Genomic DNA, 144,179 nt, shown 5'->3' with positions numbered 1-144,179 from the left:
CTATACTGGTTTTATTTGAAAAATTGCTTGTCCTAGAATCTTCAAATAAGGCTTGTTTGAAAGCTCTTGGTGAGATCTAGTGCACAGGACCAGATCTGTGATGAGGAAAGGTGTATTTTGCAGTTTATTCTCTGGCATGTCAAAATTACAGTGACTTTCTACACTTATTAAAAAAAAATCCTAAATATCTCTAGGTTTCACCTTCACTGCATTCCCGTGGCTTCCAACATTGTGTTTTGAAAACTGCAACATCCTTGCAAGTTGTTGGCTTTAGGGGGAAAGGGTAGAGAAGGTTTAACCTTAATTATATCAATGTTCAACCTTGATGGTTGTTTAGGATACCCCTCTCCTACTGCCAGCATGATCCCAGCATAGCTGGCTTCCTACCATTCTGAGAAACCCTCAGGGCAGCATTAAGATCACTTTGTGTCACTCTGGTGTAGCAAAGAGACCTCTCCGTGAACCAAGATCAGGCCCAGCATGGGGTGTTTGGATTAAAAAAAAAACAAAAAAACAATGCAGTGCATGTCTTAGGTACTTTAGAGACCTCCTCTCTCCTAATGTTCTTACTGGGTAGCTGAAATCAGCTGGGGGTTCAAATGGACAGAACCTAGATTTGCACATCTGGAGGCAAAAGGCTAGCGGCTGAAGGTCCTAAACTCCTTTCCTCCCACTTAGTCTGACAGAAGATTTTTTGCTTTCCGTGCATGTTACCTGGCAAATATTTGCTGAGTGGATGGAGGAGAGTTCTTATGGTACTGCTGACATTACGTCAATATAGACTGATGTGTTTAAATGTTTAATGGACATGTTCGGTGCACTATATACACCCTGCAAAGTAAACAATAAATACATTTCATATACAGCAGAATAGAAAAGTTCCAGTGAACTCCTTTTAGTGTACTCAGTAAAAGGTGGAATTCACCGCTGTGCCAAGGGCTAGCACAAGATCTGAGCATCATTTAACCCCAAGGTGTGCCCTCAAAATAGAGCTGAAAGGAGTGGTGCACAGATCTCCTGCTGAGCCTTTAGACAATGCGTGAATTTCAACCTAAAATGAATACAGTGCAAATGAGAGACCAAGTGGGTGAGTCAATATCTTTTATTGGACCAACTAATATCCTTGGACCAACACAGCTATAGCACTGCATACTACAGTGCAAGTGAACAGGTCTGCAGCATATCAGACTGGAGGACCTATTGGTCCTTCTGGTCTTACAGTTTGAGCCTATGAATGTAACATAAGAATGGCCATAGTGAGTCAGACCAATGGTCTATCTAGCCCAGTATTCTGTCCTCCAACGGTGGCCAGTGCCAGGTGCTTCGGAGGCAATGAACAGAACAGGTTATCATCAAGTGATCCATCCCCTGTTGCCCGTTCCCAGCTTCTGGCAAACAGAGCATGGTTTTGCATCCCTGCCCCTCCTGGCTAGTAGCCATTGATGGACCTATCCTCCATGATGGAACTTATCCAGTTCTTGTTTGAACCCTGTTATAGTCTTGGCCTTCACAACATCCTCTAGCAAGGAGTTCCACAGGTTGACTGTGCATTGTATGAAGAATACTTCCTTTTGTTTGTCTTTAAACCTGCTGCCTATTAATTTCGTTTGGTGACCCCAATTCTTGTGTTATGAGAAGGAGTAAATAACACTTCCTTATTTACTTTCTCCACACCAGTCATGATTTTATAGATCTCTATCATATCTCCTCTTAGTTGTCTCTTTTCCAAGCTGAAAAGTCCCAGTCTTATTAATCTCTCCTCATATGGAAGCTGTTCCATACCCCTAATCATTTTTGTTGCCTTTTTCTGTACCTTTTCCATTTCTAATACATCTTTTTGAGATGGGGCGAACAAATCTGCACACACTGTTCAAGATGTGGGCGCACCATGGATTTATATAGTGGCAATATGATATTTTCTGTCTTATTATCTATCCCTTTAATGTAGTGCAGTGCCCTGATGAAGAGCATTTCAGGTGCGCAATCAGACTCCATTTTTCAGTTTTATTATCTTAAGCATTTTTTGTATCAAAATTCCCCAAATGAACAAGATATTCTGAATGTATTTTTTTTAAAGCCCTTCCAGGCTGTGCACTTTCCTGCCAACTGAGTTGTAAATCTCCGCTAGCAGGGGGTTTAATAATAGGAGTCCTGAGATAACCTTTGGTAGAGAATCACAGATGGCAACCATATGAGAAGGCTACTGTGCCTTGGATGCCATCTGCATTCTAATCACCCCAGTAAAAGGGCCTTATTCAAACACTGGTATGTCATCCTGTGACATCTTCTCAGTGATGGTGATTCCCTGCCCTTGATCCGCATACAAAATTCCCACTAAGGATAGCCCTGAGCATAAAGAAGTGTCCCACTAGCATGCTTTGGGCCTGGACTTAGAAATCCAAAATCCAGGCCCCATTACACATCCCAATCCTGCAAACACATACTTCGCTTTAGGCAGATGAGCGAGGAGTTCTGTTGGCTTGAATGGAATTACTCGTGTGACCAAAGTGAAGTATGTCTGTGTTTGCAGGACCTGGGCCATAATATAGGGAGAGCATCTCATCAGGTGAATGTCTTCTGCACAAAGCTTCTACACAATGAAATCAGTGTGTCCACCCTGCAGCCGGGAGCAAGACTTGTGCTGGCGGGGCTCATGCGAGGGCCCTAAAAATAGTTGTGAGGACCCTGCAGCACCGGCGGAGGCTTGGGCTAGCCATGGGAGCTCAAGCTCTCCCTATTTCTTGGGTCCAAGCCCTGCCCGTGCCGCAGCGTCCACACAGCACTAGCTCAAGGGCGTCTACCTGGGCTGGGAGGCTCGCTTCCAGCTGCAGTGTAGACCTGCCCTATTCTAATGTCCCAAATGCTCATCTCTACCTTGGGTGCCTTAATTGTCAGATCATCTGTGATAAAGAAGATCATCGTCTCTACTTCATGTGCTGTAGCAAGAGCTTTTGTTTGCTTCTCAAATGGCTGAAGAGTGTATTTTTTTTTTTAACAAGGTGGACAGAAATAAGCCCAGTGTTTGCTAGTGATACTTGCGCTCTCTGCTTATGTAGTACCCTCTTCTCCTGCTGTGCATTGACTAATGGGTCTTGCTATAAATCTGTCTACACCTGATGTAACCCCAAACTGATTTGTTGTCAGTAACCCCCCGTTCTTTGATACAGCTCTCCCAACGCATCTCCTTTCTCTGGATATCTTTGGATGGCTCCCTTCATCTGCCTCATGACTTTCTCTGCCTTGTGAAAGTTCACTCCTTTTTGGGAGGGGGGACATATGCCTGGTATCCCATACGTTTTCATGACAATGACTTTTTCATTGGCAGGGTGCTAAAATTAGGTGAATTTTAAAACCTGATCATGCCCGGATTTGTGTATAAGTAGTAGTTAGTTATAATTTGTTATAAGTGCATTTTTGGATAATCTAGTGTGGATTGTAATATTACAACTTCAGAGAGCTAAATTATTCATTGTAGTGAAGAAAGATTACTTTAAATGTTTATAATCCTATATCCTGTGCTGTACATAGGTCAAAAAGAGTGAAATGTTTCCAAATGATTTTAAACTTAGTGATGGCTTAAGGCTATTAGTTGTAGAGCTGGTGGGGGGGTAATGTTCCCATTCTGTGAGAAGTTTTGAGATTTCAAAGAATGGCTCCTGTCCAATGAGGACAAAGTAAAAAATCTTACTTTTGCAAACTGAATTTTATATATATATATTTTTTTAAAAAAGGCTTAGGTCAATCAACACGCTTCATTTTGACTGTGACTATTTTTTTACCACAATTTCATTTAAATTTCAAAGCAAAAAGTCTTTTCAAATCAGAAGACTAGATATTTTCATTTAAATGTTGAAATGGGACACATGTCAACATCTTTGAAACTTAAAAAAAGAAAAAAAAAAAAAAGGTCGAGAATTTGTCAAAACCAACCCTTTCCCATGAAATGTTTTGGTTTTGATGAATTAACATTTTCCGACACAATATTTAATCAAATTTCTGATTAGGTCTAGTCAGTAGCTTACCTTACTGATTCTAATACCCTAGTTTCCTTCATTCAAATTTTGAATTTCAAGCTGCCCTTTTTTTTTTTTTTTAAGGGACAATGGTTGTCATTAACTAGTGCTTGCTGAGAATATTCAGGGAGGCAGATGTATTTTGCAACTAAGTTTGGGTTTCCACATTCTCCAATTTTTACTTTCCTATCCAAAACTGCTTGAAAGTTTTTAGACCCAACAGTGCCAATCAAATTTCATCTGAAGTCAATGGAAGAACTCCCAGTGATGTCAATGGGACTTGGGTCAGGCCCTAATGCCCCAGTTAAAGAACTTAAGCGCGTGCTTAGCTTTAAGCAGTCCTGGACTTTTCACCTGCTTAAGTATTTTGTTGAATCTGAGCCTAAGAGGTTCTGTCTTGTCATAATACACAATGTCTTAGTCTCTTCACTGTTTCCTGGCAATACGTAGTTTAGAATCTACACTGTGATCTAAATTCTGATCTCTCTTACCCTGTTGTTTGTTGTAGGAACATCAGCTGCCAAAATTTACATTTGGTTCCTTACCACAAGAAATACTTAAAGTAGAGGATGATGTGAAAACACGTCAACCTTTGTGATAGGAGATTCAGAAGACAAACCAGAGACTCTCTCACCAATGTTAGGTGTCTACACCATTTGTGGATAGCAAGTGTCGAACACAAACTCTCTCATTCTGGTTGAACATCAGTGCCCACAAACAATCTGGTATTCTTGTCTGCAAATTGCTAAAACTATATTCAGGTACACTTTTGCTTAAAGTGTCTGGTTCTCTTCCTTTGAAAGACTTTCTTAATTTTACAACAGGATTCACCCTATAGCTCCTGTCCCTCAGTGTCTGAGGAAACACTTTTAAAGCAGTCACACAGAGATTAGATACCTGAAATCCTTAGGAATAAATTCTTCCTTCCTTTACCCCCTCATTAGCCTGAATTAGGCGTTACAGGAGGAACTGAAGGCAGTGTGTGGTTGGCTAAGGTTGTAGATAGGTCATGTCCCCATTTCTGCAGAACCTCTGCTGAAGTCCAGTGCAGTGATACTAAAAGTCAGAGTGATATCTTAAACCATCAGTTCCCCTCTGAAGTATTAGTCATGAGAGAGGATGGTTTTCACATCTAGGTCACAGATTCAAATCCATCTTCCTAGCAGTGGTTCTATCCCCCAAAGAAGAATGTCAGGGGTGGGAGGCAGGTAGGGTCGGGGGTAACCTGTTATGTACATAAACGGAGGACTTTGGTGGGGCACAGCATAGGTGCTTAGGGTTGTCAGTGTAGCAGCTTTCTTTACATTTGTGCTAACAGTTCCTTGCAGTCTTAATTCCTTTAAAGACTGATCAGTATTATTGCCGAATAACTGGCTTCCATCAGACTTCACTGAGAGTCTGAGTGCAACTGGCCCAGAACAAGCCTTCTGATAAACACCTTTACTCCAGGAAAAAAACAGACCCCTGCCTGCCTTGCCTTTTCTAGGACACCACCCCTGGCTAGTCTGCAGAGAACACATCAGTGATTCAGCTTTTGTGACAATTTCAAACATCACTGATTGGATCGCACGTGTTGCAGCAGTAGCTCTGAACCACTTGAGGTTGGAAGCCACCCTTCATGTTCCTGTCTAGCATCAAAAGATTCTGTGGGCAGAATCGAGTGCATGATGACCACATCTCATCTACTTCTTCCTAGCCAGACCCGCTCTTTGCCTCTGAGAGGTTAAGTAAGAGGTGACGTTGCAGTCTGAGCTGGGGGTGGTTTTAATGTTACGTGGTGCTCAGAAAGTAGGTTACTGGGTCAGGAACAGTAAGTTCTGACTATTTGCCAGCTAGTGCTTCTTCCCCCCCCCCCATGTTTATACTGCTGTGACTTGCCATGCTAAAATGAGTCTAAAATGAATGCAGGCAGTGCTTGGAAACTGTAAGATGTCTGATTGAACTTGTCCTTCTGTACTTGTGTCAGATTATCCATTTGCAGCATGTTTGCTCTGTGCTGGCTTCCTTTCTAGAAAGGAAAAGTAAATCTCAGTGGAATCCTATTGCCATAAAAGGTACTGTTGTTTTTTTTTAAAACTACTAGCTTGAAGTCCATTTAAAGAAAGAAAGAAAGAAAGAAAGAAAGAAAGAAAGGGTAGGGGCGGGGGGGAAGCTAGTGTCTGAATCAGTCCTTTGATTCAGAGTGATGGGTTGAATCAGAATTCAGACCTGGATTTCCAGCACTCCTAAATTTGGGGATGCTTGGCATCTGGGGCTCTTGTTTCAAGTGCCCCCAACCTTTACAAAGTTTAGATCCATACCTTGGTCTGGATTTTGAACTTCTCCAGAACTGTGGCGTTGTGGAATAAGGAGGGTTTGAGTCAAACCCATTTCTATGTGACACAAACATCAACTGCCTATATTGCTCAGAGTCTTGATTTGGAAGAAGGGAATAGAGGTTTCCCCTGTCATAGGTGCACTGAGATGTAAAAATCCATACAGCGATGGCTGCTGGCTTTGTACTGTCATGCGTGCAGCTCCCAACAGGATCAGATTTCCTAATGAGAGCCAAGTGCCTAGTTCAGTGTGGGAAATCAAAGGGGAGCAATTGTATGAACTTTTGAGCAAAAGAGAGCGCTAACTTCGGCAACGCTTCTATCAAATTTTAAGGGTGACATTCACTCATGCTGTGGAGGGTTTTGCACCAGTCCATGGTCAGACCACAAAGGACAAACTCCTGTCCCTATGTCTTGCAACAGGGAGCAACCTTCTGCTACTAAACAAGCTGGGTATAATTGAGAGTCTGGAAAAGAACAATGGGGCCATAGGCTGTTGTGGATCTCATCACCTCACAAAGGGGATATGGCATGACAGCAGCCATTCTTCCTTCCTATGGAGTGGAGTCTGGTCTACCTGTCTAGAGATGCAACCAGGCTGCCTGTGAGTTGGGAGGGTGAATTCTAGTACCTGATCCAACTCCTGTTGTTGTCAATGGGAGATTTTTCCACTGATTTCAATGGAAGATGAAGCCATTTACTTGGACTCTCTGCAGAGAGGGGAACTTCACAATTAGATCTTGGCAGCAAATCAAAATCAGCCCTTGGCATTGATCAGTGCCTTTCATGCATGATTTTAGGGCCTGATCCTGCATTCTTTCTGCACCCAGCCGCACACCGCAACTGATTTAAATGCAGGGTTTGGGGCTCACAAGAAATGCAGGATTGTTATAAATAGGCATGAATAATATGACCAATAAAATATTCTTTAAACCCCATTTCTAGTACTATGCTCAGTGGCTCTCTGCCAAAGCTGAGTGAAAGGGAAAGCATGTGGACCATTGGGCCAGATGAGTCATCCAATTTTCTGTGCTTCTGGAAACTTGTCTAAATAAAACTTTATTAGGTCATCCCTCCTGAAGCCTTTCTCTTCAATCAAACAATCAGAGAACTTTCTGAGATCAACCCAGACATGTCAAGAAAGAGGACAGTACGGTGTCAATGACTGGTCTTTGCTGAGCTCCGATGCCACCGAATCACAATGCATCAGCGCCACGCCATGTAAATGCTTTGTGTGGCGTACAAAGCCTGATCTCAGCATTCTTTACATGCCTCTTCACTTTTCCTGCTCTGGACCTGAAAATGTCTTGCTTTCAGTAACTGTATTTTTTTCGTAGTGTACCCTGCCTTGTTCAAAGATGGGTGGGGTGGATAATTTGCCAAGAAAACATATAACTCTGTGTTTCAAAGGGCTGATCTAGCTTGTGCCCTTACGCTTTTCTCTAAAGGGTATCAATTTGCATCATCTGTTAGAAGCAATGTTGTTAATAAAAGACTATCAAACTGTCCTATAGCAAAGTTTCTCTGCTGTCCGTGGCTCAGCAGGTACTGGTTATCCCTACTGACTTAGTTACCCCTCTGCTGGCAATCAGTCCAGATACTGAGAGAGAATGTGTCAAGTCTGACTCTATGGGCCCTATATCTCTGAGGTGCTGAGTATATTGGGCGAGGGGCTGGATTGCAATAGGCAGTGAAGAAGCAAGCAACCGCCAGGACCGGGCCCCAGTTCATTATAATGGTGGGCCACATTCTCAGCTGGTGCAAACTGGCATAGCTCCATTGAAAACAGTGGAGTTCCACTGACCTATACAAGCAAAGGATTTGGCCCAACATAGTTATTTTAAAACCTAGAGCTCTGAAGCTTCAAGCAGAGGTGGCACGTCCGTGTGTAGATAAAATACAGACTGAATCACATTCCCTCCTGTTGTACGTGCTTTTATTCTCCTTGATTTGAACTGATGCAACTCAGAAGAATTTGGCACTACAGAGATCACAGGAATATCGAATATGCTTTGACATGTTTTAAGGCCTGTCCCAAGTGGATAAGGGAAGTAAAGCTATAAATATAAAAGCAATTTTGCTTGTTATCTGTTCAACAAGAACACCGAGGATTCTCTAGAAGAACATTTAGAATAAAAATAACACCCAGCACCAGCTGTAGAATTAAAGTCAGCCTGTAATAAAGTGGAACCGAATTATTTTGCTGTATCATAGGCACCCACCCTTCTACTTTGGAAAACAATCTCTTCCCTGGAGCCTTTCATTCCTGCAACAGTCCAGATCTGTTTTCTCCATTTGACCCCCATGTTCCAGTACATTTTCCATCAATAATTGTACATAGTTCACTCCCGGTCACCACACTGCTGATGAATAGGGATTTATTAAATGGAAGTAAGGAATGGGAATAGTTTCCAGTGTTTAGAGCAAGGGACTAGTGTCAGGAGAATTGGATTCTCCACTGGCTTTTTAGTTCCTCTTAAGAAAGTTGCCTACTTGGTCTGTACCTTGATTTCCCTATCTGTGAAATGGGGACAATAGTATTTAGCCACTTCTACAAAGCACTTTTTATTTTTAATGGAAATCAACATATAAGAGCAGGGAATTATCATTGCTCTTCATCCCTGGAACACTTAATCCTCTCTATTGAGGGATTCTCAACACATCAATTTTAAAGGAAAACTATCAACCCCAGTGGAAGGATGCTACCTGGGGACTCACAAAATATTATTGATATACAAATGTCCTTTATTTTATTCTTTCTCCAGCCAAAGGAAAAAATATATAGGATTCTGTACCATGAATGTAGCTATACTCTTAAGATGTAACAGTTGCTCAGGGGATTGATAATCCCCTGCATCTAGTCTCTTATCTCTGTCACTCATTGAAACCCAGACCAGGTCACTAGCAATCAAAAGTTGTTACCATCTGATGTCTCTTCAATAGCCTATGCAAAATGAGTCTCAGTCCAGTAACCAATGGACAAGTGTTTATATCCCAAAATCCTACCCCTATAATCGGCACTCCTTAGCAGTCTCTTCGGAGAGCTCAGGCAAGGAATTAGCCGTGTGTGGAATCTGTATGAGCCTCTTCCCACTAGAGGTGTCCTTCCGGATCAAGGTTGAAGCATATTACTGGGGCAGTTGGTAGGGATGCCAGCACTGTCACTACTTTAGTTGTATCTATTTAGGGGCAAAATAGAAGGCTTTGCTCTCCTGGGCTGATAACGCAGCAACTCCTAATAATACTACATAGTTCTTAGATGCATGACATAGGTGTGTGCACAGGTGTGCCATCTCTCTCTCTCTCCCATACAATATAAAATCATCAACTTCAAAGAATATGGGAGATGATAAGAAATTGTGTTTAGTGCCATAATCTCATCCAGAGGCTAGCATGGTTTTTATTCCTTTAATTATGCTTGACGTTTTATTTGCTTTTTACTTTTCAAGAAACCATCCCTCCCACCGCAATGCCATAACTGCCATAATGCCAAGCCCTGTAGCTACCATCCACTCACTCCAAGCCTGGGTGAAAAGGGATTTTTTTTTCTGTAGTTTAGGCCGGACTTAAGTGATTAGTCCACTTGAGACAGTTCATGGAGGCTTGGGTCTGAGACAGTTAAGCAGAGGCAATTCCATCAGTGTTGGACTTGAGCATGGGGTCAAGAGCCAGCCTCCCTTGGAGCAGAGCAGTATTGAGATCCAGGTCTTTGACTGAGGCCATCTCTGGTTTTCATGATACCTGTTTTGCTTATTCATGCTGCTCTGCACTCTGAAAACACCAAGTGCCATAAAATAAAACTAGCCAGTTTCACGCTGTTCTGAGACCTACTGCCACTAAAAGGGGGATGGAGGGTAATTCATATCTATTAGTATAGCAAGTGTTTATCCTATCTGCCTTCTCAGCCACCTGTTGATAGCCTACCACTGACCACCTGGTGCTCTTCCAAACGGTCTCCCCCGGAGGAAATAATCACTGGTGTCCCCTTCATGGGCTCCTCTTTAAAGCATTTAAATGGGGGAAGCAAAATCATTACTTGAACTGGAAACCCACTAGAGGACACATAGTGCAAAGAGCATAGGATCTGGGGTAAAGAGAAGCTGGAGAGGTTGTCAAAATCTCTCAAGCCTTTGGGGCAAGTTCCAGAATTCCTGAAAACCAGAGTAGAACTTAAGAGCTATTCCATTGACTTTATTTTTTGCTGAAATCTAAATGGAATGAAAACAGATCCTGTGTGGCTTTAGAGTCTGAGTTATAAATGATGGGCCTTGTCTTTGTATGGAAACATTGCAATAGACGAGGGTTGTCTCTTCCTTCCAGATCAATGGGGGAGGGAGGAAGGTTCATAGGTTCTCTCTTTTTTTTTTTTTTTTTTGTAAAGAAGGCCCTACAGCTGTAAGTAGGAGTTCTCTTGGGCTGTACTAAATAAGTCCCACAAAGCGTGTGAGTTGCCAAAGGGCACACTGGAATAGTCCTGACTCCAGTTTGGTGCTAGGAGTTCCCCCGGGGGAAAAGAAGCTTTTGCTATTGGGGGTGAACAAGAGTGAGGAGAAAGACTGTGTGCAAATGACAAGGAAATACAAAATAGAATTAAAGGGCCAGATCGTCAGCTGGTGTAAAGCACTATAGCTCTAACAAGTAGAGCTATGTTGATTTACACCAGCTGGCCCTTGGCATGTGTTTAATACACCAGCGTTGCAGGTAATATCTTTTATTGGACCAATTTCTGTTGGTGGAAGACAAGCTTCTGAGCTCCACAAAGCTGGTCCAATAAAAGATATTACCTCACCCGCCTTGTCTCGCTAACACACGGTGACATTCAAAAACCTGGCAAAATGACTTCTTTCTGTCTTTGTGGGTCTGAGGGAGATTCTCCTATGATAACACGAGAAAGTAATAAATAATACAGAAGGTCCAGATAGAAGGCAGTTTGTGGCAATGAGCTCTCTTAGAGCTAGCTGAAGAACTGACTTGGTCTTCCATGAACATTTCTTTGTTACAAAAAAATGTTCTGGTTTTGTCCAAAATATTTTTGGCTGAGCTTTTGTGCCCTGCTCTAGAGCCTTCGCTTTTGGGTAATTGCAGTTCCTTGAGAAGCAAAGTCAAACATGTGCTAAAACTCTCATTCCTCACCAAAGGATGAGGCTTCCAGTATGGCCCAGAAAGCTCTCTCTGCTCTGAATGATGGCTGAGCGTAAAGGCTCAGCGTAAAGGCTGAGCATAAAGGCTGGAGCAGAAATGCTGCAGGCTGCTTAATACAAGCAGTACAAGCCTCACTCACCAAAGGCCGGTAGGCTAGGAGCATGAAGCTCCTTCCTTGCAAAGCCTAGAGAAAAGGACTGGGGTCTTTCTGTGTTTTTCGGGCTCTGGGTGAGTGGGTCGGTGAATGTGCTCACAAGCACTGTGGTCTCTTGTTTAGAACAGGACTATCAGCAAGGACTACTAACTTTTCCTGTTGAAGACAACAAGATTAGTCCCTCTGTCAGCTACTCATTGTGTAATTCTGGGCAAAACACTTAAATCTTCTATGGAGGATTCATCCGTGTACCAGTCTAGAACCACTTTCCTTTTAGATGCAGGTGATGGCTGTTTTGAACCCTAGTACTGGTTACAGCACCAATTGCCATGCCCCCTATATGTCTTGTCTTCTCCTGCCACTATACCTCACTGGAACACTCCTCGCGTGCCCCTTACGCCAGGAGGACAGTGTTGTCCTGGGGGAGGTGGTCCCTTGCACCAGGGATGGTTTTTTTGTTTGTTTTTTTGGGGCGGGAGACTTACAGCTCCCTTGTACCTATGTGGCTCACTGCCCCCATCTATGTACAGAGGATAACAAGTCTTCCTTGACTCTCAGGGAGCGTGAGGCTTCATTAATATACAAGTAGAGCAGTGTGAGATCTGTGGATAGAAGTAAATGTATGGTAGGGTTATTTATCACTAGAGGCCGCACAGGAGTTGTGCTAGTAACGAATGACAGCCCTGGTGCCTCTAGTCCTCTGTCAATTCACAGCAAAGCAACAGGAGGTTGCAGGGAGCCAGGTCTTACTCCTGTGTTCAGTTAAAGAGCAGTGCTTAGTCCAGATGTTGCAGCCCCCTGCAGTATGTTTGGGGAGCCCTGTCTTACACTTATGAATGGCTTATGTATGATTGTTCTGCTCCATGGGAGAGAGTTATCACTGCTCCAAGAACTATTAAAAAAAACAGGGTGGGGGAGTGATTGCCTCTCAAAGAGAGGTTCCACCCTGGGGCTGATTTGCATATACTGGTTCAGGCTGGGTTTTCCAGCGAGCAGGGGACAAAGAAATGGCTTTTGGTATAAACGGATGAGCTTGATCTGATACGTGGTTTGATTCAACAAACTGACAGGACCTTGGGTCCGAGGGAGACCCTAACCCTTGCTGACGGGTTGGAAAGGCAGACTCCTACCCATGCTGGAGTTGGGAGTAACCTCTGGTAAGCTTTTAGTATGTGTGTAGAATCTCTTGGGGGGCGGGGGGAGCGTGTTTCCTTTCTAGTGCTTTCTTTAAAATTTTATACTAAGAGTAAATGTTCTCTGCAGAGAGAGAGAGAGCGAGAGAGCGCTGTAGGGTCACTGGTAAACACACTCTCATGTTTCAGAGTAACAGCCGTGTTAGTCTGTATTCGCAAAAAGAAAAGGAGTACTTGTGGCACCTTAGAGACTAACCAATTTATTTGAGCATAAGCTTTCATAAGCTCATGTGAGCTCAGCGTGAAAGCACACCCAGGTGCTGGCCTCTAGGCAGACTGGCTTGCTGGAGCTATCACCATTTATGGTAGCTGGTTAGAAGGGACTGGGGACCCGGCTTCTTGCTCAGAGACAGGTGGTGGCTGGAGACCTGACTGGGTCCTCCTGGACCACAGAGGGGGAATATAGGTGCTTGAAACTGACGGGGTGCATTTAACAGCACTTTGTAAATGCTGCTTATTAATAAGCAAGATGACACTACTGAGACCCGGTACATTTCCTCTGATTCCAAGATAGAGGGAAACCTGATCAAGTGAGGCAGTATGACTGAAAGGTCAGCACTCCTAATAAATCGCAGACATGTGGCAAACTGGGAAACAGCCCTAGTTACAAGAGAAGAGCTGTGCACCTGTTCAGATTCAAAGTAAACAGACTTATTTACAGATATGGGAATAAACCTGGCTTCCCCCAGCTCCTCAGGAGCATCAAAGCCCACAATATCACTGTGTCGGTAAACTGCCACCTGAGACAGAGCCTGCGATTCTGCTGCTTGTGTGTCCCTGCTTCAACAAAGCCACACTAATTGGATTAATAGAGATGTGAGTCAGTCACTGCTCTTACCTGACTCTTCGCATGGGAAATGCAGTTCTATTGATCAAAAGCTCTGTTAAGGCCTGTTTTTAAAGGACTGCATTGTAACTAGGACTGGGTTTTTCAAAGGAGCTTAAGGGTTTTAGGTACTCAGATCCCATTGATTTGTCACAAACCTAATTCCCTTAGGCTCACCAATGTCAAACACACATCCTGGGATTCGCTTGGAGTTCAATTCAAATGAAACCAATAGCTCACCCACTCCTACTTAGCTTCACATGGCTTTGTCTGATGAGAGTCCTGACCAGGTTAACATGAGCCTGGGCCCACGTTTATCCTGGAAGTTCAGGGTCCTTTGTAAGTTTCTCAGGGGACTTCAGGTTTGTAGCACAACTGAAGTTGGCAACGTGCTTGTTGTTGTTGTTTTCCCTATGGTTTTGGCCTCTGATGTGAACCGTTTTGAAGCTCTTTGGTTAAACCCCAATTTAAACAGGAGGATGCTACTGGCAGGTGTTAGCCAGGAAGACTACTTGGCTGTGATCTGTGCTTCCTTTGGTCATCAGAGTGCAGGTATGGTCTGGGCATGTGGCTGAGTCAGTTTCCCCCCCTGTTGTCTGAAGTAGGGATCAGTTGACGGATGGAATAGCTGGATATGTTGGTTCATTTGGGGCGGGGCCTCATAAGGAAGTGTGATTTTAATATGCTCATGATTAGAATTTTTGACTGAATTATATCTACTTTTGCCTTTTGAAAAGTGCCAGGGGCAGGAGACTGGAACTATACATTCTGAGTAAATTATTGTACTGCTCTCTCTTCTCATGTGCCCTACTTGCCCATCCATCTCAGACACACCTAGAGCTGCTCCACTTCAACTCCTCCATTTTTTGTTTAATGGACTAATCTGGGCTAACGATGGGCAGAGATGCCACGGGGTTAAGGAAGCCATTGAAGGACCGCAAGCATTCGCTTTGGAGAGCTTTGATCGAATGCTCTGCAAAGATAACGATGGAAGCGAGCAGGATCTTGGCAGAACCCAGAGAGCCCTCCTCTGAGCAGCTCCCCAACTGCTCTTCTGCACAGTTCTGTCTTCAGACTAGACCGTTAGCTGCTGCATTGTATTAATTGTACCACGGTATCCTCGTTTGCCTGTTCCTTAGGAATAGAGCAACTCACATGAATTCCACACTAGCCCCTAAGATTGTGCTGTGGGATCATTAACCCTTTAATTACCAGATTATCACAGTCTGCCAAGCCCATAGCGGACAACCCCAGTGCTCGGATGGTTACAGCTGAAGCTTACCTGAATTTTTCTTTAAATCTGCAATGGTGATTGGAAATCTTGCCAGCCATCCTTTCTGGGCATATTTGAGTACTCCTTTGTGCTCCCTCTTGACTGGAATCATCAAGGGCCCAGCCCTGCAAGCTGAAGAGCCAATGGCTGCCGCGCAGCACCACATTGGCACCTTGCAGGATTGGACCCTAAGTGCAGAGGGGTGTGGAAAATACTTAACACTTGGGTAACTCCTTCCCCTTTATCTAACCTTAATAAAAGGTCAGGTTGAGATTTGAAGGCTGGAGTCCATTTTTTAAGTTGTCCAAACAGGTTCACTCATCTCTCTAATTGGAATCCAGTCCAATGGACCTTCACTACAAGCACCTCCTAAAGGGCATGTGCAATAGCTTGATGAACACTGAGTGAGCTTTCAACATGCACTATTCGGGAGGGGGGGATGCATGCATGAGTAATAACTGCATACATGAATCTAGGTAGGTGTTTTCACGCACCCAGCTCATATGCGTGTATTTGGGGATTTGCATATCTAAGTCAGGCATGTGTAGGCCCCCATCGAAATATATGGACCTCGGCATCCTCTTCCATGAAAGGGTTACTCTGCATAATGCTTTGTCACTACTGATTTCATTGTACAGCCCAACCCTACAGTATACGAGATTCTTACTATGTGGTAGTTCTATTAACAAGTAAGACATGAGAACCGTTTTTTTTATATACCAGTAAATCTGTTTAGTCTAGGAGAGGCTTTGACAGCAGCGTATGGCATTTGCAGAATGTGTTTAACTGTGGCATTGTACATTATGTGAAATGTGATAACTGGATTGGCAGGCTATTTATCAGGATTATGATGACTTTTAAAGATAGTAATTTCTTTTCTAAAAAATCAAATCTAAGCAAAAAAAAAAGTGGGAATCAGAGATTTTGTAAGATAAATACTCGACAGGACAGTCTGAGTTCCCCTCCTTTTCACTAGGATGTGAGTAGGTGTCAGCTTTGGGGGTTTAGCCCTCGGTGACTAAGACAACTTCATAGGAGGGCCAGCAATTCTCCAGCTTTCCAGCAGATCTTTACAAACTGGTCTGCACAGCTGTGCTCTCCTAGTCCGATGCACAAGGCATTTGGGGGTTTGTTGTGATGAGGACGCCTCAGAAGTGTCTGCAGCTGAAAAGCTCAGCAGCACCAGGCCTAGAAGAGAATTGGCAAGTGGTGGCTTTACCACAGGGTCCAATCTTAATGACGGGAAATTCAGGAGCTGATGGTGATCCTCCTGTGGTTATGGAGGGGAGGAGCCTATCCAGGTGGTGGATCTGAGAAGGTCCTTCTGCAGTGCTGATGTCTCCTAGAACAGCAATTGGCTAGACCAGCTAAACCTGCTGAAGAAGGGTGGGGAGAGGATGACTTTATTTTTTTGCATGTTTTATAACTTGTTTCTAGTGTTCTGATGGTGTTACCGTTGTGTGTCTAGATGGGTTGCTTTGAAACATTTGACTATTATCTCTGCTAATTAGTTGCTGGAGGATTCTGAACTGAAGGGAGCTTGTTACATCAATGAAATGTCTGCTTTCAAAAGGAATAAATGGGGAAATAAAAACACTTGATCTCCGTTCCAGAACATCCGCTAGGTTGAAGGGTGTGCGTACACTACATCTTAAAACCTGTGGCAGAGTCTCAGAGCCCAGGTCAACAGAGCTTGAGCTCAGGAAACCCCTGGGCTTCAGAGCCTGAGCTCCTGCCAAAACCCCCATGTCTACACAGCACTTTTAGCACTGTAGCATGGGCCCTCGTGTGTAGACCCAGGCTGTGCCATGGATTTTAAAACACAGCACAAACATCCCTCCAGGGAGCATTCACCAAGCTCTACCGCCATAGCAGAGCTCTGCATCCACACAAAGCTTCTTGCAGGGTCTGGACCTGCACTCTTAAGATTGGTTTATGGCATCTGGTAATCAGACTCTAGACTTGCCATGTACTACAGCTATTTAGGAGTCTAATCCAGCTTTCCCTGAAGTCCAATAAGAGTCTTCCTATTGACTTCAGCGAGCATTGAGTCAAGCCCTTCCTAGCAAAGATGATGATGTGGTAAGATCTGGCTTCATCCTATGGTACTAGAGGGAAGAGAGAGCGAGAGGAGTTTCTTGTGGTTCCCTCTCAAGCTAAGCAGGGATGAACTGAGGCCTGTGCTTGGATGGGAAGCTTTCAAGGAACACTTAGATGCTTTGGAAAATGGTGCCTGCGAACAACTTCTGAGTCATTACTGAGCCAATTTCATGCTGTGGTGCAAGGCAGCTCTGTGCTGCTGGAAGTGCTCTTTTTTGAGCTGAGATGTAGAGTCATTTGCAGGATTTTTTGCAGGACTAAGGGCATTAACAGGGTTTTGTGGCCAAATCCCAATTTCAATAACTATGCACTGCCTTCCTAAATATCCCCCTTCAATTTTAATTGAATCTGGTATTCATTTCCTGTCCTGAATGGTTGGGGCAGTTCAGTGAACTCACATCTTTCACCCCAGAGTTGGCTGCATTTCATTCACAAATGAAACCTTCCCTGTGTACCTGTACATCAGTTTATGTTTGCTTTTGCCCTTTGGGTTCTTTGTGTTGAAAGGCACTATTTAAATTTACTTATTACATTACTCTCTCCTTTGTGGCTTGGGGTTTCCAATAAGTATGGCACTTGCTATCACTTCCTCAGCACAAGCTGCCAGTGGTTATTTAACTACCCACATCTCTCTAAAAATAGAAATCTATGGCTCCAAAGTACTTACACATTTTCATTACCATATGAACTGTCTTCTCCTGGTTACCCCATCCTATTAATATCCTCTCAAGCCTCTGGTTTCTCTAAGTGTTTAGCAAAAGTCACTTTTTCCAGACTGTGGCTGTTGATATTTCTGTACTCTGAGATCAGAGCTCCTATCCCATCCACCAATGGACACAGGGAGTGCGGAAATGGGGGTGTTGATCAGATACACGCATCCATCTTTCTATGGAAACTTATGGCCTGGTGTGATCTGTGGAGTATGAATGCATTAAATATGCCACTCCTTGGTTTGGTTTGTTCTAGATCACTTGAGAAAAGACACAAAAGAGCAGAATCTGAAAGTTCAGGAAGATAGTGGGCTGGCTGAAGTGTAGGAAATGGCAGAATAGATTAAAAGAGAGGGAAAGATACCCTTTTTTTTTTTTCATCCAAAAGGAATTAGAGCAAGAGTTGGCTTTCAGAAAACACAATACCCTCCTGCAAAGTAAGGATTCCGGTTATGAAACTCTTTGAAGGTTTTGAGGTCAGAGCTTCTTCTGGCACAAGGAAAGAGACCGTACAGCAGAGATGCTCTTTGAAAATCACTGTTATTGCCAGGTGTGGGCTGTTGAATTAGAAATCCACTGACTAGGTTGTTTCTAATCTTGTACACAAGGAGTCTGTAGGCCTGGAGGTTGGATAATATAATAGTTAGCCTCCATTTTACATAGAGAGGGCCAGATCCTTAGCTGGTATAAGCCAGTATAGGCCCATTGGGGAGGCCCCTTTGTGTGGCCTAGTCACTGTACAAACCTGGGGTGATGTCACTGCAATTTGACTGGGTTCCTATGCAAAGGAATTTTTCTTTCACTCCGTTTCCCCACCATGTTCTAGTGCAGTGGTTCTCAACCAGGGCTCTGGGCGCCCCTGGTAGCGGGGGGGAAGGGGGGCGCAAGCAGATTTCAGGAGCCAGCATTAGACTCGCTGGGGCCCAGGACAGAAAGCTGAAGCCCCGTTGCATGGGGCTGAAGCCCAGGCCCCTGAGCCCTGCCACCTGGGGCTGAAGCCAAAGCCTGACCAATGTAGCTTCATGGGGGGCCCCTGTGGCATGGGGCCCTGGGGAGCTACCCTGTTTGCTACCCCTAATGCCAGCCCTGGCAATGGAGTTTTTATAACGTGTTGTGGGGGGGGGGGGAGCGTGCTTACAAAGGAAAAGTTTGAGAACCCCTGTTCTAGTGCACCTTCCGCAGAGCATGCCACAGCATGGGCCCTACAGTTAGGAAATAAAAAATTTCCTCATGAAATGTCTTGTCTCCTCTCAGGTCCCTGCTAGGAGAAGAAAGGGGTGGGCTGCCACAGAGTTTGGTTTCCTAATGAACTGCTAGAAGATGCTGTGTCCATTTGTGTTGGAATTAATTCATGCCATGCTCAGGCTACATGTACTCTTTCTGTTTACATTTGTATGTATGTTTTTCTTTCCATTTCGACACATTAATCTTTTTGTTAAGATTCTAACCCACTGTGAACAAACAGGAAGCACAGATGGCTAGATACAGATTTTTATTTTTTTTTTTACTGTTTAATTTCCACAGTCCATTGAACGTCCGCAACATTTAAGTTACATAAACCTTAAATATCTTATTTTAAATGGAGATCAATTACTGAGCCTAACCTCCACTAATCACCTTGCATTCAGAATGTTTCCTCATTTGGCTCTAATGAGGAAGAGAATGTTTGTACAGTGCTATAGAAACGCATAAGGTTTGGCTGAAGTAGTAAAGACTATTTGGCCTGGCAAGACTATTCTAGGATGCCATTAGAAATTCTGCATCAGACAGAGGATCATGGGAGTCCATTAAAATCCAGAGGTAACCTTCCCATAGTATGTACCTGTAAGTAGGGGTTGTCAGACTGCAGACAACGTAAGATGCCGCTCAATCTTTGGTGTCTGAATGAGCTGACGCTAACAGGAGCATTTTCCTGTGGTCCAACACTTAAGTTAGGGTTCTTTGTTTTTGCTAAAATGGGGAGGACGACACCTTCTTACAAGATCAGCCGTATGTTTCCTCAGTCCTGTGGTTGAAGTGACTGCAACTCTAGTGATGTGTAAGTGAGTGGAACTCCATTGACCACATCTAAAATTGGACCCATTACTTCGTTAGAACAGGGTTCTCAACCAGGGGTGCACTTACCTCTGGGGGTATGCAGAGGTCTTCCAGGGGGTACATCAACTCCTCTAGATTGGTGTTTCTTAACCTGGAGGTTGTGACCCCTCCCCCCTCCCGGGGGGGAGAATCATGGGATGGATTTAGGGGTGTCACAAATGCAGGGCTGGTGTTAAAGGGTGGCAAGCAGGGCAGCTGGCTGGGGCCCCATGCCATAAGGGGCCCCGTAAAGCTAAATTACATGCTTCACCCCCAGACAGCAGGGCTTGGGCTTAGCTGGAGACTCCTGAAGGGGGTACAGTAGTCTGGAAAGGCTGAGAACCACTGCATTAGAGTAGGTGCCAGTAACGAGATAGGAGGGGTTACCACCGGTACATTATAGGGCTGGGCTTAGCCTTGAGCTTAACAGTCTCACCTCCAGAGAAGGAATTATAATTACCTCCTTGTCCAGTGAGGGACATGTCATGGAGCCTTGGGAACAACAGACCAGTAGCAGGCACTATCGAGACTGCCATAATGTAGCGTGTCAGGGAATAAAGGTTAATGTGCATTGAAAAAGGACAGTCAGTCAAATACCGTGTCCTGTCCCATCAGAGACATTTCCACTTGTAGGCTAGGTTACCATTATCTAAAACTGAGCAACCAAAGTCCAGATTAATACCTACTTACCTGCCCATTGCTGCTTTGATACAAAGAGGTGTTGTCGCTTTAAACACAAATATTTGCTCAGCTAGACCCACCTACATCCAGTTTAGCCCATTTTCATTTATCAGCTCGGTGTATCTATCTAAGTATGCCTGCGTGCTTTACTGTTTGCCTGATTACAAGTTTTTCTTTGAGCAACTGTCTAAGCCTTCAAGTCAGCCACATTATACAGTGACATTATTCAGAGTGGAGGGAGCCTCGCTTGACCTTTCTTTTAAAGTTGTTCTTTAATATCCATTTATGTTAGACTGTAAGTAGTATTTGGGACTGATCCACTGTATTTTAAAGGTCTGATTCATAATATAGATCTGTCAACATCCATCTTCAGTTACTAAACTTCATAACTGACTGTTTTGACTTTTTGTCATAGGTTGGTTGCAGGGTTTTGTGTTGGGCAGTTCCGTTAGTGTTCCCTACGGGGTCTGATTTAAGTGCAAAAAGGACATGATGTACTTCCAGTTCAAAAGAATAATTTACATGTGTAAGTGGCAAACCAAGAAGGTGAGGAGATAACTCTGCCAACTAAACCGTCCTCACTTGCCTTCTTGAAATTCAGACCCGTTTGTCCATGACTATTTACTATAGCTTGCAATAACATGGAGTAGTAACTGAACTGCTGCCAGCTGATGAAGGCTCTGAAATACAGATCACTTCAGAAAATGTAATTAATAGTTGACAGTCCATACTTTCAGAGTTTCTGTTTGTATTAAAGGAACAACCAGCTAAGTTACATGGGGGAAACTGAAAACCTCTTCACTGATGTCAAAACTACTCCAAATTTACACTCTTGTAAATTAAAATGGATTCTCTCAAAATGTCTTTATGGAAAGCTGGCATGATTTCCTTGTTTCTAGATTATTTTTCTGTTCTTTCAAGATAAAAAAACAGATTTGGGAAAGTGGAATTATTATTTATAGTAGCACCTAGAGGCCTGAACTGAGAACAGGGCCCCACTGTGCTAGGAGCTATCCAAATATAGTGTGAGGGACTGTGTCTGTTCCAAAGAGTTTACAGCCTAAATAGACAGGACAGACAGTGGGTGGGAGTGAGACAAAGGCATAGAGGGGTCAAGAGGCTTGCCCAAGGTCTCTCAGGAGATCAGTAGCAGAGCAGGGAATAGAACCCAGATCTCCTAGTGTCCCAGTTTAATTAGCATATTCATGGGAGCAGGCTGTGGCTTTGGAAGATAGCAGGCAAAGAAGGGTCCAGAATCAGTGTCTGGTCGGTTCATTGTTGTCTTGCTCACCTGAGACTACCATAAATGCAATAGCCATTTATTTTGCAGAGGAATGATAGGCGTAAGTACGGTAAGTGCCATTGCTTTGGAAAGCATGGTCATTTCTTGAGGGCAAATAACTGTTAGTCCAGGGTCTGCGAAGAAGTCCTGCTAACCTGGATGTTTGCTGTTCATACCTGACTTTATTTACCATGCGTGAGTCACTGTTATAGCCTTGTGAACATAATTCACTGCTTTGAACGTCTGTCACAGCCTTTGAGTTCCCTGTTCCTGCTTTTGGCCTATATCAATTATCAAAGGGCCAACATCAGACCCTGTGCTCTATGGGACTCCACTTACCAAAAATCCACCTATATACCTTGTGTGCCAGAGCCAGAGTTCCAGAGAAATGGATCAGGTACGTGGTTTGTTGGTTTAATTCCCCAGTCGTCTTACCAACATTCTTCTATTAGCAGCATTTAAAACTGGAACTTCTTTAAATACTAAGGGACAAATTCCACCCATCTCTGTGCATATACATCAAATGAGGCAGCAAAGAAGGCAGTAACAGCTGTGCTGCTTTCTGGGCCTCAACTAAAACCCAGAAGTTAACTCTCCTGCAGGTCCTCCACAGCTGGAAAGTGGCACAGTTGGTGTGTTATAATGCAAGTAGTGTCTGATCCAGCTACCTCACAGAGAATGCAAATTACTTCTGGCACTAGCAGCAGGAATCTACACCAGGGGTTCTGTGAGTTGATTGGAGGGGGAGGTGCTCGGTCAGAATATAGATCTACTGTAATTCTGCTTTTACTCTTTCCCCATTAATGCTCAACATCTGTGCCATAAAATTTGATTAGAGCTCAAATTTGGCCTGAAGATTTATTGTTTGGTTTTGGAGTGGAGCCACACCCACTAGAACCTGAGTCCTGACTCCGGCAGGGATTAAATGCCTGCTCAGATTAATTGGCTGCTGCCAGCTCTCTGCCCATTTAGCATAGCTCCAGCTGTACACGCATTTCAGTGGCTATTATCATCAGTGCCTGGTGCTACTGTCCACTGTGGGATTGCCTGAACACGGGGCGCTTGCTGGTAGCATTTCCTTTTTGCATATGTTTTGATACCCCAGGTGACCTGTTTCAGCTGTTGTGATAGTCTTCATGGCAGCCAGAAGCACCTCTGAACTCTGCTGATTCCTTTCCTCCTCTGAGTTCAGATATTCCTCTTTTGGCACACCAGGCAGAACAGCTTCAATCGAGTGTGAACGGACATATGGTCCTGATGTGCAATGCTGTTGAAGAGGAGGGACTCCCAGCAGAAGAAATGACCTTGCCGTGGCCTGCAGGCTCTCCTTTATGGGATGCATCAACTGCCCCTCAAAATGGGCATTGTGGCATCTGTACAGATCAGCTGAGCAAATCCCACATGATCAATTTCCTGCCCTTCCCAACTTCTAATGGACAATTGTCTCAGCCCTGCAATCTCCCTCTTCCCCTCATCGACTGAAGATCTGAGACCACGAAAGCTTATGCTCAGATAAATTTGTTAGTCTCTAAGGTGCCACAAGTACTCCTTTTCTTGTAGCCACAGGGTTGATCCCTTTTGGTTCATGCTTTTAACTCTGGAGGTTCTGGCTCAGTCCCTGCTCCTAACCAAGATGCTGGCCATCCCACTTAAGGCCATGTTCTTCTTCCCATCTCCAGGAGCAGAGGAGGTCCAAACTATCAGAAATCCAGCCAGAAGGCACAGGAGGGGAATGCTGGCTTTCCCCTTTTTCCCGAGGCACCTGGCTGAAACCCCTCTGTGAGAGAGCTCAGGGATGGGATGCAGGTGGGATCAGAAAACAGGCCATCCCCTTGTGGTATGAGACTGGTGCAGCATTAACTCTGACTGAGTCCCTTTTATAGCTGCTGCTGCTGAGCTTTGGGGGAATCGGGCAATGGTGGCACCACTCCTAAGGAGGCACGAGGCACTGTGAGAGAGATCTACTTGCATTTTAGGAGGCTGACGTCCAAGTGCAAGGGGGAACTCCTAGGGTTTCCTCCCCCATATATAGGGGAGAATATGGCCCTCAGTCTTTCTGGCAGCTCCTGTTGCCTGCGGGGGTGGGGGCTAAAGACTGCAGGATCGGGCTCTATATCAGCTGGTAACTAACGCAAAAAGACATGGATGAAATATGTGTTTAGGCCACGCTTTCCCAAGCGGCTAGCCAGAGCTTTGCCACCCACTCTTCTCGGAGTGTGACATCACTAATCTGGCTCTGAGCTGGATTAAACTTTCAAAAATAATAACAAAAAAGGCTTTCACAGCTGCATTTGGGAGACTCCTACTTGTGTTGACGGGGCGGTGTGCTAGCTAGAATGGTGAGCTGTTCTGGGGAAGCTTCCACTCCTATTTGTGGAGCCGTGAGCTACTTGTTTGCAATGAGCTCCCAATAATCCCCACTTTCACCTTCTACAATCAGAGGCTCTCTGCTTCTGGCCACTTTGTATTGTCTCCAGCTTTTTGGTATTCTCTCTTCAGCTCCTTTCCAACTAGTTTAGTCCACTAGTAATTTGACTGCAAAATTATCCTCTGAGAATCTATAACTTTTAAAGGAGAATTATAATGTAATGAGTCCCTGTTTGTTCTACAACAGTAAATGTATTAGGGGCCTCATTGTCCAAGCTATTGTGTATGTATATAGCAGGGTTTTCTCTGCCCGCAAGAGCTAAGAGTATAAAGCTACAAGGATTGGAGAGAAGTCGTCATTGTGCACATTTGACAGATGGGGAAATTGAGGCCCAGGGAAATTAAAGGACAGAGTCTCAAATGAGATCCTTTTGTTCAAGTGGCAAAGAAAGGCCTGATTCTGGCCACAAATGGTCCGTGTGGAATCTTTTTAAGAGAGCTTAAAGTGGGCCGGGACTCAGAACATCTCCAGTCTTCATTATTTATGTTCATAGTATATTAGAAACAACTTTACTCTTAAAAATAAACCATAATTTGCATTTTAAAATAAACACTAAATCCGAAATAACAAAAACCAAATTGTAATAAATGGGAAAATGTACTTTAGGACAAATCCTACAGCTTCTTTCTAGCCTTGCAAATTTCCCCTGGAAATATTGGAACATGGAACTGGAGGGGATCTCCCAGGTCATCAAATCCAGTCTCCTGCTATCAGATAATCCCGAGCTATAGTCCCATTCATAAATTTATCAAATTCCATCCTAAAACTAGCTAGCTGTTTGCCCTGCTACTCCTCATAGCTGTTCCAGAACATCACTCCTCTAATGGTTAAAACCTTTCTTCTAATTTCCAGACTCAGTGTATTCAAATGGGGATAAACTGGTCATATTTTTGGGCCAGCATTATACTTTAGCTTAAATAGTTCTTCTCCCTCTCTGGTGTTTACCGCCCTGGATGGGTTCACAGAGAGCATTCCACTCCCCCTCAGCCTTTGTTTTGCTAGTGTAAAAAAATCCAAGCTCCTTCAGTTTCCTCTAATAAGATTGGCCTTCCTTTCCCCCGACCAGGCTGGTAGCTCTTCCCTGTACTTTTTCCAGTTTAGATAAATTAATCTTAAACATGTGTGACCAGAAATGTGTACAATATTCCAGATGAGCTCTTACCAGTCCCTTGGGACAATGTCATTAATCCTTCTCTATCTCTCCTGCAAATACCTCACCCGATCCATCCTAAAATTGCAATTCCTTTTTGTTTGTTTGTTTGTTTGTTTTTTAAATGACTGCATCACATTGGTGGCTCATGGTCATCCTGTGATCCACTAATACATCACCCTACATATGTTCTCCTCAGTCATTTCCAACTGCTGAACCCCCACCTCATAGCAGAAACTTTTGTTTTGGGGGTGTGTATATGTATGTATATTATCTAATTTAAAAATTTATTATTGGAAGTGCACCATGGGACAGACACAATAAAATTCAACTAATTTGCAATATAAAATACATCTTCAAATGAATAGCAAAATACTGCCTAGGTACAAGGACTGTGCAGATAATTAACTAAATAAACCCCGCTAGCAATTGTCCTCTTGCTGCAAATGCTAGTACATTTTTAAGCTACTCCCAAGCCTGTTAAATAACTGGCCATCTTTTAAGCTCCGGCACCCAGGAGCGTAGGAGGTGAATGATTCACAGAAGGGATTTAACAGTTATGTAAAATAATCTAAAGCCATCTCAGTCGCTCCAGAACAATTATAATTAAGCAGTTTTTAAATGTCTGCTATCATCGGCTGATTTTTCTTTTGTAACAAAAATCACTTCTGTTCCCATTTTTTGTAGAGGTAGTCTCTATTCCACTCCTATCTGTCATTAAGTGGGAAAGATGGATAACATGCCATTAGGATGTACTGGTAGAGTACATTCATGGCATGGCACTATTGTTTTCAGTATTTTATTGTTCTATTCTGGCTAAAGTTTAAATGTTGCTGGGATATTTACAAAAGAGTTGTTTTGACTGTGACTTGTAACAGATAAAAATTATGGTTGGTGACAATCAAGGAAAATTCAACATGTCCGTTTCAAACAGGGTCGCTGTTTAAATCAACACTTACATGTAGAGCTTGTGTTCCTGCTGTTACTTTTCAACCTGGCCAATTAACCACACACACAAAATTGCTGTGCCACAAAACTCTGTTTCCCTAGTCAACAATAGGACAGAGTATGCCCTGGCATTTGTTGAAAAGAAAGTCTATCGGTACACATGTTTGCCGTTCCATGTACTATACATATTGATTTAGCTTTCCATGAGATTTCATTAATTGACATCCTTGTGTTTGAATCTACTGACATCAGAACTAAACCCTCAGCTCATGTTTAAGCTCCTAAATAAGGCAGATAAGCCACTGCATAGCTGACAGTCTCACGCATGCACAGAGGTAAATGGAAATGACACTAGTGGAATGGAATGCAATGGAACATATCAACTGGTACCCAATTTTGTTATGAAGAGGGTGATGTTTATCATGCCTGAATATGTTGCACTGGGTTTTTATTACATTGTAGTGAAGATCAAAGTCTCCAAGAGCCTCTTGACTATTACTGCACTGTGCCAAGATAGGGTGGTTTAGTGCCTTACAATATGGTCACATTTTCTGACTGATGTTGAAAAGAGAAGCAGGAAGGGTCAGCATGATTCTTGCTCTGCATGTGTGTTTGTCCATGGTCTCTATTCCTGAATGGCTGATTCTCTGTTGTATTTAGTTGACCTTATCCAACCAGTCCCCTCCTAATTAAAAGAATTCCAGAGCCTCACCATCAGCTTGATTAGTAAATATTCCAGGTTAGTGAAGATAAGAGGCTTTAGTTTGGGGGCTGGGGGAAATGCTGGTCCTTCTTTTCAAAAGAGGTCAGTGTGACTTGAGTAAAAGTGGTGTTCCTGAGACTGGAGAGCAAGGGAAGGAAATGAGCTAGCAACAGTGCGGCAAATGTTACTTACATAACTCTAGAAAAAAACAAGTAGGACAACAAATGGAACCAATCGGTTTTTATGTAGGAGAGCTTGCTTCGTCATTCACTGGAAATTTTGTGCCCGTTTCTTTTGGTGAAAGACTAGTGAAAAGAGTCTAATTCTGCTAATCTGCTTAATTGATATGTGATCCATATTACTGCCTAACAATGGACTGAATTAACTAAGCAAAGACTGCACATTTAAAATGAGAAGAAACATGCTATTTGCTTTTCTTGAACTGGCCATTTATTTTCTGAGTGTTTCTCACTTAAAATGAGCTTTCATGTGGTCAGTGTTTGACTGTGTAAATAGATCAAGGAGTTTTAGGTGTATTTCCAACTTTTTTTTTTAACCCACTCTCCTTACCCATTCACACACAAGCCAAATACTTTTTGATCTAATAAAAACATTTTCAAAGTTGCCTAAGTGACTCAGGAACCTGAGTTCCAGTTTTTTAAGTGACCTAGGTATTTAGGAGCTTGTTTCACTGAAAGCTATTGAGACTTAGGACCCTGTCATTAGGTACTTTTGAAAGTTGTAACTATAGTTACAGGGTTTAGAACATTTTATTTGTTTATTTACCCCCTTTCTTCCTACTAATGGAGATTAAAATAGCTGCTTATAAATGCCAGTGACATAACCATAACCATGCATCCGATGAAGTGAGCTTTAACTCACGAAAGCTTATGCTCAAATAAATTGGTTAGTCTCTAAGGTGCCACAAGTCCTCCTTTTCTTTTTGCGGATACAGACTAACACGGCTGCTACTCTGAAACCTGTCATAAAAATAAAGTCACACTGCTGAGCCAACAGAAATTAAGATGAACATATAACCCTAAACTTGAACACCAGATCCATGCATTTACATTAGTAGTAGCAGTTAGTGATACTGCATTGTCTAGGGTCTCCAGTCAGGAATTGGGGTCCCATTATGCTAGGCACGGTACAAAAACTGAACATAAAGACAGCTGTGCCCCCAAAGAGCTTACATTCTATTAAACAAGAAACAACTGGAGGATATAACAAACAGCATGGGGAAGTACAAGGAACCAATGAACAGCGTGGTCACAGCATTACCAGCAGCCGACCTTATAACTCATGAAGCGGTAGCAATTTAAAAATCATTTCTGGAAGATGTTGCATCATGATAGACAATGAGGAAAACGAATAAGATAATAAACGAGGACAGTGATAAAACAATGCATGGAAATCTTAATGGACATTGTTTTTTGTTTTTTTTTTAATGTGCCTCTTGCTCCTGCTTGCTTCATTTTGTTCATTGGTCTTTGTTATTTTATTTTATTTTGGGGGAGTGGAGTTTTGTTTTTTCACCCTTTCCTCAAATTTGTGAATTTTCCTACGGGTACCTTTTTAATGAGCCTTCCCTGACATCTGAGGACTTTTTCCATTTCCTTCTATAAATTCCCCTCATTCCAAATCCTGGAGTATTTATAGCTCTATGGCACACATAACCATTAGGCATACAGTAATTTCTCTTTGAATACTTTCCATGTCTCCTACGCGCCTTTCTTCCCATATGTGTTCCATCATCTTATCCCACAGGACGCCTTTCGTCTTCTCCACTTTGTTTCTCTATTGTTTTTCATGTTTCACCTCACACACCTCAGAAATTGCCCTTAAACTATTTCTTTGGGCTGAATCCTCCTCTCCTTCTCATACAGAGTTAAATCACTGTAGGGAGGAACACTGAAACCCCACTTAAGCCCTATTTTGAAGCTTAAGTGGTGCATATGCTTCATGCCGGAGTTAATTTTTCCCACTGGCCATGGCCCCACTGCCTTGCTGTTGTCTTTAGTATTGCAGTTATGCCTGATTCTTTTGCTCCTTGTTCTCTTCCCCAAAGAGTGCATCTGTGTAAAAGGCAAATCTGTCCCTAAAGCAAGATTAGGAATGTTGGCGACTTGCAACTAAAATTTCTCCCAAAGAAATTCCACACTGCCCTCCCTCTTAAGCTATACAGCAAGTGACAGGCTGTAGTTTTCTTCTAGCTTTGCAACACAGACATTTACAGTGGATAGGCCCAGTGAGTCTGAGTTTTATTAGTTTGGAATGCAATGGCCACATAAGATAGTAAGCAGTGTGGGGTAGGGACCTTCCTTTTGTTCTGTTTGTACAGCACCTAGCACAAAGGAGCCTCAAGGTGCTGCCACATGAATTAGGACTGGTTTTCACTTCATTCAAAACAAAGGCCAAAATCTTCAAGTTTCTCCGGGGAAAAAGACCACGGTCAGTAGGGAAAGATTTGACAGCCCCTATCTCCCCGCCCACCCCCCCAAAAAACCCCACCTTTGAGCTCAAACAATAGAAAATCAAAATGGGAAAAGCAAATACTACTGGCAACGAGAGCTGGCTGATTACTTTTTAATTTCAATAGTTTGACAGTCATCAAAACTTGAAATTTTGATTGGGGGAAAAAATGGGATGGAAAACTGCAATGACTCTTATTTTAAAAAAAAACAAACAAACCAAATAGGATTCTATTTTCTCAGCCAAGAAGAGATTTCTTGAAAATATTCAAATTTCTAGCATGTAAAATTGGCCAGTTTCAATGTAAAAGTGATAAATTTTTGAAGATATTTTTGTAGTTTTCCCTGTTTTCAGCCAGCTCTTGTAATGTTAGACTGGACAAACAGTGACCTGATTTTTCAAAGGTATTGAAAACCCACCGGGAGCCAAGATTTGCTCAGCATTTCTGAAAATCAGCCATGACTAATTAAGCCTTGCGAAATACCCCTGTGTGGTTGGTAAGCAATATTCCAGTGCTGAATTTTACAGATTTGGGGGGGGGAGGGAGGAGGGGAAGAGAAACAGGATGTGACATGCCCAAGGCTACACAGTTGGTCAGTGGCAGGATTAGAACTCAGAAATTCTGTGCTCAGATCACTAGGCCACACCCACATACACCCCTTTCGGTAAATCAGGGATCTAAACTATTTTGTAATAGTAACTGGTAGCCAAATGCTATGGAAAGAGAACACCTTCAATACATTCTTAAGGTCTAACAGCTTATTCACAGTTTAGGTGAGCCAGGCAGGAGCACACCCTGCCTTTAATTACACTGGAGAGAGCTTGGGGATTCGCTGCCCTACATAGGCATTAGGGAACACATGCACTGAATTACTATAAATCAAGAGCTTTGCAGTGCTCACAAGCCCAGTGGGAATCTGACTTTCTCAAGGAGCTTAATTAAAGAGTGCTTATTGTTAACTCACCCTTGTAGGCCATTAAGGCATGGCAGAGGCTTCTGTTCTTCAGCATCCTTTCTGAAACTGGGACAGACCTTGCTTCTAATTCTAAGGAAGCACTAAGTTCAAGTTCATAATTTTTTGCTTACATGTCAATATTGTACATCTGACTTTATATTCATGTTCGCAATTAGCTGTGGGTAACTATTCACAGTACAAATCTAGCACTAGCTTATCCACTTATATCTAGCCAGACTATTAAATGTAATATCGGCACTTAATTCTTTCATCAGCTATAGATCTCAAAGTGCTTTACAATGGTAAGTCAGGGTTACTAGGTTACATTTTCAAAAGTGCCTAGTGACTTAAGCTCCTAAATCACTTTTGAAAATGGGACTTAGGAGCCTAGTTCTTATTCAAAGTCAATGGGACTTAGATTCCAAAGTCACTGAAGTGCTTTTGAAAGTGTCATCTATTATGTGCCTCTTACAGATGGGGAAAATGAGGCACAGTGAGGTTAAGTGAATTATTTAAACTGTAAGCCTGCAGGGGAGGAGCTGTCTTTGTTTGCTGTCGGTACACACAGCCCAACGCAGTTGGGTTGGATCCTGAGTGGGGCCTCTGGGAACCACTGAAACACAAATAAACCCCCCATGAGTGGAGTTCAGGCAATGGGTCAATGGCAGCGGCAGGACTATTACTGTCTGGGCTGGATTCTCCACTGCTTTGCACTTTGTGATTTACACCTGTGCAAAGGGAGGGACTTGTTCCCATGCTGATTGGGTAGCATGTTACACCTGCTTCTCTCACTTTACATAGGGGTAAGTGACTATGCAACATGCAAGGCAGCAGAGAATCAGGCCCCTGTTCTCTTGATTCCCAGCTCTGTTCTGAGTCCACTTGACCGTGGCGGCTCCTTATGTGCTCTGAGCTGCAGAAAGATGGTACCTGTCCCTGAAGGGGCTACAGTTTGCTCATTCCTGGAACTCTACAATGAGTAAAAGTCAAATGGAAATGGTTACTGGGTGGCATAGGGGAGTGGTCTGTCTGGGTCTGGAGCCTATCACAGATTCTAGTCGAACCTAGGTTGGTGATGACTGAGTTGTTACCACCTGGTGGTTCTTTGAAGGCTTGGGTGGTGATGTCTGGGTCTAATTCCAAGTGGACCTTTGTTCACATTGCAAAAGTGCAACTGGCCATCTCCACCCAAGACAGGCTTGGCAGGTATTGCAGCCTGGAAGCACTTTGCAGGGATCTGCTAGAAAGCTTGCACAATTCCTAGCTCTTGCTGGCCTTTGTCAGGATTAATGTGTGACGTTATTGACATGAACTGTGACCCTATAGATCATTGTTGCAACCAAGGTCCTATAGTTGCACCAAATCTTGTACAAAGGAGGTCAAGTAAGGTGTCTATAGAAAAGTTGTAATTTTCTGATTATGATTATTGGCTATATACATGTATCTCAATGTGTTTGACTCTAAGTAGCTTCAGTGAAGCATTTGGTCAGCTTCTTGAGAAAGGACTATTCTCAGTGCCCAATCAAGAAACACTTGACTGACAATGGACTTTGGGAGACGCCAGTCCACATCTGAGCTTTCCTGGGAATGTTCAAACTAACATGTAAACAATGGCATTGGCCTACAAAAAGCTGAATCATTCATGGACATGTGACTTGTCCAGGTGGCCACAAACTCCATCTTGTTGCTGTGATTTTGCACAGAAGAACAAAGGGGTTTCCACCCACAAGAGAATATAAAAGGCCCTGGAAGCCTCTCCATTTTGTCTTCAGCCAACTCAAGAGATGGCCTCTCCACCCCAAAGAGATGCCTGAAAGAAACTGGAACAAAGGACAGTAACTATGGGGGTGTGAGTGATTGCTGGAACCAGGCCATAAACTACAACGTTGATCTGAAAAGGATTGGTCCCAGACTAGGAAGGAATCCAGTCTGTAAAAGAAGCTTATTGGAACGTCTCTGAGGGTGAGATTTCATCTGTAAACAGTTTCTTAATGTATCAGGCTTAGACTTGCATGTTTTTGTTTTGTTTTGCTTGGTAACTTACTCTGTTCTGTCCTGTTATTACTTGGAACCACTTAAATCCTACCTGTTATACTTAATAAAATCACTTTTGTTTATTAATTAACCCAGAGTAAGTAATTAATACCTGGGGGAGCAAACAGCTGTGCATATCTCTCTATCAGTATTGTAGAGGGTGGACAATTTATGAGTTTGCCCTGTATACATTTTATACAGAGTAAAACAGATTCATTTGGGGTTTGGATCCCATTAGGAACTGGGTGTCTGGGCGCTGGAGACAGGAGTGGTTTTCAGTTAAAGCCTGAAGCTTTTGGGGATGTGGTTTGCAGCAGGGTCTGTGTTTGCAGTAGGCTAGCGTGTCTGGCTCAACAAGGCAGGGATCTGAAGTCCCAAGTGGCAGAGAAAACGGGCTCAGAGGTAGTCTCGGCACATCAGGTGGCAGTCCCAAGGGGGTATCTGTGACCAAACCTGTCACATAATGATTTCATATCTGTAAACTTCTAAGTTTTATATCTCGGTACGATTATCAACCCATCCTATTTCAGAGTGTCAGTCTCAAGATGGGAGAAGTCAGACATTTGTGGGATGTCACAATATGTTTTGGGACAAACACACACACCCAAAGTGGCCTGGGGAGAAATCCCAAAGACCTGCATGTTGTCCTTCTTTTGCATCTCTCTGTCCTCCCATGACCTTATTCTGGTCCAAAGATTCTAGACTTTATAGTTGATGGAAGCCCGGAGGCATCCGACCACCTCCAACTCACCTAAAACTCTGGGCAACTGAATGCTCTTGAGAGGACAGAGCATGGTACAATCCTCAGTGACCATAGTGAAGAAGAAACCCCAACCACCTATAATGCCCATCACATTCCACCTACAGCCATCTAAGAGTTGGGGAAGAGGAGTTTTGGGGCGTTATAGCAAAAGATGCTGAAATCAAGTGTGGCTTTATTCCTCGCTCTTCTACCCTCCCATGCGGGTACCATATGCCATATTTCTTCTTAGAGATCATCACTGCCCTTGCAATTGCTGCCAGCTCTCTCCCCATCTTGCTCCTGATATGCAGGAGCAGATTATTGCAGGATCCTTGACCAGAGCCCTGCATTGGCAACAGCACAGGGCAAAGTGGCTGGCTGCCAGGGTTGGCTGGGCTGTCTTGTTTGGGATGAAGGGCTGTGGGGTGAGAGGAAGACAAGAGTCTCTGTAGAGACAGGACAAGGGCTGGGAAAGATGGTTTTACTAGATTGTGATTTACTGTAGTATTTATGCAAAATATGATTCCATTTTGTAGGTTCTTAGGCAAAGGCCATTCTACTGTTCTCAGAGAAAGAACTGAAAGAGGACAGGAAGTGGAGAGGGTTAATTTCAGACTGAGTTGACTTCTGTAGAGAAGCAGCCTCTTATATTGGCACTTAATTACTGCATGGGAGTGGCTTCTTCAAATGGGAGTTTATTACAATAAGTTTGTCAGCTCATTTGGTTATAATAATGTAACTGGGCAAACAGCCAACCAAACCAGAATGACTTTTTTTAAAATAAGACCAAGCTCCCCGTGTTCTACGTGAGGTGCTCCTTTTGCTAATTTTTTTAGTTGGAAGGATGGCCTCTCTTGTGCCTAGAACAGTTCACTACTACGAAGTGCCCTGGCAGGCTTCATCTTGACTTTGCCACAACATGGCCTCCTGTTGTTACTATATTTCAGTGAGTTTTTAATTGGTTTGAAAGTGGTAGCAGGCTGTATCTCCCTTAAGCTGCTGAAGCCAAAATATGGGATGCAATGTATGACTAAGACCCAACATGGTTGAGACATGACTATTAATGTGAGAAACCTATAAGATTTTTCCCCTCAAATATATCCCCTTCCCACTTTATAGCTTCATGAGTCTTTATTTGATACAACTTTCAATAATGAAACTGAAGAGACACCAAATTTTATGTGGAATGTAGGTTCGTTTGGGACTAAAATGAGTGACATCTCAAAGGGACACTTGAGACATAACTAGTACATTGGCTGCCTTGGATACTTACAGTTTTCAAGAAACATAGACGCTTTTTCGATGAGACCAAGCAAATCGGAATGAAAATCCAGACTCTTTTTAGATATCTGAACTTTGCCTATCCTTTGGTCTGCATTCTCCCAAGGTTAGTAGTGGGGTATGTGTTTGTTTGTTTCCTCCTCATTGTAGCACCTGTAGTATCAGAGACTGATCCTTGCTTTACAGGACCCCTTTTTTGCAAGTAGAGGGCAACATTTCATAGCTGCTGAAATACAGAAATGATGTAGGTCAGTGTTGTGTGCATAATTGCCTTCCTGACCTATATATTTTGTGAATGTTGTTAAGTGTTAGTCATTGACATAGCAGATGTAACCCAGTGTTTATCAGTAGAAGAAGTGTACTTGTGTGTCACTGGGTTATACAGAGAAGAGAGCTTGAAATGCAAAGAGCAATAATAACATTCGCCTTACCTCTCTCGTTTGAAATCTGCATGAAATACACATTTAGAAATGCACTCATGTAAATAGCTACGGGTGAAAATCACTGATATTGGGTTGAGCTCAAGGATGCTTCTGTTATCAAACTTCCATTTCAAAAGCAACTAATAAAATGAATGTGCATAACTATTCACCCACTATGAAAAGAATTGACTAAAGCATTAGCTTAGCACAAATTGATTAAAATATTATTAATGAGAGCCTCTAGCCAGTGGAGGGGTTTTAAATAGAACATTCTTATTGTCCATCAGCCCTCAGATATAGATCTCTCTCACGCGTACACACACACACACTCTGGTAAAGGTGACCGAGAAAGTCCCCCTTGAGTTTGGCACAAGTAGTATGGAAGCCCATCCACAACCACATCTCTCTGCTGCGGAAGTTAGGCTTAGTCTAAACTCAATTTAAACTGCCAGAGCTATGTCTGCAAGGGGTGTGGAAAAAACCACACACCCCAGCAACATAGCTATGGTGACAAATCCCCCAGTGTAGACTCAACTGTGCCAACAGAAGAGTGTTTCTGTAAGCGTCGCTAATGTTGTCTGGGGAGATAGTGCAGGAACACCAACAAAAGACCCTCCTTTTCTCAGCATACACGGTCTCTTCATTGGGGAGGCTATATCAGCGTAGGCTCTATACTGTAAATGTAGCCCTACTCAGCTGTCTTGATGAGAGAAGAGACAATGTAGTTTCTAATAATACTGGGCCAATGCCTGAAGTCCTTATTTCCTTGTCCTACAGGGACATACTACTGAGTAGAAAATTCCAGACTAGGCCCAATGATCATTCTAAGCATGTAGTTAGTTATTTCCATCTTCCAAGTGCTTTATCAATGTTAATGAATTGCTCTTCACAATTCCCATGAAAGGGTAGGTAGGTAATTATTATTACAACAGTGATAGTGATGGGTAGAGATGGATGAATTGCAAAACACAGTTCATGAGTACTTTCACAAATAAGCACTCTTTGGCTTTCTATGATTGACATCACTAGGTTTTTTCCTAGTTATAGACTTCTGCTTTATTGTAGTGTAAATACAATAGACTGAATCTGATCTAATAAATGCGTGTTTCTCTGCAGGCAATAACAATGTATGATATTTATCATTCTACAATGCCTGCTGTACTCAATACCAATAGAGAATATTATTCTGCTGCATTTAGACTTTGTAATGCATCCTCTTGCAGAAAGGATAATGACAGGCTATTCAAGACTTATTATTAGACTTACGAATGGAGGTGCTTTTTGTGTCCTGTATTGAATATTATTGATGAATTTTGACAATGCTCAGAATACTCATTCATTACCAAAGCATTACATACTTTTCAAACATCTTGTGCAGTAACAAGCCCCGAACTACATAAGAACAGTCACAGTGGGTCAGACCAATGGTCCATCTAGCCCAGTATCCTCTCTCTGACAGTGGCCTGTGCCAGATGCTTCAGACAGAATGGACAGAACAGGCAACCATCGAGTGATCAAACCCCTGTCATCCACTCCCAGCTTCTGGCAATCATAGACTAGGGACACCCAAACTGAGTTGCATCCCTCCCCATCTTGGCTAATAGTCATTGATGGACCTATCCTCCGTGAACTTATCTAGTTGGTTTTTTTGTTTTTTGGTTTGGTTTGGTTTGGTTTGGTTTGGGTTTTTTTGCCCCTCATTATAGTTTTGGCCTTCACAACATCCCTGGCAACAAGATCCACAGGTTGACTGTGTTGTGTGAAGAAGTACTTCCTTCTATTTGTTTTAAACCAGCTGCCTATTAATTTCATTGGGGGACCTGTAGTTCTTGTGTTCTTCTTCTTTACATTTGTTTATTCCTTATTCACTTTCTCCACATCATTCATGAGTTCTTTAAGGATAAGTGTGTTTTCTTCCGTGGAACAAAAAGCATTGGCATATAAAAAGTTAACACAATGGTAAGATGATAAATTGTGCATGATACTGATTTGTATGCATAAACATGGTAGCATTAAAGTTAACTAGAGCAAAGCATGATATCTTAATGCCTGATCCAAGGGCCCTCAGGGGTGTGTCTCTTGACTTCAATAAGCTGTGGATCAGATCCCAATTGAATTTAACTTCAGAAGTCTTGTTTTCTTAAGCCCTCCTGACCTTTCTTTGTGTCTAATGTACTTTCTACCAACTGAATGAAACAAACCTGTGAGGCTCTTTATATTACCTCCCATCCAAAAACTGGCAAATTCCCACTCTACAAACTGACTCAACAAGTTTAAAACATGTCAGCCTCGCCTCTTCCCTTCAGAATTCCCTAGAGGTGAATGAGTAGCTTGTTCATAAAAAGTCAATCAACTTTCTTGCCCACAACTCTTAATCTTAAACATGAATATCCTGGAAGCTTACACTAATACTCTTCATCTATACCCAAACCTACACTTGACAGGGTTTTCTTATGGCATGCTAGGGTAAGAGTTTTCTTTCATTTCTAAAACATTAGTAAGAATTACATTTTTGCACAATCACTTGCCTCTGCAAAAACCACACTTCCAGGCTAAAAATATTCTACTAAAAACCACAAGCTGGACATCAGTTCTAGCATTCTGCCCTATCTGCATGCATTTACAATTGTCTGCCACTGACACCAGTGCATGAGGGAAGGCAGAGGCAAGAAGAGAATTATGCCCTAAGATTTCTATTGTAATTATGCTCTGCCACAGGTTATGTTTCTCTAATTTCTCCCATTTGTAAATTGTTACACTATTAGGCACAAAATTAAAACCATTCTCTTGCCCTGAAGCCATAGTTGTACCTTCGGAGGACAGGTGTCTTCTGACCAAGCCATGCAGCCCCCAAACTTGTACCCAGTGTTTCTACATATGAAGTAGAAACACACTTAGCACATATTTATCACCCTTGCACTTCTTAGAAAAGAGAACTTATGGTCAGGAGAATTCATCTCTCTCATGGTATCCATTATATCTTTGTTCTATATTTTAGGAGGGAATGGGAGCAAATCTCACTCTTTTTGGGCTTTTTCAATTGTTTGTTACCATAAAACGGCTTGTTTTATGAGGCACCTGGAACTAGATGTCAGCCTCATAATAAAGAGCAGTGAAGTTTGTCATGGGTCACGTCAGTGTGTCTGAAACTATGGAAAGGGCAGCATATAACATTTACAAGGCAACAACATACTGTATTCCAAAAACCTATGCAAAAAAATTTTTGTAAAGAACTACTTGCTTAATCTTAATGGAAATGTTAAGTAAACCAGTGTTGCATATTTGGCATCCAGTGACCAATTGATTTTTGCCTTGTCGAATTTATGGCTTTGTTTTTAACATTGCATTCATATCTGTTAAATCAATCGGCATTTTAATTTGTTTATATTCCTCATGTAGGGAGAGGTTCCTGACAGAAATCCGTTATGTCCTTCTGTATCTGCAAACAACAAAGGGTCCACATAAAAGGCAAATGCCTCTTTCAAAATACTATTGTACAACAGTTAGTTAGATAGGCTTCATTTTAGAGTCCACAGATCCATCAACTCTGCATCAATGCTGAGACTTCTGTGACCATCCCAATCTCTAGTATGCAGTTCCTAAGGGTGCAAACATTTCTGCCTCTCGTCTTGTATTACACAGTGGTCCTCACAAACGCATCATGTCTGAAAACATTCAGGCCCGTGTTTCAAAATCTTTAACTTGATTAGCTCAAAGAGAAGCTTTAATTTGCATGCATGCAGTCACTATAGCATAGCTATGGGTCCTTGATGTTTCAGTTTCAAATTGGTTATGGAGACTGCAAACTTCAACAAGCAATGTCAGATTAAATAACCAATAAGAGAATTGGAGCCTAAGGCTGTATCTTCCCAGGCCTACTTGGCATACCTCAATTCTGATGTACACAATTTTAAAAGCGGGGGAGGGGGGAGCAGAAACCTCCATATTCTGTAGTTACATTTCTCAAATAAAACCTCTAAAGGCTAGTGAGAACAGATCTTGCAATGAGACCTGAGGGTCAACAAGTTTGGGCTTTGGTGAACTGATGGGGACAAGTATGTTCCAGAGTCAAGGATCTGCTTCCTGATTAAACTGAGAGCTGTTAGCATTAGCACCTTAATTGATCTCAGCTGTGGTGGTTTCTTATGAGAAGTAACAATACAGGTAACCAGGACCTGAACAACCTGAAGCTATATCCATTAACACTTTAAACGGCCCCTAGAAATGAACTAGAAGCCAGAGAAGATCCTAGAGCTCAGGTGGAATAGCCTAAAATGAATAGCAGCTGCATCCCCTCTCAGCTAAAGGGATCATGAGGAGTAGACGATCCATACAGAATGCACCCCACTATTCCATTCTTGGGGTGTAAAGGGGGAGATTGGTGTGGCAAGGTCTGCATTGGAAACAAGTAGTTTCAGCCTTCTGGGCTAGAGTTGCTGATGATAAAGCATTCTTGGCTGCTACCCCCTCCTGGATGCACAGAACCCAATCCACTTAAGTGCCCTTAATGAAAATCTGAACAACAAAAAGCGAACTCCTATGTGGGAAAGATGTTGAAACTTCACCAACTCACCCTGTCTTCCCTAACCTACCAGCATAACCTTAGTCTTACTTGGATTGAGAAGCAGCCAGCTTGCCCCGATCCTGGCAAGGTTCACACTAGATTAACCACATTAGTCAGCTTTGATGAAATAGAAATGCACAGCTGAATGTTATCTACATATTGGAGGATCGCCAGCTCCTTCCCTGGGAGGAGAAGAGGAATGGAGCCATTCAAAAATGACTCCATCCATCCCTGCCACAGTCCACAGCTGTGTGAATGCACCTCTTGGTCACTGGTATCAATAGCGGCTGATATGCCTAAAAGGATTATTGTGGATGTGCTATTTTTCCTGCTGTATGCAGGAGATCATCAGCCAGCTAAGCCTATGCAGTCCCCCGTAGCCTAACTAGACCTAGAAAAAAACTGACCATGGTTAAGAAAGATGGAGAATTCCTGGTACTGCCAGAACCTTCCCAAAATAGGTTTCAGAGGGGTACTATGCTATAATGAGCAAGATTATCCATGTCAAGATATGGTTTCTTGCGTGAGAGTCTAACAACTGCTTTTTAAAGAGAAGCCAATACCCAGACCTTCTTTGGAAAGGTATTGACAATGCTCCTTTGACCCGCTGATTCGCTGAAAGATTTTACACGTCAGAAGGGATACTGGTCCAGCTTGCAGGCAGTAGTTTGAAGTGGCCACATCCCCACCAGAAGCTCAGTGAATGCCAGCTGAAACTCAAGCAGAGCAGACCTCATGGCTTTCTGTCTCCGTTTCTTCTGCATAAACAACTTGGTTCTATTTCTTTGTTTTATGCAGTGTTGTAGCTGTGTTGGTCCTAGGATCTTAGAAAGACATGGTGTAATATCTTTGATTGGACCAACAGCAGTTGGCCAGAGAGAGAGGCTTTTGAGTTTTCACAGAGCTCTTCTTCATTCCTTTGACTTTTAGCTTCCTTGGAGTGTCCAGTTTTACAAAAGGAACTAAGTCCCTGCCCAGCCTAATTGAAAAATGTGGAGAGATGGCATGCTTGAGGAGCAACCACAGATATCGAGGTTAGACTGCTGTCTTATTGGAATCGTTAGGCAGGCAGGCTGCCCCAAGTCAGATGCAAAGAATAGCCCAATGAAAGATCACATCATTCATTTGTAATGGCTTTTAACACAGTCATCCCTGAAGTCCTGATCCGATGCCCATTGAAGTCCATGGAAAGACTTCCATTGACATCAGTGGGCTTTAGATTAGTCTCAGAATTCATTGACTTTTTTGCACAATATAGCACCTTTATAAAATTGTCACGAAAATTTACCGGTTCCGGCAAAGATATCTATTTGCCCACTCTAGTGGGAAAATCTTATGTGCTTGGGGGTATTTTATTTTGCCCATCAAAAAATATTCAACTGTGGTAGTTGAATGGAATTTTGCAAGACTGTTAAGAGGTATGTTTGCTCCTTGGAAAGCATAGTGGATCATATATCATCAGAAATGGCAAATAGCAAAAAAAAAAAAAAAACCCACTTTTTTATTTTTTCCCCCTCCCTCCCTCTTCTCTTCAGATGTGTGTGGGACACAATTTTGTTTATGAAATAAACATTTGCTAATCAGCACTGCCAAGATGGCAAATACATTTAAAATGAAAGTTTGGTTCAGTTTTTTTAAATTTATCTGTAGACAGAATATTTGTTCTGAACAGTAACAATTATGGAAATCCCCAGAAAACTGTAACATTCACATAAGCAGTTTTTGCAAGATTCACATGTAATTGACATCTGCATACATTAAACAATGGGAAAAATCTGTCAGTATTTTCCTAGTAGGAAAACAGATACAAAGCTAAAAGAAACAACTTCTATGAGGTAATGTAAAGAGCGCGTTCACCTTTAGGCTAAACTTTACCATAAAAATGTCACTTGCAATGCATTTGAGAATGTTTTGTCAGCAAGAAGAGGTAAATAGCCAAGGAAACTATGATCTGTGCTGGTAATGGTTTTCCTACACCTTTAATATCGGTTTCAGAGTAGCAGCCGTGTTAGTCTGTATCCGCAAAAAGAAAAGGAGGACTTGTGACACCTTAGAGACTAACAAATTTATTTGAGCATAAGCTTTCGTGAGCCACAGCCCACTTCATCGTTTCAGTTTTATTGATAAATCTTGATCACAAGCCACTTTCTTTAACTTACGTATTTCAAGAACAGAAATCATGTGGAGAACTTCTGAAGTTCATTAACTGCCAGTGCTCAACAGGGCTCCTGTAAACTCAAAGGTGTCAGAGTAGCCGCCATGTTCGTCTGAATCCACAAAAAGAAAAGGAGGACTTGTGGCACCTTATTTGTTAGTCTCTAAGGTGCCACAAGTCCTCCTTTTCTTTTTGTAAACCCAAACACATTTACAGTTGTCTATTCTAACTTTGCAGCTGGTCATTTGCACTAACGGTTGGAATCTGTGACTGCAGAGGAAAAACCAAGGCCCTTTAAGCTAACAAGAGAGACTGTGCGTAGGACAGGGTGTGCTCCAGTACAACAAAGTCCATCTGTCAAAGTGAAAAAGGGTTTGCAATGTGCTCAAAGTTGTATATTGCATGGTGTACGCTGGTCAATAATTTCATATGCTTTATTCGTCATGAGCCAAATTTTGCCGTGCATGCAATTCTAATGGCTTTTAATGGGGGAGGCTGTGCCATTACATCCGGTTCTGAGTTAGGGGAGGTGCGTAGCTTTGGTTCCCTGGTAGCAGCCCCTGAAAAGAATTGCTACAGGGATATTTAATCTGCTACTGCCTTTACCAGCAAATTACTACTCTCCTCCCCCAGCCCCACCCCCGTTGAGGGGGGTTGGCTGTGCAAGCCAGCATAGCACTATCTATTCTCCTCACATCTCTGTGAAGGGGTGGGGGTGCTGGGTAGTGCCCCAGGGAGCCAGCTGTTCCCCACCCCACCCCACCCCACCCCTGGCACATGCACACTGGTGATTATAAATAGCTCGTGCGAGGGAGCAAAGTGGGGCTATTAATGACACCTTTCTTTGCTAGAGGGATGCATAGAGCAAATCACAATTTAAACAGGTGGTGCACCTAGGGTAGCGAGGAGAATTAGCCCCCACAGCTCTTGTCTTCATCCTATTGATTTCTCTGAATTACACACGGGAAGCAACACATGTTGGAACAGAGGAGACCTGATAAATTACGTTGCCTCTGCAAGCGTTGCTGTCATCTCAGTTTCCCAGGCACAACAGCTAGCTCACGTTTTTTCCAAACGAAAGTAAAGTCCGGGTCGATATAAGGCAATATTACGCTCCAAATCGTCGAAGAATTACCACTGGTTACGCACAACTCTCTGAAAAATTGAATGAATGGATGTAACAGGTGCCCATTTCTGCCGCACAGCTGAGTGGGAATGTTTCTTTAGGACGGGAGATAGCCTGTCAGCCACAGACTGCTGCAGTTGGCATGGCAAGTATTCATATTTCCCATAGCAACTGAAGCAGTAAATAGTTGTAGAATAGCTGTGTAAGTGACCAGAATACAAGCAATCTCTCCCATGGGCATCCTTCGCGTGTGCATTTTTCTTTCTGTCTTCAAAACAGTCTGCCAACTTGCAGAATGGTCCCTCGTCACAGCTGCAGTGTGATTAATGCAGTGGCAGTTACGCTACCTGGGTAATCTGTGTAGTACCTGGATGGTGTCTGAACAAACAGGTTCCAGAGGAGCAGCCGGGTTAGTCCGTATCCGCAAAAAGAACAGGAGGACTTGGGGCACCTTAGAGACTAACCCATTTATTTGAGCCTGAGCTTTCGTGAGCTACAGCTCACTTCATCGGATGCGTTCAGTGGCTGTAGCTCACGAAAGCTTAGGCTCAAATAAATGGGTTAGTCTCTAAGGTGCCCCAAGTCCTCCTGTCCTTTTGAACAAACAGAGGGTGACAGAGGACCAGGGCTGTAGCGCCCATACCGAGTGCTGCTCTTAGAGAGCTCAGACAACTTTTTGTGCCGCTATGGTCTCAGACAACTGGCGTCCTACAAGGGGAAAGACTGCAGGCCGATAGGAAGTACTGCGCATCATTTGAAATTACTCTTGGCCTCTATTTTAGCACCAACACAAGCACTAAGGACAGGAAGTGGAATTCAACAGAAAAGAAGGGAAAACCCAATACACAACAAAATGCTCTTTATTAGCGAGGCTTAGCTAGTACCACTGTTTTGTGACTGCCACTCCAAAGAATTACTGTGGCTTTTCACTGGCAGCAAAGGCAATATAATATGCCTGCCAGCCCCCAGGTACAATATTTGTCAAGGGAACTCCTCAGGGATTTGCCAGAGTGGTTTGCAGGAGGTTGGTTGCTTGCTTGTTCTCTGTGCTAGATGACCTCCACATTTGTGGCAGAAGGTGGACTGGATTTCTATCCATGGAGGAACCCAGAGGGAAAGAGATCGGTCCTGGCCCTGATTCATGCAAAGGTGTGGAAAGACTGGGATATCTGCAGTCACCACCACAACAAGAAAGATGTGGGCATTTCACACAAAACGTTGTCTCATCTTAAGGTAAAACACAACCCTTTCCTGCGGGTCAGTCTAGCGCACACAGTGCACGTAGATTATAAGAGCAAGTCATTGTCACCATGTAAATTCAACTGCTCTTATTTCAACTCCAGCCCTTCCTTAATAAACTCTGATCAAAATTGCTTATCCTGAAATTCCTGTTTAGGTGGAGAAATGCTAAATAAAAAAACTTTTCTTGAAAATCCCCTTCTACATAGAAACAAAAGCTGTGTTTATCAAAATGTAAGCAGTTGCTTATTGTGAATGGGGTTTGTATAATACACTTTTAGCAGTGTTTTTGTGTGTTTTTGTTTCTGCTAACTTATACTGAACCTGTAATGTTGTTAGGAGAAGAGAGATGTCGGCTGACAACAGGAATAGCATTCTACTCCATTTACGAATGCCTTTCAACACCTGCTCTGAGCACAGAGGAATGGTATGCATTTCTGTGCTTGTGACTGCTGTAACATCCCACGCACTTCTGCATATTCCCAGATACTGGGCACATGTAAATACTCTTGAGGTGGTTAAACAAAGCAGGTTTGGGCTCCCTGGCAAGGTTAGTAGGCCTGACCTGCTTTTTATCCACTTACCTGAGCATAATAGCTGTAGAGCGTGGTCAGCTCCTCCCATGAGGCCATAAGGAAGGCATTGCAATCAGCCCCTGTAAATTCAATCGGATTCCCAGTTATGCCCATAGCAAAATTCCTACTGACTTCTGTTGAAGCAAGATCAGGCCCTTCACTTTCCTACTAATGCATAGATTTCAACTCTTCTGTATGTCTTATTTTAAAATGGAAAAAAGCCTTGGAAGCACCCCAGAAATTATAGGGCCCATTCAAGTAGTGGAAAGATCCCATTGACTTTAATGTGCTTTGGAAGAAGGCCACAGTTGTTCATAGGTGTATTTTAAATTCATGTTAAAGGTGGTGTTTGGAGAACTTGTCCCACAGTCTGTGCTCTGGACCCATGTCCTTCCTGACTGGCACTAATACAGATCCTAATGTCTCCCTTGTGGAGGGCAGGCTATTGAGTATGTCTTGTGTTCCAGAGACCCCATGCATCTCTCAGAAGCTATCAACCTGTGCCTTTTGTGGGTGGCCAAGATTATTCAACAGTTTGTGGTGGAAAAGTTCTCACAGTATCCGATTTCCTTCACTGGGTGGGGTAGAGACTGTGCTTGGTCAATGATCTTCTGGCAATGGATGCAGATAAAGTTCCATGTTGGTATTAAGTCTGTCAGCTGCCTTCGGTATGTTGATCACGAGGTGTTCTTGGCTCATCTTTGGACCTAATGGGAAGTAGACATTTTCCCCCAGAGTAATCCCAGAGAGCAACACTGACCAATTGCTTCTCTTCTCTAAGGACAATGTTATGTGGTGCTGCTGCAGGAGTTTATCTCATCCTCTGTCCTGCTCAACATGTCTGAGGCTGCCTGGAGGATTAGCCAGGAAGTATGAGCTGCGATGTTTGCAACAGATGATACCCTTCTTTATTCCTCTATCATTTCCAGCTGCCCAGTGTTTCGATGAGACCAAAGCATAGATAAGAGCGAGCTGGCTGTAGGTCAATCTAGATAAAACACCGGTAATAGATGCTAGCAGCTTGGAGGAAAGCAACGGGAAGGTATGGAGATTATTATAAGTGTTTTTTGGCTGGGAGGGTGTCTGTCTGCCACTATTTACTCATGTTTGCAACACGGGAGTCTGGTCAGATTCCCAGAAATTATAGAAAGATCAGATAGCTGGGGATTTGATAGCTGCTTTCAACTACCTGAGAGGTGGTTCCAAAGAGGATGGTTCTAGACTATTCTCAGTGGTAGAAGATGACAGGACAAGGAGTAATGGTCTCAAGTTGCAGTGGGGGAGGTTTAGGTTGGATATTAGGAAAAACTTTTTCACTATGAGGGTGGTGAAACACTGGAATGCGTTACCTAGGTAGGTGGTAGAATCTCCTTCCTTAGAAGTTTTTAAGGTCAGGCTTGACAAAGCCCTGGCTGGGATGATTTAATTGGGGATTGGTCCTGCTTTGAGCAGGGGGTTGGACTAGATGACCTCCTGAGGTCCCTTCCAACCCTGATATTCTATGATTCTATGATTTCTGCAACAGCCAGGGCAGCTTTCTCTCGTTTGTGTCTGGCCTGTAGTATTACTTCTTTTTTTTTTCTTGCTTGCAGATTTTGCTATTCTGATTCATGTCTCTGCCACTGAAAAAATCATCTGAAATCTTTTAACTTCTTGTTTGGCTTGGTTAGTAATTGGCCACTTAAAGCATCAATCAAATATAAATAATGCAATGACTGACTGACCTGTAGAACTCATTGCCACTAAATACTGGGGTGGGTAATTAAGTAGAATTTGAAAATGTAAAACATTTCTATGAATAAGAATAGCCTCAGCCGAAACATTAGGTAGTTAAAAAATGAAAAGGCTTCTCATTCTGGGTTCAGGTCATAAAACTAGTAAGTAAGATCTAATGGCCTCATAAGTCACGCACATTCAGACTTTGGCCAATAATTTTGCATCATCATGGACATACAGCCATCACCCTGTTAACTTCCTCTGTGTTTGCACCAGGATGCTGTGCTCCACATTGTGTCTGAGACTATAATAATCTCCAGGCACAGACTCTCTAGGCCTTGTGTCTTGCCTTTCAGTGGAGTAACAGTGGTTCCTTTGCATGTTTTGGCTTCTCGCAGACTTTCTGTGCCCAGGAGGTTATGGCCTCTTAACATATTTTATTACTAGATCACTTATTCAGAGTTCTGTTTGTAAAGCTTCTCTGTGGCTAATTTTAGAATAATCGGAGATGATTGTTACCTCTGGCTATTCATGCCCACTTACCCCATATTTAAAGATAGCCGTTTGAATCTGAGATAATATTTGTGTTTAAATCAGCTGGAGACTGTGCTGAACCCAAAGTGAATATAATGCACACACATACATACCTCACCCTAGAGTGCTCTGCTATTTGCTCAGACTCAAAAGACTGCGAGTCAAATCTTCACTGTCAGTGGGTGCTCCTGCACACGTAAGGAGAGAAGGATTTGGCCCCATTTTAGCTTGGGTGCATTTCTTGGCCTCCATTTATTATGAGTTAGGATATTGGCTTGAACTGCATCACAAGAATGCTTATCAGAGAACATTTTTATTACCACAAATCTGGCGTGCCAACTCCTTCATTGCAAATAAGATCAGCCACCTAAAATGTGTGTGTTAGCCAGAGTTCTAAGTAGCTTTTTGCAGCTCACAGCTCTTTGTGCAGGAGGCATTCAGCTGTTCCTTGCATGATTGCAACCGTGCCACTTGTTCTCATTAGGTGCCACCATTGCATTTCTTTCCCTATTCTTACCCCCCACACAGCAAAAGGCAGGGTTCTCCATGCCCAGAGGGACTGGGCACAGCTATGGCCCCTAAGACTTCTTAAACTGAGTTCTACATGCATAGGGATATCAGATGATCAGAACTGAAATGTTCTGAGGGATCTGAGAGGAGAACTTTGCCCTAAGTGGTGACTTAGTCCTTTAAATTCCCACGAATTCTGAGTGGTCATCCAAAGATTCTCATCAAATGGGTGCATAAAGATATTACACACGTGGGAAGAGGGCAGAGGCAGCCTTGTCTCCCTCCCACAAAGTAGAAATGTAGGACTATAACCAGCGGAGAAATCATGGCCCTACTGAGGTCATTGGAAGTCTTGCTGTTGATCTCAATGGGGCCAGAATTCCACACCAAGCATTCAAAAAATCAGTGAGTTGAGGACCTTGTTACTGGCCTGGCGCACCATGGCCCAAAGGGTTTATGGTCAGTCCCTTTGTCCCCATGTTCATATTCCAGCTCTAGATGGTAGTGGATTCACATGCTGCAGCATTAAAATGTACCCTGCCAATGTCCCTTCCACCCTGGCCCTGCCATGCAAACCTGTCCTACACTGGCATGACCTAATACTCTATTTCCCCTCCCCTTTATGAAACTTTGGGCTGTAGATAAGTAAGGGCAGGCTTTTGCCCAGCTTCTCACATCTTAGCATGTATTAACATGTTAAGCTCACACTTTGGCTTTAAAAGAAAAATGCATGTGACATGATCAGAAAGCACCAGAGAAGAGAACCCCCTCTTCCAAATTTAGGGGGATTGTAATAATTGTAGGCTGTTCCTAAAAGAGTAGATCTAAATTTTGGACAAACTGTCCTTTCAGTGTAGCAGAAATGTAAAAATGTCCTACTGTCTGTTTGTAAATAAAATCAATGTGAAAAAAATCAATTGATCTTAATAGATTACATTGTATTTCTCACTCAGTGAACTTCCCTTCTTGCCTGTGTAAAGAATCTCTCAGAGGAGAAAATCCAGTATTAATTCTGGGACTTTACGTGATGTTTTGGAATTCCCAGATTCCATCTGTACCTCAGCTCTTAGTCAAGCACTTTCAGGACAGATGAAAAATGTTTGGACTATCATGGAAGTCTCTCAAGGTTATATGTTCCATACAGTCAAACTCTGAGTGTGTGACTAGTGAAACTGACTCGAAAATTCCAGAACCTTCAATATTATCCATAATTTAGAGACAAGAATTAAACCTATGGGAAATTTTGTCTCTGGAGAATTTCAAAGTGAATGTCCCCATCTGTGTTGTGTACATATATCTATATTCCCTGATCCTGCAAAGACACAGGCATGTATTGAACTTTAGACATTTACTTTAACGGGTCCCTTATGCTGTATAAAGTTAAGCACATGCCTAAGTCTCTGCAGGATCGGGGCCCACGATTTTGCATAGATTTCAGTTCTTGAAAACTGAGATGAAAATGAGTTGATTACAAAAAGTCAGTAAGATACCACTGTACTATAATACAAATATATTTGTTCCCTCAAATCCATTAACAAATTCAAATTCAAGATTTGAAATGTCTATAGAGAGATGTGAAAGGTAATGGTGTGCAATAGATTCTAGAACACAGATATGTCCCTGTTATCAAACACTTTAGAATAAATGCAGGGAGCATAGGGCACTACAGTAACAAGGATAACTTATTTCAGAGTAGCAGCCGTGTTAGTCTGTATTCGCAAAAAGAAAAGGAGTACTTGTGGCACCTTAGAGACTAACAAATTTAAGGTGCCACAAGTCCTCCTTTTCTTTTTGAGGATAACTTAAAATCTTAACTTGACATGCTGTCAACGCAATGATGTTTTGCAATAATAGTGCCAACCCAGTTAACTCCATGTGGCTGTTGTGCTTTCTAGATCTTCTACTAGCATCACCATTATGCGTATCATTGAATGAGCTCATCCTCCTGAACTCTACAGTAGCAATCATGTCCAGGGGTTAGTGAAGAATGCACAACATTGAGGGCATGTCAACATGGAGACTTAGCCCTGGCCTACACTACGGGGGGTATCGATCTAAGTTAAGCAACTTCAGATAAGTGAATAACATAGCTGAAGTCAATGTACTTAGATCGACTTACCATGGTGTCTTCACCGCAGTGAGTCGACTGCTGCCGCTCCCCGGGCGACTCCCCCTCTCACGGAGATGAAGTACAGGAGTTGACGGGAGAGCGCTTGGGGGTTGATTTATCGCGTCTAGACTAGATGCGATAAATTGATCCCCTCTGGATTGATCGCTACCCACCAATCCAGCAGGTAATGTAGACATACCTTAGTGCACAGTAAGCTGAGTGTGAATCCAGGGTGCACTTGCACGCTAGCTGGCCTTGTGGTCCCTACTACCGAGCACAAGTTGAAAGCACACTATGCAGCTTTTAGTGTGTGGTAGCAAGGTCCAGACCACATGTCCAGTTAGTGCATGGCACACTAATGCACTGTAGATTCACACCCTGCTTTGCCACCCACTAAGTCTACATGTAAACAAGCCCCAAACTTTTTAGATGGAGTCAAAGGTACTTTTTCTCCTCTCTCTTATTCTCACTTTCTTTTTTGGGTTTGTTGTCCTTACTCACATGACTAATATTCCTTAATATGCTGGACTCCTCAGAGAACTCACTACAGGCATCCAGTATCAGCAGCAGGAGTTGGTAGGTGCATTGTCCTTCCCCAGTATCCCCATGAGGAACTGTCTAAGCTGGTAATGTTTCAGGCTGTAATAAGTCCTGACCAGAGGAGTTCCAGGGTTTGAGTGTCATAGGAGAATTCCTGGTAGTGGGGGAGAACAGGTGATCTGGCTATGATTTACTGTTAAATACAAGAAGCTCTGGCCCCAACTGACATTAACAGGACTGTGCAGGGATCCACCCATGTGGTGTTCATTGCAAGATCTAAGGGGCCTATTGATTGCAAAGGCCTATGTCAGATTAAGGTTCCATAAATCACAGAAATTCACAAAATGCAAAAATCCTCTTCCATGTATTTCATACTCAGACATTTGATATCGACAGTACTTCAGGAGTATCTACATAGTAAGAATTTTTGCACTGCCTGACTTTTTGTGTGAGTGTGTGCTTACAATTTAAGAGCTAGTTTGAACAATCCCTTACTCATGTGAGTAAGTACTTGCTATCTAGTTGCACAATTTCGCCTCTAACCGCCTTTTTATTTCCTTGTTTACAAAAGAAATTCCCTGTGCTTAATTACGTTAGCCCTTACTTATCCCAGTGAAGCTGTGAGGCTCATGGGCCTTTGCAGTGAATGGGGTGAGGATGGGTGTGTGGTTGCTTTGTTTTGTGCTCTGTTTGGCCAGAGACATTTTTCTATTGGTTGCTGTTTGTTTGTCACAGACGCATCTTTGCAACACAGCAACTTTTTCAAAAGAATAAAATATAGAATTTGCCAAACTTAAAATGCAGCAACTGCCCAAGATCTGCAACACTGACACGCATGGGATTTCCCTCTTTCTCCTCCCTCCTGCCCCCCAATCTGATATTTGTTGCAGGATTTAAAATGGAAGGATTTTGCTGCTGTTTTAAATTGAGCTACTTACAGACACCGTCATGGAAACAGTCCCTGTCTCTACCCAGCTTAGGGATAGCAATTGCCCCTCTTCCTGTCCTGCCAGGTTCTGTAGTAGGGCTAGTCAAAAAATGTTGAGTGAAAAATTTTCTGGTTGGAAAATAATAAGGTTTTGCTGACATTTACATTTCTGTGAGGAAAACACTGACTTCTGGTGAATTTTCCATGGAAATTGAAATGAACACTCATTCTGGGTTTACATGAATCTCTGTTTGCAGTGTTGTTGTAGCCATGTTGGTTCCAGGATGTGACACACACAAGGTGGGTGAGGTAATACCCTTTTTTTTTTTTTAATTGGACCAACTTTTGGAAGAGACGGAGCTCTCTTCATGTCTGGGAAAAGTAATCAGTGTGTGTCAGCTTAGCTGCATACAAGGTGTGACAAATTTAAGCATAAGGGGTTAACACAGGGGTGGCCAACCTGAGCCTGAGAAGGAGCCAGAATTTACCGATGTACATTGCCAAAGAGCCACAGTAATATGTTAGAACCCCCCTACCCCCGCCATCAGCTCCCCTGTCCCGCTCCCAGCACTTCCTGCCAACTGGCAGCCCTGCTGATCAGTGCATCCCGCTCCCTCCCCACACCTCTCGATCAGCTGTTTTGTGGGATGCAGGAGGCTCTGGGCGGGAGGTGGAGGAGTGAGGGCACTGCAGGCTCAGGGGAGGGGGCAGAAAGGGGTGGAGTGGGGGCAGGGCCTGTAGCAGAGCTGGGATTGAGCAGTGAGCACCCCCCGGCACATTGGAAAGTTGGCACCTGTAGCTCCAGCCCCGGAGTCGGTACCTATACAAGGAGCCGCAGATTAACCTCTGAAGAGCCGCATGTGGCTCCAGAGCCAAAGGTTGGCCACCCCTGGGTTAACACATCTCACCTTGTATGCAGCTGTCAGAATGGTAGCCATGTTAGTCTGTATCAGCAGAAACAACGAGGAGTCCTTGTGGCACCAAAATTGTTGGTCTCTAAGGTGCCACAAGGACTCCTCGTTGTTTTTGTATGCAGCGGTGACGCTCAGATTACTTTTTCCTAGACCTGAAGAAGAGCTCTGTGTAGCTCAAAAGCTTTTTCTTCCATCAAAAGATATGGGTCCAATAAAAGATATTACTTCACCCACCTTGTGTCTCTTGTACCCTATGAATCTGACTGCCTGAGCCACAGCAGTGACTCATGGGAGTTGTAGTTTTGCATCCTCCCCATGGGCCATGCTGTTCTGGCAGGACTAGATATCCGATGATGCCAGGTGGGATGATCCACCAACTTGCTTGCTTCATAAGAATCCCAAGTAAATTTATAGGGGAATAAGCCATACCAGTATAGTATAGAGCAACAGTGTAACCTGGGCAGTTGCACCAATTTATATACCATTACACTGATGTAGAGTGGTACACAAACTATGTTGACATGTCTGGCCTAAGCTCTCTTCAGTGACACCAATGAGAGTTCTACAGGAGTAAGGCTAGCAGAATTTGGCCAGCAGTTTTTCAATTAACCCATCTTTTTGGGGTTAAACAACTGTTTGTACAGGCTTTCAAAATGAAAAGCTTATAAGGTAGATACTAAGCTTCAGAATGACAGGATAGGGTCCTCCCTCCCCCACCCTCCCGCACTTGTCCTCTTCTTGTTCTGCTTGATTGAACCGCTGAATCTAATGTGAATTTAATCTGATCAAACTCGGATCTGATTCCTGCTGGTACCCTATAATTATTGTCCTTTGAGCCTATCATAATGTCTATTGTTTTGCAGTCTCTTCTCAGTTCCACAGCAAATAAGTAGTTATCCTCAAAATCAGGGATATGTGTTCATAGCTGCAAAAACAGAACCCACTTACACCATCTTTTCAGCATCAGATGTCTGCCTCACTGAAAGGTGTCTATGGGGGAGGGGGGAAGCATTTGCAATGGACGTCTCTCCAAATGACTGCATCTGGAATATGACAGGTTTCAGAGTAACAGCCGTGTTAGTCTGTATTCGCAAAAAGAAAAGGAGTACTTGTGCCACCTTAGAGACTAATCAATTTATTTGAGCGTAAGCTTTTGTGAGCTACAGCTCACTTCATCGGATGCATACTGTGGAAAATACAGAAGATGTTCTTATACATACAAACCATGAAAAAATGGGTGTTTACCACTACAAAAGTTTTTTTCTCCCCCCACCCCACTCTCCTGCTGGTAATAGCTTATCTAAAGTGATCACTCTCCTTACAATATGTATGATAATCAAGTTGGGCCATTTCCAGCACAAATCCAGGTTTTCTCCCCAGTCGTCCCCCCCCCCCAACAAACCCACTCTCCTGAATATGATTTTTCTTTTCTTTGAAGCGATTACTGACTTCAAGTGGCACTTCAGTCTGAGCAAACTCACTGCAAGCAAAGTGAAAGCAAAAGGAGACAAACTCCTCATTCAATAGCTGTTTGTACATGGAGTGAAAGAAAAATAGAGGTTATTCTGGAATGGAATAGAAAGAGATGCCCTAGTTTTGCTTGGTCAGGTTTTTGTGTAGACCAGACCTGATAGGATCCACTCTTACAGAAGTGAGAACCAGCTTTGCCAGTTTGTTCAATGAGGATCACCACACTGTATTTTTAATCTCTAACTGGGTTTTTTATAAGACATTTTTACACTTGAGAAATTGAAGAAAATGCTGGGGTACATCTTTTGTTTCTCTATGAGAGAGATTAGCTGACGTGGGAGGTTTTCTTTCTCTAGTGTGCAGTAATAATGATCAGTATCACTAAGGTTTCTTTATTAGAGTAGTAACTTCACTTTTTTTCTTTAGGGCCAATAGATTTTTCTTTTCTTAAGCCATACTCTGTTATAAAACATTCCGTCTGTCACTTTTGGGGTCTGATTTTTTTTTTATATTCATTAGTCTGCTACCCAGCCTTGTGTGTTTTTTCTTGGCACAGAACTATTGACTATATCTGTATACAGGTAACAGTACAAATATTACTAATTGATTAGTCACCTACATAATTACTTGTTGGACATAACATCTGTGAATGTATCTAGGTCAGTGAGGGTTATTCACGTCTTTAGAACAACTACCTGTAATTTTACCTTACCACCCAAAAGACGTAGGGAATGACTGTGACACCCACAGGGTTACAGTAGAGTAAAGCTGGTGTGAGATCAGAATCATGCTCCTAGGGTCTACCCCTCATTCTCACAAGTGATGGCTGAATACTATTTTTGCACCACTGTAATTCCATTACTTTTAACAAAGATGTTTGTGCTTTACATAAGTAGATGTGAAAAAAAGAATCTGTCCCATTGACTTCACTGGGACAACTAATGGGAGTAAGAATCACTCTCAGGGGTAACTGGTTGCATGACTGGCCTTTAGCTCAGACAACAGAAAGTTACCCAAAGCCCAATCCACTGAAGTTAATGGGGTTGTTGCCTCAGCACTGATGCCAGGATTTGGCCCAATGTTATGAAATTTGCTTCAGACCAGTACTTTATTCTGATGTGAGGGCGATATAAATGGCCACACCTGCACCCTCAAAAACATTCCCTTCTTCATCATCAGTATTTTTTATAGCAGTTTTTCCTGCCTCCCTTCTCTTCAGTGTGTCTATAATAAGATAGTATTTTATCATGACAGCCAAAGCCTTAGCTCCCATAAAACCACCCTGAGCTGGTACTATCCTTATTTTATGTTTACTTTGCATAACAATTTGGCAGATTTTTTAGTTACTCAGTTCTTATCACCCACTCTAGTGGCTAATATGTACTCTTGATAGGTGGCCATAATATTACTTTCTCCCCTTGATAGTCCCTAATAGTGATAGTTTAAGGCCCCCCTCTTACAGGCACAAACATGATTAACCTTTAAGTACATTGAATGAGGAGCCTTAACATGCATGGGTGACCTGCTGCCTAATTTGTCTTTTCAATTGATGTTCTCAGTCATCATCCTCCCTCATTTCCTAACCTTTTGTTTATTTCTTGTAGCTGTTGTTTCTTGTCATAATCCTAGATTATGAAGGCTTCTTTTTCTGCTTGTTGGTACAGTGCCTAGCACAATAGGCCCCGATGTTTGCTAGGGTCTTTTAAGTGCTATTGTACTATTAAAATAACGGCATGAAAAACATTTCCAAAGGTTTCTACTTCTCCACTGCAGAGGGGAAGGTGGAGGCACCCCCTTCCCTCGGACATTTGGGGAAGGGTGAGGAGTAAAATAGAAAATTTTGTTGCCAAAGCTTTTGGGCTAGAGTGCTTCCAGAAATAAGAGGTAACAAAAGCAGGGGTGAGCAACCTCACCTAATGGAACAGGTCGAAAACCAGCTCCGCCTATGAGAAAAGGAGGACTTGTGGCACCTTAGAGCCTAACAAATTTATTTGAGCATAAGCTTTGGTGAGCTACAGCTCACTTCATCGGATGCATGGATCCGCCTATGGATCTCCAAACACTCTTACATGGCTTGGGAGAGCCCTCTGGTTTTCCTGAACCTCCTCCCCCCCCCTTTTATTTAGAGGTAAATGTGGAGTCCTGCTGTTGTGAAAGTGGGAAGATGTCAGATGGGGGGCGAGGGGGGGTCCTAGGAGGAAGGCTCTGCTAAAGCACATGTTAAAGCAGTGACTCATCCCCTGCTATGAGTAATCACCGCCTCGAACAGCTTGTTTCAGGGCCGGAATATGCGCAGCGTGTCTTGTCACGGGAGCAGAAAGGTTATTGTGACTTAGCTGCGGGGGGGGGGGGGGGTGTTACCGCCTTAGATCCGCAGCCCTCTCTCCCGCCGGGGGGGCACAGCTCTCTGCGGCCAGACCAGCGCCCCTCCAGGCTTTCCACCAGGTCACCGAGGGACAAACGTTGCCCACCTGCGCTGCGCCCCTGGAGCTGCTGAGAGCCCCAGGCCCCGCTCTTGCTGCCAGGGGAGGGAGGATGGACAGGCCTCACCTGGCAGCGTGACTTCATTCTGGCTGGGACCGAGGAAATGCCAAGGGGTCCCTAACCGCCCCCCCCCCCAGTCCCAGCAGCCCACAGAGGAGAGGCTCCAGGAGCGGGCCCCTGGGCTCCCGGGGAGGCAGCGCGAGGAGAGGGACCTGTCAGCGACGGGGCAGACTCCAGCCCTGATTTCTGAAGGAGGGAGCCGACTTGCTATTGCTAGGGATGGTGTTAGGCGCTGAGCGTCCTGGCTGACCTATTTTCCGTGCGAGTTCCCCACTAGGGCACTGGCGCTTCCAGCGCACCCGGCTGCCCCCCACCCGCCGTGCCCGGGATCCCTGCACCCCCAGCTGCCCCCCCACCCGCCGTGCCCGGGATCCCTGCACCCCCAGCTGCCCCCCCACCCGCCCTGCCCGGGATCCCTGCACCCTCAGCTTCCCCCCCCATCCGCCGTGCCGGGATCCCTGCACCCCCCCAGCTACCCCCCTACCCGCCCTGCCCGGGATCCCTGCACCCCCACCCGCCGTGGCCGGGATCCCTGCACCCTCAGCTGCCCCACTACCCGCCCTGCCCGGGATCTCTGCACCCTCAGCTACCCCCGACCCGCCCTGCCCGGGATCCCTGCACCCTCAGCTACCCCCCTACCCGGGATCCCTGCACCCTCAGCTGCCCCCCCTACCCGCCGTGGCCGGGATCTCTGCACCACCAGCTGCCCCCACCCGCCGTGCCGGGATCCCTGCAGCCCCAGCTGCCCCCCACCCGCCGTGCCGGGATCCCTGCCCCCCCCCAGCTACCCCTCTACCCGCCCTGCCCGGGATCCCTGCACCCTCAGCTGCCCCCCCCCCACCCGCCGTGGCCGGGATCTCTGCACCATCAGCTGCCCCCACCCGCCGTGCCGGGATCCCTGCCCCCCCCCCCAGCTGCCTCCCTACCCGCCCTGCCCGGGATCCCTGCACCCCCGCAGCTGCCCCCCACCCGCCCTGCCCGGGATCCTTGTCTCCCCAGCTGCCCCCACCCGCCCTTGCCCGGGATTCTTGCACCCTCAGCTGCCCCCCACCCGCCGTGCTCGGGATCCTTGCACCCTCAGCTGCCCCCCACCCACCCTGCCCGGGATCCCTGCACCCCCAGCTGCCCCCCCCCCGCTGTGCCCGGGATCCCTGCACCCCCAGCTGCCCCCCACCCGCCGTGCTCGGGATCCCTGCACCTCAGCTGCCCCCCCCTACCCGCCGTGCCCGGGATCTCTGCCTCCCCAGCTGCCCCCCCACCCGCCCTGCCCGGGATCCCTGCACCCCCAGCTGCCCCCCACCCGCCCTTGCCCGGGATTCCTGCACCCTCAGCTGCCCCCCTACCCGCCCTGACCGCGATCCCTGCCTCCCCAGCTGCCCCCCACCTGCCCTTGCCCTGGATCCCTGCCCCCCCAGCTACCCTCCTACCCGCCCTGCCCGGGATCCCTGCACCCCCAGCTGCCCCCCACCCGCCCTGCCCGGGATCCCTGCACCCTCAGCTGCCCCCCACCCGCCCTTGCCCGGGATCCCTGCACCCCCAGCTGCCCCCCACCCGCCCTTGCCCGGGATCCCTGCACCCCCCAGCTACCCCCCTACCCGCCTGCCCGGGATCCTTGTCTCCCCAGCTGCCCCCACCCGCCCTGCCCGGGATCCCTGCACCCCCAGCTACCTCCCTACCCGCCGTGCCCGGGATCTCTGCACCCCCAGCTGCCCCCCACCCGCCCTGCCCGGGATCTCTGCACCCCCAGCTGCGCCCCACCCGCCCTGCCCGGGATCTCTGCACCCCCAGCTACCCCCCACCCGCCCTGCCCGGGATCCCTGCACCCCCACCCGCCCTGCCCGGTCCAGGCACCAGAACTGCTGCACATCCCGCTCCCTGGAGCCGGGGTCCGTGTAAACCCGGCTCCATCCTGCAGCGCCTAGCTCCGCGCAAACCCCTGGGCCCCGCTGCCTCCCGCCCAGAGCTCGGGGCCACGATCCCGCGGGCCCCGCAGTCCAGGAGCCGGATTGGGACCTGAATCCGGGCCCGGGCTCGGCTGGCCGGCCGAGCGCGCTCCCGGGAGCAGAGCCCCAGTTTCCCGGCGCATTCCCGCCATTCCCTCAAGGCGCGCTCCCGGCCCCCGACTCCCAGCAGGCGCGCTCCCGAGGCGCGGCGCGCGCCGGGCGAGCGGCTCCCGCCCCGAGCTGGGCGGCGCGCGCCCGGCTGGGCAGGCGCGCGCCGCGGTGCCAGGGACCGAGGGAGGGGTGGAGGGAGCGCGCCGGTGCAATGCCAGGGGGACGGGCTAAGCCCGCCGCCGAGTTACACAACCAGCCAGGGCAGCTCGCCCTGCAAATGTGAGTTTCCCCGAGTCAGCCCGGCTCGGGGCAGCCCGCCTCAGCCCAGCCCTGGCCGAGCCCCTGCCCCCTGCTCTGGCTGCAGCGGTGGCTGGAAGAGACTCGCGTGACATGTTCCCTCTGGGCAGGGGCACCGGGTGGCTTGTGGTGACCCTGGAGGCGGGGAGAGCGCCTGGCATGGCATTGAGCCCCCCTGCCCCTGGCAACGCATCCTCCTCCTAGACGGGGTAGGTACAGGGCGAGCTGGGGCGGGGGGGGGGCTCCTGGCATTGCGGGGCGCAGGGCGGTGGGTCTGCTCTGCAGAGGTAGCCGGAGAGCGAGGGAGATGCCGGTGCCAGACACTCATCCCCTTCCCTAGAGGTGTGTGTGTCACAGGAGTTTCTGCAGGATGGAGGGAATTAGATCAGCCTGGCGGCCAGATTCCTGCTACCTTCGGGCCTGTGCTCCGCTCTTAGAACACCTCCAAGGCACCCCCCAAGACAATCGTTCCCTTCGAATCAGGACTTTTCGGAGCACCAATCCTGCTTAAACTCCTGCGGAAGCTGGGCACCTTCAGTCAGCCCACAATTAGCTTTCAAACATGTACGTTTCAGCCATAAATTAAACTCTTATTTAAAAAATATAAAAATCCACAGAGTGAAAATGAGAGAACAACACCGGGCATGGAGTCGAGTTTTTGTGAATCAGAGAATATATTTTTTTTAAGTCATTCTGGTAGTTTTAAGCTTAAATTTGGCAGCCTTGGAAGCAGCAGAGGAGACTCATAACTTACCTGTGGATGGTTTTGGGGTGAAAGTGAGTGACTGTATGAGTTCCAAATGCCACCCATAGTTGGAATGACAGTGTGTCATGGTGCTGCGAAATCATTGGAGGGAAATAATAAAAGAGCAAGGTTTATGTTATGTTTTGTTTGTTTTAGTGAAAGGAAAATTGATCTGCTCTAGGATTTCTTTCTATTTTGAATTTCTATAATTCTGTGAATCTGGTAGTAGTAACATGCAGCAGAAAGAAAAATTAAAAGCCAAGTCATGTTCCTATATATAGAATCTAGAATCCAGGTTAAAAAGTTACTCCTCCCAACATAGATATTGTGCTTTTTGGTTTTGCAAACTGTTTACATTAAAAGCAAGGGAATGTGAAGATCCAAGTATGTTTGAGATATAGATTTGTAAATGATGACTCCTAGATGTATTGTTTCTAATAATTGAAATTGTAAAGAGATTGCTCTGGACGGTTTATATTTGAAACACATTTTGAAGCTGAGGTTATGTGACTCACATGGTGTCATACCTATTTTATAGCACATTTGCCCTTTGTAAAATTCCACAATCCTGTGTAGAATTGGAGCCACTGCACTTCCAGCTTTGCCAGTCATCTGAACGGTCTTCAAGGTAGATCCCTCATAAGTAGATTTAAGAGCAATCCCATAGTCCGATATGGGGGCAGAACTGACACTTAAATTGAAGAAGGCTTTATTCTGATGGCAGTTGTATTCCTGAGCTGGGGAGTAACCCCAGAAATTATATGGCTGAAGTCAAAGCCATTAAAAATTTACCATCCTTTATCAATTTACCAGGGTGTGGTTATTTATTACCCTGAATTTATTTTGTCTTGGGCAGTGAAAGCAGAGGTATTGATCTAATTAATGAGATGAGATGTTCTATTTGTGTAGATGGTGAAATGTCAAGAGACACTTCATTTCTTAAACAAAAACTACTGAGTCACCTGTGCTCTCCTCCCCTAATTTCACTGGATTGTACCTACTGATACCTGGAACTTTGGTATAGCAACGTGCCTTATGTTGGATACTGTTAATGATAAGTAGGACTTATTCTTTGTAGAGTCATACAAACACTAGGTAATAGTCTTGATGGTAAATCCACTTTTCTAGGTTATACTGTAAAGACCGTTTCAAATACTGAAGAGCCTGAAATGGAATTTTTGTGCGTAGATTATTGTAAATTGTATGCTTTTTTTAAAAACACAAATTACAGATCAGAGTACTTTGCAGTAGTTACTCGATCAGTAAAATCAGTTTGGGCTCTGTGTACATGAGAAGAAGAGGCATTTTATAGGTACACAGTACCCTGTGGACTAATATGCAGTAATAATAATAACACTATGGACTTCTTATCAGACCAGGCTCTGACAAATATAGTAAACTGTAAAGAGGAGAAAAGTATTCATCACCAGTAAAAGAGACGTAATGCTAATGGTTATTAAAGAAAAACCAGTTAAGGTAAAACGAGCCTCCATTAGAATGATATTGATGTGAATCTTTCATATCTCTCGGTTAACTCTGTTTACAGTTGAAGCTCTGAAAACTGCTAGGAGTTGAAACCATGGAAAATATATAAAGGATCAGAAGAATTTATTGGTTGTTCTGTTTGTTTTACTTATTAAAATATATCAGTTTGATTGATTTTAGTTAGTATAAAGTTAATATGGCTTTTGAGTCTAAAGTGAGTTAGTGTAAGTGAGTAAAGCTGGTGAGACATTCTGAAAATAATTGAAATTTCACTGAAAAATGTTAAAAAATATGTGCCGGATTCTTTTCCTATTTTCCAAGCAGCTCTATATATGACTGTGTAAAATGATTTTACCAGTTTAAGACTCATATTGAGCGTCCACATATTCAAAAGCAGCTCAGGGTTAAAGATTACTTTTGGCATGTGAGTAGTCCATAATAAAAATCGCATGGTATTGGTAGCAAAATCAAGCAGCAGAGATATTGTTATTAAATCCAGCTTCTTCTCAGAAGTGGCAACAAGAATTTGGTAGCAATGCTTTACTATTCAGACTTCAGGCTTGCATACACACACACAAGTTGTACTGCTTTAACCAAACTGGTATAGTTAAAGCAGCGCACCCTCCCTAGTGTGGACTCACTTAGACCAGTATAAAAATACTTATACCCATACAGCTTATTCCTATATGGAGGGCCCTACCAAATTCTCGGCCATGAAAAATGCATCACGGACCGTGAAATCTGCCTCCCTCCCCCGTGAAAACTGGCCTTTTGTGTGCTTTTACCCTATACTATACAGATTTCACAGGAGAGAACAGTGTTTCTCAAATTGGGGGTCCTGACCCAAAAAGGAGTTGCAAGGGGGGTCACAAGGTTATTTTGGGGGGTTGTGGTGTTGCCACCCTTACTTCTGCGCTGCCTTCAGAGCTGGGTGGCCGGAGACCGGCGGCTGTTGGCCAGGCACCCAGCTCTGAAGGCGGCACCCTGCCAGCAGCAGCGCAGAAGTAAGGGTAGCTGTGCCGCAACCTCCCCCCACATAACCTTGTGACCCCCCCCCCACAACTCCTTTTTGGGTCAGGACCCCTACAATTACAACACTGTGAAATGTCAGGTTTAAGTAGCTGAAATCATGAAATTTACAATTTTTAACATCCTATGACCGTGAAATTGACCAGTACGGACCATGAATTTGGTAGGGCCTTATCTATATGGGATGAGGAATAAGCTATACCTGTGTAAGGCACCTTTATCCTGCATCTATGCTAAGAGTTGTACTGGTATGACTCTTTCAATTAAAAAAAATTACCCCATAGCCAAAACAGCTATACCAATACAAAACTGTGTAGACCAGGCTTGAGTAGTGTGTCGTGTGTTATTGAAATGATATACCGCTAGATCATTCTAGTTCCAAACATCTGGTAAGTCAGTAATGCAGAAATTCACTGACATTTATTCCCTGTGACCTGATGAGACCATTCTTACATCCCTATTCATCTGACACACATTAGGTCAAATTCTGCTGTTTTACATATGTAACCTCACTAAAGTACCATTGAACCAAATTCTGCTCTCATTTGCATTGCTGTGACCTCAGTGACTTCAACTGGATTGCTGTGTATAAATGAGAGCAAAATTCGATCCAGGGAACTCAGTTGTGCCTTTAAGGCCCAAGTCCGTGTCGGTGATGGTGCAGAGATACACCTCCCGAGGGAGAGGTCTGTGAGGTATGTGCCTCAGAGAGGTGCAGTGTTACCCAATGCACCCCAGCATGCAGGGGGAGCACAACCATAACTCTTCCCCATCGGGCTAATATTTACACCACCTTCATCACCATAACATCTGAGCACCTTGAGGGGGCGCAGCATACACTCCTGTGTGTGGCCAGCTGTCAGGGTGGTGCTGTCCATTTCAGATGAGTGCAAGGATTCAGGTTGTGGCTAGCCCCTGTTTAGGGCAAAAAGGTGATAGGCTCCCTGTATCCTGCACTTTGGATGAAATGCACGTCCATGCAGTGGGCCCACACAATGCCTATTTATCACTTAAATCCCACATCAACCCTGGTTTTTAGTGGGTTGTCCCTCTGCACAGACATGGTTCACTTGCCGTGCATCCACACAGCCCACTCCACAGAAGTACGTGGAATTGCATCGACTGGCATGCAGTTCATAACAGAATTTGACCTACTTTATTTCTCATTCCAGAGCTTCGGCCTTGTCTATGCACAGAAGTTGCACCAGTTCAACTTCAGTCAGTTTTTAAACTGAGGTAATTTAACTGGTCCAACTCTTATTTGCATTTAAAAGTGGCTTATTTGGGTTTAGTTCAAACTTATTCCTAAGTGGCTTAAATGAAACCAGAATAACCCACTATTACACTGAAATGAAAATGTGCACTGGTTTAACAAAATTGGTTTAAAAATCACACCTGTATTGTAATGATGCAACTTTGTCATGTAGACAAGCCCTTCTACAGAGCCTGAAATAAGGTGTGGATGAGAAGCAAAATGTAGTATTAACAAAATACAGTGTAACTATTAAAAGGTCCTCAGGAGACTGAACATGATTCATAATATAGTGCAAAGATGGTAAATCATGGCACTAGATTTAAAGTTACCCCTGCTCCCATTCAGATCCAACCATGTTAGCAGACCTCTTGTGGATTGTATGTAGGGACCTATAGAAGTATTAGAAGATTGCCAGCTGCAAATTATAAATTATCGTTCTTCACCGGAACAGTTTTGACGTAGGAATGTTGAATGCATAACGTAAGTCATGTTCCACTAGAAAAAAGAAAGCCGCCTGGATGAGCCTGAAGCAGCGATTGCAAACTTGATAAATTCTCTATTCAAAGAGATTCAAATATTGGAAAATGGCAGCACAGATGAGGATAATCCTGAGATAGTAAAAGAAGAAGTATGTTAACCAAACCCCAATGAGTTGTTAAAGTGCAATTTTGCCAACACAATTTTATTTAATTTTGTAGGCGCTTCTATGGTGCATATCACTGCAGTAACTGAATGGCTCAGTAATATTTGTGATATAAAACACTGCCAAACATCTTCCCTATGCTGGGGCTTGCAGGATTGGTAATGACAGTAGATTACTGGTTTGAATCCAACCACAGTCACGCACTGTCCAAAGTCATTGCTATAGGATGGCTGTTTAGTGAAGTATATGTAATGAATCCAGTTCCTAGTGAACTGGTGTCACCAGCATATAAACTACCCTTAAAAACAGTGCTCATTGGTCATCTCTACACACAGGGCAAAAACTGAACAGCCTTCTTGTGTGCTCTCTCTACTGAAGGTCTAAATACTCCAAAACCATCACTCAGTGACTTTTCACAAGCTTTAAATTCATATGGAATTTTATACTCAATGCCTAGAGCTTCAGATTGTAAGTAATATCTGTATTTGTATTTATAGTCTGCATCTGACTGTCGTCTAGCTCTAGTTAGGCACCAGACTGGGATTTAGGAGATCTGTTTCCAGCTCCGCTACAGATTCCTTGTGTGACCTTGGGCAAGTCACGTAAACTCTCTGTGCCTCAGTTCCCCCAGCTGTAAAATGGGAATAGTAATCCTTCCCCATATCACAAGGGTGTTGTGAAAATACATTCATTAATATATGTGAGGTGCTCTGATGAATGCTGTGTGTGTGTGTGTGTGTGTGTGTGTGTGTGTGTAATTTTGTTTACAAACAGTCTGAGTTCAGTCAGGGTTTCAAGTATGTAGCAGTGTAAGGAATCATATCCACAAAAATGCTGATCTTCTCCCTTGTTGCACCTGCTCTGCCTGTAACACACACACACACACACACACTTAAATTAAATTAATAAGGTTTATTTGTGCTGAACATTTTCTGGGACCTGCCCACTGTAATCTCACCTTAAATCATGGCAGTATTATTGCACCTTGCTTTAGGATAATAAAGTTTCAACCATAAATAATACATTCAAGTGTAAATCATTAAAAAAAAGTAGATAGCAGCACATACTGCCTTTGACTGTTCTGTGGGTGTCTGAGAGAGAGCATGATAAATACACAATGGATTTTAAAATTAATTCAGATTAACTAGAGCAGGGGAGAGGGATGGAATCCTGGCCCCATGGAAGTCAATAGGAAAAAGTCCATTGACTTATTTCGGGCCAAAATTTCACTCAGATATAAAGACACATACTGGAACCATCTGAACTAGTAACAGCTTCACTAAAAAGTCCCTTTGAAGCATCACTTAGTTTTAGTCTCTTGAAGAATACAGAGTAAACCCACTGCAAGTCAGTTTTTATTATGGGGGGAGGGTGTTGTGTGATTGGTCCAGTGTTTGCTTGCCAGCAAACGTAGTAATTAAGGAGGTCATAATAATTAAGGAGGATCACACCCCATGTTTAGGAAGTATAGAGCTAAACCTGTTTAGCCTGTCTCTGATTCTAATATACAATAATGTGATTTACAGTAGATTAAAAATTCACTCTGATCAAGCTGTTTTGAATCAAATCGTACACAGTTAGGGGGTTCAGCATAAAACTAAAGAAGACTTCAGCCCTCTTTTTTGCCTTTTCTGTACACATTACAGTTTAATATGCATGGTATATTTGTGGTTGCCACTGATGAACTGGAATCAGGGCTATTTTTTCATTCCCCTTCTAATAGTAAGTGGATAGTAGGGGATAGTAAGTGGTGTTAGTGAAACAAACCAAAACAGGATTTCTGCTATCCCTAAACAGATATATTTCATATTTAATCTTACTTATTGCAGAGGGTTGAGTTTTATTATTTGAGAAGACACTGAGTCAACATAACCAGTGACTTGTTTTTATTGTCTATCAGTCAGAGTGATAACCTTTGGCAATGGCCTCCCAGCATTATTAGACTTTATGTTTGCATAGGGGGCATATTCACCCTTGGGAGTCACTCCTGGGACAGGCGGTTCCTGTTGTCATTGATGCTGCTGCGGTTAAGTACCTTGCCCTATAAGGGCTGTCTCAACAACTCTTGGAACTTGGGTTATCAGAAGCAAGATCTTCTGAAATCTTCCTCCTGGGTCCCATTAGGCTTGAGCTAAAACCTTCAGCTGAGGGACCCCATTGCTTGGGGCAATTTGCAGAACTCAGTGTCAGCTCCTCCTTTCCTTGGTTAAAACATGGGATAAACCTCTTGCATGGTAAGAATCTCAAAAACCAACAACTTCAGAATGGGACAGGGAGCATGATTTTGCAAGAACCTGAGCAATCTTCCCTTCAACTTGGTGGTAGAGCAGTCTTGGGCTTCACTGGGAGCAGAATCAGGTCTCAGGTGTAATGAAGTAATGTTTAAATTTACCACTAAGCCATTTAGAAATTAGAAATGGGTCTGAACCAGAACTCTGTATATCAGAGACCCCCAACCTTTGGGGGAAGTTCATATTCATATCCAAATCTGGATCCAGACTCCCCTGTTTGGGCCCATTCGCCATGGAAAATGCAGTGAGAGTTTAAAATGATCTACAGTCATGTTTGTTGTTTGTTTTTGTAGCAGTCTCTAGTGAACAGGAGTGTAGAATCGAAGTTGTCACTTGAGGGACAGAAAAAGACTAGCACAAAGGGGACAGCCTCTCTGGTCTGGTTCTTTTGAATGGAAAGATTTAAATATATGTGTGATCCAGCTGAAATAGTGTCTGAGCTGAAAGCTGTCCTCCGATGAAGTCTCTAATGTGCTCATGTGCTTGATCCCACAATGAGTGAAGTTTTATAAGTATAAAATGTCTTTTTATTTCAAAAGCTGTAGTGTTTGTGGAAACTGCTGTGGGATTTTCTAACATAGTCCTGTTGATTTATTTAACTGAAGAATTATCAGCGAGTAGATCATTAATTTTGCATAGAAGGCAAGAATCTGATGAAGCAGTATTATGATGTATTGAAGCCCCGAAGAGATACGAATTTTCCAGTTAACCTCTGTTGGATTGTTGCTGAAGTCTGCCCTTTGGTGAACCAGGGCTGTCCTTTTTAGTGCTTACCATTCAGACATTTTAAGGTAGATTTTCTTTGTTCTTATGTGATTTACAGATTCACAAGGAACTTTGTAACAAATGTTTGTTTCATGTCATATACTAATGGATGCAGATGTTTGTACTTGATTCTTTGACCTTGAAGTAAATATTGCAGTGATCAGACATATTTTCAAATGGACATTGCCAAAAGCCTTATTTTAAATGATCCGATATTGTCAAAACTTTCAAAACATTGTATTGTATTAGATGTGCAGTAGTAGTAAAAGCCGTAAGACAAATATTTTGTTTTTGTCTTTCGCAGCTAGGGTGACCAGATGTCCCGATTTTATAGGGACAGTCCCGATTTTTGGGTCTTTTTCTTATATAGGCTCCTATTACCTACCACCCCCGTACTGATTTTTCACATTTGCTGTCTTGTCACCCTATTCACATCCCTGGCACAGTGTTTAGAAAGTCTAGGGATGAAATCCTGACCCTATTGAAATCAACAGGAGCTTTGCCATTACAAGGATTTCATGGCTCTGTATAGTAATGTGTAATGTGGAGAGCTTGGAATAATTATTGCAATAATTACTCCTTTACAAAAAAAAAAAAAAGAAAAGAGTATGTTTTACTTGTATATTCTTGCAATATAGTTACTGTGGAAAAGAGGATTTGGAGGAATTAAATCAGCTTAGCTAAATGTTAGATTTATCTTTAAAATTTCCAGCAGGTCACTGAAATTGAACATTTGACCATAAAATAGTTGTTTTTGAGCAAAACATTGAATTTATTTTTGTGCATTTCCTGACATCAGTTTCAGATTTTCTTAGGCATCATCTCAGTTGACATTAATGCCTGATTCTGCTTCTAGCCTGGCAAAATTCCTAGTGGCTTTGATAGAATAGCATTGAGTCCCTGATTTGGGAATTTTGTTGGCACATAGCCCCACTAAGAGAAAAAATGGCATCACGTGCTTGGCTCTTAAAGAACAGGGGTTCTTAAACTGTGGGTCGGGACCCCAAAGTGGATCGCGACCCCCTTTTAATGAGGTCGCCAGGGCTGGTGTTAGACTTGCTGGGGCCTGTGGCTGAAGCTGAAGCCTGAGCCCCACCACCTGGGGACGAAGCCAAAGCCCAAGGGCTTCAGCCCTGGGCAGTGGGGCTCAGGTTACATGCTACCTGCTTGGGGCTGAAGCCCTTGGGCTTGGGCTTTGGCGCCCCCCTCCCCTGCCTGGGGCAGTGGGGCTTGGGCATTTGGCCCCCAACCCGGGGCAGCAAGCTCAGGCTTCGGTCCCCACTCCTGGGGTCATGTAGTAATTTTTGTAGACAGAAGGGGGTCGCGGTGCAATGAAGTTTGAGAACCGCTGCTCTAGAAGAGAAGTGTTGTTATTCTACAAAAAGGAAGCAAACATCTGCAAGATATTAAAACTTTTGACATTGGCAGAAAAAGAATTCTCAAATTGTGGGCCAAATTCTGCTCTATGTTCCCTGCCAGTCCCACTGAGCCCTAGCTTATAAGGTTAAATAAATTAATTGACTGATTGTACCATATTTAACCTGTATATGCAGTACACTCAAATTGCAATCCAGGATATCATCACCAGAAATGGATATTCTCTCATTGCCTTAAAGAATGACTGCTTCTAAACCATATTAACATGCCTGTCTGGACTGGATATGGATCAGAGTAGTCTTAAATAATTTTCAGAATGATTGTGTAATACTTAATCAGTTATTTCCTAAGGGAAATGTGTTTGATTGCATGAATAACTGTAAATATTTCATTCAGCAATTCTGCTACTACAGTAAAGATAAACAATCCACTGAGATTGAAGGGAGCCAGTTACTTGTTCTGTGCATTATTTCATATTCACTTTAATGTTCGTGTCAAAATGAGGGGTTTTGTTGCTCTTTGGTTTTCTCCTTTTGTGACTGCACTAATCGTAACCAAGGGGACCACTTTAAATAAACATTAACACAGTTTAATGCTGATGAGAGTTGCCAGATTGAGAGTGTTTTAAACTGCAGCCCTCTGTTTATCCATAGAGAAGGTACAGCCTGGGAAGCGTAGTGCAAATTTCCCTACTCTGCCCAGTGTGCCTTAGCCTTAACATGGGGCTTCAGACTGTTTCTAACTGGGAGACAAACCCATTCATTCTTTGGCCTCTCTGCTGGGATGCCAGGCTTTTGGGACGTGGACATCTGTCCACTAGAAACTGGACCGACACTCATTTCAGACAGGCCACCAAATAGTTGGCATTCTTTCTTTTTAAGACACGAGCCATATATGAATGATAGATGAGGACCCTGTTTTGCTTTGGCGTGTGCTTTGATCTACTCAGCTGTTCATGTAATTTAAAAACCAAAAAGTGTAATGTTACTTTCATGTTAAATTGGGCAGGGTGAAATCCTGGCCCTGCTGAAGGCAATGAGAGTTTTGACTTCAGTGGGGTCACCGTTTCACCTGTCCTGATTCAACATTCTCCTCCCAGAATGTGGTCCACATCCTAGGAAAACAACATTTGAAGTTCACCTGCAATTTGTGAGAGACATGCTCAAAAACATTAGAGAAAACGGGAAGAGGGAGGAACAGGTTATAAGTACAAATTACTTTCTCCTCTCCAACACTGTGTGTGAAGTCTTGAAGAAACTGGGACTGTTATTTAAAGGTCACAGAGATTTTTAACTACTACTGCTGGCTCCATGTTACCATGCAGATTATCGTCAGAGATCTCATTGATTTGACAGAATTATGGAGTCACATTTTCACAGAAATGAACTCTTTTTGAACCATTTTTGAAGTGCATTCCTACCCACCATCTGGCTGGAATGTAGATCTCCTCTACCTACCTAGTTTTACTGAGTTCTTCAGTGCCTCATTTTACACTGTCTCAGGACAAAACCTGGTTCCATATGGTTGCTGTTTGGTTGGAAACTCTCCTTTAAGTGAAAACTGGTGCCGTTGGTTGTTCATGTCCAGCTCAGCTGTGAGTGTGGGACTCCTGTACCTTCAAACGTGGGATCTGGCTGTAAAACTGCAGTGTCATGCAGTCAATTAGGCCTTTGCTAGCATTAGTGATCTTCTTGGGGGGAAGGATTTATTTCAATTTTTGGTTTCAGAGTAGCAGTCTTGTTAGTCTGTATCCACAAAAAGAACAGGAGTACTTGTGGCACTTTAGAGACTAACAAATTTATTAGAGCATAAGCTTTCGTGGGCTACAGCCCACTTCATCAGATGCATAGAATGGAACATATAGTAAGAAGATATATATATATACATACAGAGAAGGTGGAAGTTGCCATACAAACTGTAAGAGGCTAATTAATTAAGATGAGCTATTAGTAGGAGAAAAAATCTTTTGTAGTGATAATCAAGATGGCCCATTTAGACAGTTGACAAGAAGGTGTGAGGATACTTAACATAGGGAAATAGATTCAATATGTGTAATGACCCAGCCACTCCCAGTCTCTATTCAAATCAAAGTTAATGGTATCTAATTTGCATATTAATTCAAGCTCAGCAGTTTCTCATTGGAGTCTGTTTTTGAAGCTTTTCTGTTGCAAAATTGCCACCCTTAAGTCTTTTACTGAGTGGCCAGAGAGGTTGAAGTGTTCTCCTACCGGTTTTTGAATGTCATGATTCCTGATGTCATATTTGTGTCCATTTATTCTTTTGCATAGAGACTGTCCGGTTTGGCCAATGTACATGGCAGAGGGGCATTGCTGGCACATGATGGCATATATCACATTGGTAGATGTGCAGGTGAACAAGCCCCTGATGGCGTGGCTAATGTGATTAGGCCCTATGTTGGTGTCACTTGAATACATATGCGGACAGAGTTGGCATTGGGCTTTGTTGCAAGGATAGGTTCCTGGGTTAGTGTTTTTGTTGTGTGGTGTGTGGTTGCTGGAGAGTATTTGCTTCAGGTTGGGGGGCTGTCTGTAAGCGAGGACTAGTCTGTCTCCCAAGATCTGTGAGAGTGAGGGATCATTTTTCAGGCTAGGTTGTAAATCTTTGATGATGCGCTGGAGAGGTTTTAGTTGGGGGCTGAAGGTGACAGCTAGTGGCGTTCTGTTATTTTCTTTGTTGGGCCTCTCCTGTAGTAGGTGACTTCTGGGTACTCTTCTGGCTCTGTCAATCTGTTTTTTCACTTCAGCAGATGTGTATTGTAGTTTTAAGAATGCTTGTTAGAGATCTTGTAGATGCCCCAATCTTACCAGATTTCTTCCACGCACACCAATAAAGCTCTCCCACCGCTTGCTGAGCTATACTCATCCCTTCCACTCATCCCCTGACAAATCCTCAAATATCATGCAGATATTTAGCATGTGCCCTTTTTTTTTACTTCCTAAGTGAATGCACTGGCAGAGACAACAGTTTTTAGGACATGACAGTGACAGCATTAGGAACAATACTGTGCCTACTTTCTTATTTCCCTGTGCATACGTGCTGGTGGGAACTGCCTCTTTGTGGCCACAATAGTGTAGAAAGTATGTGTATCATATTCAGACAGAGCAACATCCAGCAGCTCCCATTCCTTGAGCACTCAGACCCCAAGTTCAGTGGGAAGGGGGTGTTTGCAATTACAGGAGTGATCTGGGAAGCAGAGAGCCTTCCAAACCCCCCATGCACATTGTAGAGCCAAGCTCTGTAGCATCCATTTCCGGGGAAGAGCGTTAGGGGGTTTCTGGCCTGACGGGGGGAATAGCAGAGGGGATGGCCAATAACTCTTCAGGGTCAAAACTTTGCACTGGAGGGGTGCACTGGGCCACAGCCATTTATAGCACATTGCTGGGCTGGTACTCAATGCTCAGGATCTAACCGATCACCATATCTGGGGTCAGGAAGGAATTTTCCTCTGAGTCAGATTGGCCTTCCTCTGCAGCATGTGGCGCGGGTCACTTGCAGGTTTAAACTAGTGTAAAATTGTGGATTCTCTGTAGCTTGAAATCTTTAAATCATGATTTGAGGAATTCAGTAACTCAGCCAGAGGTTAGGGGCTATTACGGGAGGGGGGGGGTGAGGTTCTGTGGCCTCCAATGTGCAAGCGGTCAGACTAGCTGATAATGATGGTCCCTTCTGAGCTTAAAGTCTATGTGTCTATGAGACATATCACCAGGGTAGTGGGGAATAATTCCCCTCTCTCTTAGCCCCCATGTAGTTTTCTATCCCAAGCCTTTTTTTACTTAGGCTTTGTATGGGTGGGGCACATATTTTCCAGCCTTATACAGTTAAAAAAAATCAGAATCCCAATTGTGAAATTGACGTTCTGTGTGTGCTGAGTCATATATTTTGGTTATCTGAGATAATTATTCATCTAGCCATTGCAAATGAACTGTGGGGAGCAGGAGGGAGATGTGTGTGCATAACTTAAACAAAGCGGATTAAGGCCTTGGGTATTTGTATGTAATACTTACGACAATAGCGACCTCCTACGAAAGAGCTACAGTGGATGGACGTGTCACTAGCTTCAAAAAGTTCCAAATGGTCAACACAACAAAGTCGCAGAGATATTAAGACATAGAAATGTTGATCTTTATTTTCACTTTCCACTTTCTGAAAAAAAGTTTGGCTTTCTCCCTTGCGTTCTAACAAATCCACATTGTATTTCCAGTATAGACTTGGGTTATTTTGTAGAATGCTGCAAGTTATTACATTTAACAATTTTAAAATTCTAAGGTTTTGAACACAATGGCCGTCTCTATGAAGGTTAGTTGCAAACTGGTATGTTTAAACAAAGAATTCTTTAATGCAGTGGTACAAAAAAACAAACTGTGCATCAGAAGTTAGGGTACTTTTTTTAGAAAGAAACCTATCAACATTAGCAGGTCCAAGTATATAAGTGGCAGCAATTCATCTTGCAGAATTTTGTAAGCTTCACTGGGTCAAATCTATCCCTGAGGTAACTTCAGTGGACTTACATCAGGGATGGATTTGAGCCAACATCTCTTTCGGTTCTTGAGTCTTCTAGAATTATGTGACCCACATATTACAGATGAGTATTATTTTGTCCAAGATGTATTCACTTACTATATTTATCATATGTCTTATTCATAGTAAACAAGAGAAGACATCTGCGGAGAAGGTCTGGTAGCCACAGAAAAATATTTTTCATCATACTCACTAACTTGTATCATTATTAACTGTTCTGGGCTCAAAGTGCTGTTCTCCAAGGAAGTTGAAAACACAGGCATATATTTTAGCCTTGGGACTCCTTGCAATCATACAATATATTTATAATGCAGTGGAAGTAAAAAATCTGTTTCATGTGGCTGTGGATGGAAAATTGCCACTTTATGACAACTGCAGGCAATTATGGAAATTCTGAGTAAGGGGGATGAGTTTTCTTACAAAAATGCTCCAGTCCGATGCTTAATCATACATTTGAAACAAGTGGGCTTGGAATTTATGAAAAATGTTTACTTATTCAGATGTAAGGCACAGGCCAAGAAATAACTTGGTGGAGTTAGTCAAGTTTGAATAGAAGCAGCAATAAATAGAATCAAGTGAATGAGAACCACTGTAACTAGAAAAACATCTCACGCTTGCAGTTGTGGTGCTCGATCCTGTGAGATGCCGACATCCTCAGCTCCCCTTGTTTGAGGGTACTAAGCAGATTGCAGCATCGGGACCACAATTTCCATAACTCAACTCTGTTTCCGTCTTAAATCCTTCTGTTCTCTTGTGACAGAATAGTTGAATTTTTTTATGTCTCCTCCTCCTTGAAAGGATCTTCACACGTACAGGGAAATGTTGAGATTTTTTCTTAGCTTTAAGATTGCAGCGAAGGCAGCACTAAGGTCAGTGGGGCATGAACATGAGCTCTGCTGGAGAACAGATGTGAGCAGATCATTTAAGGATTGCAGCAGTAGCTCTCAGAGCCAAAGAAGGATAAGGCAAATTTTGAAATGTCAGAGCTTTATTTAAATTCTTTTTGATTTATATGCACATTATACCTGGAATGGAGATGTAATGCTCCAGAGTCAAACATACCAAGGAGATAGAGAAGTTGCTTATACTTGAACTAGGGAGCATAAAGCCAAATCTATAGAATGAGGTCAGTTAGCTTAGCTGCTGTGAGTCCTTTGATATTCATTTAATGGCTAAGTAGATAAAATTCAGAGTCTCACATGCAAGCATACTTAGAGTTTTAATGACCAAAGCTCTTTATAATTCTCCCACAGCTCTTTCTCCCAGGGCAGTTGAACAGCTCTGCAGCACACAGTACTGTTCCACCTGGGTTCCACACCCCTCCTGAACTTGATTTCTCATTTACTGTAGCTGTGAACCAGAGATTCTGATTTCCATTCTATTTAGAGGGAGGGCTGAGCTGTGGAGTGCTAAATATGAGAGCCCCAAAATTCCGGTGGCATTTGGATTTGTGGTTCAGGCTTAAGTCAAGAAGTTTAGATCTGAATCAGGAGCTGAACTTCCTTCGGGTTCCGAGAGGGTTTCATCAATCACGTGTCTGGTTTAGGCCCATCCTGTTGCGATGCTGTTGCCTTTTTAGAATAGCTTCCTGATGTTGCTCTGAGTTTCAGAAAGTCCAGCGTGGTGACACACTGAGTGAGCACTCAAAATCGGACCACTTCCCTGAAAATTTTCAGTAACTACTCTCTATGCTGGGTTTCCTTCTCAATTAAAAGCAGTTGTTTACAGGGATATATGTTTAAGGAACATTCATGTCTATGGTATACTATCTGAAGAAAGCTTGTTTTAGGAGAGGCAGGATTATCTGAGGATGTGGGTTCAATCCTGAACACAGAAACCGACTTCCTGTGTGACCCTGGGCAAGTAACTTAGGCCACAACTTAGTGTTCACCAATTTTGGTTGCTGTGGGTGCACAGCACTTCTGAAAAATAGGCTCAAGTTTTTTTGGGTTTTTTTTTTTATGGTCATGGTGAACTAAAAGTTCAGTTTATTAGCATGTTGACTTACACATGCAGACAGATTTTATAGCTAACACGGAGAGGCTACATTGCACATCTGCAGATCCATGACCTTGTCTTCACTTGATCGTTTGTCCATACAGTTCATCAGAGGGCCAATCATCTTACTCCTTTTTAGGTTTCACTATTTTTATAGTGGTCACGGCAGCTTTTTGTGTTGTTGGGCAACCATAAACAGAAGCAGGCTTTTAATGTCTCAAACTCAGCTTCCAAAAATAGAAGGATCCCAAGTAGTGGACAGTTTTGAAAGTATTGGCCTCAGTTTCCTCACCTGTATAATAGGATAATCTTACCTCCTTACTGCCTGTGCGGGGAGGGTGTGTGTGTGTGTGGGGGGGGGATTTGTAGGGCTTAACTGATGTCTGTAAAGTACTCCGATGCCCTCTGATGGAAAGCAATGTGGAAGAGAAAATTATTTCATCAGTTTACAGTGAGCCTGTCACAAAGTGTGTAAACATTGTACAACAGAAACTAAAGTACAGGGTGTCACATCGTAGAACAAAACTCCGGTAGCTCCAATACTTAGGCTGACAAAGCAAAGGAATCTGGTGACGCAGGAAACACAGTGACCCAAGACTCAATTTCCAGACTAATCCAAAATAATAGTCAAAGGGAGTATAAGGATGCAAAGCAAGGAAGGAGCCTAGAGTAGGTCAATAATAGATCGGTTGAAAAAGACAGGCATTATTCTGAACACAGCCATCCAGGGACTCGGGCAAACTTCCTTCAGGAGGGAATTCCACTGTCAGGGTGCCTCTTCTGACTTGCGGGAAATTTAAACGCATGCAACACCTTTGCAATGGCAGCCTGGCTGGGGAATTGGTTGGCTATGGTGGTTCTAGCCTTTAGCGAGGGCTCAGGCATACTCATGGGGTAGTGTGGAGGAGCAGGGGGTTAGTTGCACAAGCACTGCGTGTGTCATACCTGTTCTGTGAATAAATGGAAGCTCCACAAGGTATTTCAAACTGGCAATCCCCTACTCTCTGAAAATCACTAAGGCCCTGATCCTGCAAGCTGCTTGCTGTGAACAGATCCTCTGCCCACACAGAAACCTGTTTGAAGATGATGCAGGTGCAGAGCAGTTTGTAGGATTGGAGCCTACATTTTCTTAGGGCTCGGTCCTGCATGCTTTGCTCACTCATAACTCCCTTGTTTTGGTGTGCAAGGCATGGATTGTATTATTTTTTTAATAATAAGTTCACATCAGCTCTGTGATTGGAAACCTCAAGCACAACAGAGCAAACGCAAAGCATGTTTGCTCATATCATCAGCAATGTCATCCTCCGATGTATGAAACATATTTTATGCCCACAGTAAAGAAAAAAAGAAAGAAAGAAATTGTACAAATAAAACATACTTTTTAATAGGGGTAGCATATAAAGAAAGAGGGCCTGCCAAGGACATTAATGCCAGTGTTGCATTTTTAGATTTATGGAGTAATTAAAACATGAATAAAAATATATGCAAAATATATTTGCCATCTCATGTCATGCACCTTATGCCTTTGAAAAACTGCCCCTATATTTAGCATAGATAAATAGATCTGTCTGTATCCTATATGTTACAAGAAGGAAACTAAATATCTGATCAGAAATCTGTTATAGCAGCCTGGTTAGGATCCATTAAATAACAAGTCCCAAAATGTAACAAAAATCTGATTATACAGGAAATAAAGAGGCTTTGAGGATTTTATGTATTTATATCTGATTTGTTTAGATTGGGTTGTAGATTGGGTGCAACTCATTGTATTGCTGATGACTTGTTCTCTGGCCTTTAGTCTTACAAAATGGGGATGTGGGCATCTGATATGATTACATGCCTAATTGTGCTTTATTGTTGTATGGCGAGGAATAGCACAAGACCTAAAAATAGGGTTTGCGTGGGACTTGAGTGGTGCATAGATATTGTGCTGGGTCTCTGCACAAGGGTGAATTCCACCTGTAGTAAATTAGGTAAGGACAAGATACAAGAAATGTCGTTCAGCACATCAGGACAGCACGTCAGAAGGGGAACCTTGCCATGTAGACAGAAGTATTGATGAGACTTAAAAAACAACCCAACCCAAGAGAGTGGCACAAAAAAGATTTATAGAAGACAAGCTACCTCTCTCGTTTTAATGGGAATAATGTGCAGTATCTGCACAGTCTATTTTCCAGCTGCCTCCAGCACCTTTAAGAGGTTACAGCCAGTGAGCCCTAAAAAGAGAGCACATTGTGTCAGAGGGCAGAGAGGAGTATCTGACAGTGCTGCAAGCCTGACGTAGGAGGAGATAACACTACTGACTTAGTTGTGAAAGTTGGTTTCCTTTAGAAATGAACACAGCTCCCAGCTGCTTTGTTATTCTAGCATGTTAAGAGTAGTCTGAGCTAGCAAACTGGGAGAGAGATATTTTAAAAATATAGATATACATGTTGCATTCTTGGATCCCAATAAACAACGGTCGGGTTGTGTTCTTCCATGAAAAACCAAGGGTTGGAATTAGTGGAAATATATCCTGAAGTTCCATCAATATAATTATAAGCATAATTTGGCCTAGTGCATCAATATCTTTGTCTTTATTCAGCTTAGTTGAGCCACTTTTCACCGCTATTATTTGCACTGTTAACCCTTTGCTGCTGTTAGTTTTGTGTTTTGCCAGCTCAGCTAATGTAATAGTGGAGTGCTCCAACGCACAACAGAAAACCACAGCACCCTTCTGACCTTCTTATCATATTCACGTAGTAGGAATGGTTGTTGAATTTGTGTGGTCAGTAGGTCAGCTGTGTAGGAGTCCTCCTTGAATGTCACCAGTAGATATTGTGCTGAATATTTCTTTTTCCAAATTGCCCTGCATGAAAAAATCTGTTTTTGCACAATGGGGTCACTGTTTAAACAAAACCAAATTGTTACAAACAGTAGATATTTTGTGGGAAATTTTGCAGAACATCCTATTTAAGAAGAATTCTGCTCATTACATTTTCAATGTTGTTTTTCTCTCTTTTTTTTTTTATACTGTTGGAAACATTTGTATGAAAACCCACATGCCCCAGTTCTCTCTAAAGGATATAAAGAATAGAAAACTCGGTAAACCATTCCATGTAAGGAAGGAAGCTGTTTGTATACTGCTTATTTTCTGAGGACATTTGTATAACAGACACCTGTTTCTGCTTTCACTAACATTGGTTTTACACTAGTGTAATACCACTGACTTTAATGGAGTTACTCCTGATTTACACCAGTGTAAATCAGAAGAGAATCAGGTCCAACTTCTTTATTGCGTAATAGTTTATTTACTCTTGATGCTAGTTTTCAGCCTGGTTTTGTAATACTCCATTACTGATATCATGGTACACTATGGAGGAAATAATTGTGTCAGTATTATAATATCTGTTTGGAAATAGGCCACAAGAGTAGGTGAACTCTGAGGCAACCAAGATTTTGTTTCATACAGAATGTCCTCCGAAAAGATATAAGCAGATTTATTTCTTACGTATTCCCGACTGAGGGCTGGGGAGCGGGGGAGGTTTGTGTTATTAATCTTATGAAGAGATTAATAAAATGGTTCGTCTCTACAAGTGTTACCTTGAGGCTAGGATTGCCTCTTCCTGCTGGAGAGAATGGGCCAGGTTCTCTGCTGAGAGAATTAGAGGGTTAAGCATGCGGCTCAAGATAAGTATAATTAGTAGAACTGTGTGGAATGCACTCGGCCAGCGGGCACCACACTGGTCATGTTTGGCGAAAGCATGAGAGCAAAGGTAGGTTGCAGAGGCAGCGTTGCCTAGTGGCTAGAACACTGAACTGGCACTCAGAAGACCTGGACTCCATTCCCAGCTCTGCCCCTGGATTGTTGGGTGACTTTGGGCAAGTCACTTCCCCTCTCTGTGCCCCAGTTTCCCCTCCTGTCCCTGGGGAGTTTACTGTGCTGAGCTCGAACTTGGCTGTCATTACCCGTCCAAGAATCAAGATGTGAAGACTCAACTTCCTATTGAAGTGCTGACTTTGGAGAAGTGAATGTTTGTTAATGGTGCCGTTGCCATTATCATCTGATAGTGCAACATAGATGTACCATCTCGCTGTCAGAGTGGCCTCCAGTGAATTGAGGAGCTCATCTAAGGGTATGTCTACACTATGAAATTAGGTCGAATTTATAGAATTCGGTTTTTTAGAAATCGGTTTTATATATTCGAGTGTGTGTGTCCCCACAGAAAATGCTCTAAGTGCATTAAGTGCATTAACTCGGCGGAGCGCTTCCACAGGACCGAGGCTTCCACAGTCGACTTCCGGAGCCTTGCACTGTGGGTAGCTATCCCGCAGTTCCCGCAGTCTCCGCTGCCCATTGGAATTCTGGGTTGAGATCCCAATGCCTGATGGGGCTAAAACATTGTCGCGGGTGGTTCTGGGTACATATCGTCAGGCCCCCGTTCCCTCCCTCCCTCCGTGAAAGCAACAGCAGACAATGGTTTCGCGCCTTTTTTCCTGAGTTACCTGTGCAGACGCCATACCCCGGCAAGCATGGAGCTCGCTCAGTTCACTGTCACCGTATGTCTCCTGGGTGCTGGCAGACGCGGTTCTGCCACAATCTCATCATCATCATCATCTTCTTCGTCCCCAGAACCTGCTTCCATGTTGCCTCCATCTCCATTGAAGGAGTCAAACAACACGGCAGCGGTAGTGGTGGCTGAACCCCCTAAAATGGCATGCAGCTCATCATAGAAGCGGCATGTTTGGGGCTCTGACCCGGAGCGGCCATTCGCCTCTCTGGTTTTCTGGTAGGCTTGCCTCAGCTCCTTCAGTTTCACACGGCACTGCTTCGGGTCCCTGTTATGGCCTCTGTCCTTCATGCCCTGGGAGATTTTGACAACGGTTTTGGCATTTCGAAAACTGGAACGGAGTTCTGATAGCATGGATTCCTCTCCCCATACAGCGATCAGATCCCGTACCTCCCGTTCGGTCCATGCTGGAGCTCTTTTGCGATTCTGGGACTCCATCATGGTCACCTCTGCTGATGAGCTCTGCATGGTCACCTGCAGCTTGCCACGCTGGCCAAACAGGAAATGAGATTCAAAAGTTCGCGGTTCTTTTCCTGTCTACCTGGCCAGTGCATCTGAGTTGAGAGTGCTGTCCAGAGCGGGCACAATGGAGCACTCTGGAGGCCAATACCGTCGAATTGTGTCCACAGTACCCCAAATTCGACCCGGCAAGGCCGATTTAAGTGCTAATCCACTTGTCAGGGGTGGAGTAAGGAAATCTATTTTAAGAGCCCTTTAAGTCGAAATAAAGGGCTTCATCGTGTGGACAGGTGCAGGTTTACATCGATTTAACGCTGCTAAATTCGACCTAAAGTCCTAGTGTAGATCAGGGCTAAGAGGGCTGGGGGGGCGGGGAAAGGGGGCACAGTTTGCACATACGTTTCCATCCTGTGTCAATATATGCCAGTGGAATTACAGTATAGTTTTGTGCTACTCTAGGAGTTTGAACCAGTGGTTTTGCCTCCTGACACATTTTCAGAATTTTAGGAAATTGATAGAACTAATCAAATAAATACCAGAAACCTTGGAAACACTTTAAATGATTGCTCCAGTATTGTAGCTCTACCAAGGCTTAGTAAATTAGTGTAGCAAAAACAAGGTTGCCCGGTTGTTTTCCCCAGGATCTAAAGTCCCCCAGAACTCAGTGCTCCTCTAATCTTCTTTTCTTTTCAAGCGTGTCTGTTAGTATTTCTAGTCTCTTTTTTCTTTTTATTGTCAGACAACAGCATATACTGGGATAAAAACCCACAGTTCTATATCTCCGTATCTTTCATTTCAATTCTATTTTGAAACACTGTGTTCCAAAACAGCCTTTGATTGTTTTGTCTGATCCATTTTCTTTGGTCACCTCTTAGAAGCCACTTCAGAGTATTATTGTCGTAATGAATGTAGCCAGAAAGCTGTCACAGGTAACAAGTTAAATTTAAATCCTGATCAACCGGAGAAGAGTAGCAACAGTTCCAATTACCCCAGTTACGAGAAACTAACAACAGTACAGAATCAGAACTCATCTTACTTGTTTTTCATGCAACATGAGTTTTGCATAGATGTTCATTCCCCTGCCCCCTACATTCCTACTCATGCTGATATTTCTTATTGAAATAGCTCCATTGATGTCATACAACTGAATACTATGCCACAGATTAGATCAGGTGTTAGACCCCACAGAATAGAGTGAGCAGGACATCAGATGCTTTTTTAGTTGGGTATCTGTCTCAGTCATCCGGGAATGGAGATAGATGAAGAAGGAAGATACCCAGGAAAAGGAGGAGAGGAGAACAAACAGAAAGAGCGTGAACCAAGAAGAAAGTGGGAGAAACCACTGGAGGGAAGAGGGCAGGGAGAGACAAGAGCTAAAGGGAGCAGGGAGAGAACACCATATAGGAAGGGGCAGTACTGTGGAATTTGCTAATAAAATGTTTTTACAAAATGTGAATACGAGGAAGGACAGGAATAGTGGAAAAAACAACAGATGGAATTGAAGAGAAAGATACAAGGAAGCTGAAGGAGAGAATGAAATAATGATAAAAAAAGAAAGTGGGTGCCTCTGTGTTCCATTTCATTTGGATTAGTGGTGTTCATTTTAATCCTCCATTTTTTTTTGCCTTGCATTTCAATGTATCTCTCTGGAAAGCATCCCACAGTTCTGTTGGGGCCAGGAGGAGAGGCCATGGGGTAAAGTTTCTGAGGAAACTTGTGTCAAATTGCTACTTGCTGGTGGTTGTGGTATTAGGTTAGGGAGCCATGTGCTTTTTGGAATTGAGTGTCTCAGTGACAGGTGACAGAGTAACAGCCGTGTTAGTCTGTATTCGCAAAAAGAAAAGGAGTACTTGTGGCACGAGCCTTCCTAGTGAAAAGAGAACGAGAGAGCCTCCTGCCCCTACTGCTGCCCCAGGTAGGGAGATCTCCACTTTGGCCAGCCCTAAAAGTCATTTGTGATTGGCAAGAGGCTGGTTACAGCTGCAAGAATCTGCAAATGGCAGGCAACCAATTTTAATGCTCTGACATGTAAACTCCATAGTGATGACTCCTTTTTGTGCTAAACAACCATAGAGATGATGAAGCACTGTCTGGTTTTCAAATGTCATTGACATTCACATGGCATAATTGAATCTGTACTTTACTGAAAAAGTTAAATTCAGCCTTTTAAAAATTAAATCAGTTGTTTAGCTGTCAACCACAGTCATTCCCTCCAGTTGCCTCAAGAAGAATGAAACATTAGCACACAGACATATAAAACCTATTGCTGGAGAATGTCATCAACTCTCTTATTTATTGTAGCGTCACAAGCGTCACACTGTGCTACAAAGCTCTGCATCCTGAATTTGAGGGCAAGCTCACAAAATATATTATTTACATGTTTGCTGTGTTGGTCCCAGAATATTAGAGAGACAAGGTGGGTGAGGACCTGAAGAACTGCTCTGTGTAAGCTCAAAAGCTTGTCTCTTTCACCAACAGAATTTGCCCAATACCAGATATTACCTGTTCCACCTTGTCTTTCTATTATTTACATGGGCACACTGTAATAAACAAAATCTCTTTCTACAGTGTATATTTGAGAATGCTAATGCTTCCCTAACCTGCCAAATACTACCTAAGGTCCTGATCCTGCAAAGATTTACATAGGAGCTTAGCTTTACACAATGTGAATAGTGCCATTGAAGTCAAGGAACTACTCACAATGCATACAGTTAAGCACATGCAGAAATTTTTGCAGGATTGGGCCCTAAGGTAGACTTTATCATGAGTTCAAGGAAACTAACTCAAGTCTGGTCCGATGTTGGACTCTCGGGCCGTCAAGCCCTTGTAGTGCACAGGAACAGGCCAAATGGCCAATGATTGTTATGGCCGACCGTTCAGCTAAGCGTTGAAGAAGAAGAATAGAACTAATCAGGTGCTTAAAAGTAAGCACATGCATAAGCATTTGGCGGATCAATGCATAAAATCCCAACCAGAAGATGTTTGTAGGGACATCCTTAATTGACCTAGTGTTCCATTAACAGGGAACAGTAATTTTCAAGTTGATGATATACTTTGTCCTTGTGGGTTATATTAACTGCTGATTTGCAGTAGACTAGTAAATATACATTTCTGCAATCAAAGGCCCACAGATCCAGATGTCTCCTGAATTCAGACAAGCAGAGATTTTTTTTTACTTTTGCAAAGCAAAGGGATGTTCTTAATTTTTTTGGGCAGGGTGGGGAGGATTTTGCCAGAATATGAATGCATGAAACAGCATTTCAACTATTCATTGAGCTACTGAGTCCCTTTATCCTGTTAAGACTGTCATACCCCATTCCCCTTTTTGTAACCCTTGAAACTGAACACTCTGAAGATTGACAGGTCTAAAATGCAATTTACCCTTAAAAATGCTATGTCTGTTTTTTTAAACTCTGCTGCTGATATTGGGGAGAGACGACTCAGGCTGGGGGACCTTCTTCCCCTCTGAGGGCTGCAAGACTGATGAAATCCACATTTCTCTGCTGGGTAATTTACCAGCACATACCTTGGATGGGGAAAAATAACAAATAGTTGGGACCGATGACAAGCTATTCTATCTCTTTGCTGCATTCTTGGAATCAGGCAGGATACTGAATGGTTCTAGAATCTTTCTGAGTGTTTCAGGAGAGGCTATTCAGTTGGCCATCAACAAATCTTGATTCCTCTGATTATTAATACAGTTAAAGTAAAAGATGTAATTGTTCTATCTGTAACTATTTAAAACACTCTTATATGCAAACCTACTGCTGCTAGTCTACCCCCATTAAGAGTGGCCACAACCCTTAGGATATTCTGAGTACTATCTTTAGCTCCATCTTACAACAAGACAAAGAGCACTTAGGACTAAATTTAGCTCTGAAGTGCTTAATCCAGTTAAGAATATTTTGTCTTTAAGTGTACCCTTTATGGTAGGTCTTTTTATAGCTCACCATTCTGCTGCATCATGTGAAAAGCTTTTGTGTGTGTTTGTTAACATTCATTCTTCCACAGCCTTGACAGTTAAGACATTTGTATTGATCTGTAGACTCTATTTTCTTTCACCGTTTGCTGTCCAAGTCTCTTGTTGATTCAAACGATATCTCATCATCGTTGGCTGTATCCCATAAGGATAGGCACATGGAGCCTAATTCTGGCAGCTTGTGTAGTCATTTATGTGTGTGCAAGGTGGATATACAAACCTAACTTGATAGATTTGTCACCTCCACTTTGTAGTGGTATAGATCAGCGTGCATGATTCCTAATTCAGGCTTGATAGGTGTTAACAGACAGTTACATAAAGTATCTTGGGTAGAGCACTGCACTTGGACTGGGAATACTGGGAATGGGCGACGGGATGGATCACTTGATGATTACCTGTTCTATTCATTCCCTCTGGGGCATCTGGCATTGGCCACTGTCGGAAAGCAGGTTACTGGGCTAGATGGACCTTTTGGTCCGACCCCATATGGCCGTTCTTATGATTCGTGAGTCTTATGACTCATATTCTGTGCCTCTGGCCTGCTGGATGACTTTGGGCAAGTAGCTTCTCGCCTTGTGCCTCAGTTATCCCATCTGTAACATGGGGATAAAGATATTCATCTCCTTTTTAAAGTGCATTGAGATATACTGATAAAAAGTGCTATGTAAGAGCTACGTATTATTGCTGATTAAGAAGCTTCTCTTTACTCAGCTGTTAAGGCTGATGAGGAAGATGGCCACCTGTGTAGGCTGATGAAAACATCTCCATAGAGATAACTGACATTGCAGAGAATGGCATTCAATTGCTCATCAACACTGTAGTTAAAGTTATGGGTCAGACTTCCTTATAATCCTTTGGTTTGATTCATGACTTGGGAAAATTCTCCATTTTGGCTGAATTTTTCTATTTGTGGGCTCAGCCCAAAGTTACATTTTTTGGAAAATTTGAATAAAATCCACCATCACCCTATTCCGACCCCTTTTTTTGTTCTCCTAAGTTATTCAAAGGGAATAAAAACTTTTCTCACTAATAAAAACAATATGCACATATAGCTCCAAAATGCTTGAACTTCAGGAGAATTTCTGGGTGGCTTATTTTTCCGGAGGACTAGTCTCTAAGCAAAAATAAAATTAGTGGAGGTATAAGCAATTTCAGCTAAGAGTAGAAGTCCCAGTACTATTTATAGATCAGCAGGAGAACATAAATACTTTGTGGTCTCATTCTCCTCTCATGCCAGGACAAATCAGGAATAATTCCGTTGAAGTAAAAGCAGTTACACTGGTGTAAAGATGATGTAAGTGAAGATAAGGAGTCCCAGACCCATAGCACTGACACGTGTTATGTAGGTGGTGTTTTCAGCAGCAGTTCCACTGCTGTTTCATCAGGAGATGCATAAAGTTTTGTCTGTGTCTATCTGGAAGTACAAGTTTCAAACTGGAAACAGTAATAAAACTAGCCTCAGTTAAGTTATTAAAGCACTTCGTACTGAAAGAACTCAGCGTACGCTTTGAATGGTTTTCTCGTGCTCTCCTATTCTTCAGGCGGTCTTTGAGTCCTCTTGAGATGTAGCCACAATATTACAAGTTCACTGAGCTAAATTCTCAGTGCAAACCTAGTGACATAAGTGAATTTGGCACCAATGAACTGGAACTTGGCCTATTGCCTCAATTTACTCATAGATGACCCTCCCCCCCATTCTATGCATGCCCACAGTATCTTAATATCATTGGCTTTCTGTCTGTGTCACTCATGGTATTTAGCAGCGGCCCCCTATTTTCAATCCCCAAATCTTTCTCGTCTGCTTTTTTCAAGGTACTTGCTTTACACTCACCTAAAACAGCAGCCGTATCAGCACTCGGACCAGCCTCATAATTGTGTCTCCTTCTCGTCTAAGTGCTTTTAATTACTATGAACCACGAACAAACTGCTAGTTTTTTCACATACCCAACATATAGACATCGTCAGTCATTCACCTTCCTTTTTTGCCAATTTATAGTGAATTGGTAATGTCAGGAGCTTGTTAGTGCATCTCAAATTGATTCTCCAGGCTCAGTGATAATAAGATCAACAGTAACAACCATGAGGCTATTGCACAGAGCTGTCAATTTGAACAGCGTGGTTGGATTAAATATTCTTTAAATTTGGTAAGACAGCAAATGATCATTGTCGACGATGACCCTGAAATTATCAAGAGTTCCGCTGTACTCATAGGGTTGTTGGTTTTGTTTTTTTTTCATGAGAACGTGTCCTTTGAAACAAGAAAAGTCTCAGCTCCTAGTACTCTAGAGACATTAGTGCTCCTGTTGTGGGGGCTATCAGTGGGCTCGCAGAAAGAAGAGAGAATATGACAAAATTGGGTAATTGAGAAATGATGTGCCTTGCAGAGGGACAATGAGACGATCTGGAGAAAAGAAAAGGGTCGGGAGAATTGAAGTAATTAAAATCTTTGATTTAAAAAGGAGCTCAGAGAGCTCATTAGCATTTATCTCAAAAGCAATTGGAGAGGTGATAATAATGTAAAAGGAATAGCAAGCAATACTGGAGGGGTCCAGTTCCATCTTTGGATGATTATTTATCGCTCGCGTTGACTTCAGTCAGAGATGAACATGGAGATCCGAGGGCAGAGTTTTGGTCTGAAGAATGAGTAAAGCAGATATAAAATACACTCGTACAAGAACACACCATAAACTGTCTTGAACTTCACTGTTTTGGTGCAACTTTTTCCCATCCTGTGGGTCAGACAGTTTAGCTAAAAACCAGTCCAAACAGATTCCTCAGGAATCCCGGCCCATGACCTCTGGGGAGCACCTTTTCAGTCCCCTCTCCTTCCTGCTCTCCCATATCTTCCTATATAGTTACAAATACAAATGTGTCTCTGGCCAGTAGGAGAGGGGAAAATCATCTTTCCGGTTCTGTGTTTATGCCAGTGGTTCCCAAACTTGTTCCGCCACTTGTGCAGGGAAAGTCCATGGCGTGCCGGGCCGGTTTGCTTACCTGCCGCGTCCGCAGGTTTGGCCGATTATGGCTCCCAGTGGCCGCGGTTCGCTGTTCCAGGCCAATGGGAACTGCTGGAAGCAGCGACCAGTACGTCCCTCGGCCCGCGCCGCTTCCAGCAGCTCCCATTGGCCTGGAGCAGCGAACCGCGGCCACTGGGAGCTGCGATCAGCCGGACCTGCGGACACAACAGGTAAACAAACCGGCCCGGCCCACCAGGGGCTTTCCCTGAACAAGCGGTGGAACAAGTTTGGGAACCACTGGTTTATGCTGTTTTACTGGTCAACAGGTAGGAAGCAACTGTCCCCTTCTTACATGTCTAAACTCTCCTCGAACCCAGGTGGGAGCCGGTGAAGAACCAAGACCTCCTGTGCTGCTTCCAGCTGACCTCTGCAATCATTTACCTGAGCTTTAGTCATGTCGCTTTGGTAGAAAAGAGAGATTCATCGGAAGCACCAACTTGCATAAAAATTCTATCGAAACATAGAAAAGAAAAAGATTAATGAGACAGTAAAGGCTCATGCACTGAAGTCCCACATTTGATCCTCCCCGACGAAGACCAGAGTCTGTCGGTGTTACAGGTGGGCACTTGTAATGCCACCAGACCCCAGTCGTCGACAGGCGGGATTGAACCTGGGACTTCGTGCATGAGCTAAAAGCCTGCAGTAGGAGGAGGAGGCTGTTAGCTAAGGCTGTAGAGCAGACTCATTAATCTCTCTCTAAGTGGTCTCGGTACCACTCCATGGGACAGCAGAACACCACACCCAGGAGGTGTGTGGGTTACAATTACATATAAGTTAATGGTTGAAAGAAAATGGCATAGTAACACTATTACACAATCAGGAAACACAGAGAAAACGCATGCATTAAAAACTTAAAGCATGTGTGCCTGTGGGTACGTACGCTAATACAAGTGTAATTCCATTAAAAATAGTGGGCAAAGGGAAGATCAGTGGTGTCCAAATCCAAGAAATGCTATTGCAAGAGGAGCTTATTTTGAATATGTCGCTGAAAATGTATTGAATGTAAAGGTAAAAGTATATTGTAATATAACATGGTGCTAAATTCTGCAGTGCTTCCCTTCCCGTCCCTTCGAGCCAGATCCAAAGGCCTTTGAAGCCCATGGAACGACTCTAAATAGCCCAGAGTGAGTATTTCATCAGCCCAAGTGACCCATGAGGTTGTATGGAACAAACAGGCCAAGTTCTGCACTGCCTTCCACTCCACTGGGCTTAGTGGAGTTGCATGTGGTGTAAATCAGCCCAGAACATGGCCCAAAATCTTTAGCTCCCTGAGGCTTTGCTGAGCTTGGACAGGTTAACAGAGAGCACATTCTTAAGTAAGTGTAATAGGGTTTTTCAGCTTTTAATAGCGGTTGCTTGCTAGTCTGAGTACAGTTGTGGGTTAATTAAAATTTGTTCTCCCTGTAAGGATTAATTTTGCCCCATCTCTATTTACATGGTGATAAGAAGTGCTTACCTTCCCCTGTCAGTCTGCACTGATGAATCTGAGGAATAGAGCAGGTAATTGCTGATTCGGTTATGTGCGCTCAGGTGCACTATCTGATATGCAACCACTCCCTTCCTTTGATGTGCCCTCACCTTTTGGGAAGAAATGAATCCTTCAATTCATTTCCTTTGCCCAGTTTGCCTCTTGCGGTGAGGTCAGGAGCGAGGAGGCTAAGCAGAGTTGGAAAACCTCTGGTTTGCCTTTAATTTAGGCATCATCTTTTGAAAAGCCAGCCATGCTCTTTTCCTGTCCACTGTGGGCAGCTCTATTTCGTGCAACTTTTAGAGCTATTAAGTCATTTGGGGTTGGAGCTGGCATGCAGCAGCAGGGGAAATATTTGGATCTGTCCAATCAAGAATGTTCCTGGGGCACTGGGTGTGTTGCCAAGGGCTTGCCAGCGAAAGTGCTCGTTAGCACCATGGACTCTGATTGGCTGCTAAAGTTAATGACAGGAGTAGATTCCAGTCAATGTGGGGACTGGTTTTGGAGCTCTCTTAGGCGGGCTGTGACCTGGCAAGGCTGGCTCTGGGAGATTAAGGGTGTGGGATGATTGTGGCTGGGTTGTCTGCCTCTGCCCGTTTGACAGATCTGGAACATGACTGGATCCGGATTGGCCAATCTGAGTCACAGAGAGTAAATTGCCAGTTTAAGAAGTTACCCTTGTTGTGTTAAATTTTCCATCACTTTACTGGAATCAAGAGCAGAGGGCTCTTGATGGGAGTTGTCATCCACTGTTGCCCTTACCTGTGCAGTGAAAGAACTTAGAATAAAATAAAGACTGCGGCACTGATTCACCTCAGCTGGTGCAGAGAGGTACCAGTTACACTTCCCTGTGCCCCAGGGAGGCCGCGTGCTGTTGTCTTCCTCTCCCAGGTTTACTGCCAGGTAGGCAACAGCTTTAGCTTACAGCTACTTACCGTGGCAGGAGGCTGCTGAGATGATGCACTAGGAGCCTGATCCAAAGCCCATTAAAATCAGTGCGAGTGTTTCCATTTACTCAATGGCCTTTGAATCCTTTGGCAGGCTTCATCATATCCTATTGTTGCTGAATGTTGCTCCCTTCGTGGACAACACTGGCTCCATATTCCCCTCTCCCACCCTGCCGCTGCAAGGGAGGTTTCCACCACTGCAGTTACATCCTGGTGGATTTACCAGCAACAGGAACTTGTGCTAGCATAGACTGGCGCAGACCCTACGCTGAAAATGGCTCTCCTTTTTTAAGTTTGCAAAATAGAAGTTTATCGATTCCCCCCCATGCGCCTTGCACTCAGATAAACATGTAAGTCGCTGGGCAGAATTTGCCTTATAGTGTGTTTCATCATTTTTCCATCACACAAAGGTATTACTATATATTTTGAGTTGATAGCCAAACCAAACATCACTTCTAAATGCTGAATATACAGTGTAAAAAGAAAAGCACCATTAAGTAGGGGAGGGTGGGGAAAGTGAAGATAGAATCAAAACGAATAACCCGGATTTTAATTGTTTTGTGCATTAGAGTCAACGGTCCTGACTTGTCAACGTCAGTGTAATTGGACAATGTTTCCCAGGTCTTAAAGGAGGTAAACCCTGCTTTTTCCTTCCAGAACTCTGAGTTGTGTAAACGAGCTGATGGATGAAGATGAGAAGGACAGGGCAAAGAGGTATGGATGGACACACAGAGCACTGGAAGGGTTGTGCGTTAAATCTCTCTCGTATGTGGAAATGGGACACGATTTGCTTGCCTTGTGTTTGGAATGCTTTTTTGGGGCCCCATTTGGCTACTGTGGGTTTCAAAGGCAAAACTCCCATTGAGTTCACTGGAGCAAGATTTCATTCTTTATATGTCAGAGTTGGCACAGGGACAAATACGCAGCCTTTTTCATCACCCGGTGGTGCAGCTGACACCTAAGAAAAGGCGAATCAGCTCTCAGAGATTGCTAGGTTACATTGTCTTGCCCTCAGGATCATTGATCACCCAATTCCTGTTTGATATGATGATTCAGTGCTCCTGGTTGGGAATTTCACTGGTTGGATTTAGTATCTTGTTGGAGGATGGTTTCTCTGTGAAGCTTAGAGGAGGTTCCAGTTTAATCCTGGGTGTGAATTCATTTCTCTTAATAAAACTCTTACCTTTCTAATTTGTCTTTGGACTTTCACTCCAAATACAAATGGGCCCAAATGAAAACACTGGGTCTGAGACACCTCGCCCCCACCCTCTGCACATCTGGTGTGGGGTTTCAGAGTAGCAGCCGTGTTAGTCTGTATTCGCAAAAAGAAAAAGAGGACTTGTGGCACCTTAGAGACAAACAAATTTATTTGAGCATGAGCTTTCGTGAGCTACAGCTCACTTCATCGGATGCATTCAGTGGAAAATACAGTGGGGAGATTGATATACACAGAGAACATGAAACAATGGGTGTTACCATGCACACTGTAACCAGAGTGATCACTTTAGGTGAGCTATTACCAGCTGGAGAGCTGGGGGGTGGGGTGGGAACTGCTGGAAATGGCCCACCTTGATTATCACTACAAAAGGTTTCCCCCTCCCCCACCCCTTCTGTTGGTAATAGCTCACATTAAGGTATCACTCTGGTTACAATGTGCATGGTAACACCCATTGTTTCATGTTCTCTATGTATATAAATCTCCCCACTGTATTTTCCACTGAATGCAGCCAATGAAGTGAGCTGTAGCTCACGAAAGCTTATGCTCAAATAAATTTGTTAGTCTCTAAGGTGCCACAAGTACTCCTTTTCTTTTTGCAAATACAGACTAACACGGCTGCTACTCTGAAACCCCACACCAGATGTGCAGAGCGTGGGGGCGAGGTGCCTCAGAGCCAGTGTTTTCATTCGGTAATTAACCATTATTAATGCAGGTTGGAAGTTGGTGTGTGGTTTCTTCGTACATCACATTTCTACTCAGTTCAGATTTTTAAACTATTGTGTGGCCTCAATTTTGTGCAGTTTTTTCACAGCCAAGTTTTTCTGGGCACAAAACTTGTGTATGCATGTTATACTTGTGTGCAGAAATCAGGAAATAGGTATCTCGCCCATTTTGGCACACACAATGCAAAAAACCAGTCTCGAAGCAACTACTCGGAAAACTATAAGCATACACAGTCGTGGCTGCAATTTCAGAGGCCAGGTGGAGAGCCCTTTGAAAATAATGCATACATTAGAACTGGGTGACATTTTTCACATGAAAGTTTTTTGTCAGTGAAAAATACGGATTTGGTGACATCAAGATGTTTTGTAAGTTCATATCAATTTCATGGAATTGTTTCAGTCAAAAAAACCCCAAAATTTGGAGAAAGTGAAACATTTCAATTTTTCAGTTTGAAACGACTTTTCAAAATTGTCTTTGATTTTATTTTAAACAACAATTTATTTTTATTTTTAAAAAAGGTCAAAATTGAAATGAAACATTTTGATTTTGTCACAACAAAAATGTTTGGATCACCCCGAAAATAATTTTTTTTTCCACTTTTCGATTTGCTGCAAAATTGAAACAATTGTTTTTGGTTTGACCCAAAGCAATATTACAAATATTTCTTTTAGATTGGGCAGCACACCAAAAAATCCGCTATTCACACAGCTCGAGCATATACCAAATGACCACCTCTTTTCAAAAACCCCCACCCAAAACCAACCAACCAAAACCCTACCTAAATAAATAAACATATTCACTCCAAAAAATATCCATCGTTTTTCTCACCTCCAGATGTTCCTTGTTCCTTGTGAGCTTGATCCTGCTGTGAGATGCTGAGCACTCTGGCCCCCATCCAGCAAAGTTCTCAAGTGCATGCTTAGCTTTAAGCATAGGAGTAGACCCACTGAAGCCAATAGCACTGTTCAAGTGCTTTAATGTAAGCATGTGCTGGGCCAGAGCCTCTCAGTGCTTTGCAGGATCGAGACATACACCCCTTGCTTTCCTTAATGGTGCCTGTGTTTTGATCAACCAGGGCATCACGCAACAAATCTGAAAAGAAAAGGCGAGACCAGTTCAATGTCCTCATCAAAGAGCTCTGTACGATGCTTCAGGGTCATGGCCACCCTCTCAAGATGGACAAGTCCACAATATTGCAGAGGACCATTGACTTCTTACAGAAACAGAAAGGTATCGGATAGTGCTCGGCCCGCTCTTACCGCCCTCCAAGGGGAGTGTGAGAATCGCTAAAGGGGTCAGCGGAGGAGCTGGCCGGCACTTTATTTCTGGTGGGAACAGGGACACAGAGCTGCAGAACAGCAGAGTGGTGGGAGCAGTGAGGAGAGGAAGGGCTAATAGCCAGAGTCGGCCTTCAGAGGAGGTTGAATTCTCTGATGCAGGGTTAAACCACAAAGCGCTTGAAAAGGGGAGTGGTTGTAATGCGCAGCTCTAGGCTAGAGCCTAGTCATGTGTCTAACTACAGAGCTCTAGCCCCCCCGTGCCCTCCGTATTCCCTTGCATCTCTTGGGTTGGTTTGCTCTCCCTATCTCTTGCTCCCCACTGTACATTTTCTAATTCCTTGCTCCCCTCTGTGCCATCCCGTTGCCTCTTCTGCTCTGCCTTTAATCCTCTTTGCTCATCTCTCCCTCGCTGCTCTGCCAGGTTCTGTTGTCCCAGTTCTCCATCTTTCCCCTCTTTCCCAGATGCCCTGGCCCTTACTATGTGATCTGTTGCACAGTCTCTCCCCACAACCTGGCTCCCTTGGTGCCCATATTTCTTCCTCCCCATGGCCCCTTTGCTGTTTGCTTTCTCCTGACTCCCACCCCTTTCTTTCATTCTCCTGCTTCCCCACAACCACACCCCCCAGCAAAGTCTCATTTTTCCTGAACCTGCTTCTCTGTGTTGATAGGGAGGGACACCAGATGACTCGCTTCAGAGCTATCTCCTGGCTCCTTCACGCAGTGTAAGACATGCCCCCACTCGTGCAGAGCGCAGGAGCTGAGTGGTTGCACACAAAGCAGAGTTGGTCAGTGGCTACCAGGCAAGGGCAGCAGAAGAGCATTGTGTAGCATGAGGGAAAGGTATTTCCATATTCTGTTGCTTGGAGCCTCATGGAGCATGTCAAACACCCCTATGAACAAGGGACAGCTGGTGTCTGGCCACACAAGTGCTAAGGGATGCTCCAGGTGGCTGCCTATGTTGCACGTGCCCTGAGCAGGTGTGCATAGCACCATGAATTGAGTAATTCCCCTTCCTGTGGGCTCTTAGTAGGTAATTTCAGATTTGAGGTCAAATATTGCTGTCTGTGATGCCACTGTAAATCTGGAGTAACCCCATGGGTTCTGAGGGGATTACTCTAAGTTTACACTGACTTAACTGACCACAGAATTTGGGCTCCGATCTTCTTTTTAAAATTATTCTCGTACCTCCTTTTCCGCCTCCTTTATGTCGTCCCCTTTTCTTGATCTTCCCAATGACATTCATACAATGCTGGAGCTGAGACTTCCATATGAGGAGATTATTCCTTGTGAAAAATCTATCTCTACCTCAAAAATGAAAAACAATCCAGCTGATGTGGGTCCTGTTGCTTTTCTGATATTTTCTCTTTAAGAAATCACAGCACAGACCGAGGCCTGTGAGATTAGACAAGACTGGAAGCCTTCGTTTCTTAGCAATGAGGAGTTCACGCAGTTGATGTTAGAGGTAAGAAGAAGTGAAAGATTTCTGAGCTTGGGGGAGTGGTGGGCTCAGGGGTACAGTGCCTTTCATCTCTCGGTCATTGCATCCATTAGCACTGAGACTACATAGCTCGTTCCTGGAGAGCATCGACTGCCATCAGATTATTACTATTACTGTTATTGCTTGTGTTATGGCCTGGGAGTCTCAGTCATGGGGCAGGTCCCCATTGTACAAACCCAGAATAAAAAGATGGTCCCTGCCCCATACAGAGTTTACAGATGATAAACAACTTTCTGTTACTATCCACCTGGTCTGGCTTTGAGCAGGTGGCAAATCCAGTGTGGGGAGAAAAGGGCAGGAAGCCACCTCACAGAACAGCCACCAGAGCTGACAGATGACAAAAGCTGAATGGACCTGGAGATTGAGCGACCCGCTCCCTCCCAGGTCTAGCCTGAAGCCTGTCAGCAGGACAGGGTGAGAAAGCCCACAATGCTGTTGCATGCCCTGTGCTGTACCTGTTTTGTGGCTAAACAGAGAATGGTGAATCCCACCCCGTTTGCCAGCAATGCCTTTGCATGAAACATGTAGAGGAGAAAGGCCCTGGTTTTCGCATACAAAAGTTCTTAGCAGGTGGAGACACATCCTGCAGAAGAGCTGAGATTTCTGCAAGCCTTTCTTAGAGAAGGCTGCTTCTGATTCCATGTGGCATGCTACCTCGGCTGTGAGTTATCCCATCGGTTGAAAGCAATTGCACCAGAATAAGGGTGTATGCTGGGCAGCATTGCAGTGTCTTGGTTATTCCTTTTCATCAGGATGTGATGAGTGACCTCCTTGGAAAAGTCTGTTCATTCTTTCCAGGAGTTGCTCTCACCAAACAAGTTAGTTCATTCGGGTTTAATCAAAACAGACACCAGCCTGAGAGAGATGGCAGGGGGAAGGGAGTTTGTAATAGTTCTTGCTCTGTGTGACCGTATCACACCGTGTCCTGGTTTGGTTTTTAGTCACAAAACTAATCTGGGCTGAGACAGTTTGGGACCTTTATTTTCAAGTCTCTATTGCTCTTCATGCTTGAGCCAGGGCTGAGTGAGTGAGGAGGAGAGGTGATCAGGGAAGGGGGAATGGATGGTACCTGCACCACCCATCTCTGCTGCCTGTGAACTAAACTACAGAGCATCATTAGCTTTGGTGTTGGAAGAGATTGCTTTGTTTGTTGTGCTGACTGGAGCTAAAACATTCCTGAACTTGGTAGCTGTCCTAGAAGAATAGGGTTCTGGGCTAGTCATACAGGAAGGAAACACACTGACTCGGAATGAAGGGAAAGAGAACTTCAGCTCCAATGCTGAGTTCCCCATCGTGTAAGCTCAAATGCTTCAGGGCCCCGCTAACTCTGTGGAGTTTACACATGCTATTTATACATCAGAGATACAGTCATCCAGCAAGGGAGAAGTAGGGGCAGCCATTGTAGATGAGAAAAGAGAAACCAAACTAAAGTAAAAAACAATAATTTCTGTAATCTGTTAAACAGGTGTAAGTAAAATAAATAACTTTTTAAATCTCGTTGGCTTTAGCTATAAATTGGTAAATCTGTATCTGTCTGTCGTTTCCATTCTGTGCTCACCGTGATGGTATGTGACATCTCTGTTAGTCAGTAGGTTAACAATTGCGTAAATTGCTACATATAATCGGAGTCACTGAAGTCAGCAGGATTGTATGGGTGGTGAATGAGGAATCTGACATCCTATATCTTGCTTCATGTTAAATCAGGACTCCGTGGATGCAAAATGCAAGTTAAATTAATGCTAATGAGAAAGAAATTAGCTAGAAGGACTCTGAATGAGGCACCATGTTTAGTAATTACTTTTATTCTTTCTATGCTGAACCACAATGGATTTATGTTGGTTGCAGAGTGTTAGAGGCATCACTTTTGAAAACAATTACCTCTATATTGTATTTGAAGTACAGGTACATTCTTATTTTTCTCCCTGTCTTTTATCATTAGGCATTAGATGGATTTCTCATTGCACTTACCACTGACGGGATTATTATTTATGTGTCTGATAGTGTCTCCTCTCTTCTTGGACATTTACCGGTAAGTTCTAACAACATAACGCTTGGATGCCTGGTTTTTAATTTAGAATGTTCAGATTGTTACACGCCTGAGACTCGACAACAACATCCCTCTGTTTGTGTAGCATGCACACTCCCCCAGCAAGCTCAGGGGTTGTGCACAGAGAGCCTTCACAGAGCTCCATGGGGCTGTGTGATATAGCTCAGTTACATCGTACAGGTGGCCTTGTGCCTGCCATGCACAGTCTGACCCGAAGATTGTTATAGAGGAATGAATTCTGCCACCCGCATTGAAATCAACATCAAGATTTCCATTGACTTCAGTGGGGTCAGAATTCGGCCCTGTGCAAGAAATAGCTTTCTGATGCAGCTGCAGTGTCCAAGTGGCTTAGCCAACACAAGTGTGCATGAGCAGGATATATAGTGTGACTGATATTTTCCCTCATTTCTCAAATCATATCTTCCATTCAGGTTAGTAATACTGTATACCTGACTAATATCCACTGCCACATTGCGAATTGGGAGTTGCAGCATTCCCCACGTGGGGCCTGCTGGGCTGTGAGATGCTTCAGCTGGAGAAGCACTGTGTGACTTCACTTTTACTGAGAAACCTGTCATGCGCTGCAATACACTCACACATCTGGTGTAGTCAATTTCCATTCAGTTGTGCTTTGTCATACACAATATTAGCCATATTGTGTCTGTCATGGAGGCAAGGACTAACTGGATGAATGTGATGCCTTCCTTGGCTTATGTCATAAATATAAAGGGAAGGGTAACCACCTTTCTTTATACAGTGCTATAAAATCCCTCCTGGCCAGAGGCAAAGTCCTTTTACCTGTAAAGGATTAAGAAGCTAAAATAACCTTGCTGGCACCTGACCAAAATGACCAATGAGGAGACAAGATACTTTAAAATCTGGAGGGTGGGGGAACAAAGGGTCTGTTTGTCTGTGTGATGCTTTTGCTGGGAACAGAACAGGAATAGAGTATTAGAACTTGTTAGTAAGTAATCCAGCTAGAAATGCGTTAGATTTCCTTTTGTTTAAATGGCTGGTAAATAAGCTGTGCTGAATGGAATGTGTATTCCTGTTTTTGTGTCTTTTTGTAACTTAAGGTTTTGCCTAGAGGGAATCTCTATGTTTTGAATCTAATTACCCTGTAAGGTATCTACCATCCTGATTACAGAGGTGATTCTTTTACCTTTTCTTTAATTAAAATTCTTCTTTTAAGAACCTGATTGCTTTTTCATTGTTCTTAAGATCCAAAGGTTTGGGTCTGTGTTCACTTATACAAATTGGTGAGGATTTTTATCAAGCCTTCCCCAGGAAAGGGGGTGTAGGGTTTGGGGGGATATTTTGGGGGGAAAGACGTTTCCAAGTGGCTCTTTCCCTGTTCTTTGTGTAACACTTTGGTGGTGGCAGCATAAGGTCCAAGAGCAAAAGGTAAAAGTTTGTACCTTAGGGAAGTTTTAACCTAAGCTGGTAAAAATAAGCTTAGGGGTCTTTCATGCAGGTCCCCACATCTGTACCCTAGAGTTCAGAGTGGGGAAGGAACCTTGACAGCTTATGAACCCAACAGACCCTTAGGGAGTATTCCAAATTGTGTGAAATCCCTCAGTAATAGATTTTGCATTAGGATCTCTGACTTAGCTTAAAAAAAAATGCAGAATCATAGTAGCCACAGCTTTCTGTACATCTGAGGCCGCTTATGTGTGTTGTTTGTTCCACCAAATGTCTGGAAAATATTGTGGTCATGGAATGTGCTCTTGATAATGCTGTTTTCAAATCATGTACAGATGGTGTGAGGGCTAAATCTCCCCACTTTTGATCAAAAGCACATGGACATTAGACGTGTCTGAAGCCTGAGCTTTCTGGGAAGAATGTGTTACACTAGGAAGCAACAATTTGGTACAGAAGTTGTTGCTATTCCCTCAGAAGTGTAGTTAGTTCTACTCTTTGGTTCCAAGCATGTGCATATATGATAGCATGTCTACCTCTGATTTTTTTGCCATGTTTTAACACATTAACTGATATGATTGTAAATGCTAGTGTAGACAGGGCACAAACACATGTTGCCTTGACTCTGACTCTGGTCAGCAGGTCAGAGAAGCTTCAAAGAAACCACATTCCATTGGACTATGCAGTTCCATTCACCTTGAAGTGCTTTGTGAAATCGGGTTGATTTCACTGGAATTTTGTATCAAAAGAAAACCAGGGGAAAAAGTTCTGATGATGTTGAAATGATGTTTCAGCACTTTTGCACCAAAACGTTTTGGTTCTGAATGTACTTTTTGTTTCCGTTTTCAAATATTGTTGTTATGTTGCATTATGCTATACAAAATATATTTACAAGTTGAAATTGAAACAAAACATTTCAATCCACCTGCAACACAAGACATTTTCAGAATTTTCCTTCCTGGAGAATTTTGAAATGTTTACCTTTTTTTCCTAATTTGGAATGCAGCCAAATTCTGAAATCTTGAAATCCTTCTTGAAACAGAGCTTCCTTTCTCCACACAGCTCCACTTCCTGTTACAAAACTATCAACAAATGCTTATTTCCTGGAACAAATGTGTCTGTAGTGTGAAAAAGGGGTAATTGCAATCACCTTGGTTAATCCAAGAAACAGAAAAGCCCTATGTAGATTCCGGACTTGACACTGAGCTACGGTCTGAAGAGATTTGACATCAGAAATTCACTGACAAACACTGTTAACTTTGAGTTATTGGACACCTGAATGTGAAATGAAGATGTCCGTGAGGGGCTGTACCACAGCCCACTCCCCGTGTGTCTGTTGCTTGATGGAAAGCTGAGGTAAACCCCAATAAACTCTGACACCATTCCTAGCGTAAGCCTCTTCCAAGCCTACTCCTTGGTACGCTTTGATGCAGCTCTGGTGTCAGAGTTTATTGGGGCTTCCCTGGCTTTAATCCTCTGAGTGATGGGGAGATCCAGGGGTTATATGAAAGTCTTTCCTTTGGAGTAGCACAAGGTTCCCCATGTAGTTGTTTAGCTCAGCTGCGTTTTACTACAGAGGTTATGATGTGGATAAAAACCTTCATTTTTTTCCATATGGACCACTGATTTTTACACAGAATCCCCTATTTATTTCCGTGGGGAGTATCATGTGCAGACTCATGTCAGGATATGGCCACTTCACCTTGAGTGGTCCCTTAGAATATGCGCTCACTACATAGGCTAAACTATCTGCTCATCCTTGTATTTAGCTGTGACTCTCTGAGTACCTTTCCCTGACCTGAAGAAGAGCTCTGTGCCGCTCAAAAGCTGGTCTCTCGCACCAACAGAAGTTGGTCCAATAAAAGACATCACCTCACCCAGCTTGTCTCTCTAATATCCTGGGACCGACACGACAACACTGCGTGCTTTCTATTTATGTCAGACAAGCAGAGAGTAAGATGGATTTTTTCCTGTACAGAAGAAAACACAGGATTAATGTTTCTGCTTATTTAGGATGAGATTGTATCTTTACTTCCTTCTCTCATTAGGGGTGTTGGGAGGATAAATACATTAAACGATTGGGAAGTGCTTTGAGATCAACTCAGGAATAGCAGTATATAAGAAATAGGTATTATTATCATTATAATTATTACAATCTGTCTGAGAGCAGCGCAGAGAATGAGAACCACAGTTCCTCTCTCTGTCTTCCCCGTACCGTTGTCTAATGTAACTTCCTCATGTTAAGTTGTCCTGTTAAAATGACTGCGTCTGCCCCACCGTTCTACCCATTGATCAAAGTGTTTGTGCCTCTGGACGGGTTAATGCTGTACTGTTGAACATGACAAAGCATTCTTTTGTATCAGTCAGATTTGGTGGACCAAAATATATTAAACTTTCTGCCTGAGCGGGAACAGAGTGAAGTGTACAAGCTCCTTTCTCCACATGTGCTCATGACAGATCCTGTTGCAGCTGATGTTCTAAACCGTAAGCATCTCTCCAGACTATGGTTAAGGGGAAGATTCTAACCAGCAAACGGCTCCCAGGGAGAGTAACGATGCTGGCTTCTCTATTAGATAGTGCCGGTTCTCTTTCACAGGTTTCTAAAAATTCAGCACATCATTAAATCTGGTATTTGCCCTTTGATGTGTCACGTAATTTTTGTTGTTGTTTATTTCTGATCACAATCGAAAAATGAAATGACTCCCTTAGATTACTCTCCTGGGGTGAGATTCGGTGGTGAGCCTCTAAGGCATGGAATTCACAGCTCAGAGGGAGAGCTGGCTTTAGCGGGGGCTTTTGTTTCCTTTTGATGCTGAGAGCATTGGAGAGGCCCTGGGTGGCTTGTCTATATTACGCGCCTCAGGACTACAGCTCTGCACACTACAGCCCTGTCCCCAGCTTGTGAGGGGATCCTCCAGAGTCAGCCTGATGACTGGCTTCCCCAGTACCTGTGCTGGGGGAGCCCTTCCTCAGACAGATATGGGATTTTCAGGGTCTTTGTATGCTGCTCTTGCCCCTTTTTATGCGGATTGGGGGCCGGAGGGAGGCAGGGTGAGTATATCACCCTCGGGCAGAAAGCCAGCATATGGCCTAATCAGTCCCCACTTAAGTATCATTTAAGCCCTCAAAATAAGATTTACCTGGAATTTCAGCGGTGCTCAGACCTTGTGCTCATCCTGTGCACAGGGGAAATGTCACCCTTGCTGGAGATTATATAATCCAGGGAGTTTGTGCCTCAGAATATTCATTTGTAGTAGAGCCTGATCAAAAGCCCTTTCAAGTCAATAGAAAGATCCCCAGTGCCTTCAGCCAGCTTCACTGGGGCTTGTGTACGTGGCACAGCAGTGTGCCTACAGGGAGGGGAGTGATTTCTAAAGCACGCTAATGTGTTGCATGCTCATTGGTCTGTGTAGACCCTGCTTGTGTGCACTAAAAGTTCCCTAGTGCCCTTTAACATGGTGCTGTTTGAGAGTGGTTGTATGTTAAAGGGCACTAGGAAACTTGTAGTGAGCACCAGCAGGGTCATGGATCAATTAGTGTGAAACAAATTAGGGGGCTTTAGAAATCACACCCCTGGAGTGCGTACACTGCCACACTGTGTAGACAAGCCCTAAGGGATCTTGAGTGCAATCCTGGTCGCAGGATGTCAATAGCAAAAGTCACTTTGACTTCAGTGGGCCCAGACGTTCAGTCCTAGTACAGCAATATAAATAGGAGGCTATAGAGAATAGGGTGGGGGATACTTTTTCTTAGCCTAGCAGACAGATAAGTTTCTGCAGTTGCTGTTTATTTACTTTGGGATATCGGGAGCATCCCAACAGAATGTGCTCAGATACCACAGTGACGGGGTCTGTATAAAAACCTAGATAGATTAGATAGATGGAGTGTGTGAAAGTGCAAACATAGGGACTATTAAAAATGTTCTTTTCTCTCTCGTTTCAGCTGAAAAGCAAATAGAGTTTTGCTGCCATTTAGCAAGGGGAAGCTTAGATCCAAATGAGCCCCTAACATATGAATATGTGAAATTTGTAGTGGATTTTAAATATTTTACTCATGGTAAGTTATTGCTTCAGTTTACTCTGTCTCTGCCTCTCTCACTTACCCTCCGTCTTTGACCAGAGCCACCTTAAATGCCTTGTTGCACTTTAAAATGACATGTAGGCAGCAGAATGGACTGTGCTACCGATGTGGTAAGAGTCGTTTTCCATGTGACAGCTGGGGTGGTCATTGGCTGTAAGGGTGGGGGGTGGAATCCTCTGATTGTTTTAGTTGATTTCCAAGAGACACTATCAAATAGTTCAGACGCTACATTTGGCCTTGTGGTGCTACACATTTTTGAAAACAGTCCAGTTCATTCAAAAACAACCTAAAATGCTCTGGTTCGCTCAAAATGACACTTGGGAATGTTATTTGTTACCCTCAGTCTGTATAGGAAATCTGCAAAATCTTGAACCTTCCAGGATGGTGGATGCAAAAATGGCCATTTCCTGGAAATAAACTAAAATGAAGAAAGAGAGAGAGAGAGCAAATTTTCTGGATTTAATGTTGAAAATGCCCACATGAAAATGTTCTGCCTGGCTCTAATTCTAACATATAGTACAAGCTGCAGTCCTGTTTACTCGGCAAAATGTTCAGGGTTCAGAAATGGCATCAGTCATCCTTTCTTTCTCCCACTTCCCTTCTGTTCTTCACCTGGTAATTTTAATAGCCGTCATACTTTTGAAAGCCTGTCATAGCATGCTCGGTTCTTGCTGCCAGATTCCAAAAGGACCCCTATTATGAACTACTCTACATCAACAACCTTGAAACAAGCCCTCCTGTCAATCATTTCGAGATACAGGGTTTCTGTGCTGAATTTAAATGAATGGTGTCGTGTGTGTGTTGGTAATGGCATTGATTGCATAATATGTATGAGAAGTTTTATTCACCATCTTTCCCATGATAGGCAGCTCAGGAAAGCAAGCGCTGTTTGGTTTACCACTCTCCCTCGGGCTGGGCCACATGCAGTGTTTCTAACTACCAGCAAAATTAAGGCAAAATTCTCCTCACTAAGCCACACTCCATGTCTCCATTGTATAGTCTGCATCCACTCCTGGCAGTGAACTTCCAGAGATGTCCATATGGTTTTTCTGCATGGAACAAATGCAGAATATGATCCTCTGGATCAATATCATACATGTAGTGCAGCTAGGAGAAGAGAATTTGGCTAATCCACTAGTGAATTGTTTGCAAGTAAACTAAGATTCATGTTTTCTGCTGTTTTGGTCTGTCATGGTAATTCGAGCTGAGATCTACAACGAACAAAGATCTTTTTCCCTAGTAGGAATGCTAAAGAGATTTTCCACCTAAGGTAGATAGTTGAAAAAGCATAAACAAAATGTAACGAAAGTAATAAACAAGAAACCAACAGCTGAATTTCACTGTCTTTGTTTTAATGAACCTTGCAGTGCTTCTTGCCTTCTTAAGGTGCTTTCAGCTGGCAGGCTTAAGCGCATACACTTCAGTTGAGCTGAAGCTGTTACAAACAGGTTTTCTGCAAAGCCGAGGATTAGTAGTTGCACCTGTGTAACCTTTCCGATGTTTGAGCCAAGAGAGTCTAGATATGGACAAAGAATCCACCAAATAAGTCTTAAATGATCATCATTTGAACAAGTTTTAGGGGGGCATGTCTCTGATTGGCTCTGAGCTGTGCGTAGAAGGAGCTAAATTGTTCGGTTTTGTTGGTTACTGTATCTGCCTTGACATTTTCTTCTTGAAATGCTGATTTGGCTTGTGTTTTGTTGTGTTTGTCTAGTGCCTACACCCTCCTGCAATGGCTTTGAATCAGCTATCGCAAGAGTATTCAGGTCAGCCACAGAAGAGCAGATTTGCCTTGTAGCAACTGTTCGTCTTGTTACGCCGCAGTTTTTAAAGGTGAGAGCCCTCGGGTCATGTTTCCCTTTTCACACCAGGGATCTATAATCTATTTTAAAAAAATGATGCTTTCACCACAAGTGAAGTGAATGGATATTCAAGTCTGCTCATTCCTAAAGGAGAAATCTTGCAAAAGGGCCTTAAATCCTGCACTTTGAGAGCTGGACAGTGAATTATTCAGAGCTGAGGACCTGTGGATGAGTGCTGGTGCTGTTTCATTTTGGGATGGGAGTTAGTGTCTATAGTTTGCTTAAGAATAGCGGAGAACAAAAGAGGCTCTCTGCGCATTATTGCATTGCCCAGCGAGTGCGGACTTGCATTTGAGAAGAACCATCGATGATAGCACGAGAGGGTCCTCCTTAAGCCATATGTTCAAGAAGTTACAAGGAAACACGGTTTCCAGCTGAACCCCTGGAAAAGCTGTATCTCCGAAAGAAACTTGCCAAACTCACCGACTGTGTAAGAATACTGCCTGCTCTTTTCTGACCATGGGAACCATACTTTTTTAACCCGCTGTTTATCCACAGAAGGGCACTATGTATATACTGTAATAAAGATAATAAAATTCAGTTGTGGCCCATTAACTGCCAGAGTGGTAGTTAGCAAAGAAATAACCTGCACCATTGGTTTATTATTATTTGTTTATTTGTATTAAAATAGCACTTAGGAGTCCTAGTCATGAATCAGGACCCCATTGTGCAAGGTGCTGTCAAACACAGAGCAAACAGACAGTCCCTGCCCCAAGGAGCTTACAATCTGCTGGACTTTGACATTGCCGTCCTTACTCAGACAACTCTCATCTAAAGGCTGGTGTACACTGAATGTTAGGTTGACCTGGCTGTGTCACTCAGGGGTGTGAAGAATGCCTTCCCCAAGAGACATAGTTGAACTCACCTCAGCCCCAGAGGAGACACCACTCGGTTGGCGGAAGAATAAGTCAGTTTATTCTCCAAAGAATCCTTGTACGTGTTATAAAGCTGTGTTGTCACACAAGCCATTTTCCTAAGAGTGAAATATTAAAATGCACCCACTGTTCTGCAGGAGGTGTGCAACATTGAAGAGCCATGTGAAGAATTCACATCGAGACACAGTTTGGAGTGGAAGTTCTTATTCTTGGACCACAGGTGAGAGGATTGTTTTTCAGATATAAATACAACATGTGGTGATTGGAGAATATACAAACCATGGTTTAGAAAAGGAAAACTGTCCAGCAAATGTTGTCTGAGCCCCCAAGCAGAATATTTCACATTAAATGAGAACACTAAGGTGACACTGATCAAAGCCTACACTTCACGCCTTCTTAAAAGCTTTGCTCTCTTTCATATTTAAGGGCAGTAAGAAACTGTGTTCGTCTTCCATTAATGTGAGCTGGAAATATAGCACATATAAAAATGTCCAGGTTCATTGTGGTACTAAATAAGTTATTAACATAGAACCACGTGGGCCATATTCTCCGCTAGTGTAAATAGGCAGAACTCCATTGATTTCAGTTGGCAGCAGCTGAGAATCTGACTCTGTTCTTTGCCCTGTTGATTTGCATCTTGATATAGAATTAAAGTTTTTTTAAAAAAAGAAACAAATTAAAAGAATGGATAGTCGTAATTATTGACTTATTTTGACTGAATGGAGATAAGATACTACTGGGGAGTGAAATAGGCTGGAGATCACTTGGTAAAACTTTTTTAATTATAAAAGGGCAAGTGTCCTTCAAAAAAAGCATAAAGCCTTTGTACTCTTGCTTATTTGTGTGTGCATGAATACCTAACAGTATTACACATGTTCCCTTCTTCCATAATGCACAATAGTACTATCCCCGGAGAGCGCAGACTCTAGCCATGTGCTTACCACTGGAAAGACCAGGCTGAGAAATAAAATTCCTTTGCTGAAGGCTTATTTTCTAAAGAAACCCAAATACCACTCTGTACATTCAGAGAGAGAGGGGAGATATTGCAAGAAATGAAAATGAAATTAATATATTAATCAGAATAACTACACTGGAAATCCTGTCTTGAGGTACTGATGAGAAACCACTTCTGCTGCAGTTTTGTTTGCATGTTACTCACGCTGTCGAGGTCTAATTAATGTAACTTTATAAGAATTGAAATTGGTATATGCAGTAGCCTAAATTTTTAAAAGTGGATGTCTAAAGTTAGGCTACGTCAATACTGAGATATCTAAAGCAGCGACTGGTTCTCAAGGGACTGAGCACCCAGCAACTTCTGTGAAGAAAGCTACCAGGAGCCGGCCTAAGAGCTTTAGTGAAATATATCCAAGTGCCTTGTGATGAATCTGGGATGTGACTCAGAGAGGAATTTTTCTATTTCAGTCCTGGTGATATCCCCTGTGAGGAAACCATTGTTCCTGAGCGTAAATTAAGCTAACATAGGCGTTTAGCTGGAGTGTATTGCAGTGCCTGATGTAAGCAGTGAACATGGAGCCAGGAGTGTGCTTTCACTCGTTCAGTCATTGGTTCAATGCACAATTTAATAAAATAGTAGGGGCACCGCGATTCTTTCATAGAATATTGTCAGCTATTTCTCAAGGATTATTTTCCACTTTTGCGGGGCTGATCCTGAAAGGTGCTGAGGCCATAGGTGTAGCTGGTGCTGAGCTCTACTCAGAACCAGGGCCTCGTTCGCTCAGACCTAGCGTCTGCGATGGAGCGCAGAAGCAGGTTAGGACAGTTCTGCTGAGCTATATAAACATCGACCAACTAGAAACATCTGGAGTCTAAAATTACATAGAGACATCATTTAAGGGAAAAAAGAAACTGGATGCTTTTGTATTGGTCTGTTTCTGTTCCATATTCTACTCCCTCCTCCATCGTTTGTTGCTCTAATTACAGTAGTGTTAAAGGATCTTCTCCTGCAATCCCTGCACTTCAGTGATAACTTGAAGTCCATCCCTTTAGCCTTTCACACTGCATGCAGTCACTGATCTCCTACTCAGAAAACTTGAACAGTTCCTTTAGCACAGGGAATTGCAGACTTCCTTAGCAGTGACTAAGCTAGCTAAAAACTTTCAGATTGCTCAGCCAACATGCCGACTCCTTCTCCAATCCCAGGTTAGAAGCATTTTGTGGTTACATTCTCAATTAAAGAATCAGTTCCTCTAAATTATGATGACAAATCTGAAAGCATTGCACTTTCCTGAGCTGCTTAAAATGTTTGTCTGACGTTCCTCTGAAAGAATTATTGTCATGAAGATCAGCATGTTATTTCAGGCCCAAAAGACATTGGCTTGGTGGCATAGACAGACAGAAATAAAAGCCAGTTTAATAAATACACGTTCTGTCACATTTAATAGAAATCTGGGTCAGATAAAGAAAAGGAGCACAATGTTCTGTAAAAGATATTTTGGGTAAATATGACTCTCTTGTTTCTATTATTGTAGGGTCCCCTAGGCACTTTCCCCAGCTGTCCCAAAGAACTCACGATCAGAGAACGCTGACATTTGCTTCCCACAGATAATTAATGATGTAGGAGCAGGTTTTCAGAAGTGCTGAAAACCCGTGATGAGAGCTTGTGCTGCCTCCTAATGGCCACAGGAGATCGTTATGGCATTTGGGTGTAAGGGTCTTTGGCCACCCCTCCTTTACCCCAGCCAACCTCCTTTTGCAGGTGCAGGGAGTGTATAAATTGTGACAGCCCTAGGTGATCCTCCCATGGCTGGCTATGCTGTACTTAGAACCACTCGGTGTGGATGGAGTAGTGTAAATTGTCCCTAAAACGGGGGAGAATCTAGCTCTACTCTGGCCTGGTTTACTTGTGTCATGTGGATGTGCATTTGGTGCATTCGGTATGGTCTGAATCTAGTGCAGTGGTTCCCAAACTTTAACAGCCCACGAACCCCTTTCACTAAATTGTGAAATCTCATGAACCCCCTCCTAAAAATGAATATTTCCAGGGATTTAAATTTCCTCCACACTCCGTGAGGCTCCTGCTGCTGGACCCCGTTGACCACCCCAGTCAACTGAGCTCCACTGAGCTCAGGCTGCAGGTCCCACTGACTGCCGGGGCTCGGGCTGCCAGCTCCAAATGCCCGGCCCCGCTCTCCCTGGGGCTCGGGCTGCCAGCCCCGCGTGGAGCGCTGGGGTTCGGGTGGCCAGCTCTCCCGCTGATGGGGGCAGGGTTCAGGCTGCCAGCCCCAACTGCTCGGCCCTGCTCTCCCTGGAGCTCGGGCTGTCTTCCCTGCAACCACCTGCTACCTCCAATGCCCGGGGTCCTCTGGCCACCATGAGTGAAATTTTTCTGGCAAATCCCCTGTAATGTTCTGCGAACCCCAGTTTGGGAACCACTGGTCTAGTGGTTGATGGCATTTAGCTCAGGCAGTAGAGGCTCATGCATTAAGATCCAGAGATACCAGGTTCAATCCCCACTCCTGACAACCCCAGTGTTATATTCACCCCCGATCAGAAAGCTCTAACGTTGCTTAAAGGTGGCAGCTGCATTTTGTTTGCTGTCTCATCAGCAGGTGCTATTTATCTCTTAGGGCCAAATCTATCCTCCCTTGTGCCAGTGCAACTGTTCACTGGGAGGAACTGAGAGAAAACTGTGGCCTTTACTCATTTTCTGTTTCATTATTTCGTCTATTTCGTTAACATGTTAAAAAAACCCAAACTTTAAAAACTGAAACAGTAAAATCCCAACTAGCGCCATATTCTACTTCTGCCTTGGGAGTGTCCCCTATAATGGGCTGCAACCCGCTGTCAGGAAGGCCAGTGTGAGGTTTGCCATTGATTTCACTGTGAACAGGATTGGACCCATTAAGAATGTAGCTGTGCTGTGCTATTGTGTGGCTTGCTCTGCTATCCACATGAGTGTTTGTATCTCTTTATGAATGTTCAAGCTTAGAACCATAGCAGATGACAAAGATCTATGAAGTTATTCTGGCTATTCCCTTTCCAGGACTGGTTTGCTTTCTAGAACACTTCCTAGTCCTTTGCCATCCTTACGTCCACAGAGTAACAAAACTCACTCTCAAGATGTTTTTCCTGATAGTCACTCTATGTTTCCCCTTTCTTAATTTCTTCCCCTTGCTCCTACTGATAGTCCCCTGTTAGTAACAGCATCCTCAGTGATTCTACTCCTTCCTTGACATTTTTGCCTTTCGGATGTAGACAGTTACCATGTTGCATGCCCACCTGGCTTCCTCATCTTTTAGTTGTCACTTAGCCAGTCTACACATATGTAGCAGTTGTAATCTTTTCTCATAAAGCTTAGTTAGGTTTGTTTCTGTTCTCTGAACTCTTTCTAAATCTGTTTGACCATGTGGTGTCCAGAAATGAATGCAGATTGCACTGGAACTGTATCATATATCGACCAGGACTGGATCTTTTTCTAAAAGTTACGTTATAGCTCAAAGAGAAGTTATGGGTTTGGTGCAGAAATTACTGTACCATGGCAAGTGTTTTGCAGAGGGTCACACTAGGTGGTCTTACAGGTCTCATCTGACCTTAGAATGTCTGACTCTAGAGAGAGCCCAATCCAGTGCCATGCATGTCAATGGGAATCTTTCAGTGGGCTTGGATCAGGCCCACAGAGAGGGTTTACCTCTTGGCTCCGTGATGCTGGGCATACAGCCCAAATTCACACATGCCTTTTTCGTGTCCGCTTGCACTGCAAACTCCTATTGACAGAGTGCTGTCCACTCTCCCTGCGGACATTACTGGTTCCCAGGATTCTCCCTCCTTTTAAATCCAGAATCTCTGGTTTGGATTATTCCGCCTCCCCCTGCAGCAGATTAGCTTGCATTTTTCCCATCTGAATACATTTTGTTATTTCGGGCCCATATTTCAAGCCTATTTTAAGGTCACCTGGTGGCACTGGCCTTCCGCAGAATGGTACTAAGACACACCAGCATAGAGGAGAATGGTCCTCTCTTTTTATGCCTTCAGCCTGTTCCTATGACGTTTAATTTTAAAACATTAACTATTTTGGGAATATATTGCCGTGTTTACTCTAGAAGAGTGAACTGAAAATGCTGCTTGTCATAGTGTTATCACACCCAGCAGCCAAGTCAAATGCACAGTGAAGCAAAGGGAAGGGTAAGAAGCCAAATAAACAGAATACGGCTAAATTATGACTTCCAAAGCAGACACAGTGTTCCCATTGAAGTACTAGGAGTTGCACATATGCAGCCGAGGGCAGAATTAGGCCTGTTCTTATGTGCAATAGGTGTAATAATTAATTATATCTTTGGTCCTGACTCGCAGTGTTGTGCGATGAGAATTATTTCCCAGGTGTTACCATGGCCTTCTTCTAGTGCGGTTCATTTACCACTTCACTATTGTAATTGCACCTTTTAAAAAAGTTCTCATTTTCAGCTTGAAAAGATGTAATTTAGTATTGGATTTCTAAACGCTGAATTGGAATTGGAAGTTTAAACCTGGTCCTCATTTTGTTTCCTCCTCCGTTCCCTGTTCATCTGCCATAGACATCAGAGTCCTGGAAGCCAGCTCTACATCTGTTCAGAAGGAAAATCTTTATTCTATAGCATGCACAGAAATCATTTTGCTGGTTTCAGTTCCCCAAGCCATGCCATGGGAATAGATTACTTCTCTTATAACCAAGCGTGTCCCTACATCCACCGGAGAGTCCTGCTTAGGGCTTGTCTACATGAACACTTAGATTGTGGCAAGCTGGGGTGTGAATCTACCCCATGCTAGTCTTCTGCGCACTGAGTGTCCATGGGGACCATGCTGCTGGGCACTAAAAGTTCCCTAGTGCGTTTCATCTATGCTCATTGCAAAGCAGTGTAGATCAAAGCACACTATGGGACTTGGATTGCACGTCAGCAGGATCCACACGGACAGTTAATGTGCGGCAGGCTGCTGCGGGGTAGATTTATGCCCCAGTTTGCCACATATTGAGTGTTCATGTAGACAAGCCCTTACTGTTTCTTCTACAGTTCTTCCCCAGATGACATTTGCACCCTGCCTACTGGATAATTTTACACAGTCTCCAGTGTATTATGCACACGAACATCCATAGCATTTCTTAAGCTAACAAACATGATTAATGAATGAGTCACTTGCATACATACGTGCTTTTCCATACACCCACATAATGAATAGACAAGGAAACAATAAACAGATACCTTCTCATTTACTCAGTTTTGACATGTTTATCTTTATTTCTCACTCAGATACAAAGAAATCAATATCACTTCCAGCTTTCTGGCAAGGAGATATTTGGTTTTTAGTTTGCTAAAGATCTACCAAATGGTCATCCCATCAGGTTTTGTATTTACATCTTTCTCTTTGCGTTTATTCTAGGGCCCCGCCTATTATAGGGTATTTGCCCTTTGAGGTTCTGGGAACGTCAGGTTATGATTATTACCACGCTGATGACCTGGAGCTTCTCGCTAGGTGCCATGAACACTGTAAGTTCCTTTCTCATTGCTTGCAGGAAACTGACAACATGCACTTATGACACTTGTATGAGCAGTAGCTCACGAAAGCTTATGCTCAAATAAATTTGTTAGTCTCTAAGATGCCACAAGTACTCCTTTTCTTTTTATGTTTATTAGGGAAATTCTTTCCTATTCCTGTAAAATATGGCTTAGTTCATGCCTAACTAGGAAAGATGAATCCCTAGGACTCTGTTATTTTATCAGGGCAAGTTTTATCAGTGAGAACTTGCCAAACTGGCAGATATCTGTTGTGTTTGGGTGCTGGAAGTCAGTTGCCCTAGCATATGGTTACTGCAAAACTGAGAGCCAGAGCTCTTGTCCTCCTTTCCTGACTCTGCTGTTGTGTTGCTGTGTGAACAACCTTGATTCTTGGGTTTTTGCTGATTGTCACAGCTGCTGAGCACTCTCCATTCCCATTGTCCTCAGTGGAACCATGCATACTTAGCACCTCTGGAAAACAGCTTATAATTAAGTTCTGAAGCAGGTTATAATTAAGTTCTTTGTGCCTAGATTACCCATCTGTAAAATAAGCATAATAGTGCCACCTCATTAAGTTGTTGTGATACTTAATTACTTACTATTTGTAAAATGTTTCTAACATACTGAGATGGTTTCTCAAGAAATATTGTGCACAGATTCCCTGTTGGCTAAAACGGGTGGTATCTGTCAGTCAATCTCTCTCTCAAATCAATCCGAGAGGAAGGAGTAGTTTTATCAAAAGTGCAAAAGAACAAATTCTATAGGGCAGGGGTGGCCAAACTGCGGCTTGTGAGCCGCATGTGGCTCTTTTACGGTTGAAGTGTGGCTCCCAGAGCGCGCCCCCTGCCCCCAAGTCCTCCCTTCTCCACCTATCAGACTGAGGCGGGGGGAAACTCGTGGCTTCTGCCCTGCAGCAGACTGATGGGGCAAGGGGCTTCTGCCACAGATGACTGATGCCTGCTGAGGGGAGGGGCACAATTTAAAGGTTCCCCCCCCCCAAAAGCTTGAGTCATGCCCCACCAGGCACGCTTCCCCCTCAGCAGCCCGTCCCTGCAGCTCCCAGGTGTTAGCTCCCCTTGGAGAAGCAGCCGCAAATAGCTGGGAACTGCAGGAAGGGGCTGCTACTCCCAGCTGTTTGCTGCTGCCTCTCCCCATGGCCGCAGCTCCCAGCATGCCCACGCCAGCAGCTGCCATGCAGGAAAGAGACCCAGTGGCACCATGTGACCTAGCAGGGCCAGCAAACCCTCTGGCAAAAATCTCAGGGGGTGTGTGACCCCATGTTCCCCTCTCCCCCCATGCATCATCTCTGGCTTCTGCCCAGTGGGGAGGGGGTCTCGGGGCTTCAGCCCCATCGGGCACGGCTGCCAGGGCTCAGGCCTTCAGCAGGAGTGGGGCTTAAGTTCTGAGCCCCGGCAGGTGCACCCCAGCTCTCGAACGTCTGAAGATCGTTGTATGTGGCTCCGAAGGTCAGTAAGTTTGGCCACCCCTGCTAGGTATAGTTGTACAATAAGGAACTGATGAGGGTGTATGTGCAACCCCTGCCCTCTGCTGGATAGAATCAGAACTGCTCAATGGTGTGTCACCGTCCTATATCGCAGGGACAGTTCTGAGGTTATGTGGACCCCAGGGGATCTGCAGCTGCCCATTGTCATCTGGGCAGAAGCTCTGTGTCTGCACTAACTCTGGAGCAATTAGCTAGCTTCCAGGTGATATGGTGTCATTGGCAAGATGTGGGCAGCTTCTGGCTGGATACCCTGTGGGTGCTCATTCCCACCCCGTTTCAGATCTCTGACCCCACAGAGGACCCTCTGGGGTTGGGGATTAGAGGGTTGGTGCCGAAAAGGCAGGGACAGATGCTGCCCCACTCCATATCCTGCACAAGAAGATCGACCCTGCACTGATAACTCTGGGGAACAATCAGGCCCAGTGTGTATGCGAATGTGCCATGTGTGAATGCCATTATTGGGGCAATAAGGTAACAAGAATCAAATGGAGCTCTGCAGTCAAGTTGCCATAGCCCTTGTGTCACACTTCAGGGCAACTGCACCTGTATTCCCCCTCTGGTCCAGCAAAGGCACCCACTTAGGCTTCTGGTTTCCCAGCTCTCACCTCTGATGGGTGGAGACACAAATCTGTCTCCCTCCCGACTGGGGTATTTCCAAGCTGCACAGCTCTGTGAATTCCCCACCAAGTCCGACTGCCTAAACAGGCCTCCTTTGCCTTCTCCTCAGAGGCTGTAAACAGCATAATTGCCAACAGTTAAGTTACCACACAGCCCTTTGTAAGCAAGCACATTTATTCTTAAGGTAAAAGCAGTACAGAGAAAACATTAAAAGCAGTAAAAGAAGCTACACGCATGCTAATAAGCTTACCAGAGATCACCCCAACTCTACTACCAAGGGCTCTGACAGGGGGTTAGTCCTTCAAATACCACATAGGTGGTTTTCTGTGGTTACACATTCATGATACCTTTTGTTCAGAATAAGAACACCCAGGAACCCTTTATCCAGCCTCGGTCTTTGATCTAGGAGCAAGTACTTGATAGACAATGGATTTCTCCTCAGGGCATAGCTTCAAAAGGTTGGGTCCAGAGGTATAAATTTGCATTTCCTTCCTCCCAAATATTTCCTGGGAAATCCCACGCAACTTCTTTTATCCCAAACATTCCTTCTTGTCTGACCCATTGTTTAAAAGAGTCCTTTGATGCTCAAGGGTTTACATTAATCATGCAATGAACTCCTAAAATACATAAACTGAATTCAGTAAGGTTTGTCCAGCACATTTCAGGAAATTGCCATGTATGTCACAGTCTGGTATTACTGATTACATTTCATTACTGGTAATAATGTGTGCTGAATGTTCTCAATAGCCAGATTAGGAAGAGCACTCAACCTGCTGCTATCTACCCAGTGGTTTGCTTTTAAATTCTTCAGGGACTATCCATACCATGGCTGGCTTGCTCCCCGCTACAATAATCATGCTGCTGTTACTACAGATCTCACTGGAGCTTGGAGCTATTCTAAGGAGGGGCTGGGAGGTGGGATTGGGTAAATGGGGTTGTTTTACTACCTGGTGTGGGTTTGTAAAGCTTCTCTGTTATTGTTTTATGACCCCATATTTTTTTCATTTCATCTGAACCCTATAGGCACCTGAACCCCTATAAACCAGCTTTCTTCTCCAGCTGGCTTGTGCAGGTGGTGGGAGCATGCTCAGCTACCCCATTGGGGACAGCCAGCCATGAAGGGAATGCACACTATAGAACCTTAGATGAAAACTCAGGTTTTAAGTTCCTTCTTAAGCACTCAATTCCCAGTCTCAGCTGCTTCTGCTCTCTTCAAGACGGAGCACTATATACAACACTTGTAGCTTCCATGACAGCCATGAGCCTCACATTGTAGTGTCCAAAAGGGTGCATTTTTGACTTTACTAGCATTAAAGGCTGTATACATAGGTGCCGGCTTCCTCCAGGCCCGGGTGGGTGCTCAACCTCCTGCTCCACCCCGACCCCTTCCCCCAAGCCTCCATCTCCGTCCCTCCTCTTCCCGCCCCTGCTCTGCCCCAGGCCCTGCCTCCCCATCCCATCCCCCAAGCCCCCGCCCTCACTCCACCTCTTTCCTGCCCAGTTCCGCCCCCTCCCCACAGCGTGTCCCATCCCCACTCCTCCCCTTCCCTCCCAGAGCCTCCAGCATGCTGTGAAACAGCTGATTGCGGCGGGCGGTAGGTGCTGGGAGGGAGGGGGAGCGGGGCAGCAGGTGGGCAGGAGGCACTGGGGAGTGAGGGGGAAGCTGGCTGCCAGCGCGTGTTGGAGCACCCATGAAGTCGGCACCTGTGGTTGTATATGTAATGCAGTGTATGTGTGCAGGTGGGTGACACCTTCCAGTACTATTGCCCCAAGACTGTAGATGCAATTACAGAATTTGGAATTGAGTCAGTTTCCAATTGTGAGTTAAGAGTAGTTTCCGGTGCTACATGTACTTCTCGGTCCCCCAGTCTTATTTTGTGTTTTTGCATCCCGTTTTCCCCTTCCCTCTTGCTGTCAAAAGACCCAGACAAACAACAGGGGAACTGGTTCCAGAGTAGCAGCCGTGTTAGTCTGTATCCGCAAAAAGAAAAGGAATACTTGTGGCACCTTAGAGACTAACCAATTTATTTGAGCATAAGCTTTCGTGAGCTACAGCTCACTTCATCGGATGCATGCAGTGGAAAATACAGTGGGGAGATTTATATACACAGAGAACATGAAACAATGGGTGTTACCATGCACACTGTAAGGAGAGTGATCACTTAAGGTGAGCTATTACCAGCAGGAGAGCGGGGGGCGGGGGACGGGACCTTTTGTAGTGATAATCAAGGTGGGCCATTTCCAGCAGTTGACAAGAATGTCTGAGGAACGGAGCAGGGGGGGGAGAGATAAACATGGGGAAATAGTTTTACTTTGTGTAATGACCCATCCACTCCCAGTCTCTATTCAAGCCTAAGTTAATTGTATCCAGTTTGCAAATTAATTCCAAATGTCCTTATGTTACCATGTGCTTGCAGTCAGGGGCTTTTTACCAGCCATAAGGGTGAGTGATGGAGGGGAGGGGGCAGAGAGGAGTGAGTGGGGGTCAGGGTCTTGGGGGGGAGGGGCAGCGCAGGAGCGGGGCCTCAGGGGAAGAGGCAGTGCGGAGGCGGGAACTCGTGGGGAAGGGGTGGCGTGAGGGCAGGGCCTTGTGGGAATAGGTGGTGGGAGGTGAGGGGAGAAGGGGTCGGGCCTTGGGGAGAAGAGGTGGTGCGGGGGCAGGGCCTCAGGGGTCGTGCAGGGGGCAAGGCCATGGTTCAGCCTATTTAGATACCTAACTCTACTGGATCTGTGGGTGGAATCTGATACTCAGGCATCTAATCTACCTACTTAGTTACTTATATTCCCCATCCCGATATTTTCTGAGCACCTCACAAGTGCTACAAAAGTTATCTGCTCAGCTACCCCAGCATGGACAGGAAGTGTTGTTATCCCCATCTGGCACGTGGGCAATCTGAGGAACAGACGATTAAATGACTTGACTCAGGAAACTCAGGAAAGGTACTCAGGAAATCTGCAGGAGAGCTAGGAAGTGAATCCAGCTGACATGGCTCCCAATACAATGCATTAACCACAAGACCATCCATTCTTCTCTATGGGCCTCATCTAAAGCCCTTTGAAGTCAATGGGAGTCTTTCCATTGAGCTCAGCGGACTCTGGATCAGCTCCTGAAAGAGCTCAGTTGTAGGCAGAGTGAATTGCTGGTGCAAAATTGTGCCTTTAGTTTGGGAAGCCCTTTTGAAAGCTTGGTCATTAATATTACATTTTAGTAAACAACCCTTGTTAAATGGTATTTTAAAAGGGAGATGTAAGTGGTTAACTTTAGGCACAACTGGGTCTCAAAGAAAGACTTGGTTCCGTTCATATACAGTCTAATCTGTGGACATTTCAATTAGCAGTTAAACAGACTTTCCACTTTCAGATCAGGGTTCTTCTATTATAAGCTTCCTGACTTTAGGCCAGCAATGTCTGAAATGCATGCAGCTAGACTGATAAAGTGCCAATGTACTGTTCGGTAGATGTCATTTATATGTACTGTTTGCTGGCAAAAAGCAGAATCTCTGCCTGTGCCAGCTATGACCATTTATAAAAACGAACCCCAAATCTTGGAGCACTTTCTTTTTAAATTAATAACCGCAAATCAGATTAAAACTCAGCACCTGGTTGAAAATGTAAGCAATGTTGAGGAAGAATTGATAGCAATGTTCGCGCTGTTAGACGGGACAAAGCTATTCTTCTAATCTCAGTCACAATCAGAATGTAACTGTTATTAACCAAATTGTTTCTTTTCGTTTAACAGTGATGCAATTTGGAAAAGGAAAGTCCTGTTACTACAGATTCTTGACCAAAGGCCAGCAATGGATATGGTTGCAAACACACTATTACATCACGTACCATCAGTGGAACTCCAAACCTGAGTTCATTGTTTGTACACACCTTGTGGTGAGGTAGGAATATGTGCTTAACGCTTTCTGTTCGTCAGTGTGCTCATCTATTCCATTTTCCATTCTTTTATGTGTTAGCCAAATATTTGTGGTGTGATTCGACTCACTGTGATGATACATAGTTACATAAAATTATTATCGCTGAGAACTTGGAAATTGTTTTTAATGTTTTCATTACTCACTTTTTGGCAACCAAGCCAAAAAGCCTGGAAGCAACATTTGGCTGAGTATATTACGTTCCACTTCTGTCCTTAGCCATGACACAGATCCATCAAAAATTTAAAGCTGTTCATAACCAGAATGCTTTATGGATGTCAATGCATCCATACACTTCTTACAAACCTTTTTGATCACAACTTTAGATAGTTGTTACTTGGAGATAGCTGTTTATGAACTGTAAAAATTAGCATATGACACCCCCTAGTGGTGGTTCTGTTGTACTCATGGCATTAAATGTGCTATAAATCTTGTACAGTCTTGTTCTAGTTTTGGAGGTTTGTGATACACAATTATTGGGTTGGAATCTGCTTCCATCTGTGTCAGTGGTAAATTTCCATTGCTGGTTCAAACAAGACTGAGTGTATACTTAGACTGGATTTAGAGGAGGGTTTTAAAAAGAAATGACATACCAGTTTGGGGTCAGCTAATTTTAGTAAAAATGTGAATTTATCCTTGTCTTCCCTGTTTGAGACTATCAAATATTTGGAGAAAAGCCCATTAGTAACCAGTCTTTCTGTTTAGATATTTTGAAATACAACCTTAAGAGCATCGTATCCTAATAAGTAGGCATATGTGGGTAGAATTTTATATGCTGGTATAAACCACACCCTGAGAGCTGTTTTAATTTGAATGCGTTCATGACGGTAATTACATATCTTGAGGCTTGTTGATTCTGCCTTGTTTTGGGAAATTTTTAGACCTTTCTGTCACCTAAGGTTCCGGCCTTATGGAGTGTGAGTGAACATATTTTTCTGTCTCTGTCTCTGGTACATGTACATCCTAAAGTCCTAGACACACATCAAATAGTTCAGGTTGAACATACATTTTACTTAGTAAAATAGAAAAATTAATAGAACCTTGGATTTGAAAGATGAAATAAAGGAAATTGGTGGCTAAGGGGCCAGATTCTGAAGTGGTGTAAATGGGCAACTCCCAATTGACTTCTTAATGGATCTGTGCTCATTCACCCCCCCTTAGAATCTTACCCCAGCCTTAGTTCTAACACTGTACCCTTGCCCACACGCCATATACATATTGGAGAGTCTCTGAAATATCTCCTGGATTTTAAGAACTCTCATAGTTAAATCTCAGGTCTTATAAATCATTAATGTTTTATTATTTAAGAGACAGTTAGTAAGAGCTGCAAGAGAGCTTACTCTGAGGCACATTCTCCAGGGGACTCAATGGGCTTTAAATTTGGCTTATCACTTACCATCATTCCACATGCACAGCTTCCATTGAAGTCGGTAGGTAGATTTGTATTCCAATCTGTGGTGATGGCTGCATGCTTTGAAAATGTGCCACCCCATGACTGAGAGGAAGGTTCCCGTGCAAGTGTGATATTGTTCAGTTACAAAAACAGGGGTCACAGCCATGAAGGCCTTCCTCAGGCAAAGCTCCCCAGGGAGTAGCTTGAGTCCCATTGAGCGACTGTACCACTGTTATTAAGACACACAAGAAATTGTCTACAGGCTGGAAGCGGTGTGTACCTCCTACTACCACTTACCTGCATCAGGACAGTTTCTCTGACAGGCTGTGGAGAATGGGGAGTTCCTCTGTGAAGGGAATTGTGGTAAGGATGAAGAGGCTCTTTTTCCCCGCTGTTCACGAAGGAACACAGTCACAGAGCTTTGCTTTGAGTATTGTTTTTCTGTCAGACATTTAGGGCCAGAATTTATAAATGAGCATCTCAGTCGGTGCCCCAGATTACATGTGCAGCTTCTTGCATCTGCTCTGCAGTTTTGCATGTGCAAATGGTACATGTGCACCTGTAAATCAGCAATTAGAGTGTAGAATACTGTACCTTTTGCCCACGAACAATTGTGTGTACAAAGCTGGAGGTACAAAATAAGAGGTCCTCAGAGAATTGTATGTCAGCTTAGCTGTCATTAAGGAAGCAGTCATCGTTTTTATTTCACAGCCTATTTTTTACTTCCAATAGGCAATAAGAATTGCGTTCTAAATCTCTCTTTTTCCCCCAATGTAGTTATGCAGAGGTTCGAGCCGAAAGAAGGAGAGATCTTGGCCTTGAGGAGTCATCAATCGAACTGGCATCTTCTTCTTTGAAGGTAGTGCATGCTGAAGGGAGCGAATAAAAGGAACTCATTAATGTTAGAAATACATACGGACTACACCTTCCTTGTTTCCCTTTACTCACCTCCAAACCGAATAGTTCTTTATCTTTCAAACCCACCAGGAGGATTTCCACACTGCTTTGCACTAAAATAGCTCGTTTATAACAATGCAAACTCAATAATTGCATCGTTATTAAACTGTTAGGTCAGATCTCCCGCTCTCTCTGAGACCTTTACTCAAATTATATCTTAAGCCACCTCAGTTCAGCAGAAGAAAAGACGCTATTTTACAGAGAGCAGAATGAAGTTTATTTGATAGTAAATGATATACTAACTCTCAGTACCACCGACATACAAGGCACTGACTACAGATCAGTACCACAGTGTTTGCCGCTTTTATGCTGACTCACCATGGGTAATCAGACAAAGATGGGAAGTGAAGGGAAAAGCATGATTTATTGATTTTTGTTTTCAGGTCTCAGCCATGTTTGCAAGGTTGGGCAGAGCTGTGATCATAGCTATAATTTCCATTGTTTGGATCAATCGGGCATCGTCACTCATGCTCAGTTAACAGGGTCATTTCAGTTTCGTTTAAATATATCCACCGAATAGCTTCAAAACAAGACATTGGAAAGTCAAAGTCATTTCAAGTGGCTCATTTGGTAATCGTTTGGGGTTATCAATCCGCTAGTTTTCTAACTCTTCAGATATTACTTTAGAGAAGCCAGTTCAAGGGAGGTGCAGGGGGGCTGATTATATAATAATAAATCTTTAATACACTGTGATCCTTACATGGCAGACTGCTTGGGCACGGTGGAGCTGATTGCTGAGTATGTGTGTGTACGTGAGTTAGACTGGTTACAGACCATGGTGTATTTTGGAAAGTTTGCTGTCTTAAAAAGCCTCTGTTGCATTCAAGCAAAGACTCATTCTAGCAAACAGCTCTCACTGACCTGCTGGGGCACTGCTTTCCTGCCTTTTCTTTCCCATCCCTATTGATTGCCAAGACATTACTACCCAGACCTCGAACTGGACCTGGCTGGCCTCGGGTGGCAGGAGGGATGAAAAAAGGACAAGCAGCTCTGTCTCTCCCATTGGAGGGAGAGCAGGAGGAGGAGTGGTGCGAGGTTAGCATGATTAGCTCCCTGGATGGGTGTGGAAGGCTGGCAAACAGTGCGGGGAATGTGACTGGCTTGGCCATCCTGTTGCATGAGAGGAAGGCTGTTTTGCCCTCAGTGTACGTAAACAGTGTGCTGGGTGGCTTGTTCGTGTAAGACCTCGGGCTCCTGTCATGATTGTGTAGGGGGCAGGGATTAGGTCAGTCCCCTCTCCAAATATTTTGCCAGACCCACTGCCTTACTTGCTAGAGTAGTTCCATTGGAGTCAGTGTGACTACTCACATGGGTAAGGAGAGCAGGGATCTCAGCTTAAGCAGACACTCGCCACCTGGCATTGGTTATACAAGCTAATCAGGCTGCGGCCGATATCCCCCAAAATTGGTCTGTATCTCCTCCCAGCCCCCTCCCACCACATCTGCAACAAATGAAATGTTTCCCTTTTCCAGCCAGCCGGTTCCTCCTGCCACGTTCACTCGCTCATTCCCCAGTCACTGCCCAGCGTGTCCGAGCCAATGAGCTGGGACATCCCTGGAGAAACTGGGCAGAAGGAAGCTAATTATAAAAGCGCGCTTCTATTTATACACCAATCAATTGGCAATCAGCAGCGACGGGAAAGGGGCGCGAGAGGACAGCTGTAATGCAGGAGGGGAGTGTGTAAAGAGGGTTGGGGGTGACGTGGTGCCCTTCCCATCCAGCCGCCTCCTTCCCCCTCCCCGTGCTGATTCTCACAGGCATTGACTTAGTGTATGGGGTCCAGCTGGAGGTTGAGGTGCCATAGACAGGCACCGAGTATTATTATTAGTCGCTATCTATATTACAGTGATGTCTGGAGGCCCCGTTGTGCCAGGCACTGTAGATACACCTGGGAAGAGACAGTCCCTGGCTCTAAGCATGTACAGTTTCAATAAACCAGAGGGAGTGCTGTCTCCGGTTGACGTGGTGCGCGATACCGAGGTTACCCAGACAGTGTGTGATGGAGGGGAGAGTTGAACCTGGATCTCCTGAGTTCCCAGCCAGCATCTTAGCCATGAAGCCACGCTGCACCTGCCCTCACACACACAGTAGTAGGCAGATCTCCAGCGAGGGGGCTGGTGAGGCATTTCCCTCTGTGATGCGATGGCTTTGCCACACTGGAGGCTGGGCTGAGGGTGGAGGAGTGTCGCCTTCCTGTGGTGCATCTCGCAAGGCTCAGAAGGGTGTACGTTGAAGCTAGGCTCCAGGAAGAAGACATGGTGCCATAACTGTGGAGTCCATTGCTATCGCCTCCAGGAGCTTGGGATGGGTCCGTGTGATAGCAGCCAGCATCATCCCAAAGCCTGAGACAGGTCCGGGGTCCCGGGAAGGCAGAGGCAGGAAACCGTGAGTGCCCATGCAGGTGTTATGCCAGGCACAGGCAGCAGGTGCACCCAACGACGAGCCCAGCTCTCACTCGGGAAGATGGCTAGGTGAGCGTCTGAGGGTCACCTCTCCAATGAGCTTCCAGGGCTAGTGCTTAGGGCCTCCAAGGCAGGATTGTAGCACAGGTGGGCGCACCTGCGTGACCACCGCTAGACATAACAATATCGGTGCAGCAACACGGGCTTCAGCCCTGGCTGTACCCGCACGCCAGGGACCCTGGGCGTGCACTCTCCTTGCTGGCCCATGCTGAAGACCGGGCTGCTACATCTGCACCTCGGGTGCAGTGCAGACATACCCTAAGGAGTATCTAAGGGTCTCTTTTGGGGCAAGCTGCTGGTTGTTTCCAATCACCCAAATTAATATTGTAGCTGCAGCTGTGGCCCTTTAAGAACCAAAGACCGTTTTTGTCGGAGAAAGAGCCACGATCAAGATTCCAGGGGGTTCAAGCTGATGTTGCTTTTGTGCTGCTAAGGATGTTGCTGTCTGTGTTTTATTCACTGCAGAGTCACAATAGTTACATAGACATCAGGCAATGTGCAAACAACCAAGAAACCAGCAGGGAAAGAGTGTCTGTGTCCTCTCCTAGCTCCCGGCGATCTTCGCACACGGCACTCTCCGACTCAGCATGTACGTATCCTAGTCAGCCTCAACGGATCCCAGCAAAGGCTGTACTTATATATTGGCAAAAGCTTGGAGCCGCTTTAAAAAATCCCTACACCTCAAATCTCGGTTGGAAGTTTTAAACTATATTGACAGGTTTCAGAATAGCAGCCGTGTTAGTCTGTATCCGCAAAAAGAAAAGGAGTACTTGCGGCACCTTACAGGCTAACCAATTTATTTGAGCATAAGCTTTCGTGAGCTACAGCTCACTTCATCGGATGCATGCCGTGGAAAATACAGTGGGGAGATTTTATATACACAGAGAACATGAAACAATGGGTGTTACCATGCACACTGTAACCAGAGTGATCAGGAAAGGTGAGCTATTACCAGCAGGAGGGAGGGGGGAACCTTTTGTAGTGATAATCAAGGTGGGCCATTTCCAGCACTTTACAAGAACAGTAGGAGGGGAAATAAACAAGGGGAAATAGTTTTACTTTGTGTAATGACCCATCCACTCCCAGTCTCTATTCAAGCCTAAGTTAATTGTATTCAGTTTGCAAATTAATTCCAATTCAGCAGTCTCTCGTTGGAGTCTGTTTCTGAAGGTTTGTTGTTGTAATATTGCCACTTTTAGGTCTGTAATCGAGTGACCAGAGAGACTGAAGTGTTCTCCGACGGGTTTTTGAATGTTATAATTCTTGACGTCTCATTTGAGAGTCCTAAAAAACTGTGAGGGGACAGTCTGCCGGGTGGCTAGTTTATATCTGTCACACCCGTCTGAACCTAGAGTAGCCCCCTTTGGCATCTTTAGGGTTCCCCGAGCACAAGGATGGGACCACGCTTGGCCTCTGAATGCACCAGCCTTTCCCAGCAGCTGAACCACGGCAAAGCTGACGGGGTTAGTGAAGGTCACCGCCACGGCTGTGTCTTTGCTGACAAAGAAACAGTGTGTTTTTACCATAGGACAACTACCGCGGATTAGTCGCCTTGCTGTGAAAGCAGAATGCAGACAAGGCCCCTACAGTTTTACCATAGGCGGGGCCAAGCCTGGGCGGGAGTTTAGCACGGGCCTTGCCTCGCTCCTCACAGCGGTACAGTGTCTCGCCTCCACTGGGATTTTACAGCGGGGTCGCTAACCCACGTTGGTTATCTCGCTGTAAAACTGCCTTTTTTAAGCTGTGAAGACAAAGCCCAAGAGGCCAGTGCTTGTGAGGAGTTAATCGAGGGAGGAGGCAAGGCCTTCTTGGTGGTCCTCCTTTGTCCTGCGAAGACGCCTAGATCCTGCAGCGGCAGGCGCATTGGAAATATACATCGTCTGTGCAGCCAGGCAGGTGGGGTTTGGGCTGTGATCGGGAACGGGACGAGAGCCAGTGAGTGCAGAGATAGGGGAAGGTTGTGCGAGGAGAAGGCTCTGATCCCAAACGTGGCTGGGTCAGAGAAGGAGATGACTATTAAATGAGTAGAGGGGGTGGGAGGGACCAGCCCAGGATGTGTCTACACTAGACATTTGCCCCTAAACTTCCCCACTGGTACAGTTCCACTGGGCACTGTAGCAACTGTGGGCGCTCAAGGGAAGTAGACCAGTGCTGGCATTTTAATAGCTGTGTCGTTTAGTCCCTGCTCAGGGCAGGTGCAGGTCACACTGGTTAAAGCCCCGACAGCTGTCAGCCCTTAGCACCCAATGCTACTGCTGCTCCAGGGGTGACAATGTGGGGAAGTTTAGGGGGGAAATGTGTAGCTTTTTAGCCTTCCTACTGAGAATCAGACTAGATAGTCATAGCTGGAGCAACAAGATACTGGAGTTCAATGTGACCTTTCCTTGAATGCCCTTAAAAAATGCATCCGTTTTATCCATTTCAGTAGAAACTGCCTGTCTGTCTGCTCAGCTCATCATTACTGTCTTAGTTTGAGGGCTAAGTACTGCAGAGCCCACATGTGCAAATCTAACCTGGTCAGACATTTAATGTCTGAATGGAGGCGAATCAGTGCCCAGGAAGATCTGGGAGACTGGCCTCCTGATATGAAGAGCAACGAGGCTGGAATCTCACCTTGTCACATTTGGGCTAAGAACGAGGACTCACAGGGATGTTACATGCATATAATGCACTGGGGTATTGAAAACAAGCCCAGTGGCCCTGTTCGTGCGGTGGAATATTCAGAGTGGGTTTCAGTGCAGAGGTGGTCTGGCTTCGTGCTCTCGTGGGGAAGCTTGTGTATCTCTGTAGGGCTCATGTGGTGTGGCTCATCTGGAGAAACACCCTAGAGAGAATGTTGAAATTATTACCAGAAATGGGCCACCCTGCCCAGAAGGAGAAGGGTAGATGATGGGTAAGCAGGTCTGGGCAGCAGTTCATGGTCATTAATTGCTACCCTCTTGCTTTCTTTGCCACGTTTAGGCAATTGTTAGAGCAGATATTTTTGTGAGGTCCAGCAGTGTCTTGGGGCGCTAGGTAGCAGCTGGAGCTGCCATGCCTCCACTCTCCTCCACTCCTATTAGAATAGGAGAGCACGTCTGATGGCCTCATCCCGTTACTTTGTCTAAAAGGAACTTCTCTTTTGCAGCCACCTCATCCATGCGGCATACGGAGGCCAGCACTCCCACCAGGCAATCCGTGCCAATGGGTCAGCAGGAGAAGGCATCGCTGAGGCTGGCCTCAAGTGGGAGTGCACAGGTAGATAACCCTGCGAGCGATGGCCTTTCTAGCGTGCACTTAGCACTGAAAGGGAGACAGTGATTTCGGTGGTGGTGGGTTTCATGTGTGGGTTTTTGGGGAGGGGACACTGCAGACTTACACCCTGGTCTCGTGGTGCCTGGAGTTGATTATGCTTGCCCAGATCCAGGCGAAGCCCAGTTTTCTCAGGTGAAGAGGGTTTCATCCGGAAGAGGCCAGATTCATCCGTCCAGCTGTGCTGACTCCAGAGGAGTTACCTGAGGGCTCGCTCTGTCCCCAGGTAACTGGTCGGCACCTGTTTCAATTGGTAAAACTGTTAGTCGGTCGCTTATTGCAGCCCCACATGGAGCCGTCTCTCAGGTGGTAAAAGTGTGGTACGGGAAGGAAGTGAAAGATCTCTGAAATGCGAGGAATTCAGCCAGGGAGAATGGGCGTGTCCACAGGCCACGTGAGAACGTCTTCCCTTGTGTCTGGCCAGCGCTGATGCTTTGACAGTGGGAACCCCTCGGGGTAACACATTTGCTCCTGCAGTAGATCTGGCACTCAGTAACTCTCTTGGCCCTCACGTCAGGTGCGCTGTGGTCTAACCCAAACCGTTGTTCTCTTCCCCAGGCAACAGTAACTCCTCAGGCACCCGCTGAACATCTCACTCTGCACCAGGTGGGCCAGCCAGCAATTCCCTCGCAGCAACCTGTGACGGTATGTGGTTTGGTTTTGTTAAGATCATGTTAGCTCTTGCATGACCAGCAGATGGTAACATTATTGTAGCAGAAGGGGAGGTCTGAAATCATTGCCCAAGAGACTCAGCTGGCTTGAGTTAGCCATGCTTTACCTCATTGCTGGCTGCACCAGGTTTGAGAGCGGGGGACCTTTGTTCTGGTTCCAGAAACAGCATTCTCCCAGGTTATTTTTTCTGTGTCTGTGCCATCGAGCGGCCCATCAGAGAAGCGCATGCAGGCAGGCCCCTCCGATGACGGTTCCTGAGTGCTCTGTGATGTGAATGATACTAGCGTTAGCAAGCTACTTGGCTCAGAAACAAGAATTTGACGTGCTCCTAGTTCCACCATTTGCATCCCTTCTTCTTCTTCTCTGGCTCACTCAGGACTAGATCCTGGGATTCCCCTGGGTAAGGGGCATTGTGTACTTGCATTGACCCAGGAGCAGCCCAGGGACCAAACTGTGACTCAGAGAGTCACAACCTGGGGTCCTGTTTCCACCTTCGCTCTAGAGGGAGGAACGGCTCATCAGCTCTTGACCCTGCACACAGGCTGCTGATGTGGGTAGCTGCACAGGGGTGTCGGGGGCACCTTAAAGCCCCTTACTCCTTGCACGTGTATAAGGTGGCTCATGACTGAGGTCTTATTTAGGGCTCAGTATTTCCATTGACTTTTCTGGGAGCTGCATCAGGCCTGTAGCCCATTCAGAATAATTTTTAGAGTAAGGTGCCTTCCATAGTATAAGGCTCATAGCAAGCTCCTGCCATTTAGCCATTCTGTTTTGCAAGGAAGAAATGGAGCAAAGTAATAATGACCAATAAACCTAGGGATGCAAAGTTTGATAGGAAGAGTAGACAGCTTCCTAATTCACCTGACCTTTTCAATACAAGTAAAGAAAGATAACCAAAATCTGATTCACCACTGGGTTACTCCACATCTATGCTCGGTGGAGTAACACCAGTGGGAAATTCTAGTAACGCAGTGGTGCATTGGCTTACAAGTGTCCAACGTGTAATTTTTCAGTATAGTCATCTTTTCCATGGGGGCAGCTTCCCATATTTTGAGAAGCAGTCTGTCCTGCATGAGAGCATTCACTTTTCTGCGGTCAGCAGCAATATTAGTCCATCCAGCTCGGGGCTAAGCATGAAGTGTTTTCTGTTCTCCGCAGCCAGTGTACCACTTCCCAGCCCAGTTAGGGATGATGCATCAACTGAAAGAACAGCTGGAGGAGAGGACTCGCATACTGCAAGCTGACATCAAGACACAGCAAGAAGAACTCCATGTTATCAAAGAGCAGCTCCAACTAGTGCAAGATTCCAATCTGCAGGTATATGAATCTGTTCCAGTGGCTTCTAAATTTAACAACCGGCCAAAAGTGGTGCCTTAGGCAGCACCTCCGTGGGTGCTTCGGGGCTGGAGCAGCCACGGGGAAAATTTGGTGGGTGCAGAGCAGCTCCTCGCCCGGCCCCATGTCAGCTCACCTCCGCTCCGCCTCCGCCTCCTCCCCTGAATGCACCGCCCCGCTCTGCTTCTCCACCCCCTTCCCCGCCCCGGTTTCCTGCGAATCAGCTGTTCATGCAGGAAGCTGGGGCGGGCTGAGAAGCAGGCAGTGGCTTCGCACTCAGGCCCTGGGAGGCAGAGGTGAGCTGGGGCGGGGGGGTGCAAGGAGGGCCGCCCGTGCCGCAGCAGGTAACCCGGGATGGGGGCGCGCAGGGGAACCACAGGGGGCAGAGAAGCAGAGCGGGGCGGCGCGTTCAGGGGAGGAGGCGGAGGCGGAGCAGAGGTGAGCTGGGGCCGGGCGAGGGGTGGGGAGCTGCTGGTGGGGGCTCTGCACCCCCCAAATTTTCCCCGTGGCTGCTCCAGCCCCTGCTCCCCCACTAGCTACGCTAATCTGCCCCTAGGAGCCAGAGGGACCTGCCGGATGCTTTCTGGGAGCTGCCCCAGGTAAGCACTGCTGGGACTCCCCACCTCGCCCCCCAGCAGGTCCCTCTGGCTCTTAGGGGCGGGGCGCGGTGGGCACCCACTACGGTGGCCCACAAGACCCTTCTGCCCGGTTCTGGGGGCAGTCAGGGGACAGGGGAGGGGGGTGGATGGGGCAGGGGTCCTGGGGTGGGGGTGTCAAGGAACATGGGGAGTTGGATGGGGCAGGAGTCCCGGGGGGTGGGGGCAGTCCACAACCGCCTCGTGCGGTAAGGAGGGAACCAGTTGTTAAGATTTTGGCAGCTCATCACTGCCTGCCTCCATGTCTGATTCCCTGGGCCCAAAGTATCATTTGATTTTATCTTAAGCGTCAGGACATTCTAGACTGGTAGGAAAAGAGCCCAGTGGGGTGTTTTATCTCCTGCCACAAGGAAAAAAATGAGAAATGAATCCTGTCAGCAATGTATTCCTAAACTCTTGAACTGCTGAACCATGATCATTCCTGAAAGAAAGGACGGTTTAGTGTTTGTAGCAGCAGGGCTGGAGGTTCTTGCTTCCCTGTTGTTTAAATATCAAATTGGTAATTGTGCCAGATCAAAAAATTCCCAACGTTTATGTCTAATAAAAAGTCACCTACTCAGGAAGAGCTTGGAGTTTTAACGATGGGGTAAGACTGCAGAAACTCAATAGCAGATTTCCACCTAAAACTGACAGGGTTAATAGGGTTGGGGTGGCCATGGATTCCACCTAACTATTTGGGCACAAGCAAACTTTTGATTTTCTGTTATTCACAGTTCACTATCTTATTGTATTTTATTATTCTATTGCAGCTGCTTTTTGTGTGTTGACTGACACAGCATATGAGTTGGAGACACTGGGGCCCATCTAACACAGTACAATCGAGGCCTCAGCATTCTCTCCCTGGGTGTGATTGTTATATACCCTAATGTGAAATATACAGGGCCAGGTTGCCAGAAATTGGGGTATAGGATTGCAGAGGGGAAAGAGTAGAGAGAAAGAAGGAAGGGAGAAGATTAAAGCAACAACTCACACAGCCCAACATGCACAGTGGGAACAAAGGAGAACTGTGAGAACGTTGTTGTTTCATGCTACCTTCAACTGTTGTATGTCACTTAAGTACCACAGATAGATAGTGCATTTGTGGCTAAAGATTACGCACCATCTAGTGGCTATTCCAATAATTATGGTAGTTGGCACCAGTAGGTTCTAGCCATTGTAAAGACCTCAGGCAGGTTTCCTCCAAAATAAATCCATTCATGTGCTGTTAAAGGTCAGCAAGTGACTAACTTTATTCCAGTTAGAAGCTTTCACAGAGGAAACTCCATCACTGGGCGCCTCAAGTCAGGGATGGGGAATTTACAACCTTACTGCCAGAGCTACTTTTTCTTAATTTGTTATTTAATCAGAATTTCTGTCTCTTAAAGTGTCTGGAATAAACTTACCTTGTTGCTCCCCCTAGTGGTTCATTACAGTGTGAAGCGCTACAGTGGACAGTGATGCCATTATGGAAAATAACATATGCTTTGCTGTTTGAGAAAATACAATATTTGTGTTCCATATTGGCCACAGCATAAAATACACACAAGTTGCAATAAAAGTATCATTTGCACAGACCCATCCTGCAGTAACTCGAACAAAGCAATTCACAACGTTGCACAATCCCCCGTATCCTTAGCTGCCAGACAATTCCATAAAACAAGAGACCAATTTTTAGCTTTGACACGAGCATTTCTGGGTGAAATGAAAGAATTCTGTATCACACTATTCACCGGCCCTGAATGGTCACAGACTCTTGGCAGTGTTTATTTGGGAAGCCAGGTAACAGGGTTTTATCGTGTTATGAGATTATCAAAGGTTGGTTTTCTGTTCTCTCTTAATGTTGTGTTTGAACAAGATAGGATTAGAAAGCAGGCCCAAATTCCTCCTAAGGAATTAGAGGACATATATTGTTAATAGTATTACACAGGATATGTCCTGCTAGTGAAAGCTAGTGCATCATAATTGATGCCAATTTCTGGAAAAAAAACTTCCTCTAATTAAGGAGAGGTGGCTATTCGAATCAAATACGACACTAAGGAAGGCAATAATCACTCTTTATCTGTTAGATTACGCCATGAAAGAAATAAGTAGATGTGACACTAAAATTAATGACAGCGCAACATGGGAAAGCAAATGCTCTTCAGATATCCTGAGCTTGGTGACACTGGAATAACTGAGTATGCTTTAATTCTGGAAATGGAATGTTCTCCAGAAATGATCTACACAGGAACTTTTGGGGTATCTATGGACTGTCCTGTCATCCTTTTTTTTTTTTCTTTCTTTTTTTTTTTTAAAGAGCTAAATGCAAATCACCCCTTGTGTAAAGTTGTTTTGTGACATCAAAGCACACATGCAGCATAGATCATTTTGTATTTAATCCATGCCTTGGATTTGTCACTGATTATAACAAACTATGGTGCAGCTAGAAAAACAGTGACTGCATCCATTTCCTCCTTTTACCCAAAAGTCGACAATACAAATATACTGAAAAATAATCCATTTGTACAAACTGAGAGCTGAACTTTACTGACAATAATCTGATCAGATTTACTATGCATCACTAACATCACTTTAATTTGCGCACACTTTAATTTAAATGTTCACTGTCCTCTAGTCAAAGTAGCAAAGAGGCTGGAAGAGAGAAAAGTACAATTGATCATTCTAAGTGGAAATCATTCACCAATGATTCAGTCAAATATGGAGCGTGGGCTGGTAAAAATTCAAACTACAGTGCCAAAAATATAGGATTGGGGAATAGCTGGGAAAGGATTGACACAAATTAGATCTACTCCTTAACAAATACGTTACGGGGGAAAAATAAAAACCAGCTCTGTATATTAACCACTTCACTGCTGCAGAATGTACCAGATTCCACCGGCAAACATGGCCTTGTCCATAGTAATATTGGTTTCGTATACTGAAAATAGCCACATGCACAGAAGCCCATGTAGGGCTTTTTACTGGTGCACATGGGAATGCTGAGTGAGTAAAGAATGCAGGCTCAGCAACTAGAGATGGTGGTTTAGAAAAGTGTCCGTGTTCCTTTAGTCCTTCTTCTCTGTTGAAGCTGATCCCCTGTGGTGAGTTTTGTGATATAGGCACCCCCAGACCAACATCTGGACTGCAGGTTCCAATTGTTTGCAAAAGCCATCAGACTCCAGTGACTTTCAGTTTTGACTTGACTAAGCTTCATTAGAACTAGTGAACTAGAGGTGACTCTGTCTGTATCTCAATACCAGGTTGCTAAGCCACGGCAAAGGACCTTGTTTTATTGGATATAGGGAATCCAGCACAGTTTATGTTAACATATCAATTTAATAGATCCTTGGGAACGCTGTCTTTTGCACTAGCAATATTGTACGTTGCATTAGAGCTTACTGTAGCACAGTCAGGTAGATGCATTAAAAAATTAAACGCATAAACTGCTGTACCAGCTCAGGTATCTCTTTTTTGCAGATGTTGATGCAACAACCTATGCCCATAGTCTTTAACAACGTACAGCAACAGAGCCCAAGAAGGCCATCTCAACCACAGCAGCCTGGGGCGACCAGGCAGACCACAGCCAAGAAGTCTCAGCAGCAAGGCCTTATGGGATCCAAACACTACAATGCCCCACACTTACCGTCACCACATCAATTCCTCAGGGAACCTTGTGTCACTTCCTCACAGGTTGCTAACTTCTTGGTTTTCTTCAAGAGCAATTGAATGTTCTTTATAAATGGCTCTTGTAATTATTGTGTGTCAGCTCATTTAGGGACAGATCCGTCCCTAGGGCAACTCCACGTGGAGTTGCAGCAAGGATGACGCTGATGCCCGGGCCATGTGGCTCCCTCCACTTTAGCCCCCGCTAATGAGCACCATTCTTCTCTTGCCTCCTGAGTCTAGGTTTCATGCTGTAGTGAGTGTGACGTGCTTCACTTAATCAGCTTTAAGATGTTACTTCATTTCACATGATAAATGTAGATGACATCACTCTGCTGTAGTATTTAGAGATTTAATGGCCTAACAGTATTAGATCTAAGGGGGCCAAAATCATTCCTGGTAGAATTCTGTTGAAGTTAGTGGAGATCTTTTTGGTCCTGTCATTCCAGTTCTGCTCTTAGTTAGACCAGAATCTATCTGGAGTAGCTCAGTGTAATCAGTGGGAGTTACACTGCTATAACTCAGGGAAGAAGGCATATTCTTAGAGGAAGTACAAGAATCCGTTAGTGTGGGCTGCAGATTTTTCAGTCACCTTCTCCCGACAGATTTGCTGTCTGTCTCCTGTTGTATTCAGGGAGCAGAAAGTGCCATCGTCACACAGCCTGCCGTCTGACTGCACATTAGAGGTAGATGGTCTCTACCATGGAATTGATTTGTCTAATAGGGGACAATTTTTTTGTCTCAGGTACAGCAGCAACAGCACTTAATGCGAGGCAGCCAGGCCCAGCCCACACACCTGCCAGCGCAGACAAGCATTTCGATGCCCCTCTACAACAGCCCCATGGTGTTTTCCCAAACTCATCCCATCACTGTGTCTGCTCAGATGCCGACGGAAATGAGTGAAAGGCAACAACCGTCCAACTACAGCCAAGATAGGAGTCTCAGGTAGGAATGAAGTCAGTGCTGGATCCTGATGAGGTCTGAGTGGGAGGAAAATATCATTGTGCAAAAGACTGGGTAGCAGTGAAGTCTTGGCTTTCATTCTACATGGCAGGAGCTCTGCTTTACTAAAGCTTTACTCATGCCTTCGTACATGTGCCTGCCATATAACTTAACAGCTTTTTAGGCACGGGATGTACTATATACCCTGCTTCAGTCAGAGGGCGCTGAGCTTTTGGTTTCAGGGGAATAAAGAGGCAAAACTAGCACTTCCCATAGTTTTCTCTTCGTTGCCCAGGAACTCCAGAATAGCCATTCTCCTGCCAGGATGGATGCCCTGGAAATAGTCCTTTTCAGTGCAGTCCTGCTAACCATCCACATGCAGAACTCCCGTGAAGTCTCAGCAGACATTGGTTATATAAAGGGCTCTCAGGATCAGTCCATTTCAAAAGTGCTTGCAGGATCGGACCCTTTTAAAATAGGTTGCCTGGAGACCTTTCTGTCTAAAAGAGGTTTTTAGATCATTGAACATGTTAAGGTCAAATTCCCATGTAATCCAGGGTGGAATTTGGCTCGACTATTGTTATTAATTTTTGTGTGCTATGCATTTTACAGACACAGCCCCATCACCACCCAACCCAGCTCCCTAAAATAGCACACAAACACTTTAAATGTTAGTATGCGTTGTGGGGCACCTGGAACTCTTCTGTGGGCAGATGCCAGCTAAATGTGCATTCGTGTCCAAAGCAAAAGAAAGAATGGGATCCTTAATTTGCACGAGGTGGGCCATGATAATGTTAGCAAGATCAACTGAACATTTGTGATCTGAAAGGCTTAGCCATTTCAGCTCAGATCTGTGTTCTCTTTAAAGCAGATGATAAAATTGTGATCTTATATTATATGCACACAAGTATTCAGGTCCTTAAACTTGGACGGAATGAGTTAGTGAAGATTTGAGAGCTTTCACACAGCTTTTACGGGGATAGGGTACTAGAGATTGACTGTGAAGAATCTGAACATAGGAAAAAACAAATACCTTTTCTGACTGTGCCATGTTTTCATTCTTCTGTAGAATGTTGTTAGATCAGCCTGTCCAAGCCTTGATGCCCAGTGCTAATGGCAGTAATCAGTCATCACAAAACACTGCTGGCAGACAGCAAGCAAAGTAAGTCTTCCCTGTAACTATTGTACACTATCTTAGCAGTGAACTTTCTCTTCAGAGGCTTTGTCCATGTGTAAGATCTTATTGGGGTTCTTTTCAGGGTCATGAAAATGATCAAAAATGTTGGTTACCAAAAAAGAAAAAAAAATCGGGGGTAAAGAGATAAGTAACTAGTTGGTTGGGGGGAAAAATGAAGTTGGATTGGTTTTTTTAATGAAAAACATCCCTTCAAACAAATTTTTCCAAGTAAATTTCAGTTCTCATCCAGATTTTTCAGGCTTTTATTGAAAACTAAAATCTGATGTTTTGTTGGGGTTGGCAATCATTTTCTGCGTTCAGTTTCAGAAAACTGGCAATAGTCAGGTTCTGGTTTTTCGCCATCCTCCCCAAATTCAAAGTTTTTGATAGAAATGAAAAAAATCTTTGTTCAGAAATGTTCATGGGAAATAAAATACATTCCCTGTCCAGCTCTACAACTGACTGTACCACTGCCCATTGGCGCAGGTAAACTCTTTGCTGTGTTCTTGTGCTCTAACCAGTCCATCTTAACACAGCTGCACATCTTTCAGTGTGTGCTGGCACAGAAGTTTAGTACTAATCACCTTATTTCTATTGTTGTTTCAGTAGCACCCGGAGATGCCACCCCTATTGTGCTAGGCACTGTACTAACATACACCAAAGTATTGGTCCCTGCCCCAGACAGCTTTAAATCTAAGTATGCCGATGGGTATGGTTGTTTCATTGATCAAAGAGCTGCATCTATTTAGCTTAACAAAGAAAAGGTTAAGGGGTGACTTGATTATAGTCTGTACGTATCTACATGGGGGAAAATATTTAATAACAGGCTCTTCATTCTAGCAGACACAGGTATAACACAATCCAATGGCTAGAAGTTGAATGCTAGATAAATTCAGACTGGAAATAAGTGTAAATTTTTAATGGTGAGAGTCATTAACCATTGGAACAGTTTACCAAGGGTCATGGTGGATTCTCCATCACTGACAATTTTAATATCAAGATTGGATGTTTTCCTAATAGATCTGCTCTGGAAATTATTTTGGGGCAGTTCCCTGGCCTGTGCTATACAGGAGGTCAGACTAGATGATCACAATGGTCCCTTCTGGCCTTGGAATCTATGAATCGATGAATCTCTTATTTAAACAGGCCAAGTCACAAGACTCGTGGTTTTGGTGGGATGGGGGGCAACCATACAGCAAAGCCTTCAGCTTCTCCAAATCAGATACTCTTGTGGAGTTCCAATATGGAATTCCACTTCATTATACTGATAAAGGACATGGGAGACATGGGTGGCCGGTGACGAAGCCATTGGGGGAGGCTAGCCCCCACCCCTTGTGCCTGAGGGCCCCCGCCCAGTGCCGGCTGGGCAGCACGGGCCCAGTGCCAGCAGCCCTGAGTTCTTGCGGCAGGCTGGCCAGCCCTAGCCCCAGCCAGCCTGGGGCATGGCAAAGAACTGCAGGAGGGGATCTGGGGGCAGAGCGTGAGCGGGGCCATGCCAGGCTGTTTGGGGAGGCACAGCCGATGCTACCCACCACTCATGATGGGAGATTTTTGCAGCTAGTCTGGTATGTTTTCCGGGCCGTTTTTCCGGACTGTATTTGGTTTAGCGAACTGCATTTTGCTTTGTTTCAATCAGCATAGATCTCCGGCATTTATTTTCATGCTGATTCATTGTTTACCTTCTATTAGTGTTTTATTTTCCTCCTATTTACAGATTTGTTCCAGAACAACAGATGCTGCCTCCCCCATTACAGATGCAGCCAATTACATGTAGCGCAGTCAGGGCTCCTGCCCCTTCTCCTGTATTTACTCCTTCAGTCATGATTCCACAGGCCAACTTCACTTCCCACCAGACGCAACTTCCAGTTCATCTCCACCAATGGCCACCCCAACAGCAGGTTCAGCAGCAGCATCTCTACCTGCAGGTAGCATACTTGGGCGGGGTTTGTAAATGTCGATCAGACAGTTTAGAAGGAAACGCTCTTACATGACTTGAATCTGTCTGTCTTATCTTACATGACCCCCATCCCCACTGTACCTGTACGTACCTACAGCCTGCCCTGTATCACCGGAATTTTCAAAAATGGTCAGCACAGTTGAGACTATGTTTTCAGAAGAACTTAACTCTCATTTAGGCACCAAAATAAGTGGCCAGATTTTCACATGCAGCTCAGCACCCAGTGCCTGGAGCTTTTTGAAAAATCTGGCCGGGAATGTTAAACATTGGGAGTTGCTGGGTCCAAAGCACTTTTGAAAATCTGGCTCCATCTGGCCTGTAGTATCTGAGCAGACTGTGTTGTTGTTTTTTTTAAACCAGCCACGTGCTGCTCTTTATTCAAAGAATTAATTGGGCCACCGAGCAAACCTTTCGAGAGGACAGATTTGATTTTCAAGAACAAGGATCGTGCCCAGCTGATAAAACAGTTAGTGGAAGGAATCACTGAGGCTAATTAATAATTGAAAATAGTTTTCATTCTCTCAGAAACTGAGTGGGTTTACAAAAGCCGTAAGTTTAATGGTTAGTCAGTGAGAGGAGGTATGTAGCAAAGTCATAGGAAGAGATCAGCTACAGGTGGAACTAGTTATGCTGCAGGGCTGGTTGAAAAAGAAGTGATCCCGTAATAATCCCCTCAAGCTGTGGAATAAGACAAATTCAGCACAGGCACAGATACAGCGTTTTACAAGGGGTAACTCCTGAATTCATCCTCAGAGCACTTGTGGAAGGGTAGCTGCCTTCATCCACATTTTGTAAAGACAGCAAAACGGAGAGAGTGAGAAGTCAAGTGATATGTCCAAAGTCACAGCAAGTCAACAGCTGCCTCACACTCAGTCCTTTTGGTTGCCTTGCCGATCACAGACCACATTTATTTTCCACGCCCCATCTGTGTGTCACGCTACAGGGCTGGGTATTTGCTTACAAAGATGAGAATTTCTGTCCATTTTGAGATCAAACTTCAGCACCACCGGGAACTTACCGAGGTCTGGCTATGCTGCAGAGGCTTACTGAGGCCAGGTAGCATGGCTGGTCAAGCCCTATGCCCCGTGGAACCGAGCCACCGTGTACAGGGGGATGGGAGCAGGTTCCTGGAGCTGTTGCTGTGTGGATTTCCCAGCCATCACTCCTCGCAAGAGTCTTCTAGACTTCAGTAGTAGCCATTGACAATTGCACTCACCCAGACTGGAGCCTTCCCATATGTTTTCCTGTGGGTTTGGCAATAGTATCTCTAGCCCCCACAGGTTGGGTACTTGATTGTCGGTGGTTTAAGGCATGCAAATAACTTTGGCATCCAAACTGAGTGCCCAGAAACTCGCTGTTATGTTGAAAATTGAGGCCCTCGGGATAAAGGAACAGGGCTTGTATTTCACTCCCAGGCTCTGCACGGTATGTTCCTTTGATAGCCTCTTCCAGAATCAGACCCACCCTTTCCAGAGCACTGCATTGAACAGCCAGAAGTAGCTAGATCAGGGCACAAGGAGCATCTGCATTTGTTGGGAAATCAGTCTGATTGTATCACATTTTCTTTCTACAGATGCAAGCCCCTGAGTCGGTCCAGGGGAGTCAAAATCAGCGTATTTTCCAGCCATCTCATATACCGCAGCAGAATACCATGGGCTACTTCCTCCATCCACAGCAACAAAGCCACCATCCGCAGGGCCAGTCCTGCAACTTACAGGACCTGCCTGAAATGCAGCTGCCGTGAAAGCCAGGTCATGACGAGAAGGTGACGAGTCGCAGCTGCTGTGCTGAGCAGGCGTCGGGGAAGGACGGCGAAATTCGAGGAGAGAAGGCCCTCCTCATGTGCCAGAGGGGTGAGGGTTAGCCCAGAGGGAAACATGGCAGCGTGGAGGAAGGTCCCAGCAGGAGAGCACGATCGCCATATGGGTACCTTGTTGATTACCATTTTTATATATTCAGTCCTTGATGCTGCACAGTGACAGTATCAAAGCAAAGTCTGGATTCATTAAGCAACAGGACTGTTTGACTAAACACAGTTAAACTGTGAGCAGCTAGAACTCCGGTTCATGTACATCCTGTCAAGAGCGGCTATTAAGTGCTAAAAATACCTGGAGGCTGAAATCAGGATAGTCGGAATTGGTTGTGGAGCTCTTGCCTGCCAAAGCTAGTCTGCAAAGGCGGTGACAGACTTGCTGAACAAAAATGGTTGACTTAAGCAGGAAAATGATCGCTGAAGAATACAGTCATATGTGGCTGTTATTGGTCACTAAGCCATACAGCCTTACACAGCACAGCATTGCAATTCCTTTGGACTGCAATCTGGATTTCTAGCTGCAGGCATGCTATTAATCAGGTCAGTGCAAAGCTCGCTTTGCAACTGAGAAAATATTTTCAATTCAGGACGTCAATGCTCCTTTTAAATTTTGCTGAAATTCATTGTGAATTTAAGACCAGTGTTTGGAGCACAGAAACCTGTAAGAATCAGCAGGGTCCCATTTAATTAGCATCTACATCATTTGCTTTGTTGTAGTAGGTTCATTGTGGATTTTGGTTTCCTTTTTCCCTATCCCTCAATCCCATAATTTGTTTTTTCCAGATGATTGAATAATGCTGCTAATTCCTGTACCACCACTCTTGCCTAAATTTCTTACGGTTGTTTTACCAATTCACGTCGCCATCAGTATGCTACGGGTGCAGATGAATTTCTGTGGTTTTAGTTCCTGGAGCCAAGTATTTTTCAGGGTGTACAGGCAAGGAGTCCTTACATTCTCCAATGGACCTTGCTGTACATGTTTCTTTACACCTGAAACTCAGACAAAGGCAAACTTTGTGGTTTTGCTAGTTCATGTTTCAATTTGGCAAAGCTGAAATTTATACTAAGTGATATTCCAAGCCCATAGGGTTAGCAATAAATTGTATTTTTGTAAATTGTCACTTTTTAACTATGTGTTTATATTTATTAACTGACAAACTGTCTATTCCTCAGTGGGTGTATAGTAAAGTGTCCCTACTGTTTGTGTCTTTCCAAAGGAAAATGAATATTTAATCTTTAGATTTTTTTTTTTTTTGAAACTGAGTGTTAGATTTGGGTAATGCTTGATCCCAAACTCTGAAGACAATTTAATACCAGCTTTCTGAGACAATGCTTGGATACGTCCTTAAAGGAAAAAAGTGATAAGTCATAACATTGTGGCTGGCACTCGAAATAGAGTTTAGGGAAAAGTTATTGTCTAACCTCGATCTAACCTAATCAATCTGCTCTTTCTAGGCCCTTTTGGGACCCCTCCGTCACCATGATCGCGGGGTGCCTGCCTCTAGTAGTTGAGATGAAACAGATGAGGCTGAAAGCGTGGTGAGGTCAAGCTGGATCAGTGGAGCTGTGCTCAGCACTGCTTGGAAAAGGTGACTGTAAGTCACCATTGGTCTGCTCAACCTCTCACCCCTGTAAAGCCGGGCTCATGCGGGAATGCTTTATTTTAAGCCAGCTCCCAAAGGCACCATGAACTCACTGGGCGTAGGGCCACACATTTCCCCCTCCCCTTCCCCAAGTTGCAGCCCTGTGCCACAGCGGGATTTCCCGAGGCACAGGGCATCCTCAGTGAGGCAGCTCTGCTGGTTTTCAGCCATTTTGCCCCAGTGGCTGCTGCAGTCCAGCCAAGAATCTGCGTTATGATGTTTCTTTGGACACTTTAAAGGTGCATGTTCGTTTCCAAGCCCGCCTGGGCGTGTTTGGTGCCCAGCCACACTCGGCTATTGGGCGCCAGCTTGCAAAACTGTGACCATGGCCTCTGAGCAGAGAAGGGGCTGAGCATGCTTTAAGCGGGGTACCTGGCTTTGCCTAGCAGGCGTGTGGAGCAACTGGCCGGCTCAGGCGCACCACGGCTGCAGTCTGAGTGCCCTGCTGCTGGAGGCAATACTCAGAGTACATTTGTTTTCACATTGCGTGGGGTATTGAGAACCATGTTAATTAGATGTAAAAGTTTTAGCATGAAAACTCAAGTCACCAAAGAGGAGAGCAGCACAGACCATTCCATCAGGCCATTCCCTGGCTCTGCACAGCCATGCCGCTGGCATCAGAAGAGACGTGTGTTCTCTATTTTCATAGCCTAGTTGTAGCACAACAATGGCAGGGTGGCGTAAATAGAAAAGAAGGGCGCTTAGCAATGAGAGGTCGAGGAGGCAGAGGCTACCCCTCCCCCCACCCCCCCGGCACTGTACGACCTGGGGCAAATCCATGGTGGGCTGGAATTGTGAAATGTGCTGGCTGGCTCAGTGAGTGTAGCTCAAGGCAGCCAGGGGTGAGGGCAGGGGTTGCAAGTTGGGTACCAAAGATTAGCTGGCAAGACCAACATCACTGAGCTGCTGTTTAGAGTGTGTTTACCCCTTCAGCTGCCAGAGATATGTGAATGAGATTGTCCCCAACAATTCCTTGTGACTGAAGCGTGTTGTAATGTCAGGGACCTTGGCTGGAACAATGATGTGCAATAGTAACCGACTTCCCAGTGACGTCCTCAAACTTCTACTTAGTAAAGCGTTGTTTGTTACTGTCTTTTACCTACAAGTACAAGGGGCAAAAATTGTGCCCAAGGGTGATCCAAGCCATGGTGATAGGCCAAAAAGTGGCCCCACAAGAGGACGTGCCTCCTTGGGAGCCATTGGCTGACCCACAGAGGCAGGCCATGTAGGTGAGTTGAGACACTCGCACTTAGCAGAAGGGTCCAAAGCAGGGGTGGGTAAACTATGGCCCGTGGGATTGCCCCTCACCCTCAGTGGTGCCTCAGGCCCCACGCCGCTCTCAGAAGCGGCTAGCACCACATCCATGCATTGCCCATGCCGCCAGGTACCTTCGCCCACAGCTCCCATTGGCCGGGAACGGGGAACTGTGGCCAATGGGAGCTTTGGGAGGAGGTACCTGGAGGCGTGGCAAGGGCAGCGTGTGGAGCCCTGCCCAGGGGCCGCACTAAAGCCGCTTCCTGGAGCTGCATGGGGCCAGGGCTCCCCCCCCAACTCCCTGCCCTGAGCCCCCTGCTGCACCTCAACCCCCTCATACATCCCGCACCCCTCCTCTGCCCTAATCCCTTGCCCTGAGCCCGTTCCTGCACACTGCACCCCTCCACTCCCACAGCCCTGCATACACTTTTCCCACCCAGCTGTGGCCCTCAGCCCAAAATGTTTGCCCACCCCGGTCTGTAACTAAAAAGCACATTGAAGTTAGGGTGTGTTTTGCTCGAGTCCTGCTTCGGGCCCATAAGAGCCTGGTAAGTGAATTCCTGCCTTGTGTCCATTCCAGTAGTGTGTCATACTACAGCAAATGTGGCTGAAAGCCACTTGCGCTTAGAGTTCGTGCTTTGGGGCATATGAGCCCTTCCTGCTGGCTGGGTGTGTTCGCAACCTCATGCGCAGGGCTCCGTGTCCGTCACAGATTCCCTGACCCTCGGGACTTCTGCAGGAGCCTGTGTGGCTGACTCCAGGGCCTGCTGCTCCAATGGTGCCCCCCCCCCCAAAAAAAAAAAACAGCCACACCAGTGGCTGCAGCGGTCCCCAGCAGGCTGGAGCAGCTGTGGGCCACTGGTCACAAGCACCTCCTCAGCGCCAGTGGCCCCCCCCCCCCCAAGATTTACTTACAAAGCTAAGGCATGGCCAGGTCACGGGCCATGAATTTTTGTTTATTGCTCATGACCTGGCCATGACTTTTACTAAAAATGCCCAGGACTAAATCGTAGCCTTGGGATGTGGCTTTGGCTAGGAATGGGATTCCACGGTAGACATTTGTGCTTTCAAATCCTGCTTGATTAAAAAGGGCTGGGGGAGGGAGGAGCCATTGGCATGCAGGGTCCGGCTCCACCCAGCTTGAGGTGGGGTGCACAGTGGCAGACTAGCTGCTGGACCAACAGGACATGTGCCCAGGGGCCCCAGCCAATTAGGATGGTCCCTTGAAAAATGGGCACCTCCACACACACAGACCACTATCCGCTCCACCACCCTGGCTCGCCTGCCTGTTGGGGGAAGCCCCCGCATCCCGATAGCAAGTGTGAAAAATGGGGATGGGGGTGGAGGGGGTAATAGGTGCCTATAGCAGGCAAAGCCTCAAATATCAGGACTGTCCCTATAAAATTGGGTCATCATGCCCAGACGGGATGGACTACAGGCAGAAGGGGTGGGGAGGCCCAGGGCCCCACAAACCCCCCACCGCGGCCGCTCAGTACCTGCCACTAGTTTTGTTAAAATGCTAAGGTAGCCTTGGCTGACTTCTGGCCACTTTGGTACAGTACTGCACTGGTGGACCTGTGCTCTTGGCATGTGTTTCACTGGGGCCAAGACATGGACAAAAAAAGTGTTACAGGAAACTGGCCAGTTAGTTATTATAGAGATTAATCACGTTCAAAAAAGAACTAGGTAAGTTCATGGAGGATAGGTCCATCCATGGCTATTGGCAAGGATGGAGTCCCTAGTCTCTGTTTGCCTGAAGTTGGGAATGGGTACCAGGGGATGGCTCACTTGATGATTACCTGTTCTGTTCATTCCCTGTGGGGCACCTGGCACTGGCCACTGTCGGAAGACAGGATACTGGGCTAGATGGACCAATATGGCCATTTTTATGTTCTTAACGCTTGTGGGCTTTCACACACTCTCCCTTGCTAAAATTAAGGTGGTGGCAATACAGGTGAACCCCTGTGACTATAGCCTTGTAGCTGAAACCATCACTGTAAATGCCCTACCAGTCACAGCTCCTTTGGGGGTTTTTTAGCCCGTGTCAGACACGCTTTTGCCCGAAGCATGTTGGTGGTGGACAGGGGCGGGTGCTGCAGCCGGTGTGAAAGCAAGGTGTGCCTAAGGGACTGGGCTGCTTGCTTCAAGTAGCAGCCACACACTCCTGTGCTGCTCCATCAGCGACTGCCTGAGCAACCCTTTCAGCAGCTGTTTGTCCTTTGATTAGGTTGGCCCCCAAAGCCGTTCCTTTAACTGGAAAATAAAGTGAGCTGGCAGAGAAGAAAGATGGGAGACGGGCTTGTGCAATGTAAAAAAAATAAAAACAAGGCCCAAAAATTCATCCTCACTCTTTGTGCAGCTGGGCTGCGGTCTCTGCTTTGGCACTGTAAACCACTCTCACTTCTGCTGTAGGCAGTGGGGGGTTCTCTGCTTTACTCTGCATGAGACCAGCAGCTGGCTCCAGGCTCTCCCCTCAGGCACGTTGTAGCACCGAGAAAGCCTGTGTTTTATAGGGATATCTGAGGCTGAGTCAATGCAGTTGCCTTTGCTTATGGAACACAGCTCTGGCCAATTGTCCCGCTGAGACTTACATGGCTACTATGTGCAATATGGCCATCCTCGGCCAGCTCGTTGCAGTTGTGAATGGCTGGGAGCTGTGACAATATGGCCTTGAGGGTAGCCGCTATATGTGGCTGGGGAGATTGGGGTGGAGAAAGGAAAGAGGCTAAATGGTGGCCCTAGAATGCAGGGTTTGGGACCCTTTTTCGGATTGGCCTTTCAAAAAACATGCACTTTATTAAGAAGAAAAAAAACCCCACCCTTCCTTTCCACTATCTATCACCCCTGTTAGTACAATTTGGCCAAAAGAGTCACTGACATATGTTGACAAATCCTGGCTAACACTGGCCAAGTCACGCTCACGCCTGTGAAGAAGCAGCTTTCATGAATGCACATTCTTTCTTGCTGCCTTCAAGCTGCTCCTGGTTTTCAGACAATCATGAGCGCGCCAAACTGCTGAGGTCCTTACTCAGGTTTTACTCAGTTTCTGTTCAGTCCTTACTCAGGCAATCTCCTGTCAATGCAACAGGAGCCCAACCTGTGTAAATACTGAATCCAGACCTCAGCCATTGGCCCTGAGCTCTCTCAAAGCAATCCTCTTCAGGTTACCGTTGATTTGTTTACCTCTGTGTTAGCTATGACCTGTGTTTTTGTGACCTGTTTGGAATTGCCCATTGTCAACTGGTTTCGGTAAGCAGGTGGGCTTGTCCACTTACAAGGGGATGCACCTTCTACCAGTAGTAGACTCTGGGCTTATTACCGTCCTTTGGACTGTAGGTATGCAACAGAGTGTACCCAAAGATTGGTGCCAGCTCAGAGCGATACCTCCTAAGTCATAAACGTTGTCCAGCTTTCGAGTACACCCATGTATACACATTTGGCCACACAATTCCAGACCTCTGAAAACACAGGCAGCTTTAATTCAAGTCTTGCACTTTTAGCATATTTGTACATTAAAGCCTGGTACATTATAACCAGGCTGGTTTGACAAACATAGTGAAACATTCTTGTACATATTGTACTATATCCCCTGTAAAAACTTAGACTTGAGTATGAATATTAGTTTATTTTATATGATGTCAAATATAGATAAATTTATAAATGTTAAAGTATTTTGTAATGGAAAAAAGGAAGTGTCTTATGAAGACAGTTAGATTTTGTCGTCGTCTTGCATTACGCATCTCTGAGCAGCTCCATTGGATAGGAGCCGTCGCATCTCGACAAGCTTTAACAGATTGTACATAGTATTTTGGAAGAAAATAAAAGTATACTTTTAAGACCTCTTACACGTGTGCTTGTGTTCTTTGCTTGGTACTTACAGCACAGTCCTGAAACTGAAGTTTCTAGGTCTCGATCGGGGCTGTGGCATGTGGCTTAAGAACGCAGCAACTGGCTGATCGTATCAAATTGGGCACACAAAAGCAACAGAGGTGGGTGGCTCACAACACTGGCTGGGCCTGCTGGGTGTAGAGCCCAGAAGCCGTGGGGAATCCTCATGAATGGAGGATAGCAGAAAGACAGACTTTGCCTGGCTGGAAAAGAAGGGAGGAGACAAATCCCTTTGGGAGAAGGATGGGAATGGGGTAGTGGGGGGAAAGAGAGAGACAAGTTAACGGGATTCCCAGCCCTCAACTTTAGAATTCTAAAGGTAAGGATCATACATTGGGATAAATCAATCCCGGGATTAGAAAACTGGTCTCCTCTTTGACTGCAACTTTCCATTTTCTCCCAGCTTTCTCTTGTTTCTATCTCTACCTGCTGTCAATGACAGCCGGAGGATGGCTTCTTGTGCCTCTGCTTAGTCATGTATTTTGGTTATTGGTTTAGCAAGGACTGTGTAAAAATGGACTCGCTTTTAGTGGCTGAACTGGATCTGCTGTCTATAACTGCTAAAATCCACATGGCCCTGGGAGTACTAGGGTGACCAGATGTCCCAATATTAGGGGCTTTGTCTTATATATGCACTATACCCTCCCCACCCTGAAAAAAAAAAAGGGTCCCGAATTTTCACACTTGCTCTCTAGTCATCCTAGGAAGTACATACCATCCGAGGACTGGCTTCCTGTTTTCCTCAAGGTGCTGGGGTAACATTTAAACCCCAAATGGTCTGGGACTTGACCTTCTCCTTGCATTCCATCAACAGAGTGGTTTTTAGTTCTCAGTTCCAGGGGACATAACATTCTCTGAAGA

At 44.5% G+C, this 144,179-nt stretch overlaps 1 protein-coding gene across 1 annotated transcript; it reads left to right on the top strand.

Moving 5' to 3' along the window:
- Positions 1-58,198: 58,198 nt before the first annotated feature.
- On the top strand, positions 58,199-136,464 carry PASD1 (PAS domain containing repressor 1). The gene is made up of 21 exons (XM_077826171.1): positions 58,199-58,386; positions 89,382-89,438; positions 91,742-91,896; positions 93,317-93,408; positions 95,384-95,473; positions 99,274-99,394; positions 100,853-100,966; positions 102,705-102,823; positions 103,865-103,947; positions 110,100-110,206; positions 116,077-116,224; positions 118,428-118,509; positions 121,535-121,658; positions 124,197-124,306; positions 124,919-125,005; positions 126,191-126,349; positions 130,459-130,671; positions 131,390-131,589; positions 132,656-132,748; positions 134,478-134,688; positions 136,294-136,464. Exons 2-21 carry the CDS (start codon positions 89,407-89,409, stop codon positions 136,462-136,464), a joined length of 2,511 nt encoding a protein of 836 aa, XP_077682297.1. The 5' UTR covers positions 58,199-58,386; positions 89,382-89,406.
- The last annotated feature ends 7,715 nt before the right edge of the window (positions 136,465-144,179 follow it).

Source organism: Eretmochelys imbricata, chromosome 9 (assembly GCF_965152235.1).
Source record: "Eretmochelys imbricata isolate rEreImb1 chromosome 9, rEreImb1.hap1, whole genome shotgun sequence".
Lineage (NCBI taxonomy): Eukaryota > Metazoa > Chordata > Testudines > Cheloniidae > Eretmochelys > Eretmochelys imbricata.
The sequence above is the reverse complement of the archived record's forward strand: the minus strand, read 5'-3'. Positions and strand labels throughout refer to the sequence as shown.

What these genes read in the sequence shown, in the direction of transcription:
- PASD1 (XM_077826171.1), top strand. Translation starts at nt 89,407, where the DNA reads ATGGATGAAGATGAGAAGGACAGGGCAAAGAG. An exon ending in CTTCTTACAGAAACAGAAAG is followed by an intron (nt 91,897 to 93,316) that starts GTATCGGATAGT and finishes TTTCTCTTTAAG; the next exon opens with AAATCACAGCACAGACCGAG. An exon ending in CCTCGCAGCAACCTGTGACG is followed by an intron (nt 125,006 to 126,190) that starts GTATGTGGTTTG and finishes TGTTCTCCGCAG; the next exon opens with CCAGTGTACCACTTCCCAGC.